The following is a 139,408-nucleotide window of genomic DNA, read 5'->3' on the forward strand; positions in this document are numbered from 1 at the left end:
GGGCTGAATAATTATGAACACCCCACTTTGTAGTTATTTATTTGTAAAAAAAATGTTTGGAATCATGTATGATTTTCGTTCCACTTCTCACGTGTACACCACTTTGTGTTGGTCTTTCACGTGGAATTCAATTTATTCATGTTTGTGGCTGTAATGTGACAAAATGTGGAAAAGTTCAAGGGGGCTGAATACTTTTGCAAGCCACTGTAAAAAGGCACCTAACTGAAGAGATGGACAAGTGGAAGACAAATAAAGTTAGGATATGTAGTACATACAGCTGATGAACAGTATCTGAAAGTTATTCCCTGGAGAAAGAGGAAAAACACAGCAGCGACCTGACACAGGACGTGAGAGACCTTAAACCAGCTGATCCATGTACTGGTCACTGAAGCCTCCACAGAGAAGGTCTAACTGGAAGGATGTCTGTCAAGAAGCTTTTCTTATACCAGTAAAACCAGATTTTTTGAACTTTGAGTTTTTGAGACCTACGCTACATTATTAGTAAGAATTTTTATTCTTACTGATGCATATTATCAGAAACGTGTAGTGCTGCTGTGAGGGATAAATTATACAAAAATGCCAGGTGTAGCAAAAATGATACAAACTAAAACTCATATATGCAAATTGATATTAAATTTTTCCTTCTCTTTTTTTAATTGTCAGAATATTTAATAAACACTCCAGTTTAAAAATATTTAAATTTTCTGACAATTATTTCATGGTTCAGGCTCCACAGAGTTAAGGAAGGGAAACGGGGAAAAGAAGCTGACGTATGCCAAATGAACAGCAGGTTTGATGGAGTGATGAATCAAAGTTGACATTTCAACATTATTGAAGCAGTGTGGGATCATTTTGACAAAACAGAACAAAAGGCATCCAACAGCCAAGAGAAGAGCTTTGAATGTCCTCCACGCACCCTTCAGAACTATTCCTAAAGACTACTTAAAGAAATGACAAAAAGCTGCATTAGCTGCCATGTATGCTTGAATAACATTTTCCTTGCAACATATAAAGGAATGAGGTGCAGCACAAGACTTTTGCACAGTTCTGTATTAATAATGTTAGCATCTGTGGGGTTTCATCTGAATGAATGAAACGATCTAATTAAAACAGATGGTGGCTATTCCCTCACACCTAACAGATAAAACAAATAGCCTAAAATCAAACACAACTATCAGCCGCTACATTAGAGTCACATTCAAAACATTTAATGTATGGACCCAACACCTGTTTGTGTGCTGTACTGTCAGGCACCTGGACTGGCAGAAAATCCTGGGTGGATCTGGTTTGTTGTGAGGTGTGCAATCCATGCTTGATTGTGTCAGGCTCTGGGGAGTTTTGAGGTCAGTGTGATGCCTTTGACCTTTTGTCTCATTTAAACAATTCCAGAGCAGTTTTAGCAGTGTGGCGGGGTGCATTGGTCCCCCCCCCCCCACCAACTGGCTGTTCCTTCTTGAGCCAGCAAGCAGCTGCAGGTCTCTAATTGAAGTCTTTCTTCCTACTGAAGGGAGTTCTTCTCCTGTCACCAAGCGGTTGCTCATAGGGAATGGTCGGATTGTTTTTTTTTCTCTATTATTGTAGAGTCTTTATTAAATAAGTAATTAAATTAAACAAGTAATTAAGTTACTGCTTAGTTTTCAGACTGAGGCTTTAAAAGACACAATATTATTATTTAAAAACCAGTATTATAGCAGAAAGACTGTCTAATTGAGGTGAAATTTCTGATGTTTCTGAGTTGTTGTCAGAGCCACAAACCAAACATTTCCTCACTGAAAGTCTCCAGTGGTTTAATTTAAATAACCGATTGAAGCCCAAAGATGTAAATGCATCAATATTTCACAGCAAATTAAAAAAGAGACACAAAACCACGATAAATCTGTGTAGCAGAACCTCATTAATCATCTCTGCAACCCCTTATGGCTAGAAACACTGGACTAAAGTCTTTAAGTCTTTTTTAAAACAAGTCCACTGCAATCTGTTAATAGTAAAATGCTGGCAGTGCAGTGGTGCATCAGTAGTACAGGTGTAATTATGTACAACTACCACTGTAATTCAGTGTTTTGACATTTTTAAAACTGTCTAAACCTTTGTGGGTTTCCCCACCAGTGATGGGCTTGATCCAGCTAAGCTCAGCTAGCAGGATCAAAAAAGAAGTGTTGCTGTCTCTCTGCCTCTTGTTTCTCTGTGTTGTTTGCAGCATCATAACGAGATGCACGCACACACTCTTTGGGGGGTGGTGGGGGGTTCTTGGTACGATCAGCTTTCACTTGAAATGTTGTGTTGCAGACCTGCAGAAAAAGAAAATCATTACACACTGTGGTTTTTGCCCCCATCCCCCCAGTCTCTCCCATCACGTCAATTACAAATCGACCTTTATGTATCTACGTCATTTATTTCAGCACCCTCATCACGTCCTCCCGTCGCCGGGTCACTGAGGGTGACTCCTTCAAAAAGAGCGTAGCCGTCGCATCTACATTTCAGATCACTGACTGTATCTGCCCTGCAGATTTGATCAGCCTGCAAAGTCCTTGCAGAGCAGATCAAAAGCCCTTTAAAGACTTGTTTATGAAGCGCTACCTGACATATTCAATTTCACCAGCTGTGGCTCTGGCCTGTCAGCTGCACTGGATGATGGCTGATCAAACAACAGCTGTGGAGGCCATTAAAAAAAAATGTCCATCGCCACCTATGCCTGCATTTATATTTTACGAGGCCAGTTAGCGTGAAAATCCTGCCTAATGCTACACCCCGCTTTTGATATCTCAACTTAACAAGCGCACTCTGAGCAATAAATAAGATTAGCGCGCAGAAACACAGTCAATTCATAATCCTGGTGTGAGCTGGTTAGGAGAGACCTAGAGCCACGCAGATCTCCGTGTAGGATGGAGAAATGACTCAACAATACCCAAAGTGAAAAGAAAGAAGCAGATGGAGGAACGTGTAAATATTTGGGACCTGTTTGGTAAAAAATAATGTTGCCCCTGACCTCCCAGCAGCTTCCCATCCTCTGTTACCACGAGGCCAGGAGCGATAACGAGATTAGCATAAGCACTTTTAGTAAGTCACTGTGAATAGGATCCTTAAGAAGGCTTAAACTGTCCCCTTTCACCAGCGGTTGACAGATAGTTGAGAGCTGACTGGCACATCTGCTTGGTCGCCGCTCTGTTCTCTTAGAGATCTTCAGCGCTGGCAAATCAATGGGAGATCCATCACTTGAAGGGACGCAGGGTGCAGGGAAGGAGAGCAAATCACTTCTATAAGTGATAGCAGCTATCAGGCAAATGGGCAGAAAATGGTTCCTAATGGTGCCTGGTATGTCTGGTGTAAACTGCACCCAGACTCTTTGTCGTCCATCACCCCGGAGCATATGTAACCGAAAGTAGGGAGGAGGCAGGAAGAGGAGAAGAGGGAAGCATCTGCTCGTTCAGCGTGGGAACCCCTCAGGGGGTGACACGGTAATCTGGGTTCACGTCAAACCGAATCTGGCGCCTGTGCGGATGATGCTGTGTCAGTGGCTAAGTCTGTGTGTCAAGCAGCTGAAAGTCACTAAATGTGCACCGTACCCCCCCGCCCCCCCCCCTCCCGCGGTGTGCGACCTTCACTCGGGCTTTCAAAAAAAAAAAAAGAAGAAGAAAAACCCTCTCATTCTCTCTCCTGGCTTTGTTAAAATCCTGTTGGTAATTGAGGTATAGTTGACTCAAAGCTGAGATAATTAAAAATGAATGACTCCGACCCTTCTCTACACCCCCCCCTCCCCCCCTCCCCCAATTCCGACAGAGAGCGAGAGAAGGAGAGGAGAGGCTTTCCAGGGCGACAAGCTCGGCAGGATTAGTTCTAAACTTCAGTCACGAGTCATGACTTGACAGTAGCAGTTGGTGCTGAGTAAACAAATAAGTCTTTAGATTCGACCACTTCAATTACCCCCCACCACCCAACACCACCACTACCAGCCACCCAGACTGCTGTTTTCCCGGAAACAGTAATCACATTCACTATTAATGAGCCATGATGTTCATTCTGGACCCATCCACTCCTCTCAGTAATGCATGCTTTTCGGAACTGCGTGTGCATATTTTACACCTTGCCACACCAGATGGATACCTGCGGTGTCCTGGTTGCGCTCGCTGTCTGACCCCCGGGGCTCCTCTTTACATGCTCAACCATGAATGATGCTCGCTCATCGGGAGAAATTGTCTGATGTGCGATTTTGACTAAAACACTGCCTGCAGAGCGGAGATAATGAAACGCCGGGCTGCAGCCCGGAGAGCGAAGGACGCCAACACACCTGTTCAAAGACCTCAGTTTTCCTTATTACTCTAACTGCGACGCCAACAGGCTCTTCATTTTGTTAAAACACACACGACAATCTCTTTCAATGAGACATTTGACCTCGAGCTGCACACATCAGTGTCCCAGTGTCATTTTTCCCCTTCTTGCCCACCACATGATCTTCATTAAACGCGCGCAACTGTGGCATCAGAGGTTTTACGTATAGGTTTAAGTGCTCATGCAGAGGAATGAAAAGCCCATTTAGCAGTTAACAGCAGTAATTTCAGATGTTTCTGTGTGTTGTTATGTCTAATATATTTGCTTATATTGGCAAATAGTTTGCAGTCCACAATAGATACAAAAGGTTAAGAAATTTTGTAAGTATCTTTCTGCGTTATTGTACATGTTCTGTGTTTCACATTCTAATCAATCCAGTCCCTTTTGGCCACTTATAATATTTTTACAGAAGTGTTGTGTTATATTTTTGTCATTTCTGCTGCACTCTTGGCTCGCTCTTGAAAAAGAGATTTTTTTTTAACGCCAGTGAGAGTTTTACATTCATAATTAAACAATATATAAAAGCCTCTTTGACAGAATCTGATTGCAGCTTCTACCTCATGACAGGAATCTTTCTTTCTAGCTTTATATCATTCACGAAAGAATTTTCTGACGTATGTTTCACAGATTATTTGCCAACAAGTCATTTACAACCGTTACAAATACAGACACTTCTTTTTATTTATTATTGGGGAAACAGCGGAAATCATTTTTGGCAGGCTGGCAGTTCCAGTTGTGAAGGATGCTGGTGGCTGGTGGTGATGGTAGGGGGTTTGGATGGCTGTTCGGGAGTATGACAGGACTCCCGCATTTGAGATTCGAGAGGAGTGAGTCAGCATGCTCTAAGACTGGGGGGGTCAGAGGATGTTGAGGGTAGGAGGCAGACTAGACGCGAGCATGGAAACTCATAATAAGCATTTGCAAAGCGGGTCAGAGCTGTGCAGCGTGCAGTCTTGTGAATGAGGAAGTGTTTGTGCTCTGGCCGCAGGGCTCGAACTGCTCCTATATCTGCCAGACCTCCACCACCCAAAGGTCTATCACCCAGGCTCACCTCCTTGCTGCCCCTTCTTCATCCAGCCCCCGCCACCCACCCCCTCACACAGTCCCCTCCCTTGCCATCTTTGTGGAGGTGCGCTGAATATCGAAGAGCCAGAAGCTGCATGGCTGGCTTACAAAGGATGCTCTCTTCCCTGTCTCCCGCACTCCGCGTCCTGTTCTGCTCTACATTCTCCCTTTACGCCAGGCTCCCCGTGCCCTCCTCCTCCTCCTCTTTTCTCGTCTCCCTCTCAGTCTACGAGCTGCTTCGCTTTCTTCTCTGCACCTCTCGCTCTCCTCTCCGTTTCTTCACCGTCACCCCCGTGACTCTCAGCCTCCAAACCCTCCTCGCCGTATTTGTTTCACAAAACCTTCCATCTTCTCCTCACTGCACCGCCTCCCCTCCTTTCTCTCCGTCTCTTTCTCTTTCCAGAAAAGCATCTATTATTAACACACACCTCTGGCTCTCGCCAAAGACTGAACCGAGGTTCAGGCCAAGCTTCTCAGCATTTTTAATCACCCGTAATGAGCGAGAAATAATTTAAAAATATATAAATCAGTGCCTGAATGCAGTGTGTTTGGGTGATAGCGGTTCACTTATGTCTTACACAGTCTCCGTGCGGCTCTTTCTTAACAGGTTTTCCCTACGCAAGGCTTTATTATTAGAGGCACACCAGCACATTCATGTATAGCAAGTATGAAGAAAAAAAATCAATCAGGCAGCATGAAACCACCAAAATACACCGTGAATCAGAGCTCGTATTGCAAGGGGGATAATGCACTTCATGTCAGTCCTGATATCACGGAGTCGTTACTGTAACTGTAGAAATTAGTCATGCGCAAGTTCCCACTGCGGAGGTTGTGTTTAACCTCTCCTGCCGCAGGATTTTTTTCTTTTTTTTTTGCAGAGGCTGCTGTCGGAGGGCACAGGCACGGCGCTGCTGTCAGATGACTGAGGAGATACGCAGGCGAGGGGCGTCCCGGGTGACAAACGTGGCCTCTTTTCATCATCCGCTTCCCTCCTCTCTTTGAACAAATACAAAGGCTCAGAGCCAACTACTACTTTGAGTTGCAGAGCTCGAAGAGAACTAAGGGATTCAGCTATTATTTTGTCCGGAAACAGGGCTCTAATTGCAGGGGAAGATGAACCAGAGAAGCTGAAAATGAGATGAATCTAGCCCCTCCTTTTATTTTTGTGGTGTTTTTGGTTTTTAAATCACTGGTTTATTTATACTGGTAAACATCAAACAGAAACAACAGCAAAAAACCAAGAGCAGACGTCCTCCCAGTCACCGTTTCTCTTACATTTCATTTGATTTACAATGGTTGTCATCGGCATGACACGATCACTTCAGTAAGTTAGGGGGGGGAAAACACAAACAAAGCAAAAACATGAAAATGAATCATTCCCCTGGATCCACGCGTAACATCAGATTACTTCCCGCACCTTGTCACGCTGTGGGTGTTGGCTCAATCGTCGCTCAAATCAGTCATGACAGGAATCCTATCAGAGTTGAGTCTTCGTGTAATTACGTGATAAAAATGTATCGATTCAAACCGGAGGGCAGTATTAGGCTGAGTCGACTTGTGCCACACACACACACACACACACACACACACACACACACACACACACACACACACACACACAAAGAAATGCTGCATTGTGCTGTGTCTGGGGGTGGGCTGGGTGGGGATGAAAAGATAGAGGGCTGTCAGTCTACTACATTCTTTTCCTACACCTCTGGGATGTAAAGCACATTCGTAATCTCTCCAAAACCACATCCAAAGTAATTAAGACATGTCACTGTCTGCAGAGCTGGAGACAAGAATCGTGTAGTCTACAGAGATTGTATCACTTTAAGTAACAGGCAATGAGATTGTTAAGTATAATAACCCCATCCCCTGTGCGATGCTTCTGTTATAATACAGTATTGTCCAGGTTACTGCATTCGATACCACATGAACACTTACGGTTGTACTGAGATATATAGTATCTCACACAACTAAAACATGTTTTGTTTTGTACATGAAGTTTGATTTATACATTGTTGTGCCTTTCATCAAAGTTTGATCAAACTCTGTTATAAAGAAGACTTTGATAGGTTATAAGGTAGAAAACAAATGTGAAACTTTTCCCGTAAACCCTGTGTCGCCTGCCTTCTCCCAGATATACGAGAGAAGCCTACAGGTCCTTCAACAAAGAGCACAAAAGCTCCAAAACAACAACACAAAAAACAAAACAAAAAAAACCCCATGGCATAAAATCCTGTCTGCTCACCACGGGCCACAAATCCAATCCAGCAATCCAAGAGAGCGCAGGTAGCAAAACTTCAAAATCATAAAGTGCTCTCCAGAAGCCACTCAGACCTCGAGAGCTTGTCCCTGGCCCGGCGAATGTTTGTTGTGCTCTCGAGCTGCGGCAGCTCTCCGCTCATTGACAGGCTGCGTTTGGAGCGCAGGCTGGCCCCGGTTTTTGGGTAGGCCACGTAGCAGCGCTCCGCGTACGACTCTGCGTTGAACGAGTGCCTGCGGTTCACCCTCGCCCCTCCTGCGGGAACAGTCATGTATTGTCGAGCAACTTGATGGGGCCGCGGAGCCCTGGGGATGGCAGTCAACTTGGTGGGCTGGCCCGGTACAGCGAGAGTGATGGCTTGGGCCGTTTTCACATCCGACGAGTTATTCCGGTTCATGTTGTCGAGCTCGACATCTGCTTCGGCTCGGCGAGCCTCAGAGGGTTTTGTCGGAGCGGTCGAATGCTTGGGTCTCGGAGTGCCCGGGGAGGCTGGGTGCCAGCTGTGACTTCCAGCTGAGGTAGAGACCGTGCAGTCAGGGACAGACGGTTTCGTGGATGCCACCACGACAGGCGGTCGCTGCTTGGCTGGCTCCGGGGCAGGCAGGGCGACACGGAGGCAGTCCTTGTCATTCTTCTCTGGCCGCAGAACCTGCTTAGAGAGGGACTTGGGAATCCCACAGCCCTGTAGCTGTCCATCACTGCTCAGTGACCTAATATCCCCCATCTCTAGTGCCTGACAGGAGACAGGGAGAAGGCAAGAGCGAGAGGAATGAAAGCAAATCTATGAGACACACATTTCAATACAGACAGAACTAATAAGGATTAAAAGAACAAAATGCAAGGAATCGTCGCCCACTGACCTTATCTGTATCCCCTTGGTTACACACCCGATAACGCACAATGAGGAAGATGATAAAAGCGAGCACAGACGCCACGATAATCCCTCCGATGATAACCACAATGGTACCACCGAGAAACTGGGACTGCATGAAATGGCATCTCAGGTACTGCGGCTCAGTGGTAAAGTGGATGCAACCAATCACCCTGGTGGCGGTCAGCGAGGTCACCTGGTCGTCATAGATGGCCAACACGCACAAGTCGTAGTGCGTACCAGCCGCCAGGTTGTTTACTAAGATGCTCTTACTGGTCGGGGGTATCATCCTGTAAAAAAAACAAGAAGAAGAAGAAGAAGAAGAAAAAGAAGAAAAGGCTTTGTGACTGTTCCGACATACTTTAGATTAGAGAAGGCTGAATGAAAGGAGACAGAGCAAATCAGATTATCAGCCTTATTGTTTTGTAGGGATAAAAATGACATGACAATCATTTATCTCTCAGGGGGCTATTTACGATCTGTCTAGGCGTAATCTTTTGTGACATTTGATTTATTCTCTCAAACATCATTACAGATAAAAGGTTGCTTCGGTAGCTGGGGACACGCGGATCCCCCGTTTGTTCACAACATCAAGATTACAGGACGGGACACAACTCTTTAATGTCTCTTTAATTCTGTGGCCGCGGCTGAAACACCATATGTGTTACTGACTTTGAAGTTCATTTAGGGAGAAAAAAAAGGGTGGTGGTGGGGGGCAGTGGGGTATCTTGCGAAATGATCCTATCATATCACAGTGATTAGCACAAAATATGCGGTGAAAGGGTGCAGAGATGAAAGTATCCTGTGTACGCCAGTTCCTCAGATGGGCATGTGTGAAGCCTCTGATGCTTTTTTTGTAAAAACTGTGGAAGACTAGTCTTTCATCTTCCTATGAGTCCTCAGCTTAGTGCTGACATTCTGTTTTGATTTTGTTGATTAAGCATTATCAAGCTTCTGCACGTCGTAAATGACACACTCCAGCAAGGGGAGATTACGAGTCGAAGAATGAGAAGTCAGATACAGTGCATTAGTCTGTCTTCCTGATAGGATTAATAGACGCCACAAATAATCGCGTTGACAGCCAGGTCCATTTCTTAATGACTAAACATCCAAAGTGATTTAGAGATTCAAAGAACACCGTGAAGGTAAAACAAGGGCCGTGGAACGCATACATATGCTTAGATTCAGCTTTAAAGTTTGTTGGGCAGTAAGAAAAGGAGCTTTTTCTTCTTCACATCTGCTCACCTGTATACCAATGAATCATCGTACGTCCCATTATATTGGATCTGAAACATGCGGATTCCAGGAATACTCCTGTGGAAGTTGAACTTGACCAGAGCTGAGGTCGAGGTGGCCTCAGCAATTACTACTTTCTTCTCCTGGCTCGTCTTTGCATTCCCCAGAGGCACCCCTCCTGCCTCTGCCCCCGTCTTGGTCACTGTGGCGATATCTGATGAGCCGGGGTCACGCTCCTGCTCCTCGACTGTGTTATTGGTGATGTGAGGGAGTTTGGTAATGACCAGCTTTACTGCACTGTGGGCCTCTCCGGCTGGGTTGGAAGCCACACAGGTAAAGGAACCTGAAACAAAAACCAAACAGATTAACTTTCTCCTGCCTTAAATTCATCACAATGTACAAATAAGCCCTGTGGGTCAGAAATGTGTAATAGAGAGCTTGGCAAAGAACCAATTATATATATTATTAGTTCCAATTTCTTCCGTTGAATCTATCAGAAAATGCCAAAGATGATACTTATTTGTGCAACAACAACATCTACAGAAGATGAACAGTTTCTGAAAGTCATAACCTTAAGAAATAACAGGAAAAAAAATCAGCAAAGACCTGTTAGATGCATCTGGATGTTCAGCTAATCCATTTACTGTCCAAGCCATTTCTGATACACTTCAGTGGAAATGTGACTGTCAATAAGCCCTTCTTAAGGAAGGGAAACAGGGAGAAAAGTCTGAGGTATGCCAAATTACACAAGAACCGGACTGAAAGTCAGTGGCAACAGGTCTTATGGAGTGCCAAATCCAAATTTGAAAAATTTGGCTCAAATTTTTGACAATATAGAGGAGGTCAGGAGAGAAGTACAACAGTAACCGTCTACAGCCATCTATAAAACATCTCTAAAACATGGTGGAGGCTCTGCATTTAGCCACTTTTGTGGATCTTCTAAACATGTGTGGATATATAAATGCAGAAAGGTACCCTAACATTTTGATCCATCATGCAATACATGAGCCGGTGCAGTAAAAGCATAGCTAAACAGAGAAATACACACAATAGAACACTATCAGTCATGGATTGACCTCTCTGGAGCAAGGACCTCAACATTACTGAAGCAGTGTGAGATAATCTTGACAGAGAACAGAATAAAAGGGAAAAACATCCAAAGAAGAGCTTTGAATGTCCTTCAAGAAGCCCAGAGAACTATTCATGAAGACTACTTGAAGAAATGACAAGAAGTCGCCTAAGAGAGTTCAGGCTGTGTTGAAGAATAAAGGTGACCATATCAAACATTGGCTTTCAACTTTGTTACAATTGTAAAAACTCTATTTGTTCCTCATAGTCTGTATTTCCATATATAATTACACTTGCTTCACTAAGTCACTGCACCTGTTTCCAATTTTCCTAACCAAATATAAAGAAATGAGGAGTGGCTCAAGACATTTGCACAGTACTGTATATTCTCTTGTGCACTGTGATCATTGTACAACTTCCTCGTCTGCTTGGTGTAACGGTTGTGCAGACAAATCAGAGTGGTTACAAACAAAGCACAGAGCCATGCATACTCTCTGTGTTTCTGAATTATACATTACTCTGACCTTAGAGGATCCTCCGGCTCTGCTGATGTGAATTATAACACCAGAATAAACTGAAATGAACTGAAATGGAGGTAGTGGGATATTTTTCACCTGCTTTTTTGTCCGTTCTTTCCATCCTGTACAAATTTATGCTTGACTACATTTGTTTTTACTGACTTTGTGTGAAAATTTCTTTGGATACAAGGCAAAAACTGCAGTTTTTCAAATGGTCCCCTGAGGCTGACTCCAAAAGGCTAGTCAGTGATAAACTCCCATGCTGAAATGCGACTATTTCCAGCAAAAACACATCAAATAAATTGAATTTAAAAAAAACCCCAAAGGTTACAAAAACAGTTTCAGTCCTTCTAGCTGATTTCCCCATTCATGACAACTGTGCAGTTTTCAAATTGTGCATTTTTAGGGGTCATTCTGTGCAGACAGATGGTTGCCAAGACAGGCGGATATAGCCAGTAGCTCTCTACAAGGCTTCACCGTAAACAATTTAAATGAGTGAACTGGACCAGACTTGATGTTTATGGTGTTGGTGCTTTTCACTGCACTCTTAATGCAAATATCTGACAAATAAAAGTGCTTTCTGTGTGCCTAATTGGACTAACAGATCATCCAAGAAGTCTGTGCTCTGCGAGTCAAATTCTGGTATTTCATTTTTATGTTACTTAGCACTAATTACCAGATATGCGATCTGTGCAAAACACCCATCCAGTCTGTTCTTTCAACAGTAGCTTTTACTTAGCACCCCCCTCCCCTCTTATTTATGGTCACTTCTGGCTTCAGACTGGAAACATTGGAAAAACATCACCTAGCTCTCTCCAAAGGAAAACAAGCTCAGCCTTCCAGCACTTATGGACTAATTAATACAAAATATCTAATCTTTCTAGTGTTGTACTTGAAAAGCTTCTGCTTTGAATCAGGACAGTTCTAAGGACTACCTCGGGATAAGTACCCACTGTGGAAGTCCTGAGCAACTAGATATCAAATTCCAAGTTTTTTACCTAAGCAGCACTAACAGAAACTCTAAAATGATGTAATAGTCAGCCAGCGGATGGTAATACAGCATCACCTCTTGCTGTGGTCTTTTATTTTTCTTTCTAATCCTGTTTCGGTCTCTGCACGTTCTGTCCACATAGCTTCACTGTGGTCGACACCTCGTATCAAACTGATGAACATTGCTAGTGAAGATTTTTTAACATTTCGCTTTGATGAGTCCAAATCACATCATGTAGCTTGTGTTGCACATAAGCTCAATACAGCCTGGAGTCCACTATCAGTTCACCTCTCTGAGCTTTCGTGCCATTTTAAAGGCTAGCATGGGGAGGTCTGTGTTTCCTGCCAAATGTTTCACCAGCTGGAGCTTATAATGGCAGTAGCTTTTGATAGTTTTGCTTGTGTGTTTGATCAGTCAACACTTACATCTAGACTAGTCACACAGCACGTCCCGTCACTCCAACTTCCTTCAAAGCTTAAGCAGAAACAGTACTTACACCGGCACAAGGAGCTTAAAAAGGACCTTTAGCTTCGGCTGCTGGCGATAGTGAATACGAATGTGTTTCAAGATGTTAGACACTGTTTCTGGAAAATTTCAGGTATCTAAAATGTTAATTGTTAACAAGTAAAAGTGTCAAAACACATTTCTTTGCAAACAGATGCATATGACAGGAACTTTGCCACGAATAAGCACACAGGCACGTCTCCACACTCAAAACTTTATCACCCGGTGTAGGTAAATACTACAGCCTTCCATGCTTATGTGCAAGCAAACAACTAATTCCGCTCCGTCAACAACATAAAAGCCCAGTCAGTGCAGTGTAAACAGACCGGAGTCCTTGACAGTGCTGATTAGGATGTCCAGCGTGCCGTCGGTGTGGACTACAGCCCTGGAGGAGTTGGACATAAGGCGTCCATCAGGTGCAATCCAGTGGATAATGGGGTCAGGGTCGCCCCTAGCCTTGCAGCGCAGAGTCACACTCTGACCCTCCAAAGCTCGCAGCTCCTGAGGCAAAGGGAGGAACAGGCAATCAGAGCGAGAGCTTCTTTTAACACCAATTAGATAAAGACCCTGATCAAAACTGAAAAACACAAATTACACACAGAAGTACTTTTGTGCTGCACGGTGTGGCTTAGATATTATTATTAATGCCGTTACTGATGATGTTGCGTTTCACAATCTCATTCCCTGTGAATGTAATCAGCAATTGATCATTGTCACGTTACTGAATTAGCATTATTATAACGGGAAGATCATCAATGAGACAGTACATCGCAGTTCATACGCTTGAGTCCAAATATAAGTTCATTTTCTCTGCAATTATGCAAAATAGGTCTGCTGAATGTAAATGAGATGATATATCTGTAGTTCTTTGGCAAGGATTTGATCAGATAATTTTGTTTGGATGCAAGGATAGAATGAGTCCGAGCTTCCACTGTGTATTGAGAGCTGCACTGCGGTTCCATCGCTAAACTGCAAATAGCTTTATTAAAACTGAAAATCTGACCAAAGAACTCCTCTAAAAACACCATCAGGTGCTGCAGTTTGATTTCATTTTTCAAGCACTTTATTTTTTATGATTTGCGAGCTGAGTGGCCCAGATGAGTCCCACAACTCTTGTAAGAGTTCTCTGAATCACAAAGCTAATATTTGGTGTGACAGTCAAAGGCAGCAAATAGTGCAACCTTGGATTAACTAAGGCAAAATCCGATGTGTGGCTCAGAGTGAAGCAGTACAGAATATTGCGTCTTAACGGTCCACAGCTTAACTCGAAGACGTACCTGAGAGTACCTGGTGATGAGAGGAGGCTCGCACAGGAACTCCTCTTCCGAAACAGTCCAGAAATAGCGTCCGGCGAGGTGTTGCGGTGAAGCACAGGTCTCCAGATCATCCTCCCTCTGCAACCTCCGCAGCCAAAGAAGCTCACAGTTACACCTCAGTGGGTTGCCCCCAAAGCTCAGTGCGAACGATGTAGGCCCCATTTTCCCAGATGTTGCCAGGACCCCAGCTCTCTGGAAAATAGGATCAGGAGGAAGCTTCTGGAGCTTGTTGGAGGTCACATCCAATCGCTTAAGCTTCTGCAACCCAGAGAAGGTGCCCTCTGGGATGTAGCTGAGCATGTTGTGATCCAAATTGAGCGTATGGAGATTGGGCATCCTCTGAATGGCCACCCAGGGGGCGCTTTCCAAGTTGTTGTAAGACAGGTCCAGCTCCTCCAGTGCTGTCAGGTCATTAAAAGCCCCGCTTTGGATGTGGGTGAGCTGGTTGTTGTTGAGGATGAGGTGGTGCAGCTTGGACATGCCGCTGAAGGTGTCGTTGTTGATGCGGGTAAGCCGGTTGCTGTCGAGGTGAAGAGCTCGTAGGTTCTCCAGATCTCTGAACGCGTGAGGCGCGATGGAGCCAATAGTGTTCCGAGACAGAGTCAGATCCACCAGCTTGGTCATGTTTGCAAAGTCTTTGCGTTTGATGCTGGTTACAAAGTTATCCCCAAGACGCATCTCCACCGTGTGCCTGTCAATGTTAGGGGGCACAAACAGAAGCCCCTTTTTGTCACACAGTGTGGCCAAATTAGGGTTAAGCACCTGGCAGACGCAGCGTTTGGGACAGATTTGAACTTTGTGGGCCTTCACAGCCACACCGAGGATGATCAGATACACCAGGAGAGACTCCATTTGGCTTGTCATCAGGTTGATGCGCCTAAAAAATAAACGAATGAGAGACAGAGATGATCAAGCTGTTTGTGAAAATGGCAACAAGTGCAAACCCTGAGATCTATAATTCAAGCTGGGCAAAGTCACATTTAAAAAAGGAAAGAAAAATGGGCAATTCTGCTCTGCAAAGTTAAAGATTTTCCACTAGGCTGCAAACACTATTACTGTCAGCTCACAGCTCTCGTTTTTATAGCGCAAAGTCTGAGCAAGAAGCTAAGCAAATCGATGCCTGAACAAACAATAAATGCTGCACCATTAGACATGAAACTAATTAGTCACCTGCCGACTTGAGAGTGAAACATCCCTGGTAGTCTTGTAAGGTTTTTGTGACAGCTCTCCTTCTAAGCCCCTACTCCTCTGATCATACTTTTTTAAATATATGATCATGCCAGTCCTTTTATGTTTGTGTACAGAAGGATGAAAGTCTAGACTGGCAGTCCAGGGTCTCATCAGAATTATCCTGATATCTCCCAGGATCATATCGCCAATAGGAAGGGATGATTGGGCCCTGTGCCTCAGCGAAGATGTGCTATGCCTTGTTATTGATTTTCTCTCTTCTCTCCCTGATGCTGCTCTTACTTATGACACAGCTGAGATGTGGGGGGAATAAGGAGGGATCCATTTGATGCATCCTGAGACATTGTCAGGGATATAGCATCTCATAAAAGTAAGACTTTGGAGATCAGATGTACCAGAGCAAGAGTGACAGAAGTCGAGATTATATTTACTCTTTTTCTTTCTCCTTTTTTTGGTTGAACATGCAATATTCAGCCCTCTGGGTGTCCAATTACAGCACACAGAAAAGGACACCAATCAAATCAAACACAGAGAACAGGAGATCCAATCCCACAACCTGGGTGAAAATCCAAAGGCCGACCTTTAAATACAGACGAGAACGGCTGATTTATGATTACAGCTTCCTGTGGTTTGCCGGTAATGCCTCTATTGTCCGTGTTGGGACTCTAAGAGTGTGCAGAAGAAAAAAAAACAGTTAAAAAAAATCCAGCCTTAGCAGAGAGGCCTGTCAACTGAGTGCCTTCATGTTTCAAAAGATTCTGTTGCACTGGAGCGGTGACACACAACTCCCGGTGTAATAACCTTGATAGAGTGAGAATGAAGAAAATATCATAGAGTAAAGAAAACAGCAGACAGGACAGGTGTGATACCCTGCCATGCGAGGGCATGCGGTGCCATTCGCTGACAGCTGGGTAAAACGTATTACAGCCCTAACGAGGAGGCAGGAACCATTCCTTTTAAAATGGGCCATAATAGGAAGGGGAGGAATGATATTGTTGGAGACAGAGAGAGAGAGAGAGCACGCTGGGTATGACATTTTCATGAACGCTGCTGATGAAGCAGCGGAGAATAAATGTCTTTTTCTGACCCATTTTTACACGGGACAACGTTACCAAATCCCACAAGATGTGTGCGGGGAGCCGCGGTGCACCGATCTGAGCTGGCGAGAAATGGACCGTGGGATCATTATTTAATGTTGTCATGACTCTCTTTAAAGAGAGCAGATGACTTCACCGTGAAGCAGTGCTGCAAAGCCGTGTGTAGTGCTTTCCAAGTATGCGTGCAAACTATCGACTTTTTATGTGCGCGCACAAAGCGTGAGAGGACAGCCTGCCTAAGTGTGTTCACGTTGGTGTGCCAACCACCTTCTGCTCTGACTCTGAATGGTACGGCCTCTGGTTGTGCAATGAGGCAGAGAGGACCTGCTACTTCCAGACTCGAATGGCGCTGAAGACACGATATTGATTCACTCTGTGGAGATGAGGCTTCTTCTTTCTATTTTTTTTTTCATGGCTGAAAACTCAGCCAAACGTGAAGAGAATGGTTGCAACAGTAATCTCTACAAAATTTGTTCTGTGAGGACAAAAGGACAGCCGCTCGCTGCTTAGATGGGCCAGGAAATATCTCTTACTGTCCCTCAATTTGCATTTAATTACTGGTCTTCCACAGAGATTTGCATAACAGGTTGCACTCATCAGGTACATGAACAAATAAGTAGATGATCAATCAATGTATTCATCAATCACACACTTCATCTTCAAATGTCAACCTCCCCCCCAAAACCTCACAGAAAATCATTATCCACTAGGTCGGCCTGTTCATTATAGTGGAGCGACTTGGGAGGGCCACAAATAAACAAGAAAACAGATAATCTAGTGATGCATTAACCATACTCTCCTTCTTAGTTAATCAAGTGTTCGTTTACTACCTCCGAGCAGGTCTTTTCACCCTCGGAGAAAAGAACAGACTGACAGCACACTCCCACACATAAGCACACACACCAGTGGGTGGGGATTTGTGCCTAATAGAGCCAGATCACTACACAACAACCCCCCTTCCTCATCCCCAGCTACAGAGACACATTCATGTGCAGCAGCAGCAGCAGCAGTAGCAGTTAACAGTAGGAGAGGGTATCTATAGCCTCCCTGGGGTGGCATTGGCCAAGAAAAACCTTATGCAGCATGCTGCATGCCAATCCGGCCGGTGAGGTCATGGGGGATATGTTTTCAGATGGTCTAACTTATGCTGGAGCTCATGTGAGAAAGCCTCTGCAATCCGCGTCTGGGCAGGAAATCAGGGAAAGCATCCCTGCGAGGAGGGGAAGATAATGAGATGAAGTCTGCCAGCGTCTCCACGCAGGTCGGCACAACGGCAGCGGTGGCATCTCGGTTTGCGTCTCACCTGAGTTGGCCGGTGGGAGGTGGTGGAGGGTGGAGAGGCCGGACATTTGCTACACTGCCATATATATATATATATATATATATATATAAGCTGTGTTGTGTCAAGGAGGTAAACTGATGCTGCAACGTGACGGTAAAACGGTATCGACAAAACAGTGAAACAGCTCCTCATCCTGCCTGCTTTTATGAGAGCAAATGGAGCCGCAGCATCTGCTGAAGTGGATCATATTTTGACTGAGCTGGTAGAAATTCTATGTTGTCGGGTAAACGCTTGTGTAGATAAGAGCAGCAGACCAAACATCGATGCTGTGAAGCACCATCCAACTCACTAACACATGTGAATGTGGCCATGTGCTGTGACACCCTGGCTTCCTTTCGTTTTTCTTTTTTCTTCTTACAAAGTCTGCAAATGTTAGAACGTGATAGCTCTTTGGGTGACAGCCTTGATGCCATGGCAACACCGCAAACGTCAGTTTTAGGGTGAGATGTAATCAGTGGCTGATTTTTTTTCTTCTTCAGATAACCTAATATTATTTAGAACAAAGAGTCCTCTCCGAAGGAAAAGGACCTTGACAACTCTTTTGCTCGAAGGCCAGAGCAGACCCACTGTAGCATTTCTGATGAGGAGATTGTGCACTCAGCTAATTCTGGATTGAATTGGATTTTTTTTCCCAGTCTTGCACGTAATAAAAGCCAAAATGACTTGATGGGGAAATCTGATGCAGATTAAATGATTTCTCAGCCCGTGAGTGCATGTCTACCCATCCACATGCGTGCCAGACGGACGGCATACTAAGCAGACCCAGCTGCATCAACAGAAGTGCAGTTCATCAGCATTTACATCGCCTTCTTGTAATTTTTCCCCCTTCATCACAAGAAATTCACCTTGATACACTAGACACCTCGTGACCGGGGGCGTATAAGCACTTTGCATATTCTTCTTTGAGCATTTCACTGAAGCAGGTGACAGATTTTAAATTCTGATCACCGATTTGTGATCTTAATTCTTGCACCGTTGCGACGTGCCCTGAAGTGATGGGCTTATGACCTGGGATTGTCTTCTGGTAGAAAGGGAACACAGAATCCTCAAACACTAAGTCTGAATATCAATGTGGCCTCCTTAAGTTGAATATTCTGCATGATACATACCAGCAGGTGTGCAGATACTCACATCTGTCAGTTCCAAAGTGAATTTCGGGTAAAGGAAGTGCAAAAACACTTCTATTGGTGACAGCACGACTCCCTCATGTTATCATTTACATGTGTGTGAGGGGAAGGGGGGCAGCCATCAGCCATAATGAGATCTCCGCACCTTCTGACTCATTTTCCTTCTTTCAAAGACCCCCAGGATACTGGATTTCTACCTCATGTAGCAGCACTAGCCAAATTGTCTTTTTTAAAAAAAAAAAAGCTTAATAATGCATAAATCTCCTTTACCTTATTAAGTTGTGTAACCATAAGGCATCTCTCACATACTACACGTGTGAAGCAGGTGTGCAAGTTTGTGTGAGCCATATCTCAGTTTCAGATCTGGATGCAAGCACTTCTCCAGTGGGGGAAAAAAGCTACACAATAGGTTTTGTGTAGCTTTTTTGTGGGGAGACAAATTTGGGTCAGCGAGTGTGGAGCTGGTCTGCAGAAAAGCCCGGGTGCTGAGGAGCCACACATCACTCCTCCTCCGTCAGTGAAAGGAAGCAGCACATAAGCACCAACATTTGAGTGCATTCACAGAGCACAGAGAGCAAATAGAAGCAGCAAAATGAGGCGTGGGCCTTGTTTCACTGGTGTAGCAGTTACAATCATGCCTCGGGCACTCATGAATAATAAGATACGTGATAACTAACACTCCTCAGACAGGACCATTATACCTCATCCTTTATAAAAATTAAAAAAAAATCACTAGGACCATTTCCCCCATACCACCTCCTCCTCATCCCACAGACTTACAATCCTGTTATCAGTTTAGGCTCATTTAGACTTCATCACAGCTTAATTACTGATGAGGAATTTGCATATCAGTTATGGGTTTGACCAGAACACACCAGAGACAAATCTCTCTAAAACACACAAGAAAACACAAAACACATGCAATAAATCAGCCCTTTCCTGCACATGAATCACAGCCACCACGGCCATTATTCTCAGTTTCACCTATATCAGGGGGGAGGAAAAAAGCAGCACCAAACACATACAAATGGATACTAAAAATAAATTTTAAAAAAAATGTTCCTTGGCGTGTGAGATTTTTTTTGACCTTGCGGTACAGGTCCTGGGCTGGTGGGGTTACAGCCACAACCCATGTCACAAGGGAAAATCTGAGCGCATTCAGACGGGTCCTAAGAGAACTACTTCAAGTCAATATTTCGCTTCTTGAAAGACAGACTCCGCAAAAGAGTTCACACGCTCCAATTCACACCAAAGGCAGCCTGTAAAATACTGATTTTTTTTTATTATTTTACCTTGTAGCTGAAACATGGAGCCAAGTCACAGGAGGGTGGGTTTGAGCTTATTTCCTCCCAAGGGGGCTGGCGGCATACCGAGAGTGGCTTGCCTTAAAAAAGAAATGTGCTGCCTGGAGATAATTCAGGTGTCCCGAAACACGCGTCTTGGTTCCTACAGCATGTGACGGCCTGCGAAACCAGCGATGCCCTTCAAGAAATCCATAACCAGCAGATAAAGGACGGCTCCTTTGCGATCCTGTGTGAGCGGTAAAATGTTACTCTAATTCCCCCTATCGAAAAAAGGGACTAGACAACAGGCAACCCCCCAAACAAACAGGAAAAAAAAACCACACACAAGCTGAAGGGTCCCGGCGTGGCTCTGAAGCTGCAGCTGTATAGGGATCGTCTCTACTGCGCATCCGCCTGGATGCAGCTCCAGAAGAGAAAACGCCTCTGTAGCTTTGTAGCGACGGGCAGCTTTAACATCTACAGCAGCGCTGTGAGCGACTGCTGCTTCCGCTGCTGCTGCCGCTACTGTGCTCAATCCGGCCAGATGTTCGTATCGCTTTCACGGGCTTTCGCTGGCGACGCAGGGTTCAGTGTGAGTTAATCCAGATTGACTGAAGGGTTGCTGCCGTAATATATCCCCTCCCCTTTCCCCTTCCCCTCCTTACTGCCCCCGGACTACTGTCAACCACCGACCCGGCTCCATTTCTGACCAGAGGTGTTGTGCTCGGAATGGTAATCGGTGCGCTCTGAGCTGCACAGAGACCATTTGTGTGCACAGACAGATGCAGTGCCTCCCAGCCTATCTCACAGGCAGGCATCATCATTTATTCATGGAGACTGAACTCTGCTGCACGAACGTTGAGTAGATTGAGCTTATGATATTCTCTAAGAATTCAATTTGATTAAATGAAGAAGAAAAAAAATATGGGGCTGAGATGCTGATGCAGATTCAGACATGCAGGACATGAAGGCTAAGAAAGCCAGGCAACAACAAGCAGCCCGTAGGCTTAAGCAAGACTGGTATTGAAAAATCCATCCATTCTCTTGGATCAAACCTCTGCTGCTGCAGGTGCTTCTAGTGGGTGAACGCCAAAAATAGGCTATAGCTGAACAATGCTGCATGTATTACATAGATTATTGGCAAGAAAGTGTTGAGTTGGCTGAAAGAGAAAGGCCCGGCTCCCCCGTGGGTCTGCTTGGCGCTGGACCCATCCCTATCTGATGCAATGATCCTATGGCCTTTTGTGCAAGTTGGCAAAGTAGCCTATATGTGCACAAGTGTATTCAAGTGCAGCAGCACTGTAGTTTTCTTGGACTTGCTGGGTTTTTTTGTTGTTTTTTTTGCTCCTGTAACAACAATGACCTATACCACCCCAGGGCCTTACAGCACTTTGAAATAGGTGTTTGTTGTCATCCAAAAGAATTACCCTGAGGATCTCTACTCTAGATCAATAACTCCATCCAGTTACAACACACCCACTTGAGATCAATATGAATAGCCTAAGTGGTTTAAGCATTCACTGTTATCCAGAACTGGAAGGGCATGAGCTTTTTGTGCACGAACTGTACATGTATGAAAACATGTCACACTATGACTTTATTGTCTCAAAAGATTTGCAGAATCAATGCATCCTTGTGAGCATGATTTTTTTTTTAAACCAGCCACATCAAGAACATGTTAGCATTTTGCTGGTGGGAAGTGTTAATGTCAAGCTTGCATCATGAGCTCACAGTTGGTGATATGAAATGACACTGACATGTCTTAGGCTTTTTGTGATGCGTTCCTTTACTGTTGTGATTCAGACTTTCCTGCTTTGCTTTTCTTTCTTTCTTTCACCGGTGCATGTCCCTCAGGAACCGCTGGTATGTGAGGCTGTCTGCTCGCTCGCCGCTCCGGCTCTTCTTCTCCAAAAACAGGCTCACGGTGTCCCGTGGAGGGTCAGTGATGCTGCGACTCCACAGGGTCTCTGTGATCCCCAGCAGCTCACGCACGCATGCAGAGATGACCTGCGGGGTACACAGCGGGATTTAAGAAAGCACGCTTAATGTTTACATTATCTAACCTTATTTAATAAAGTCGTCCCACTGAGAGGGAGAGGAGAATCTTGTATAACAGGGAGAAAGGTTACAGGGTTACACTCATAAAAACTGATGTATCAAATGACTTACAGGTTAAACCAAAAAATAATTATGACTTAACAGCGTGTACACGCTTCTTTGCTGAGACTGTTTTTCTCCATACCACTCATACCACAGTTTATGCTTCCTGGGAGTTTAGCAGAGTTGAATGGCACATTTAGCCAATTTAGTTATGACCCCAGAAATACAGATTAGAAAAAACAGTCACTGTAACTGTAAACAGCCTATATTGGATAGAGCTGATCTGAGTGTGTTTTCTGGCAGTGATGTTTACAACACACGCTTTAATTGGATGTCGCGCTGCTCTGAGAAAAAAAAAGAAAGAAAGCCAAACATGTGCTGTTATTTTGTGGTGCTTCCAGTCAACTTGTAGTAGTGCATACTGCAGAGACTTCTAACACAACTGAAGGTGGTTATAACAGTTATTTTTAACACTGTTTTCTGGCTTTTTATGTGTTATATCGTCAAAGAAAGATATAACGCCTTTATAACCTCCCACCACATCTTAAGGGGGATCAATTACACCTTTACCCATGTTTTGACCTTTATAAAGGGGATAATATATGTATGAGTAATCCCTATGAACCTTTAGAGTGCTCTAGACTTTTTCTGCTCTTGGCTCTGTACAATGACAGTGGGACAGGATGTTCTCAGTATGGCCATCCGAGGCCTTAGATGATAGGAAAGATGGATGCAGTCACTGTGATGTCAACTAGAACATTTTCAGCCTCATCATGTTGGTGTTTTGAAGCCAGCTGTGACTGGAGAGGGATTTGTTTGACTGAGAAACCAATTTATCACTGACAATTTGTCAGGCAACTTCCTCGAAAATCCTCCTTTCTTACTTTTACACAGAATCTTTTTTACAAACTGGATGTCATGGTTTATTCAAAATGATCTGAAACAAGGGACTGCGTCCTAAAACTCATCAGGAAAGAACTGCTACATTCTATTTTCCCATAGACTTCTATACAACTAAAACCTTTTTTGAAGCTGCCCCCTTTTACTGGTCATTAGCTGGTCATTAAAATATATAAGATTAATTGCATTAAATAGTTCACTTTTTAGACTCAGAAGCTGTCTCAATCTTTGATACTATCTACACTCAATCAATCAGCCAATTAAGTGGCAGCAATTTAATGCATTTTAGGCATATAGACATGGTAAAGATGACCTGCAGAAGTTGTTGGTGCCAGAAGAGGTTGGTCTAACTTTTTCAGAAACTGCTGATCTAATGGGTTTTTTCCTGGACAACCAGAGAATGGTTCAAAAAAGAGAAAATATGGACGAAAATGTTTTGCTGATATAAGAGGTCAGAGGAGAAGGGCCAGGCTACTATGAAGCTATGAAGGTAACAGTAATACCAAACTCATTACAATAGGCTGCAGAAGAGCATCTCTAAATGCACACCATGTTGAACCTTGAAGTAGACTGGTTACAGCAGCAGAAGACCGCACCAGGTGCCACTCCTGTCAGCTAGGACCAGTAAACTGAGGCTACAATTCCCATGGGATTACCAGAATAGGACAACAGAAAACTGAAATTTAAGTCTTAGGCAAACAGATCTGGCTTCCGAGCTAGGCAGCCCTACCCACCTGCTGCTCATACCATTTGTTTACAAGTGCCAGCCATTCAGAAGAAAGATGGCTGTTTCAGAGAGAGGGTGACCTTAAAGACTGTACTAATACGCAGTATAAGATAAATACGAATTTGCGTAATCCGCGAATGCTTTCGAAGTATCTAACAATAAAATTATGGAGCGTTAACTTAGCATGACAGATCCCCTTTAAGTGATGTGTCACCAACCCTTTGTGTTTTTAAATGCATAACCTGACTCTATTAAGCCATACATCAAATTTTTTATATATAAATAGGGCAAGGTGATAAAAATGGTGTTGCTTATTTAGCATCTCATATTACCTACTTGGCAAGTTCTAGCCAACAACTAGAACTAATGCCTCTTTTTAATACCTGCATGTGTTTAAAATCTGTGACTCCCAGTCTTGGCAAGTAGATGCAATTCACGTAAATAAGCTTTCTTCCACTTATGAGGTTGTCCGTGAAACATGCCTGCGACAGAAAGACGTAATAAAGTGAGAAGTTTAAGGAGTGAACTGATTCAATGGAGGCTAACTAGCTTCTTTTTTCACCTTGTCAATGTTGTCACCTAAGGTCAGGTCAGGTTTAACTTACTTTATATTGTGGAAATCCTAAAGACTCAATCCATCTCGCAACATCATGACAATCCCACTGTAGGAACTCCATGTTGCCTTTAAGCATGTTGCCATGGAAACTGTTACCTGGCATTAGGCGTTAATAAGCGTTTACTTCGAAACGTTTTTATAAAATCACTTTTATTTTTATTTTGTCCTAAGAAAGTACCGGGCCTTGTATTTACGGCAAGGGACATCTTTAACACAGAAGTTTGAAAACAGTTTTTTCCTTATCCTTTTTTTTCCAGGATCAATCAAGTGTCACCGACGACTCAACTGCTATGGCTTTGTTTTCCTCGCCACAGCCAATCAGTGTCTCGTCATTTAGGGTGGCTGGTATACCGCGCAGAACGATTGGCTTTTAAGTTAAGTATATCCCGCCCACACTGAAAGGAATCAACGAATGGTTGCGTGCGCAGTTTTCGTTGATCCACACATTATCCGCATTGGTTCTCCTCGTTCACATCCACACCAGGGACAGGTTGTAGATCGGCGAAAAGCGCAGCTTCGTATTCACCGCTCTGCCCTCTGGAACCTTTCTCAAGCTCAAGTTCTCTTTGCACTCCAACGTCTCCTGGGTCGGTTGAAGGGCTTCGGAGCAGGAAAAAAAGCACTGCACTCTCCACAATGGCGGCAATTCTCCGATCCCTTTTAAATAAGAAGGTAGAGTAAGATAATGAACGTGCAATATACAACTGTTTGTTTGGTTGAGTGTTTATGCACCAAACTCGGCTAACAACCTGCGCTGTTAGCTAGCAAAGTCACACGTTGTACACAGTCCACTCCTCCTTTTTGCAAGTACATGACAATATATTAAGTGATTGGTCAGCTAACAACAGGCTTTATTTACATCACGTGGACAGATATGATACGTCAGTGGATCATTCAGACGTGCCTCTTGAGACCTTGCACAGACAGTGATTTAAAAGCTCTAAATAATGGTCTGATATGTCATTTCTCACAGGCCCCCCTCCAGCTGGGTCGTATGTGCTACTCATCCTCCTCAGTGGTAAGAGCCATCACTCAGGACCTTTTATAGCTTAGTAGTGGTGCCGTGTTATGCGCTAAGGGCCGTCTCTTCTGATTGTCAGAAGAGTATGCTTGTTTACTTTTGTCAGATTGTGTTACAGCATGACATTTGTTTATAACAGAGTAATATTTGCGTTATTGGAAAAACATATATGTGTGTGTGTATTTTGGTTAAGTTTTTGAATTAGCATAATTTCTAAATGATTTTATTTATCACTTCGAAGTGAGTCTTGGCTAAGAAAGCACAGGATGTCAGACTAAATTCCGAAGCCTTCCACCAAAACCTCAAAAGAGGCAATTTCTTTGCTCATTACAACATTAATTTCTTTGATTATGTTTATTGTGCATGTTTTCAATATTTTTTTGGCTAGTGTTTGAAATCTCAGTCAAAAGTATATCCATCACATCCAGTCAGAGACATCAATTTTTACAGTTGTTTGCACTGCAGCTTTGAATATTAGCTTTTAAGACATCAATGTCAAATGGCCCGTTAAAGGATGCAGTCCCATAGATGAAAATGCAAAGTGGGAAAACTGCAGAGAGGGAAGTTATAATTACTTTTAAATGTATTTTGCAGCAAGGAGCATTGTGTTGCAAGTCATCATTAACAATATATCACTTCAGGAGAGTGGTTGGCTCGGTGTACATGGAGGTCAATATTTGATCACCTTTATTCTTTAACACAGCCTAAACTCTCTTAGGCAGCTTTCTTGTAATTTCTTTAAGTAGTCTTCATGAATAGTTCTCTAGGCTTCTTGAACGACATCAAAGCTCTTCTTTGAATGTTGGCTACCTTTTATTCTGTTCTCTGTCAAGACAATCCCACACTGCTTCAATAATGCTGAGGCCGGGCTCTGGGGAAGCCAGTCCATGACTGATGGTGTTCCATTGTGTGTAGGTGTGTGTTTGCGGGCTTTTTCTTCCTAACCTTTCTAACTTTTACTATATTGGCAGTGTATATGGGATCATTGTCATGCTGAAAAATTAAGCTTTTGCCAATCCAAAGCTTTCCAGTGTTGAATAGTGGAACAAACCCTGATGGTACTTTTCCTGTTTCTTAAGGACATGACTTTCAGATACTGTTCATCTACTGCTGTAGATAATGTTTAGGCCTGCCACTTATTCTTTTGTCTTTCAGTTGTTGAGTTTCCTCTAATTTTTTCAAGGGAACAGTGCACAACATGCCAAGATATGAGACGTTTTGGGCTAATGGCTCTTTAAGAATCACCTTGTAGGTGCAAAACTACTATTTGATGCCAGTTTTTAGCATTTTTTCATTGACTCAACTACAGAAGTAGGAACAAATGATGTGTTTTTGCTACGAGTAACATTCTTCTGGAAGGACTGGACTGTAGCCAGTGTATAAAGAAAAACTTTGTAAGAGTTTCAAAAAGCCTGGAGAACTATTTCTCAAGACTATTCTAAAAAAATCCAATAAAATGAATAAATAAATAAATATGTCTCTTCGGTAGCAAAATATAAAGAAAAGTGGCTCAGGACTCTTGCACATTTTATATATGTTAAAGTTTAATAGATTCCCGGTGTTATTTTTTCTTTTTTTTTTCTCAAACTGAAGCTGTCTATTTTTCTGTCAGTCGACTGCTGCAGTGCTAATGGATATAGACCTTGACTTTTCCAGTGCATACGCACTGTATACTAAAAATCTATCTTGAGTTAGGAGGAGGAATGGGATTGGAACACGGGTAATGTAGCATGGAAGATGTACAGCTTTGCTTGGAAATGTCTGAGGCAAACTTAAATTAAACAATTCAAAATGAACCTGTAACACAGCTGAGTGCATGCAAAGTGAAGTAGAGCAAAATGCCTTGGAAAATAACTGCATATGTTGTGGTGATGAATGGATGCGATGGCGACTGATGCATCCAGATTGAATCATATGCTTCTTTGATCTTCTAGCCCACCACCAAGCTGTTCATCGATGGCAAGTTTGTCGAGTCCAACACGTCTGAGTGGCTTGACATCCACAACCCTGTAAGTATTCATAGATGAACTGTGCCCAACCTGCACAGAGGCTGGAGTAATGCGATCTGGCTGCAAGTATACAGTATAAAATTTGTTGTAGTAACTTGTGAATATTGGATGGAATAAATAAGTCCTGATTTGTCAAATTTTAATTGCCTAATATGTAAAACGACAGAAATCTGAGCCCAGTCTACACAACCCGTCATGCTTTATATCCTCCAAGAGACGAGACTAGTGCATAGCTTGTCAGATACTAGCCTCTTGCAAAACAGTGATGAGCGATTGTAGCATGAAAAGATATTCATCTACTTCCACCGCATAAGGATAAAAATAAATGTTTTTTGTTATTAATATTAATGAAATGATGCACATGCAAATAATGACTTCCCCTGCTCTCAGTTTGCTTGTCTGATTGTCTTTATGGACCGTGTCCTGTTCTGCAGGCCACTAATGAAGTGGTGGGACGTGTTCCTAAAGCTACACAGGAGGAGATGCTGGCAGCTGTGGACTCCTGCTCCAGAGCCTTTCGCTCCTGGTCCGAGACCTCCATCCTCAGCCGGCAGCAGATCTTCCTGCGCTACCAACAGCTCATCAAGGACAACATTGTAGGGAGATGGGTCACATATATGTCAAAATAATTTATTGATTTTGTTGAAATAATTCTCTCTAAATTCTTCTTCTAACATTTCAGAAAGAGCTGGCTAAGATCATCACTTTGGAACAGGGCAAAACTCTGGCTGATGCAGAGGGAGACGTATTTAGAGGACTGCGTAAGTAACGCATTGACTCGACTTTTAGTCTTCCTTTTAGTCTTTGGCGTCCTGATTAGATTAGTCCTGCTGTAGATATAGATAAGATCAAATTCCTCAAGTGAAGCAGTTTATACAACAGTCAACACTCTATGCAAAAAGGGACATTGAGCTTTAATTTAAAAGTGGACAGTAGTAATAGTTGGGCCATATTAGAGGCTTTAACCGCTTTTAATAAGGCTTTAGTTCCAAGAAGAAAAAGGCTGCAATGCTTTTGCAGCAGTACAATAATAACTCCTGATGTTAAAGTGTGTTCCTGTCTTCTGTAAAACACTTTTCACACTATGCTTTTAGCTGCACTCTATTTAAAGATAATTACGCAGCTTCCTTTGCTGAGGTGCACTCGTTCATTCTGGCAGCCTTGCATCAACGGGAATCATGTTTGGAAATTAAGGGCTGTGTGTGGTTGCAGACGAAGGAATTAATTTTTGTTTATTACAACACGCAGCTGCCAAGTAATTTTTTTTTGTTTCCTTTTTTTGTTCTTGGTGTTGATCCCAGTTTCAGGATGCCTAAATTATTCTGGCAGGCTAACTTTTCTATTATCAGCTGAAAGACAGGCTACATGTGCAGGTGCGCTGCAAGTACTGGGGCTAATGGTGCTTGAAATACTTACAAGTTTTATTACAGTTTTTTCATGGGAAATGGAGCTGGCAGGCTTTTCTTTTTTTAATCTTAAGAGGCAAATGTGTAAATTTCAATAATGGACTCATCAGTTAACTGTGTATGTGTTATTTCAGATTGCTTATCTAGGCACTTTGTTATTGGCTGACTTCCTAAATCCTTTTCTTGCTCATTCCTCAGAGGTGGTTGAACACGCCTGCAGCATTACATCCCTCATGCTGGGGGAAACCTTACCCTCCATCACCAAGGACATGGACACCTACACCTACCGCCTGCCCATCGGAGTGTGTGCCGGCATCGCCCCTTTCAACTTCCCCGCCATGATTCCTCTGTGGATGTTCCCTGTCGGGATGGTGTGCGGCAACACCTACCTGATGAAGCCCTCTGAGCGAGTCCCAGGCTGCACCATGCTTTTGGCCAAAATGCTCCAGGATGCCGGAGCACCAGATGGTACACTCAACATAATCCACGGACAGCATGCAGGTGAGTGCGTAATTCCCTGCTCATTGAGGAGCTCACAGTCTGTGTGTGTCATAAACAATAGAGAAAGGTCCAAGGATGAGTCAAACATTAATCATATACCCTTCTGGCAATATGTAGATAAGATATTTCCATAAACTGTGCAGCCTATATCTGTAAGTAATCTACAGGCATTGTTGAAGCAGGAGAATTTGAATCTCCGTATCAGTGCTCGTATATTGTGCCCTGAGGGTGTGACACAGAAGAACAGAAAATATTGACTTTTTTCCTTGTTTGTGCAGCGGTAAACTTCATCTGTGACCACCCGGCCATCAAAGCCATCAGTTTTGTGGGCTCCAACCAGGCTGGAGAGTACATCTACGAGCGGGGCTCAAAGAATGGCAAGAGAGTGCAGTCCAACATGGTATTCACAGACCGAATATGCTCTTCTTACACTGGCAGTGTTTAGATGGCACATGGTGACAGTAAATAATGGGGCAAGAATCAGCTGCCTCTCCAGTCAGGTCTTTGTCCTTGGTTGAAGTCCAACTCTTAATTGCTTTGGACAGCAGCTGGCAGCTGTAGTCCTTGTCCTGCTCTGAAGCTGGGTGACTTTGGTGTAACAAGATACAAACCAGCTTCTTGTGCTGGTTAGAGTGGCGCTTGAGTATGTAGAGCGACGCCTGTGAATCAAGTCCTTGACTGACACAAGAGCAGCAAAATAAGAGCAAAAAGCGCACCTAATAGTAAGTCTGTTGTGCTATCTGGGAAGAAAAATTAACAATTATTTGCAAAAATAAAGAAATAGTCGGGTGGATTGCAGGTATGTTGGTCTTGAGCTGGGAAACATACCTGCCAGATCTCATCTATAGTAAGTCCGTGTCTGGGAAATCCTGATGGAACTTAGTTTTATTTATTCATTTATTTTTTAGACTATTTTTAAAAATTGTTATTACTAATATGAATGAAAATGGGTAGTGGTCTATTTCCTGTTGCTGTTACCAAGACAGTGATTAAATCCTCTGCTGTCAGTCACTGGGATTTGTAGCATATGTGATTAGCGCTCTTATGTCTCTGTTTGATGTTCTGCACTCTTTTGGAGTGAAATCATACAGATTTTGTATCCTACATATTGCATTTAGGGTGCCAAGAACCATGGTGTGGTGATGCCTGATGCCAACAAAGAGAACACCATCAACCAGCTAGTGGGCGCTGCTTTTGGAGCAGCTGGCCAGCGCTGCATGGCTCTCTCCACTGCTATTTTTGTTGGGGAGTCTCGTGAATGGCTCCCAGAGCTGGTGCAGCGCTCTAAATCGCTCCGCGTAAACTCAGGTAACTTGTTGTGTAACCGTATCGCCATGAAAAATAAATAAATAAATTACGTCAGTTGGCATGCATACTGCCGTTTTTCTTACACGTCAAAATGTGTGTTTTAGGTGATCAGCCTGGGGCAGATGTGGGTCCCTTGATCACCCCAGAAGCCAAAGCCAGGGTAGAGTCTCTGATCCAGAGTGGGGTTGATGAAGGTGCCAAGCTGCTGCTGGACGGGAGAAATGTTAAAGTCAAAGGATATGAAAATGGAAACTTTGTAGGACCTACCATCTTAGCTGGTGTTATGGTGAGCTGAGAACTTTTAATTTGGGTCAGATGCTATTAAAGTAATGTTAAACTAAACTGTCTAGAATGTTTTAATGTAATAACATTTTTTTGTTTTTGGTAGGTGCTGTAATTATCTGAGGCAAAAATAAATGATCGCTTCAATCAGTTCAGTGTCTTTGATTAGGGTTGTTGGAAATGAAATAAAATCAGTCCTCATCTCCTTGAATGTGACCACAGATTTTGATTTTCCCCTCCTGCTGAGCACATCTTTAGAACAGACCTCTGTGAAAATTCAGATTTTTGGCTTTAAAAGTAGATTTAAAAATGCTTTTATTCGTAAGCCTGAACGTTTGAATCTTCAACAAGCAGCCCTCTCAGCATGAGAGTCCCCCCCCGATCCGTTCTGGTTTCTGGTTATAAGTGTTGAGTGTCACACAAAGCTGACCTTAAAATAGAAAGTAGCTGTAAGTGCTGTGAAATGCATTTAAAGCAGTTTTTCACCTTTCTTCCCCGACACAAACCTGCTCGTGCTTTGTTCTGTTAAGAATTCCTTTGTAGAGTTTGAAGTCCTGATCGTTTTCCCTCTGCTGTTCTTTTCAGCCCAACATGAAATGTTACAAAGAAGAGATCTTTGGACCGGTCCTTGTTGTCCTGGAGGCCGACAGCCTGGACGAAGCCATTTCTTTAATCAACCGAAACCCTTACGGTAACGGCACGGCCATCTTTACCACCAATGGAGCCACAGCTCGCAAATACACACACGAGGTGGACGTCGGCCAGGTGAGAGACTTTAAAACATGAAGCTCTTTGTTTGCTGAAGATATAGTTTCAAACAAGCGTGTTAACCGGCCACCTTTGTGGTATTTCAGGCCACGGTGAGTCACCCGTTTGAGCCTTGGATGAGTAAGCGGGTTTGCGTGGGAGGCGCTTTATTTCTGAAAAAGTAAAGCAGACATGTGAAGTGGGAATGTTTTTATTGGAGTGAAGCTGGTTTTACACTGCCAGCTGAAACTATGTCATATATTACCTGCCAATGCATTAAAACATGGACGAATCCCAAATGTGTGGATTAGTGCAGCAGGAGCCAAGTTGTAGTTCATCTTTGGACTGGCTGATAATTGAATGCTGGTCCAGTGGTGCTGATAGGCTCCTTAAATGTATATTCACGGGTCTGTTTTTATTGAAACTGTATGTTGATCTTGGATTTTAAACACCAGGCCTTACTCCCTTTGTAAGCTGGCCAAATTAAACAAATTATGCTTTGATCATTGTTGTATTTCTAGCCTGCAATAGATTTGTGTTTTCATAATCCACACATGCGTTTTTATAGATTGGTGTGAATGTGCCCATCCCCGTCCCACTCCCCATGTTCTCCTTCACTGGTTCCAGAGGTTCATTCAGGGGAGATACCAACTTCTATGGCAAGCAGGTAAATAGCAGAAGTAGTTTATTATCCCCTCAGATCATTGCTGTTCCCTCCACTGAAGTATTGAAAGAGCACAATGCAGACACTTTGTCATGTGCTAGATAGCTCACTGACATATCTGTTATCACTTTACCACTAGGGCATCCAATTCTACACTCAGATCAAGACTATTACGTCGCAGTGGAAGGCTGAGGATGCCACTCTGACAAGCCCGGCTGTCACAATGCCAACCATGGGACGCTAAGCTAAACTGACAGTGCATCTAACCTTCAGAGACTTCTTACATGCCTTAAGAAGCCCAACGAGGGATTGGAAGTGGTTACGATATCTTTTGATTGGTCAAATGTTCATACTGAGGATGATTACTTAGTGACTGGGCAGCAAAGAAAACGAATGTCAGGATTTACAAAGTTAAAACAAATACCGGTCACAATTTACATCTTTAGAAGTGAAGATAAAAAATGGACTTAATCAGTGATGCTGTGAATCTGTACATTGGTTTATTGCGTATTTTTTTGAACCCATTTTTCTCCTCACTTCCTGTACAGAGCAGTGGGATCATGACTTCATAGTGGCTAGTCCTTTTTCATGATCCGTTGAGTGCCGTGAAAGCACAAAGATCAGCGATTCTGACGCCGAGTAGTTACAGCAAATGTCTTCCACTGTTATCCCCTGTGTGTTTCATTAGCTTCATCGGTTCAATATGTGAATAGGCAAAAGCCTACATGAGAACATGGACACAGACATTTCCTCACTTCAGTGAAACTGACATAATGGTTGCAGCACTTGCTTTTTTACATGATCAGTGTACCCTGCTGTATACTGTCCAATGTGGAGATTAGTGTGCGTGTCAAATTAAAGTTCACAGTTTTATACTGTACTGTCATAGTATTGGTCATGGGTTAAATATATTTCATGTCAAATATATTCTTTATTAACCATTACGATGGCATTTATAGTATGAAACTGTGCTGCAGTTAGTGTGGCTACTTGACTGAATAAAGCCACTATAACAGGACTCAGTTGTGGTGTGATTTCTGTTGAAATAATTCCGTTTTTGTTCATGTATTCATATAATGATAATAATAATACTAATAATGAGCTCCGAAGATGAAAAGCAGGTTGCAACTTTGAACTTGCGGTAATTTTGCCACTCAATGCGATCCTGTTGTTTTGAATCCCTGTCAAAGGTTAGCATTAGAGAGGATGCTTCCACAAGCACAAAATTAAGCACCGGGCGTCCTCCCATTCACAGGACTGAGCAAACAAGCTGTTTATTGTTCTTGACACCAGTGTGTTATGCGAGCTCAGCACGAGACCAAAAACACTGCCGCTGACGTCACTGGGAGTCAGCTGTGAGCAGCGTGCTGCTAGCCGGACATCATGGTGAGCCTCTGTGGTGTTTTCGCGTTTAGTAAGGCATAATTAGGGCAGCTGCTAATTCTCTGTGGTGTAATTAGCTGTCATGTGTTTTTTTTTAAGAATTCCCTGTTCAAGTTTTAATATTATTTTATGATTCCGCAGTGCCGTCTGCTTGGCATTAGCTTGTTCTCAAACTTCACTGGCTAGCTTTCTGCAACACTTCAGTCATGCGAGTTATCCGATAGCTGGCGAAAACTAATACAACAGGGATGTTAAATAAGAGTCAGCGCTGTTAACTTTCAGCCTAACTTCAGTTATCAGTCGTACGCAGGGTAGTGTTAACAAGTAAGATAAGAAAACTGGAAAGTTGGGATAACGTTATCGCTACATGTTCAAACGAAAGACAGTAAATGTTAATGTAGGCTATTTAAAACATTAGCGGCCATCACACATGCACGTTATTACTTTTGTTTGCTAGCTTAACCAGCCTAATTGATACCCTTCCAAATTGAATTTGGTTTCTTGAAACACTGATGTGCTGTGTGTAGCAAGCCAGTAAATATTAATATGGACTATATACACTTACCGGCCACTTCACTTACTAGTACCGGATTGGACTCCCTTTTGTCTTTAGATCTGCCTTAATTCTTCATGGCGTGGATTCATCAAGGTGCTGGAAACATTCCTAATAGATGTTTGTACATATTGACATGACATCATCCCACTGTTGCGGTTCCTGTTCCACCACATCCTAAATGTGCTTTATTAAATTGAAGTCTGGTGAGTGTGAAAGCCGTTTGAGTACAGGGAACTCACTGTCTTGGCATGTTCAAGAAACCAGATGAGTACACTGTGGTCACAAAGGAGTGGGTTTAGTCAGTGACAATACTAAGGTAGGCTGTGGTGTTTAAATGATGCTGGTTTGGTGCAAAGGTGCCCCCACACCATTCTTTGGTTGTTTCATGTCTGATTCTTGGTGAGTCTGTGTGAGATGTTGCTTCAGTTTTCCACTCTTGACTGACAGGAGTGGCATCTGGTGTGGTCTTCTCCTGCTGTTGCCCGTCTGCTTGAAGGTTTGATGAGTTGTAACGAGTGGGCATTTGAGTTGACTGTTGCCTTCCTATCAGCTCCAAGCAGTTTGGCAATTCTCTGACATTTTTGTCCGGAGAACTGCCATTCATTGGATATTTCCTCTTATTCGGATCATTCTCTGTAACTCTTAAATATGATCATATGGGAAAATACCAGTAGACAGACAGACAGACACACACACATTCATTTGTATGCTCCTCTTACAATCTGAAATTGCATATAACATTCTATACATTTGTCTTTCCTGTTTTATTTTTTATCACAATTTCAGGACAACTTTAAAACAAAAATGAGTTTTGGATTATTTTTTAGCCTTTATTCCCATTGAAGTGTAACATCAAAAACCAAGTTTTGATTGCAAATGATTACACCAAATTTGCAAGCACACTGGTTGTGATGTTTAATCTATGCAGATTGGTCTGATTTTTTTTTTCCCCCATGTTCAGAGCAGATATTGAGACTACAAATAAAAATTGCCTCACCCTGTTTTTTTGAAAGACTCACAGACGAGCATTTCTTTTTACTGTGTTCATTTTGGTAACTTGCTCCAAATCATAGCACATGTACAATCGCTGAAATTAAAAAGTGAAATTTGCATTTAGAAGAACATTTCTGATGTTAAATATCTGTTAAATTTCTTTGCAATCATTGCGACATTGTCTCAGCAGTGTTTCTAATAGGAGCACTTGACTTGAGTTTTTAAGGTTTCATAATTGTGCACTTCTGTAAAAAGATGTTGAGACTTGCTCCAGTTGCCAGGCATGTATCGATTGAACATCAAGATCAAAGTCAACCAATTTAAGTTCAACAGGGTGAAATTTTTATGTTTCTTAAATGTTCTGCTGGAGTTGACTAAGCAGGTAAGGAAGTTGAGATATATTATCTCTGGGGTTGGTTGAAAGGTATGATGGGGTGTGGTCAAACACAGTAGGTGTAAATCACTTAATTGCTTCCTACCACTCTGTAGCTTGTCACGCTGTAATTTAACATCTCCCAGTACTAGCCAGGAGCAGTTCTGGAGCACTTCAAAACAATTTAAGCTCTGTTTGTTTTTCATCCTCCAGAATGAAGATGAAGCCTGCCGTGCCACTTCTCCTCCTGGCCCTGCTCGCTGTCACAGGGCTGAGCCAAGCCCAACTCGGGAACTCTTTCCTGGATTTCTCCTGGATCCTTCCCAGTCTCAGTCGGCCGGCGAACCACAGCCGCATCTTCTACGCGGTGATGTTTGATGCAGGGAGCACGGGGACACGCATTCATGTCTACACCTTCATCCAGAGCGACTCAGGTAATACAGGCCAGAGGTGTCTCTTTAAGCCTGTTCTCTTCCCTATATTTACTTATTTCCTTAGGTTAGCGGCGTTATGTGCTCAATACAGAAACAGTGACATGTAATGAATGCAGGCTGCCTGCAGAAAGCCTAGCATAAATATTCTAAGGGTTTTTCTCACAACGTAAAGAGTAGCAGGGAGACCTCTGGTGCTGTACAAAAAAAACTGAAGTGCTGTGCAGCTTAAGTAGCACGCTTCAGGTGAACTGAAGTGAATATCTATACTTGCAGTTCTTTTAAATCCATAAATGCTCACTTCAAGGTGCGTAGGTAATTCCATTAATAATCCTTTTTGGTCAGATTTAAGTCGGAGTGTCTCATCTTAAACATGGCTATATGTACACTAAGCAGATTTATACCTCCCTAAATTAATTTAAGAGGTTCTATATGTGACGTGGGTGGCTCTTGTGTCTTTCAGAGCAGCTCCCCATGTTGGACAATGAGATGTTTCATTCCATAAAGCCTGGCTTGTCGGCATATGTCGACGTCCCTGAAACGGTGAGTTCAGCGTTTCCTCTGATCAGTTGCATTGAGTTGGAGGGTGCACTCATTCAGACATTCCTGCTGCCAGAAATGAAAGTGAGAAATGCAAAATGACAAACAAGTCAGGCCCAGCTGACATAACACTAAGTGTCATCTCAGCTCTCAGCAGTCACTCAGTAGACTTTTCGGCTGCTCTGCGGTGATTGTTGTTTCTGTTTAAAAGGCTGGACAAACAGTGAGGATGCTGTTAAAGGTAGCCAAGAGGACGGTGCCTCGTGTGGAGTGGAAGAGAACTCCTTTGGTCCTCAGAGCCACAGCTGGACTTCGGCTGCTGCCCACACAGAAAGCTCAGGCTCTTCTGGACCAGGTAAGAGTGCACTGTCTCGTACTGAGACCTTATTGAGAGGCCTGAGACGGCAATTACACAATACAAGCATTGTGTAGAGTGCAGTTCTTTATCATATGGGAGTTGTTTGGCGCTACAATGTCTGACACCATCGTGAAAAAAACAACAACCCCACAACCTATTATCCAACAAAGCAGCAGGGAGAAAAGGAAAGTGCTGTGGCAGGTATTACAGAGACAGGAGGGGAAGTATTGTTATCAGAGAGCAGGAGATTAGTGTGGAAGGCTCTTGTGGAGGGGATAAGATAGTAATGGATAGCCCTGGGGCACCTTGAATGATAAATGATACTTTATTAATCCCCCCCAAGGGAAATAATTAATCCCTTCAAGCGGAGGGCACCTCTGGATGAGCTACCATTACACTAGATAACATTAAGGCCATCTCACTGTTGCTTTCCTTTGCTCCTAGTTGCACTTAAATCTCCCTTTCTCTCGCCCGTCTCTCCCTCTTTTCCTCAGGTTCAACACGTGTTTGACGAATCTCCTTTTTTGGTGTCAGACGACGGCGTCAGCATAATGAACGGCAAAAATGAAGGTAACGTCTGCCCACCCTCTGCCCCGACAAGCAACACATCCGTCAGATATCACGGCAGCTGTTGTCCTCTCTGAGGTGTTTTGCAGGTGGCATCAGTGATCTGTCTGCCCGCTTTTAGCGTGCTGTGCAGTTTCTGTAAAGAATCGTTGTTTACTGCAGGCATGAACCTAAATTGCTGAAGATTACAGCAGTGTTTTGTGATGACACTTAAGAAAACGAAATGGCATATTACCACAAAGATGAGTCAGTAATTATGCGGTGCAAAAATACTATTGTCTGTTGTGCCGTTGTGTAATTGATTAGTCAGCGTTTCAGCCTCGTTTATAGGACTACATGCCTTTTATATATGCAAAATTAGTTTCTTAAATGGTCTTTGTTTTCACCTGAAATGACAGGTTTCTGTTTTCTTACTTTTCTTTTGTGCTAATTTTGTAAATGTAGGACTCCTGGCTTGGATATCGCTGAACTTTCTAACAGGCAAGTACACTGCATTAAACAGTAAAATATTTGTACCTCTTTTTCGTACTTTATATCCAGGTTTAACTTTGTATCTAAAGGTGCCGTCGCGTTATCACACCTCATGTTCACAAATAGAGGCTAAATGTGTCCGACTATGAATTTCCTGCCTACAGGAGTGCTCTGATCTTTATCAGATAGGATCCAGCGATTTTATACTTTGGCTTGTACATGTTTGCCAAATAGGCCTTTTGAAGATAACATCGCAGGTGTAACTGATTCGGTCCTTTGTGTTGTGGTTTCTGGATTAAAGTGTGACTTTTTTTTTAGGTCACCTGAAAGCGCGAAGCAAGAAGACAGTGGGAATATTGGATCTGGGAGGAGGATCAACGCAAATCACTTTCCTGCCCAAACTGAGGGTCAGTTGTTTGAACACTTGAGAGAAATCTGTCTGATCTCTAACCTTTGGTGATAGTAACCCTCTGTGCTCTCTGTATTCCACTGTAGAAAACCACTGAAAGTGCTCCTGCTGCTGACTACACTGCTAAGTTTGATGTCTTAAACTCAACATTTGAATTGTACACTCATAGGTAACTGTTTCAGAAACGACTGTATGCTTCATGAGACATAATACAGTCCATTTTAATTCAGTGTGAATGAATAAGAAATTGCTTCTTGATTTCACATCAAGATCATTTCCATATTTTCCTTTTTCACATTTAAAATTAGCCTCAAGTTCTGACACTGACTCTGTGACTTCACTCGGATCTGTATTTAATTAGGAAAACGTCTAGTATCTGTTTAGTCATTAGGATGTGTATTATAGGCAAACACCACTTGTTTGCCTTCTTTTGAGGATGACTTATTTGTCACATGCACAGTCTGTTTCTGCTTGGTTTTCTAAGTGTGTAACAATTCTTCAACTTCATGCAGCTATCTTGGAAATGGACTGATGGCGGCACGGTTGGCCACACTGGGAGCTCTGGGTGCAGAAGGTACTGTGCTGTACATGAACTAAATGTGTTTCTTTGCCATTATTCATGTCAGTGTCATCATTGCACGTCACTGATGGATACTGAGAAGAAGGTGGGTCAGTTCAAATGGTTTCTTTTTTAGATTTTCCAAATCTCGAGAAGGAAAAGTAAAGAAAGATATTTTTGTGAGATGTAGTTTTCTGTTATAAATGATTCTGGCCCTGAGATACACTGAGATGAATCACTGAAGTGCTTCAGAGAAAATTGTGTTAGTGACTGCCTGAGTTTTTTTTTTTTTTTTTTGAGTCATTCTATGACCACGGTAACCTTTGTGTGAAGCTGTTGAACCAGTCACGAGTTTAAACAAGTGGTGTCTGCGCTGTCACAGGGTTGGAGTGGCAGGTTTTTAAAAGTTCCTGTCTGCCAAAGAAGTTCAGGGATGAATGGAGCTTTGGAGGTCTAACCTATCAAGTGAGCGGGGACCCAGATGGTATGATCCCATTTACTTATAACAAGCTGTAAGCAGATGAAACCCAAAGCTAAGGTTTGCAAGGAAGAACTCAAAAAATGTCCATTGATTTTTTTTTTCTTGGGTTTTACAAAAGATCTTATCTGTTACCAGATGCGAGCAAAATGCATAATACGAAATTTAAATATTAGCAGCAATATGAGCAAAAATATGAGGGCATACTTGGATTACTTGAATGAACATAAGATGCTGACTTTATTCTGCCGTCTCTGTTTTTCTTTCCCCTCCAGGTTACACAGGATACAAGCTTTGTTATCAGGAAGTACTTAAGGTGGTGAAGGGGATTATTCATCAGCCGTACGAGCTTGAAGACTCCAATGTTTTTTATGCATTCTCCTATTACTTTGACAGAGCTGTGGATGCGGGCCTTATCGGTTAGTGAACACACACACACCCCCTTGTACACACCTTATATAATTATACAGACCCAGTAGGGTGTCATTACCCATTCCAGCACTAGACATAGGCAGGGAAATGTGAGTCACTTGCACCTGTCTCAGGGGATTTGATGAGCTATAGGTGTGTAGGTATTAAAGAAATTGCTATTCTCTGCCAGTCCAAGCTGAAAGGCCACAAGCTCTATTACTAGTATTATGGAAATGTACATGTAGACCTGTTCTTGTAATGAATGGTGTAGCATTTTTAAATGTGAGTAAGATGACCTCAGTCACCTCCGTTGCAGATGAGGTCCACGGAGGGATGCTGGAGGTCAGAGACTTCAAGAAGAGAGCCAAGGAGGGTGAGATGGGCGAAGGAATGCATCATTACTATGACAGATCTGCAGCTCCCTGTACTTGAGACACAGTGTGCATCTCAATGGAGCTCATTTCTATCTGAAATCTTGCCCTCATCCACAGCAGAATACAGATGACTGATTATTCCTAACACCTAACAGCCCTTATTTATCCTTTTCTCTGCTTAGTGTGCAATAAGATGACCAAGTACCCTCCCATCCACCCTTTCCTGTGTATGGACATGACTTACATCACTTGTCTACTGAAGGATGGGTTTGGCTTTAAAGAGAACACAGTTTTGCAGGTGAGGCAGCATTGTGTAATAAAATTAACAGGGTTCTGGCCTTGGTTATAAGAATGCAAACGAAGCAGTACACCCAATGCAACAATTTTTCACAAGGCTGCGCGGCTTTATGAATTCAGCTATTTATGTTTCGAGCTGTTTAGTTCAAACTTGCAGATGAATCATAAGATGGAAACCTATCAAAAGACACAAGCAATGTTTCAAATGAAAAGGTTTAAAATAGCTCCTCACACTTCATAGCATTTTCACAGGCCTTCTTCAAAGAGGCCCTGACACATTAGTCAAAGAAGAGATGGTAATATCTCATCCTACCTTTTTATGTTTGAAAATTCACTATGTACACTGAAAACAGCAGATAAGTGTGCTACCAGAAATTGCAGGGTGAGTTGCATTTCAGAAACCCTCCCCAGGGACTGGGAACCTTTGGAGGGGCTCTGTGCATTTCCACAGTAGGGAACTGGGCCAAAAATGTTATTTTCTGATAGTTTCATGGCACTTACATTCTAAAGCATATATTAACACCCAACACCTCCACACAGCCATGCAGGAAAAATGAAGCACAGACAGATTTAGTGCGGATATAAGAAACACTGGTTGCAGCCAGTGGTACCCGTCAGCAGAGTGATAACAATATTCAATCTGCCTTTTTCGGCTGAGAGGTAAAAACTGCAGGCTTAATCTTGCTTGGGGCACCAGCTATAGGCCAGACCTTTTCAAGAAAACTACTGGGTCCAGAAATGGCATCAAAAATGATTGGGCTGCTGTAAGAAACTGACCAATGAGATTCTGTCTGCTTTGACCATTTTCTTATTTACCCAACTTTCACTATATAATGCTATCAGATGTAACACCAAAAGAAAAGTGTCTCTGCACTAGTATTGCATCAGTGGAAATGAGATAAAAGACCTTCAGCTCTGACGCACAGAGGAAGCCAGTGTAACCTGCAGGTTGTAAAAACAGTGGTTGCTTTTATATCTGTCAGCGGGATAACCTTCCCAGTCTCTGAGGGCCTTTAGACTGCAGAGGAAACACAAGCAACCGATGATTTGAAGGGATCTGTGGACTCCTTGGAAAAAAAAAAATTGTAAAAAGTTGGGAGTACTTTGAGTAGAAACTTGTCTGTGTCAATTCTCTTTTAATAAAACAAAGGAAAAGAGGCACTTTTACACAAAAAATTCCATTACCTTTTTTATTTCAGTAAATACAAAAATCCTTTGAGTGATTTGGTGGGTTTTTTTTTTTTTTCCATCCTTAGCTAACCAAGAAAGTGAATAACGTGGAGGCTAGCTGGGCACTGGGTGCTACATTGGATCACTTCCACTACCTGAAGATTCACTGAGAAGTGAGGAGCGTACACTGACAACGAGAAGCTGATTTTAGGTGGCGCTCACTAACCACACTCAAGTAATGTGCACTACCTTATCTAAGAGCAGCAGACAGCTGGTGTTGGTTTTATAAGGGCAGAACTAACCTCATGAGTAATTCTTAATTTCTTTTAAAAAGCAATTATTCTCAAGTGTTAATATATTGAGCTATATATGAGCAATGCATTGCCCCACTCGGAGAACAAGTGAAGCACAAGAGGCTGAATGAAACATTTTACCAATAACACACTCTGTTAATGCACCTCTGGGGATTAGTGGATATAGAATTTATTCGAGATAGATGTTTTCTATTTTACTAAGTCTGATAAACAGAGAGGCCTGGCTTGTTAAGTCATGTAATACCAGCATTTACATGCAGCATTTGATTAACTGCTTGAGTGGTTTTTAATGTTAAGTGTTTCGTTATTAGTCAAAAGAATAATGGCTATAATGGGTGTCTGGTACATTTAAATTTAACTTATCAGCCGTTGAGGTTTTGGGGTACTTGTTTTTCATTAACAACCATCACTGCATTTCAGTGTCTACAATGATGAAGCACATAAGCATTCCTGGTCATTATAGTTTCATAAACTAGCAAAACCCGTCTCAGTATTTCTTTGGGAGTCTTTGTTCTCAAAAACACGAGGAAAAAAAAATGTTTGTACAAACTTTGCCATTTCACGCTTATTAAAATAAAATCATCACTGGTTGCTAATTACAAATATCTACAAGGGTCTACAGGTCTGAAAGTCATCTTTTTACAGATACATATCTATATGTAGTCCACTGTGGCAGTCAGCCCAGTGCTGCTGCAACACGCAGTGTGCGATGTTTGTTGTGAAGGTGGACTACAGCAGAGCAACTACATCTTCTCCATATGCATGGCCCTCCGTTGTCATGGTCACCAGTTCATGCGGTTGAGAGAGAACTACCACAGAGTCTGCAGAGCCTACACAAACACAAAGGAAAGTTCAAAGAGGATGTTATTCACCCTGTATGTATTTAAAATAACATGAAGGTGCAGACATTGTAAAATCAAACCAAGCACTTTCAGCCTTTGTGCTGATGAAGCCGTTCTTGAATTTCTGCAATACATACAAGTTGTATGCAGCTGGGATGTTTCCAGGCTTCCCAGCCACACGTCTGAACTACATCACCTGGCTCTTCAGTGTTCAAATAATTTTAATTTTATTTATATCGCACCAAATCACAACAACAGTCACCTCAAGGCACGTTATATAGTAAGATAAAGAGCCTTCAGTAATAGAAAAACCCAAAAATCAGACCGTGAGAATGGAAAACTCCCTTTTAGTAAAGAGAGTTAAAAAAAAACAAACAACCCCACAAGTAGAACCAGACTCAGGGAGGGGGGAGTCATCTGTTGTGACTGGCTGGGGATCAGGGGAGAGAGACCGGACAAATAAAGAGATCCAGAGATGAATAAGAACTAATGATTAAATGTAGGATGTGTATAAACATAGAGTGAAAAAGAAACAGTGCATTATGTGAAGCCCCCAGGAGCCTCGACCTATTGCAAAGGTCACCTGATCCAGACGTAACTATAAGGTTTATCAAAAATAGTGTTAAGTTTGATCTTTAAAGCAGAGAGTCTGTCTGTCTCATAAATTCAAGCTCCTTCCACAGAAGGATGGAACAAGCTCTTATATTTTGGATAAACAGTTGAAAGTTATGGTTGGCACTGACACTTTGGTCATTGCTTATGTGAACTATGTCATCAACACAGTCCCATAACCATTTACACAGGCGCTTGAATCGCAGTCTTTTCTTGTTTACCAAGTAAAAAAAAAATACTGGCAGCCACCAGTGCAATAACTGCTTGAGTTATCGCGCTCAGATGATTTTCTGAAAGCTTAACCTCTGACCTTGATCTTGAGGTCAAGGTCATTAAACTTCATACTCGTCCAAGAGTTGTGGTAGATGCACCCATGGTATGAATTTTAGAATCCCATGTCGCCTTGTTCTTGAGTAATCGTGTCCACATCGCCCACCTGTGCTGCGGGGTGATGACAATACCGCATCAGCATTTTATGGCTGATTGGTTAAAAATACAAAACCTTGAGAGGTGGGCGAACACTCAAAACAAAAATAATATGCAAGCAGCAGTGCTACACTAGTGAATTTATTATTACCAGCATGAGGTTATCAATGTTATTTACAAATTTGTTTTTAATCTTATTTATTTAACAGGTACAATGCAAAGAGTGCCAGCTGAACTGCTGGAAACAGCCTAAATGTGAAATTTCAGAGACATGAAAACTCGAGCAAACACAAGTCTACACAGCCTGAGTGTAGCCGCCGTTATCAAAAGACTCATTCCCTGAAAAACACTTAATGGGACATTAGTGACACCACAAGTTGACTCAGCATCCCTGACATTAACAGAACATTATGAGCTTCACCAAATGAGAGTTTACTGCAGGGCTACAGCATTGTCAGATGTGTTAGGTGTTTTTTAAATCCACTCTTTATGAACTGCCTTTTTTTCCTGTCATACTTGTTCAAACGCCTACCTGGTGATCTCAGCATGGCATGGTGGAGATTCATGGGTTCCACAGTTGTTGTCATGGTGACCATATTGTCTCCATTCTCACCGTCTGCCTCCAGCAGGCTGCTTTGTGTCAGAGCCTCTCCTGTCAGTTGCACACAGACATCAAACTTTTTGTTTTTCCCAAACCTCAACACAAGAGAGAGCACATTTAGAGTAATCCGTCATCTTTATAGAAACCAGGACTCAACCTGCAGCCTCGGTGTGATCACCACAGGCCAGTGCTGGTTAGAAAATGATGCTCTGAAGTTAAAAAATAATTGATAAAAACTGGAATCTAGATTTCTAGAATGCGTTCTGTATAAATGTTGATTTTTGTTTGCTTATTCTAGTTATTCACAATCAATTTAATAATTAATCCAGTACCTCTTGTCATGTATAAATAACAGAAACTACCAGGCTGTTGTGCAACTGCATCTTCCTTTGCACTGCTTTTACAAAAGACTGGCCTCTTTGGGGAGGCTGACCCGAATAAATCTGCTGTTTATAATTAGAGCTTTGGCAGCGTTTCCTCTGCGGTGATTCAGCTGCTGTGCTTCCCTGCTGCTACAGAGATGTGACAAGGAGGCAAATGTGCTGTCTGCTGTCATTGTTTCATGCTAAAAATGAATTTAAGCTTATTTTGTTCAATTGTTCCAGATGCTGGAATGTGAAAAGCTCAATGAACGATCCTTTTAATCTGAAAGGTACTGAAAATGATACCGAGAATAGAGACAGGAGTGACTGTGTAAATTTGCCTCAGCTGTATTGGAAGATTAACCGTATATATTCACTCAATTATCTCAGCAGGTGAATGCATTTCAATAAAGCAAGATGATGTTATTTTAACTTGGTGATTAAAGACTTCTTAGAGGATCTGACCCCATCACAAAAAGCCCAACAGGCTTCGTTTTTTTTTTCCCCTGCAGCAGCGTTTTGCTGTCTCTGCTTTTTCTTTTTTTGAAGCTATGTGCATTCTAAAACAATTCAGCTACTGGGCCTGAAGAATAAAAATGTGAATGATACATTTTTAAGTGCTAGAAGTCATTAACAATTCAAGAAATGTTCCTAAATGTAAATTAAAGCAACACCATCTCTATGCAGACTTTAAAATGTATGGGCAGCTTGAAGCTACATAATCCAAGGATTAGCATATCCACCCACCACACTGGGTGGGTGGGTGGGTGTGTGTGTGTGTGTGTGAGTGAGTAAGACAGACAAAGGGAGAAAGACCTGTTTCTCTGCTTTCACTACTGAGTCCTTCCTCTCCGTGTCTCTTCCTCATGTGGACGTTTCTGCTGCCCGACTGAGAAAAAGTCTTCCCACAGATCCCACACACATGAGGCTTCTCACCTGGGAAGTACGCACACAGACACCAAGCAAAACTTTATTCTTCTTCTGAACTGCTGCAGGACGCCGTCTACAAGGCGCACTACTTTACACTTTATCTGTAGCTTACTAATTACAAAGGAGCGCACTGCTGCGCAGCTGTGAACTTGTCCCACTCACCAGAATGCACGAGCATGTGTTTTCGTAGACTGGAATACTCTGCAAAGGATCGCCCACAGCCATCTGCTTCACACAGAAAAGGCTTCTCTCCTGAAAGCAGCCACCCACCACAAATATACATATTGTTTACCTCCGCATTACAAAGCCCCAATTAAACTCTTATTTTTGCAGAAAGTATCAGATGCGGATGCGTTCAAAGGGATGCGTTGAATGGCCCCGACGCACTGGAAATTACAATAAACTGCAGCTTTGTTGTTGTCGTTTCTGAAAGCCGCGATGACCAAAATAACCCAGATAAGTCAGCTACGGCTCATTCTTCCAGATATACAGGCGGAAACTAAGCACAGGTCACCTAACTGACTGTGGAGCACGCCATCAGAAACCTTAATGCCACCCTAAATAAAATATGACAGAGTAGTGTTACTGATTGCAGCAGTAAAATGGAGGGGCCAGTGCTGCTGACTCTTCAAATCTCCAGCATTAACTCTGCCAAGGAAGCATTAAATGAGCAGAGTCAAATGGCCTTAGTTAGCTATTGCTTCCAGGACATTTGGGCTTTTAAATGCAGGGGTCCGTCCTGCTTTCCCCACCTGTGTGTGTGCGTCTGTGGTTCTTCAAGTTTCCAGCAGTGGTGAACCTCTTGCCACAGTTCGTCTCCTTGCAAATGAAGGGCTTCTCGCCGTTGTGAGTCCTCATGTGAACCTGCAGCCTCTGCAGCACGTAGAAACTCTTCCCGCAGCCTTCTGCGCCGCACCTGAACATCCGGTCATTCCTGCGAGCCGAGATAAGATGACAAACAAACCTCGACGTCTCTCGTGCACATGCTTCGTTGGTTAAAGCCCGCCACGAGGTCAGACGGGGTAGCCTCAAACAGATCTGCTACGCTGGTATTAACAGAGCTCCTGCCATACAGCTGGAGAAACTCCTGTTGCACAGCAGTGCTTTCTGCTCCCTGCACAGTCTTTCTGCCTCCCCAACAAATAAAGCAGGAACCTTTTCCTGAGCTGCCATTACTCCTTTCATTGTGGCTGTAAAACACCTGTGCAGTTTAAAGCCAACACCTCCAGCTTACATTTTACAACTGCTGAACAAACCTAGTGCCTTTTGTACTTGAAAAACATCACACAGAATATCTTGAAGATCGAGCTCACCCTGCCCTTGAGGGTACTTCAGGAGGGCAGAACGTGTCTGGAGAGCAGCCTGTTACACATCTTACACCAAATCTTATACTAGAACATGAAGATTAAAGTTGCAGGAACCAAAGACATTCAGGAGGACTTGATTGCTCACCATTACAACTTAAAAATGACACTAATTTCTGGCATTACACAGCTCAACAAATAACCAAGATACCATGATACACACAAATTTGTTCTTTTCTGCACTTTTGTTGCATATTGGGCTCTAGCTTACAGAGTATGACTTTGTGGTGTCTACATTAGCTGCTTGTATCTATACTTTACAGACATTACAGGCATGTAATTTTCTATTAACACATTTCACAGTTGGTGCACGCGTTCCTGTGTGTAATGAAATGTGTACATCAACAACGCTGTATTATTTTCTAATTTGAAAAATGCGTCCACATTATCAGAATTTGCACACTTGAGCAACATCCCCTATGCTTGAACCACTGCTGGACAAGGCACAATCCCCCCGTGCTGTCTGTGCGATGCGTTACCTGTGTGTTTTGAGGTGATATTTGAAATGAGCGGGCCAGGTGAACGTCTTGCAGCAGCCCTCAAACGAGCAGCGCATCTGCTTGGAGAGGGGGCGGCTCGTTCTGGCAGAAAGGTCTCGTTTGTCTCCGTCTGCTATCAGACTGTGTGTGTGGTCACCTAGGCAACCGGAAGAGGAAAGTGAGCGAGGTGATGCAGTAAACAATCCAGCAGCGAGAGTGTCCCCGGCCTCTGGAGCATACCTCTATAAAAGCTAATCACTGGTTACTGACTGAGACTTGCAACCAAAACAAAACTCAGAGATGAATGAAATCAGTCCCATTTAACCCGACCACACTCCACGCTTATCTGCTACAGTTTAGTTTGTGCTGGTGTCTGCTGTAAAGCACCTGTAACTGATATCCTGCTGCTGAAAGAAACTAATCTAATCTGATGGAAGTTAGATTTAGATGCAGTAGGTTCAGAGCCCCTGTGCTGCCTTCCTGCATCACAAACCTCCACTACACTCAGTGATTTTGCACTTCTCCCCTCCCAAGTGAGTACTGTGGATCAAACTACCCCCATATGTCTGATAAACCCCCCGCTTGACTTTGACTTCTGCCCAGGAGACAGCTGGAGAAACTCCTGTTGCTATCAGCCTCAAAGATCCGAGGACATGCGCTAGCCAGCTGTCCCTGATCCTGAGTCACATTTACAGCCAGAATCTGAAGCAGAAGAAGAAACCAGTGCTGTGCAACACGCTGCCTGCTTCCTGTACTGATCAATTAGCAGCTTAAAGACCCTGGCATTAGGTGATGAAGGTGCCAAAGCAATTAATCTTGCTGAGGATCTGTCAATCCAAAGAAGGGGAGGGTGGCCTTGAAGGGCTTGTTTCACACGGCTGAATTACTAGCTGCTCTAGCTGCTCTTGATACAAATACAACAAAGTCAAAGATAACTGTGCTGAAAAATATCAGCTGTATTAAAAGAGTGTATCTGAACCTAAACTGGACTATGTGAAAACCTGTAAGTAAAGAAGAATGCACAGAGTAACATAACCACTTTTAAGAGACAAATTGCAGATTTTAAGACACTTGACAGCTTTTCCATTTTACCTGAAAATCTATTTTCAACACACACAAAAAAAACAGCACAAACAATAATGCCTTCTAGTTACCACTTGATTTGTTTGTGCACATCATCACAAACATGTCAAATAAATCCCAGTCAGGTCAAGATGGGAGGAAACAAACCCGGGGCTGGGCAGAGATATGAAGTAAACTTCTTACACTCCCATATCACTTTTCAACATGGACCTCCAGCTGCAATTCGACTCAGAAGTGGGGGGTTCAAAGATCAGAGATGTAGCTAGGAGTCATGGAGCCTTAAATGTCATGGGTAAATGCTTTATCTAACAGGCAGCCTGTGGAGGCAACTTAAAATGGTTTGCGATGTAGTCCTGACTCCTGGTGCGGGTCAGCAGCACTGTGGAGCGTCTGTTTCAGATCAGAGCAGAGGCTTTACAGTAAGATAAGATAAACGTGTGGACAGACGCCGCTAAATAAGCAACAGGTCGAGACGCAATGCGGGAGAGGACGGTAAACAAGTCGACGATCAAAGGAGTTTGAGTTTGCGAGACCCGGGCGAGTGTTTAATAGCCATTTAGAGATTTTTCTAAGTGTAGCGTCGGCATTACTTTCAAATAGATGGTAGAAAGTTGAAAAGAAGAGGGGAAACATGAGGCTACAGCCAGCAGCTGTTGTCACACTGGATTCTGTGACCGCTGAGACTCAAAGGCCACCACAGCCTTTTTTTATTACAGCTTAATGAATGCTGTATTGAAAAGGAGTTGATGAATATACAGTAACAGGTTTTGGTTAACAGCTATTAAACAATTTCCTGGCTATAACCGCACTTGCTGGCAGATTTACACTTTGGTTTCTGAACAAGGTTCAACAAATAAGATATAATCTGTGAAGCATCGAGCCTCTGTCCCTCCCACTTCTTCTCTTTGTGCACATCTAAGTGGCTCCTGTTCTTCGCTTATATTTACTGTGCAGACATGAGTGATATTGATTTACTTATATAACTCTTGGCAATAAAGCAAACACAATATTTCAGAACCATCAGCTAATTTTATTTTCTGCAATATAACATCTTCCTAATGGCTTGATCGCATGTGTGTCCCCAGGCCTGACCTCCTGCCACCCCACATTTTTACTAAATCATCAGCGACATAAAATAACCACGGGAGCTGGATTCTGATCACTGCTTCGTTATATTGTGACATTTACAGCTCTACTAAATATCTGCCGTCGCACTTGTACATCAGTCAAAGACAAAGCTACAAATTCCTTTTGATTGGGAGACTCGAGACGAGAATTTTGGGACCCAGTTTTAGTCAGAGCTGATTACACCACGTTTTCATCTCTTCACTGACCTCATTTCTCTTCTGTCTTTGATGCCTGCTACCAAAATATACGCCGCTTCCTCTACACAGCCGTTACTTCTTGGTTTTTTCCCCCCAGTTTTATTCTCAAACTTGATATTAAATCCCAAATAGCTGCCTACAGAGCACACACCACTAGCAGCGCTCACATCCAATGAGTGTTGTTTTAATATTGTTTCAAAAAGAGCATATTTGACATAACTTTAAGGTGTATAAGATCCCTGGAAGAATTCTTTACCGTTCGTGACACTTGCAGCTCTGGCGTCCTGGCTGGCCTTGGCATCCTTCGCTAGCTGAGCCCGTGTGGCGGCGATCAAGCTGTCATGTGCCAGCTCTTGTACCCGCAGATACCAGGGAGCGCTGCCATCTATTCCGTAGTCCCCCGATGGGACCCCCTCATCTTCATCATCCCCGGCGCCATCTGCGGCGAAGATCAGGGACTCTGAGGAGGCTGTAATGCCTGACGGGGGGGAAAAAAGAAAAAGGTCAGGATGAGAGTAACTGAAATAGAAGACAGCTGCAGTATATCTCTGAGGCGCTCTAGGTCACTTCTATTTATTTATTATTGTTCTTCCAATGCTGCTCTATTCTAAGCAAGCGGGAGGAAGTTTTCAACAGACACCCAAATAGAAATATAAGAAAACATGACAATCCTTTCTTCAGGGACTGAGTACATTTAATAAACAAGTAATTCTGTCCAGTGAAACGTCTCTCCATCACGTCTCACTGAATCACAGACAGAACACAGCGCGCTGCACAAAAGGTGTATGTGAGGAGACCAAAATTAATTTTTTGACTCTCTTGCCAAGGCCTGATGAACCAAGAGAATGTGCTTGCCAAGGCTCATTTCTTCAAGCCAAAATATTTTTTCTTTTTTGAATGGAAATGTGTCACCCCATTTCTTTTTGGCGCTGTGTGTGGAATTTGGAAGACAGAAAGTGCAGACACAAGACGGGATTTAGACTTTTTATATGAAACTTTGCTTGTCAGTTAACAGTAATATTACTTTTTTTTTTTATATAGAAAGCAAATGTTAGAAGATACACACTGATTGGACACTTTATTAGGTACACCTTGTTGGACCAACTTTTTGATTCAGATCTGTCTTAATTCTTCATGGCACAGATTCATTAAATCGTTGGAAACGTTCCTCAGAGATTTTGGTCCATATTGACATGACAGCATCGCACAGCTTCTGCAGATTACAATTCTCCTGTTCGACCACATCCCAGCGATGCTCTGCTGGTTTGAGAGATGGTGACTGTGGAGGTCATTCGAGTACAGTGAACTCATCGTCAGGTTCAAGAAAGCTGTTTGAGATGATCTGAGCTTTGTGACACGGTGCGTTATCCTCCTGGAATCAGATGATGGCTACACTGTGGTCATAAAGGGATGGACATGATTAGCAACAATACTCAGGCGGGCTGTGGAGCTTAAATGATACTTAAATAGTACTAAGGGGCTAAAAGTGCGCCAAGAAAATATCCCCCACTCCATTACACCAGCACTACTAGCCTGAACCACTGTTACAAGGCAGGATGGACACATGCTTTCATGTTATTTTCTCCAAATTCTCACCCTACCATTTGAATGTCGCTGCAGAAATCAAGACTCATATGACCAAGCAACACTTTTCTAATCTTCTATTGTCTAATTTTGGTAAGGCTGTGTGAACTGCAAACTTGTTTTCCTGTTCTTAGCTGACAAGCGTGATACCTAGTGCGGTCTTCTGCTGCTGTAGCCCATCTGATTCAAGGTTCAACAGGTTTTGCTTTCAGAGATGCTCTTCTGCTCTTGGCTGCAGCGAGTGGTTATTTAAGCTATTGATACCTTCCTATCTGCTTGAAGCAGTCTGGACATTCTTCTCTGACCTTTGACATCAACAAGGCATTTTCACCCAGAGAATTCCTGCTTGCTGGATATTTTCAGACCATTCTCTATAGAGATCGAAAATGTTACGTCAAAACCGCAAAGGATTGTAGGTACGAGTGGCAAGCGGTACTAGCGCACGCAGGCTTTCACAAGAAAACAGTCACACAGCAATAAAAAGAAACAAAGAATGGCAAGAAGCTGTTGTATTATTAACTGCAATAGCCGGTCACATGACAGCCACGGGAAGCCGACGGGTAAAGAGATCGTTTTTTATCGGATTCTGTAGTGGAAGAAAAATTGTTCAAGCCATGTTTCCGAAGTAACAAAGAGCCAACGGATGGCCTGGATTGCAGCCATTCGAAGACCAAATATGACGTTTCAGAACACTGCAGCTCACATGTTAGTCTGCTCCAAGCATTTCCACAAAGGCAAGTCTTCTGTTGCAGTTATTACGTAATTTATCGTAACATAATTGTTGATGTAGGTTACAAATAAGTCTATATTGATTTGAATTTAATTTGTTGTGCTATGCTGCTTTGTTCACTGTGGCTTTGCGGGCTAATGTTTGTTGTGCTTTGTAGGAAAACCAGCCTACAAAATGCTGGAATGTGATCCAGACTGGGCCCCCTCTATCAACCTGGGTCAGACCGAGTGTAAAGCTGCTACCACAGCGAGATTTGATCGGTTAAGAGAGAGAGAGCGAGATCAAAACAGCCACGAAAAGTCTGCATATATGTGTCCAAGTGTTGTATTGAAGGAATCAAGTGATGAATAACTGTTTTCCAGTATGTTGTTTTGATCTGGTTATTTTTTATTATTTTTTTTGCATTGTTGATTTGTTTTTCACTGAAGCAGCTAATAAAGCACGATGGAATACAATTTTGCCTCTTTCTTATAAGACTCTATAATAGAATGAAACAATAATGCCAGTTATAAATAAAGACAATCAATTGAATGAATTAAGAAACACTTGTTTTGTATCTATTGGATCTGAAAATGTTGTGAAATGACAAATAGATTGCGTTGGCCTGTACAGGAGATAAAGAAAAAACAAAATTACAACAGTAAAAAAGTAAACTGGACCTGGGCTTGTTGCAGGGATCTGAAGTTACTAAACATTTTGTGAGTGTTGCACTCACACTTAGGACCATATAATTATAAATATGTGCATGATGAAAGTTGGGCAGCACGCTAACGTCTTTAGTCCACTCTGTATTAGAGATGGACCGATCCGATATTACGTATCGGTATCGGTCCGATACTGACCTAAATTACTGGATCGGATATCGGAGAAAAATAAAAAATGTAATCCGATCCATTAAATATCACGAAAGCACCTCACAAAACTTGCAACACGCCGTAACTCACCTCAGAACGTTAGCACGTCGGAGCAGTATGCATCACGTGATAGAGCGGCTGTGGCATGCGGGACAGCATTTGGAGCTTCGCTAGCAACCCGGCATTTCATCTCCGACAAAGTTATCCCCGAGAGAAGTAAAGCAAGTGTGTAAGTCCATCTCTGAATGTTTGTAAAGCATTCCTGCGTTAAGCTTAACAAACGATATATGGAGCGACTGCCTCTTCTTGCTGCTACTTCAATCATGAAACTGCTTAACGATCAGCTGATCGGCTTTTCTGTCGCGAGTCCGTGTCTCTAGTTTGCTTTTGGCCCACTTTGCACCAGAAAGAGGAAACCAGCGGCTGAACAACAGCAGCACGTTTAAGCTTGATCAGCTGTTGTTAGAATGTATTTAATATTACTTTCTACTCGAGGATCTTTTTCTACGTAGCTGACCTGGTAACTGTGCAGGGGCGGATCTAGCAAAGTTTAGCCAGGGGGGCCGATAGGGCATTAACAGAGAAAAGGGGGCACAAAGACATACTTTTCTTTCTTATTCTCATTTAAAATGTCGAGCTTTTAATAAATAATTATCTGACACCCAAAGTTTTAATTTGATGTAAAATGAATAGAAGTCAATTACTGTATATAGTAACTATTAAGTCTAATATATATACCCTAGTAAGCTATAGTACTTTTTCCTTTGGGAAGGTACCATCTGTGCAGTCTGCAATTTTGTTGAAGAAAGATGTTGAATCTATTTAATATTTCTTGAAAAATAATTGATTTCTGTGCATTTTTTTTTTCACACTGCATCAAATTAAGGTTGATTACGTCGATTAAGCATCATGAGGTGGAGCGTGAGGGGTGGTTCCCTATTTTTTATTTATTTATTTTTGTTGTTGCTGGGAGTTTGAACCCTATTAGTTAGGTTGCTTAATATTTATGCTAAGTACTCTTTAAAATACCAGAATAGGGAGGATGGTGTAGGTTTAAGTTTATTAGATTGATCAGTATTGCTGAACTATGAAATATTTTTTTTTGCATACAGGTATAACAGAATAGCTTTAGTGTAGTTGTTGTTTTAAACTTGAGTATGAACTTATACAAAATGCAGCAAGATATTTAAAAAAAAAACAGTTTTGTTGATTAAAAAACACTATATCGGATTCATATCGGTATCGGCAGATATCCAAATTTATGATATCGGTATCGGTATCGGACATAAAAAAGTGGTATCGTGCCATCTCTACTCTGTATGCTCGTATGGGTCTGACGCTTTCACTCCTTTGATTTTTTGCTTGTGCTTTTTTTTTTGCCTTTTCGTCAAGTCTGTCTTTGTACGGACCTGCCGTGTTCTCGTTTTGTACATAACTGTTTTTGGGGCAAATAAAATGCAAGTATGGATTAATGCAGAATTAATGGTTACCGGTGCTGGAAATGCTAGTGTTTGATGCAGTGTTTTGATTTTGCTGCCACTCGTACCTACAATGCAACGCGCGAAAGTCACGTAGTCTGTCGATCTCAATACACACTAGAGAAGGTTTTGTGGGAAAAATCCCAGCAAATCAGCAGGTTCTGAAATACTGAGATCAGCCTGGCTGGCACTAACAACCATGCCACATTCAAAGTTGCTTATCCTTTATTCTCCATTCTGTTGCTCTGTTTGAACACCAGCAGGTCGTCTTGATCATGTCCACATGCCCAAATGCACTGAGGTACTGCCATGTGATTGGATGATTAAATATTTGTGTTAACAAGCAGTAGAACAGGTGTTCCTAACAAAGTGGCCAGTGAGTGTAGAACCAAAGGATTAACGTTACTTTGCTGGCCTGCAAAGGAAGAAATCGTGAGTCACAAAAATAAATTCAAGCATTTGAACTAAAGAACATGGATGCCAAGTGTGGCAAAAACATAATTCAGACTTTGGCAGAGACAAACGACGTCCCTTTAATGTTCGTTTACCTTTTGCAAGGTTCAGCAGGACATAGGAAGTGTTGTCTGACTGCTGTAAGTCATGGAGGATGGGCGGGGGGCTTGAAGCCCGTGGGTGAGAGTGCGTCTGGACTACTAATGAGCTTTGCTCTGACACGCCTCCAAACTCTGTCAGGGAGGGGGAACTCTCAGGCTCGTGGCTTAGGCCTCCATCTGGGGGAGGAAATCAGTTATTGTGTCAAATTGAAAACACATTTACTGTAAAGTAATATCAAACAGTAAATAATCAGTGAGCTGTTTACGCAGATATGACAAGTGCACTGTACTGATTTAATAGCACGAATATAAACTAGCAGACATGAACATACTATAAAAAAGGCACATCTCAAATACTGATTTAAAATAACTAAATGTATTCAGTGTGTGTATGAGACTTCAAGAAGGCACAAAATAGAACTTGATAAGCAACACTGAATGCAAATATAGCCTTCATTTACAATCAGTGCTGTCTGCTCTTTTAGATCTGCCCCTCTTATTCAAAGTAGATTAATAAAAAATAGAAATAAATCGTAGACACATTGTGTCACAAAGAATATCTGTCCTTCCAAATTGAAGCATCTCTAGCAAGCGCTTTTCTTTCTTTTCGTAGAGATGATTTACCGTCTTTTTCAACAGTCGTGGAAGGCTTTCCAGGTTTCAAATATAGACGGTTAAATGCACCAGTGCAAATCTGAAGGGATAGAGATATTATGAAAACAATCAGAATGCTGTGAAGAACTGTTCTTATTGCCAAGGGTCTTCTAAATGCTTATTTTCATGTGACAAAAATTTTAATTAGCAACAAATTTCATGTATTTCATGTATTTCAGACCCAGCAACACGCTCAGACAAAAACTGGTTCACCCGAAAGACAAAACGCCAAAACACAGACTTAACAATGTGGTGTATGCTGTACAGTGCAGCGAGGAATGCTCAGACCTCTACATTGGAGAGACACAAACAGCCACTTCACAAGCGCATGGCACAACACAGAAGAGCCACCTCCACAGGACAAGACTCAGCAGTCCATCTGCATCTTAAGGATAAAGGTCACTCTTTCGAGGATGCCAATGTTCACATTTTGGACAGAGAGGACAGATGGTTTGAAAGAGGAGTGAAAGAAGCCATCTATGCCCACTGTGAGCGACCATCTTTGAACAGAGGCGGGGGTTTACGACACCAACTCTCTGCCATCTATAATCCAGTTTTGAGATCCCTTCCCAGACGCCTTAACGCCCACTCACATCCTTGGCCATCTGACCTCAGGAATTCGCATGATAAGGTGGGGCCAGGTTTCACAATGAACACACCCGAAACTCTGGCTGATTGGGACCCACGCCCAGTTTCACACCTTGGCTCAGGCAATTAGAGGATCATCAGGGGGTCCTTTTGTCCCTCTGTGGGGGGTCACTCCCACTAGGTTTATATCTGGGACTCTCCACCATTTGACCTTAGAACTGAAGAAGCTTCTCGGATGAGAGGTGAAACGTCTTCAAGCAACTTAAAGAAGTCCAGACGCTTTTCTTTGCAAGCTCCTTTGACTACGATGACCTGGATGACTGAGAACCTTCACAGACAACAAATTTCATGTTTTCTCACAAACTAGTGCATTTGAATTTAACAATGTGGCACACGTATTTATGTGACTATTCCACACACAAAGGCCGGCTGTAGCTAGTGCCACTCATATACACTTGTATATGATTCAGTCAGTGCTCAGCGCCGCAACCATCACTCACTACAGATAATTACACCTACATTTTCTTTCTAAATGACACAGACAGGAAATGGCAGAGATTGTTGGTTAGGTATCTTTTGTCTTCTATTCTTCTTCATCATTATCATCATCATCATCTTCTATTAAAGAACAAGAATCTATGATTAAAGCTGTGATTGGTGTATCAGTTTAACAGAAATTGTGCAGGTACATGTATCAATGTTGGTGTGAATATACACTGCTAAAAAAACATAATATAAAAACAAAATAACACTTGGAAAACACATCAGTGGAGGGAAAAAAAATGCTGGATATCTATACTGGTGTTGACTGGGTAATGTGTCAAGCGGTCAAGGCGATGGACTAAAAATCCATTGGGATCTCCCCGCACAGGTTCGAATCCTGTCGACAATGGTCAGCTATTTTTTTTTTAGTGCAGGGATAGCTCAGTAGGTAGCAGGGTCACCCCATGATCGGAAGGTCGGGAATTTGAATCCACTGAACAGCTACCCTGAGGTACCGTCCCCACACACTGCTCCCCGGGCGCCTGATCAGTGGCTCACCACTGCTTCACTGAGTGAATGGTTAAATGCAGAGAGAGTAATTTCCCCACAGGGATCAATAAAGTATACATTATTATTATTATTATTATCATTATCATTATTGTTATTATTATGTGCTTGTATGTATGCCTGACAACGTTGGGGTATGCTCCCAATGAGATGACAGGATGTGTCTTGGGGGAGACCTCAAGACACATTAGGACCAGGGCATCACTGAGCTTTAGGACAGTCTGAGGTGAAACCAGAGGTATTCTATTGGATTTTGGTCCAGTTAAAGGAATGAGACTGCCTGCATATCTTCACCACATAAAGCCAGGCATTGTTGTGCACCAGGAGGATCTCAGGACCCACTGCACTAGCATAGGGCCTGAAAATCCAATGATTTCATCCCAATACCTAATGGCAGTCAGGGTGTCATTGGCTAAGCTCTAGAGGTCTGTGTGTCCTTCCAGAGACATGTTAATGATATATCAATGGTGCCAGGCAGTGAGCACAGGGCCTACTAGAGCAAATAAGGCCCTCAGGCCACCCTCATGAAGTCTGTTTCTGATTGTCTGGTCAGAGACATTCACACCAGTGGCCTGCTGGAGGTCAATTTGTAGCTCTGGCAGTACTCATCCTGTTCCTTCCACAAAGGAGCAGATACCAATCCTGCTGATGGGTTAGGGACCTTCTACGCCTGTCCAGCTTTCCTAGAGTAAACGCCTGCCTCCATAACAAGGTACGGCTCTGGTAGTAATATTACTAGACAATGAAAAAAAACCCAAAACGATTGGATGTAGTAATGAAAGATGTGGCACGAATATCACTACTCTGCCCAATAGTGGACAAGACAACAGAAGTGAGCATGTGCTCACCTGTGAGCTCCAGCGGGGTGCACAGGGAGCTCTCAGCAGGGGCCAGCAGAGGCAGGCAGCAGTGTTTGGACTCCGAGTCCTCCAGACCCTGCACCAATGGGATGGACGCGTTCTGCACAAACTGCACCAGCAGCTGAGTGATGGGGAAGGAGAAGAGGCACAGCATGGAAAAAAAGATGAACCTCGTGTGTTATTTAACAGATCTCTGCACCACAAAGTGGTCTCCCTTCGGAGGGCGAAAATGATGGCAAGCTTACCTCTGGTTTGGAGTCAAGCTCATCAGAAAGCATGGGTCACCCTGTGTGGAACCTGCAAGGCGAAATAACACCACTGAGCTAATAAACGAAAATACTCGTCAGTATAAGTGGCTCGAGCACAATGACAATAATACACACCTCAAATGTGACCTGGTGAACGGCAGAATCTGTCAGTCATAAGCTCGGGCTGCAGGTCATCTTCCAGTCAAATCCATGGTACGAGCTCTGCGGTCAACAACAAGACAAAGCTGTCAGGTAAACCTCCGGAGGTTTTTGGTAAACACAAAGAGCCACTGTATGCTCGGCAACTGCAGCTAAGTGTAGCCAAACCTCAATAAAATCCATCTAAACTGTTCTGGATAAAAACAGGCATATGGCACACTGCCTGTTTACCTAGCTAGCATAGCTAGCACCTAGCCACCGGAGCTATTTTCCCAAATGATGGATCCCCGCTGACGACACACTAGACAGCTATACAATTCCGTTAATTCTCCGGTGATATTAAACAGTTTACCTTGCAATAGATGTGTATGCAGGACACAGCGTAAGAGTAACTTAATGTATATTTATCTCCAAAGAGCAGGTTTGGGCTACGGAGGCTCAGATACATCAATTTTAAGACACTTCCGCGTTTTCAGTAAGAACCATTCTGTGTCATCGACGCCATCTAGCGGTAGAGATGTGTAATTGAATGTAAAAACTGACCTCTCAGTCAGTTCAATAGCTTATTGGCTTCCTTGTTCCCTTTTACAAATAAATATATCAGAGGTAAAAAGCTTAAGTTGAACGGTTTGGAGTAAAAGTTAGAGGGCCGTGGATATGTGCAGAGGAAGAATACTGGGTATGCTGGACAAAGGATGTTGAAGATAGAGCTGCCAGGCAAGAGGAAAAGAGGAAGATCAAGTAGTGAAGGAAGACATGGAGAGGTATGGTGTGATAGAGCAGGATGCTATAGGGATAGGGTGAGATGGAGAATGTTGACCCGTGAAGACTGCAGCTGAATGACGAAGATTCCCTGGTGGTGACATGCAGTACATTTTACATAAAAATAAATAAGATATTAGCATACAGTTAGTTTTAGACTACCGTGGAGCAAGTATTAATGGCAACAGGGTCTACAGGATCTAAAGCTTGAAAAAAAGTGACTGTTTTACTGGGATATACTGATCACATTTGTTTGGCACTGGATTATTAACATTTAAAAACAGTGTTCATGTTCATTACATATCAAGTAAAAAGGCCACCTTTAAAAGAAGTAGGTGTAAAGCCTGAGTTCCAACTAAAATTAAAGAAACTACAGCTACCCTCTGTTCGTGTCTTATTTTTATGTCATGAAAGCAGAGATTTATTTTTAACCACTTCCTTTTTCCACACTCAGCTCTTGTGATGAGAGAGGTGTGCTGAAAGAAACGCAACACGTTTCATTGTTTCTAATCTTGTTTCCAGCTGAGATTATACAATTCAATGTTTTCCTCACTATGTGACCTCTGAGTGCTGTTTTAAATGTCAACCAAGCAGCACTACCATTCAAATGGACATGTTTAATTGTAGAAAGGAAAAAAAGAAAGAAACCACAGCAGCTTCTTTGGAAAGACATTTATTACACAAACAATGAGTCTCTAACTTAAAATGTACAAAAAAAGAGCCCTAAAGCATGTAACATCAAACCTTTTCAGTCTTAGTTTATAAGATCTTTGAATGATATAGCTGAAGTGTTTTATAACAAGTTACTTATAACAAGTCTCATGTCCTCAGAGGTTTTAAGACGTAAAACTCAAAAATTTCCCACTTTGGAAAGTATCATGAGGACTTCAACAACTTCCTCTATTTACATTTTATAAAGGAAAAAAAAAGACAGCGAGCTAGGCACATTACATTCAGTCTGCATGATCCTAAAAATATATATTTGAGCTGATGTTTAAATATATTTTTGTCCATCGTTGTTGCTGGTGTACTACTGAAACTGAAACCAGCATCTTTAAAGTGACAAGGCAGACTGAAATGCACTGAGGAACCAAAGCTGCCAGTACTCAACTCAAAATCCAGTGTTACCAAACTGTACTGCTCTACAAGCTGACCGTTTAACAAAGAAAAAAAAACTGCAGTCACACAACATGATCAGGAACACAGCATGTGGCATACACACTAGTATCATCAGAAACATAAATAGTCCATTACATAAGCACATCTGCACAAAAAGGAACTTCATCCACACAAAGAAACCTGGACAGCGACATGATAATGGCAACGATTACGCACGAGCAGGTAGCAACAAGTACATGTAAAGAAAGCACAGAGCGTTTTTGTGCTATTTTCAGTCGAAAGTTCAGTGACCTTTTCATACGTGATTTATTCCACTGGCAGTGAACCAGCCTCAAAACAGCTAGAACTTCAGAAGAAGGCCGTCCCGACATTTTTAAGATTTTTTTCTTTCTTGTTTTTGAACTGTGCAGTGAACCGTTAAGAAAACAAACTCAAAATTTATCCTAGAATCATTTACAGCCGAGGACAAATCGGTCAAGAGTGTTTTAAACAATTTCATAAACTCGGGTAAAAGTGCGAGGTGGAAACCTGGTCCAAGGAAAAATAAAGGGAATTCTGCAAAGACAGCACCTGAAAGTACAGAAGAAAGTGAGACAGTTGTAAAATGATAGTATTTGCTGTTGGCTGAGGGGAGTTAAAAAAACAAAGAGCAAAATCGTAGCGGCCATCCTGCTGCTCGAGTATCTCAATAAGGCTTTCACCAAGAACATAGGGTAGACAAATTACTCATCTAGCATTACAAAGCCATATGAAAAGTTAGATATATAGGCTACGGCGTGGAAGAATTTAGTTTTCTTCCATTTATTAAAAAAATGAATTCATAACTGAATGGTGGGTCTGTTAACATCTACTGATTTTAGACCATATAATCCAGTCATCATATTTAGCTTGTTATTGTAGAAAAGTTTAGAATGTCACTGTGACACTGCCTCGATATCTCGTCTGTGGTTATTGCAGAAAGTCAGTGGAAACTTATGAGCCAAATGCATCAAACAAGGCGACACATGGAGCTTATTTGAGATAAAGTGGGAGTAAATAACTGATTACAAGTCAGGAATTTCATTTAGAGCCAAAGCGACTTCGAAACAACTTATTCTCAATACAGCTGTCTCGAGTACAAAGGATCTGAAAGAGCAGACTCAAAGGTCAGGAAAATACTCCAAACTGTTGCATGCTGGACGATAAGGTCACAAACAATCGCAGAAGGATCAGAGGGAGTGGGGTGGGAAGCTGTGTTATGTATTACAAAGTCGACTTTTACAAATTGTTTTACAAGGCCATGAGCTGAAGAGTTTCAAAACTCATCTGAACTTTGTTGCAGATTATATGGAAAATATGATTTCTGAGGGTCAAGCAGTCATTTATCCAGCCACAATAACCACAGCACTCTCAGTAGGAGAGACGCTAAGCCACTAAATCCTTCCAAGATTGTTGATGCAGATGCATCTGTATCTGTGTTGCTGACAGTGAAATTGGTGCACTGCAGTAAGAAAGTGGGTGGAGTAAGTTGGATGACCTCAAAGTCTTGAGTGCAACCTAAAAGGCTGGATGTCAGATAGCGCAACCTCCCTAAACTCACATTATAAATTTGGTTTGGGAGTAGCTTAAGAAGGAAGCAAATCAAAGAATTTACTGTGTTCACTTTAGAAACTTGTAATCTGCAGCTGGCACTTCCCCCAGAGTCAAAATATTTGCGATGTTGAGAGTTGAGGACAGAAGTGTTTACATGTTTGCCTACTGATAAAACACAAGATGTAGGCTGAGAGCACTCCAAATAAGCAAATACATGACAAATGCGCAACAATACAGACGTCATGTTTTTTTGTTTTGCAGAGTACCAACAATTCATTCAAGAAAGAAACCAAACCTCTGAGTTTTTGTTTGTGTGACAGACACCTCCACGTTTTATGGTAACATTTTAAATAAACCGTATTCATGCTTAGATGGCAAGTTTAAACAGAAGGTATATAAAAGTATCCCTCTGCACTAAGAGACCATTTTAAGTCAACGTAAGCACTGTAGGAACAGAACCGTCACATCAAATATTACACAATCACATGCACAATGTACAAAAACACTTAACACTGCAGAAACTATCAGTAATAGAAAAGATGAAAATGTTATTTATTGTTATACTACATAAGTCATATGTATAGATTAGTAGTGTGCTTATGTGTTGTAATACACTTCATGTAAAAAACAAAACAAAACAAAAAAAGCTACAGTATCATAGCTGCCATTAATTTCTGTCCAGAAATTGCTTCAGAGCTACTTTTACATTTCTTAGTGCAAATGCAAAGTTATCTGACATACACTGGGTTTGGATTTTAAGGCCATGATTACAAAAGAGAAACTTAAACTTAACTGTACATTAAAAATATCTGGATTTTGAAAGGCCATTTATGCACAACAACTGGTCTTCATCAAGAGTTCTAAAAGATGGGGTTTTTATTAGTGGACTAAAAAAAAATTACAATAAAAAGTTGGAAAAAAGTAGCTCTATAAACACATGTAAACATACAGGAAAAACTCTGCTCTTGAAGGCAGTCAATATTGAAATATTAATATTACAGCCATGTGTTGTTTACACTCAAACAGGCCTTAACTACAAGTGGAAAAAGCCAAAAACAAAAACATTTACAAAGGGATGTCAGGGAAGCATTTAAATGGCCATGAAGACAGTTCACACAGGAACATCTGCCATCAACATGATGGGAAAGAAAGTTTAACTGTCAACTGGCCACACCATAACTTTCAACTCACATTTTCCAAATTGAGCTTCAACAAAAGACACTGTGTAGGCACATGTAAGTCTGACTACGCTGACAGGCGAAGAAGCCCTGAACACATTCAGTGTGACACAAGAAACCGTAAGAGTTTTTGTTGCAACTGTAACTGCTGCATGAACTCAATTGGACTTGAATTTCACTGTCAACTTCGTGTCTGTCAAGCAACGCAAAAGACAACTACCATGAATGATGCAAGTAATTTTTGCAACAAGACATATGATCAGACTGATTTATACATAGATTCTCTTTTCAAACACCTTCTCATGTTGTATCCAGATTTAAATGACCAGTGTCAGGATTTAAATTAAGCTTTGTTGTACTACAACTACACTGAGAGAAGAAATTCTTAGAGCTTCTGAGTTTTGATTGCTAAAATTGTCACCAGCACGGACACAGCTTCAGTGGAAGAGATCTAGTCCGGCTCAGTGAGGAAGAACATTGAGCTGCGTCTGCCTCATTTGGTCCCCAACACAACAAGCCAATAGTAGTCCAGCAGTCAGCACTTGAAGTATGTGGCTGTCCAAAGCTGTCATTTTTGCAGCGTGTCCTTCGCAGACAGGCTGTTGACCCATACATTGCGTTTTTCACCTTTTTTTTTTAAAGATTTCTAAAAAAAAACCCAGAAACTACAGGCTGACAGCAAAGTGTACAATGTCCACCGAAAAATTTATAAGGGTGTTTTTGTATTTTCAATTTATAATCTTAGCACACCGACTGCTTCTTTCAATAAATATTTCCCCTCATACAGGTGCACAACACATGTGCACGTTGGTGGCCAGCTGGCCGCCTCCTATAATGTTACAATGAGTGCGACTCTTAAATGAGAGACAATAAAAAGTCAACACCAACTTTTTTTTTTAGGTTAGCTTGGTGTGTCAGGGCCCTAAGGCAGCCGGCAGCCTAAATGTAGGCCACAGCATGCTGCCTATCTGAGAGTCCGGGGGGTGGGTGTGTATTGTGGGGCACGCATTACTTTCGGTCCATCTGTCTCTGTATGCAACCAACCACCAATCCTTGTCTTCCTTCCCATCTCAAGTCTATAGGATTACTATGAAGGCCTAGTTCAGGTCTAATCTGCTTTTAAACTGGACTGAACAGATCGCTCTTTCTCATTCTCTGTCTTCTTCCAAAAGAGTGGCCTGCAGTTTAACACAGATGCTGGTGTCTCCGCTCCGCAGAGCCTGAAGAAAGAGGTCTGTTTGTTTTTTCAGCCGGTCTATGTCGTTCTGCGTGCGCTGGTTCTGCTTGAGGAGCTCCTTGGTACGGAGTGTGATGTCTAGCAGGCCAGATTTGCTCAGGATGTTGTAAGTGTTGCAGAAGCGCTTCCTTCTTGTGTCAGCATCACCGTCACTGTCGTTACCTTCACTCAGTGAGACGACCGCTGGGGAAACAGGGAGTGTAAAGTTTTTGGATCCAGTAGCATGACTGAAAGACAGCAAAGTCGTACAGTCTGCCTGGCTGACAGCCGATGAAGGCCTCTCCCTCACAGGAGTGGTGTTGGTTTCTCCTGTTAAGAGACATGATCTGCTCTGGAGCAAAGGAGACATTGTGGTGGGGGTTGCAGGAAGACCAGGAGTGGTTGGGCCAGAGTTACCAGCACTATTACATAAACTTCTCTGTGGCTTCTCTCGCTGACAGTGTTCCCGAGTGATGGAGGTCAAAGTACTACATTTCTCTGACCCTGAAGAAGAAGAGGAGGAGTAAGTTGAGGGGGCAGTTCCTCTTCCTGAGGAGCTAGAGCTGTCCCCGGGATGTGGGGCAATCTTTGGGTAGGATTTTAGGATTGGAAAATACTTCTTAGGGCGTCTGTGTTTAGAGTTGGCCTCTTTGGTGCCTGAGGAAGCTTGACGAGAAACCACAGGCTGGATAAAGACCACCTGAGGCTGCTGAACCACCTCCACAGTTGGACTAAACCCCCAGGGCTTCAGAGCAGGAGGATTCTCTCCAGGCTGCAAACAACAAGAGGGATATTGAAAGCTCTGAAAATCAGGTCAGCATCACAGCTCATACAGTTCCTTAAGGAGCTCCTGGGTGCTCACATAGCAACCAGTTGTTGTGTGATCATCTCATTTCTTTCTGAAGAGTACCCACACAGTACAAGTCTACATACCACACTTTAACCCAAAAAGGACATATTTATGAGACAGCTGTCATTCTCCACTTGCCATCACTAGCAGAATCTCCAGTCTTCAGTGGGTTTAAGCAGTTTTCACACACAACCTTGGGACAATGTTGGAAGAATCAGGTCAAAACATCATCCTAAGTTACCCTTTCTCATACAACACATACAGACCCAAGTCCATTTCAGATGTGCTCTCATTACAGGAAATACAATGATACAGTGTTATAGGTGTAGGCGCCGGAGCTAATACACATGACACCCACTCGCTGAGGTTACACCATGCAAATACCTGTGCACAATCAAGCATCACACAGTGCTCTACTAGGTTACCAATCATTTAATGTTTGACCTGACCACTTCTGACTTTGTGTTCTCACATGTGTCCCCATCTGCTAATGTCTAGAAAAGCTCAAAGCTACAGAACATGTGTGAAAATGGTTTTAGAAACCACAGAATTACAGTTAGCAAATAAGGTTTTCGTTTCGCTTTTCTCAGTAGCTCCCCCATATTCTCTGTCACACATTTTCACACATCCAGTTACTTGCCATCTCTGGGGGCACTGAAATAAATCTTTTGCACACAAATATCGCTAAATCAACTTCCTTGTCAATATAGATGGCCTGGCCCACCAATTTCTGACTTTAATGTCAGGCCCTGACATGTGGCTCATTCCTTAGGAGAAAAACAAGTGTGACCCAATCAGTGCACCCGAATTTATTATTTCTGCTAAAATAAACTGGAAAAACAAGGCAAAAAAAATAAGCTTGAGATGCACACAGTTACATTTTATGAAGACAAATCCTTGAAAGCTGTACTTTATCAAAACACCATGTTGGTATCACCGAAACACAATTAAGAGCAACACCACTATTCCTAATGAAATTCTTCAGATGCCATAAGAAAAAAAAGGCATAATTAAGACAACGTAGTTCTTGGTTTGATACTGTGAATGGAATTCAAGAGATTATTTATTTTGGGGGTTTTTTGTTTGGGGTTTTTTTTCTCGTTGGAATATTGTGGTTTTATAATGAAGTCTTTCCCCAAATTACCTGCTTGAGCAGGACATTGTTCATGATGATCATGGGAGAGAGCCCACCCACCACTGCAAGTCCAGAAGGGTGGGTCCCTGAGCCAGTGGTCCGTGGTCCCTGCTGTACAACAGGGTGTGGTGAATCCTCAGAATCTGTGGTGTCCATCGTGCTCATGTGCTCTGAGCTCGCATCTATAGATCAGATGAAAGGGGTTAATTGGGGTTCAATTCAAATTAAATGTCATCTTCAGAAACACTTCAATATTTTGATATGAAGGAGTGTAACTAAACCTGAAAAGCCAGAGTCTCTCTCTGAATCAGCTTGGGAGCGTCCAGGCTTCATGATGACAGGAAGGTTTCCTGCCCTGGTGTGATTCTCTGCCTTCCTCTTTGTGGTCATCGCTCTTCCCGCAGCACTGACAAGGTCCAGCTCTCCGGAAGCTTTCACAAAACTACATCAGCACATCAAAGGCGAAAGCTGAGACAACACTAAGTAGGCCCTCTTTACATAGCAATGGCAGGACATAAAGTTGTAAAGTCAGAAATAGACACTGTTGGTCATCTTTTTAGCTGACGCGACCAGTTACATAGACATAAAGTTTTTTAAGACTGTAATAAACAACTCCCTCTTCTTGGTGTGGGTGCTTTAGATTCATTTGACCTCATTAAACAATTCCAGCTGAATTTATAAGAACACAAACCCACAATATTAGCCATTGGGTCATCTTTTATTTATATTTCACCCAAAACGTGTGTGATTAACGTAACTAAATGGAAATACAAGAAAACTTCGCCTGCATAAAATATAAATGTCAAATTATTCAGCTGTACCCAATCTACATAGATAAATACAGTCACTAAATAAAGCTATTACAGTGCATGCGATGAAGGGTAGTTCTTTGGGATAAATAACTACCGTTTAAAGTAACTTACAATAAGACAAAGAACACTTGTGAAACGCAAAATAGACGACCTCATTATTACAGTCAGGATTAGCTACGTTAAGCTAACCAACTAGCTAACCATTGTTTACGCTAACCAAAGGTTGATAGCCAAGCTAACGTCAGAGCGTCAACTCGCACTAGTACTATACTGTCACTATTAGTAGTGACAGTATACACACACAAAAAACCGCAAAACGTTTAAAACTTCGAATACACCTACTTCGTCCTTGGTGCTGCTTAAACGTCGTAGTCCTTAAAGCCGACGTATACGACCGTATATCCGGGTAGAGGCTATAGCTGCAACTCAACAACTTCTCTTCGGTGGGGTCGCTGGTGCTGCTGCCCAGATACGTTGACTAGAACTCGCTGGTCCACGGTACCGTACACGAGACAGACCGCCCCTCCCTGCCCTGTCTGCTCGGTCACATGTGGAGCACGGTGGCAGCCGCCTATAGCAGATAGGTTTAATTATCCCCTTTGAGGTTCAAAGTCAAAAGCTGGTAACCGATGGTGGATGAGTTTCTGGTCACCTCATATAGCAGCCATTGTTCAAATACGTCGAAATGCAAAGGACGGTATATTCGTTAGAGCCACTGTGCCATATTTGGTAGTTAAAGGCGTGCCCTTGTCTGGAGTGTCAGCCACGTCACGTTCTCTTAGCTACAGTGCCCGCCCACCTAGACTTCTCCTGCCTCTGATTGGACAGTGGCGCCAGCAGCTGAAAAACGTGACCGCTGCCAAATGTGTGGCAAGTTAAAGGACATTGTGTTCGCTGTGCAGTTAGAGGTGTACTGTACAGCGTAGGCATCTCAAATGCACCGTTGGGGAATCCAGTGACGTGAGAGTGATCTGTTAGGCTATATTACATAATATCGTGGCTGGCCTGCAGCTAACCCAAGGAGCTCAAGTCTCCTCTGCAGCATGTCTGAAGAAATAAACAAAAGACGAGAACCTCGGAACGAACTAGAGGCCTCAAGTGTGCCGTATATGAGTAGACAAAGCCACACAATCTCATAAGAGAAGGAAAATGCTCATGTGTAAACATTTAAAATAATCAGTACCTATTTCGTTTAAAATAATTTAATAGAAAAACATGTAAAACAACAGCCAAAAACAAAACGTGGTTTATTCTTGCGTACAATTGTGACCAAAAGGATAACATGAAAAGTTAAAACTACTTTTATAATCTTAATTTGAATACAATTTGTGTAGAGTAATGGCTATAAGGTGCTTGTTTGCATTGCACGTGACCCCAGAAAGAAAAGGGGGCAGTCAAGCTGAAGAATGAATCCTATGAAACTTGGTATAGCTTAGGAGGCAGCGGAGACTTGGGAGGGAGCTGACAAGTACCAGCAAGCCAAGCAGAGTACATTCATGGGAGTGGCTGAAGAAAAACCCGGGTGTGGAAGGAGTTCAGTGAGACCATGGAGCTGGACTTTCATTCAGAGGACAAAGAGGCTTCCCATGTACATTGTATACTGTGCTGCTGACTACACATGGCATCATCCAGACATTGCTCAAGTGTTGTCCATCATATTTGACAACCACCAGTCTTTAGGCCTGTGTAGCTGGGGACTTATTCACTTGGTCCCATATCGTCACCATGGTTGTCACAAAGTGGCGGATAAGATATTGCCACGGTCACATGTCTTCAATACCTCAATAGCCAGGTCGTGGAGTACTTCGAAGATCTCCTCAATTCAACTGACACACCTGCAGTGGAAGCTGAGACTGAGGACAAAGAGGACAACTTCCCACGTCCCTGTGGCTGAGGTCACTGACATAGTTAAACAACTCCTTAATGGCAGGGTTTCCAGGGTGGATGAGATTCACCTTGAGTTTCTCAAGGCTGTAAATATTGTGGAGTTGTTGACATTAGGTGGACGTCAGGAGCCGTCACACTGAACTAGCAGATTGGGGTGGTGGTTCTTCTCATTACGAAAGGGGGCTGGTACATGTGTTCCAACCTTTGGGGATCACCCTTCTTAGCTTTGCTTGGAAGGAGGAAGGAGGAAAGATGTGGTTTTTGTTCTTGTCGTGGAATACTGGACCAGCTCTTTGTCCTCTGAAGGATATTCAAAGGTGCGTGGGAGTTTGCTCAGTCTACATGGGGTAGACTTGGGGAAGGGATTCAGCTGCATCCCCCTGCATGTTCTGTAAAAAGTATGGGGTACCAGGAATGATTTTATATATTCTGGTTATCTGTTCCATGTATAACTCTGGTGAGAGCTTGGGTCACATTACCAGTCATGAGTCAGAGTTTTTCTCTGTGGATGTGGGACTGCACAACACTGGCTGCCATTTGACACCATTTCTGTTTATGGACAGAATTTCAATGTACGGCCAAGGCATGGAAGGTGTTGTCAGAATGTCATCTCTGCTTTTTGCAGATGATGTGATTCTGTTGGCTTAAATGTGCAGAAACCTTCAGCTCACACGGAGGCAGGTTGCAGCCAAATGTGAAGCAGCTGGGAGGAGAATTAGATCCAGAAAAGGGTTGAGTGCTCACTCCAGGTGACGTCCTTTCCTATGTTAACATGTTTTAATAACTTTTCGTTTGGGGACTTGTGACACTGAATGTGACACTACACATTCTGTTTCAATATTTGCTTAAAATGCATTTAAACATAATTCAGAAACATTTTTGAAACTTCTAACTACTCAATTTGTGTTTGTTTTTTTGTTTTTGTTTTTATTGTTGTTGTTGTTTGTTTTTTGGGGGGGGGCATAAAGAGAGTAATACATGGTACTTATTTCTCATCTATGAATTCAGAATTCAGTGATGACTGATTTAATTCATTAAATGCTTGCTCCTTGTCTAGTGAGCTTGATAATCCACATTTGTGAAATACTATATAAGGAAGCGTTGCTTTCAACCACACTCTTATCTCACATGAACCTGAAAGGCCCTGTATGCAATACAAAAAAGTGAATAACAGTACGGTGGCATGGTGGTTAGCACTGTTGCCGCACAGCAAGGAGGTCCTGAGTTCAATTCCGCCATCAGGCCGGGGTCTTTCTGTGTGGAGTTTGCATGTTCTCCCCGTGTTTGCGTGGGTTCCCTCTGGGTACTCTAGCTTCCTCCCACCGTCCAAAGACATGCACTTAGTAGGGATAGGTTAATTGATTAATGCAAATTGCCCATAGGTGTGAATGGTTGTCTTTCTGTGTGTGTTAGCTCTGCGACAGACTGGCAACCTGTGCAGGGTGTACCCTGCCTCTTGCCCTAGGACAGCTGGGATAGGCTCCAGTGCCCCCCGCGACCCTGAGAAGGATAAGCGAATGGATGGACAGTACTCGCCTGTTCTTTGCACACTGTTTTCTGCAGATAAAGGTCTTATAGTGTCCTCACATTACAGACCCTAATCGTCTGCAAATCTAGATAACAGAGAGGGGGTTTAGGTTTTTTTTTAAGAATTGGAGTGGGTTTTATTTCATGACCTTACTATGTTTCACAGTAAACCACCATTCGTGTATTCGGTGTTCATGGCAAAAAAACAAAAATACTGCATGTAAAGAATTATCCTAAGTTTGCTGACTCTTTGTTAAATTATGCAATAGTTTTCTTGTGATTCTTAGCCATTTTGTGCATTTTCTGTCCCTGCGTGGTTGATTTTGGTCAGAGAATAACTAGAAAATCAGTACTTTAAAACAAATGACTATGTGCTAATATACTAATACATTCTACACTAACCAGAAAAAACATTAAAACCAGGTGAAGACATGAAAAGTGGATAATACTGATTGTCTTATTTTAGTGGAAACTTTGAGTATTGGACTTTTCCAGGAACCACTTAGGTACATGGCAATCACATGCCTCGCAGTTTCACTCCAAAAACATAATTTTCATGAGATTGGTTCAAGAAATGCACACAAAAAATATTATAAAAGATACGAAGAATTTCCCCCATGTTTAAACTCTTTAGATCCAATCTTGTGGAATACCTACCAGATGGACTGATCAAGCCTGTGTCACTGAAGTCCCACCGTGCAACCCAGAGATTCGTGGATCCCTGGGAAGCATCAGTCGGACCTACACATTACAATTTCGTGCCTGAAAACTGGGGACCGGAAAAGACTTCTATCCTATTCTTTAAGTGATGAAACTCACCGGCATGTTGCAGTGAGCATTTACCAGTCAGTCAGGCACAGCAGTAATTTCGTCTTTGACAGCCTAATACAACTTCCTAAATTGCCTAGAGGTGCAGCATGCACACACAGACGTGTGCAATATTTCTTTTTTAAACATGCAATACACTATACGAAAAGAAAACAAGCATCATTTTTGATTTTTTGGTTTGCCTAGCTTCTCCAACACATGAATTATGTCTTTTTCATCCCAGCAAATATGTTTTATTTTATATTCCCTGAAATCTTAGCCTGATGATGTTACTGTCAGTTATTGTTAAATTTACAAAACAATTCACGATACAGAATGGTTTTTAAACAAGCGATTTATTCAATTTTTTATTCTGAGCAAACAACAAGTTAATTTTCATACAAACACTTCATCCAACAGCCAAACTGTGTGTTTGTGTGCGTTCATTCAGCATGGGTTAGTCTGTTGGCCAGTGTGTTTGTTTGTGTCTGACATTATATATACTATGTGGAACTTTCTGAATCTGTTCCTCAAAACTGTTCCTAAAACCTGATGCTGGGGACTTTTACTCGCTCTCACTCTGGGTAAGTTCACTGTCCTCACTGAGAGAATAACCCTAACTGTCCAATCACAGTTCTTGTGCCCAGTGACAGCACTGACAGGAACTCCCCTCTTTTCACTCTCTGTGCAGAGCAGTTTATACACCACTCTGCATTTAATCCTTATTTATTCAAATCTGTCTGTCTTCCAGAATGTGTCTTTCGTCCCCTCCCCTCCCCTCCAGCAGGTCACCCCTACCTGAGTCTGGTTCTCCTTTTAAAATGGAGTTTTTCCTTCCCACTGTCTCCAAGCGCTTGCTCATAAAGATTCGTCTGATGTTTGGGATTTTCTCTATTTTTTGTAGGGTCTTTACCTCACAATATAAAGCATGTTGAAGTGGCTGCTGTTGTGATTTGGTGTTATATAAGTAAAACTGAATTGATCCGAAGTTCGTATAAGTTCATATTAGTGGTTGGTTTGACTATGTATACACACCACCACCCAGTGCTCTCGAAACATTAACACAGAGGTTCTCATGAGGACTCCAGTTCCTGTTCCAACACGCCTGATTCAAAAGATCACCTGGGTATTATATGCTGTAACAGCTTGTTAGCAAGACAATCATCGGATCAATGGTAGCAGGGTGGCGCCTAAAGCAATCAGTTTCCATAACAACAGAACCTCTGCTTTAGTTTTTGCCCCAAGAAAAGTGATCTAACTGCATAATGTTTCCCTGAGGTAAGAAACCCCTAAAAAATGCTGTTTTAGGAAACTAATTATATCAAAATCTATTTACAAACAACCAAATATACTTCTTTATATATTTGTGTACATGCTCATAGGTTTTAATTTAAACTTGTAAAAATAATATTAGTCTTGGCAGTAGCTGGCACCACATCCAATGTGGATTTTGTTCCTGACAAGAGTGCTTCGCCACCAGGTCAAAGGTCAGTCCCTCATCTCCTCCTCATTTTACTGAACAATAGGTTGCCTTCAGTCATTAAATTAAATGGACACTGCAATAACCCAAAAAATTCTGGTTTGTTGTTTGAGGTTAACACCACGCCACAGAGGGATAAACATGCGACCTATCCAGAGTGTTCCCCACCTTTCCTCCTATCACCGCTGGGATAGACTCCGATCAGAAAAAGATCATTTTCCATGATAAAAACATGATATAGGATTAAAATAATAATAATAATAATGACTTGGCTGGGGGGGGGTTTCTCACTTTTTATATATTTATTTTTATTTTTAGTCATTGTGAACAAAATAGATACATATATAAATATTCTTTTATATACAAATGGCACAAAAATGCAGACAGCAGAATAAAAATCACAAAGACACCACATGCCATTAATCTGACAAGTTAATAAACACTTAAGGGATGGATTTAGGCTTTAAACCTGGTTGAAAAGCTCAAAGCATTCCAGCCATTATCTCTGATCCTATTCTGTATGTGTTCTGTATACTGTGTCTGTTTTGAAAACGTAACACAGCAGCAAGCTTAAAGTGAAAAGATAAATAGATGAAAACGGAAAAATGGAGGCCATGGCCAAAGGAACTGTACACATCCAGGGTTAGGGTTGCTTTGGTGATTACTCAGCAAAAAAACCCAAAACAAAACAGTATATAAGTTATAAAATATATGGGAATGGATGGAGATATGTGATGTTCACCACTCCATATTCACCAGGTGCAAATCAGCGAAGAGTGATCTTCTTGTCTGGAACTGGCACCTAAAAAGACAGAAACATACGAATGAAGGGGTTAAATTATTATTTTAAATAAAGATGTTCCGAATTGCTTGTGTCCAATCCCGCTCTATCTATAAAACTCTGGACGTTAAAGTCAATATGAGACTGGAGAGTATAAAAAGCTTCCTCAGATGACAAAATGGAAGGTTTTCACCTTGTTTTGTGTCCACTTGTGAAGAAAAATAGTCCTGAAGTTTTACAGGTGTTTAGTTAACATTAAAAAGCAGAAACCACCCAAACACTGCATCCAATGCTTGCCCCTTTCAAGATAACTTGAGCATATGTAGAGCCATTCCCTCCTATATAGTTAGATGTCTATGAGGTTGAGTGTTTTTTTTAATGTCACATCCCAAACTAATCCTCAAATTTCAAATGGGATTTGAATGCTATGATACCCACTGATGTGCTAAATTCAATCTCAGCCCTGCACATCACCACTAAGTTGGCAGTTCTGATATTTTACGATTGATTACAAAACAAGCCGACAGCGCCTGCGAGGTCAGACAGCGCCACGGTCTAAAGTGAAGTTTCTTAGAAATTAAAGGTAAATCATCCTCCTGGACAAACAAAGTCAACACTCAAACGTTCGCTAAACGTTCACATGACGACATCAAAGAGAATATTTATGTCCCTCAAGTTGCAAATATAGTTCAGCCTTCTGAATCTGATGGAAAAAATTAAAGCTGTGCTGCAACTGTGTGGTCCCCGGACCACTAAACAGTGGGTTGCGAGACAGCAGCTCTCCAGGCCTGAGTTACGGCGTACAAATCATGACCAGAACAGGCAGAACACCGAGACCACACGTGTTCCTCGGCTGCTTTTGTTTGAAAAACCTGCAGACCACCACCAAGCAGACAAACTGAAGTCCAAAGGGTGGTTTAGTAGGGGAATTTTGGTAATGGTAAGACCAGGAAACCACAACTTCAAACTTAAAAAACCCCGAAACAACCTAAGTTATTTTCAAGCCAGTACTTAAAAGACCCAACTCAGTCACTGCAGATCCTACTGGCTCTGATGATATGATCACCGTGCTCAGCTGAAGCTAGTATCAAGTTTAAAAACTCATATCCTCTTGAGGCTTCTAAATTGAAATTCCCTTCTTGTGTTACCACAGTTCAGACAGTGACAAAATGAATTTCTCCTTTACTAAGGAGGCTGTGACTTTGGAAGACATCCAAGTGATTCACCCAGCGGAGACTGCTCAGACTACATTTGCACACCTCACCTCTTATGTTAGTTTCACCCAATGCAATTTTGCCCTAAAAAGAAAAAAAAGACTGTGGATTTCATCTTTCACTGCATGAATTTATTTGATAATAAGAGTTCCTTTCAGGAGGTGATGAAAAGACGAGCCTATTATGGGAGCGATTTCTGCGTGCAACAGTTGCAGAGAGCTACTTAGTGGCATCGTTTCTTTTGTTTACCTGCAGTACAGACACAGACTTCTTTCCAAATCTCACACCGGCCATTAGCAACCAAGGTTTTCTGTTATAAATTTGAAGCATCAAGTTCATGTTCGGAGGCACATTTTTGAAAAATCTGAATGTATGAGGAGGCCATTATGCAGAGCAACTTCATAAGGTGCCACCTGATGCTGTTGGTTACAATGTACCCATTTCACTCTTTGAGGCAAAGTTGTAATTGTGCATTAATTTACTGCTCATTACATAATAATTCCCCTTGTAAAAAAAATCAATAATAAAAGAAAAAAAGCACATTAGAGAGAGAGAGAGCTGGTAGTGTCTCTGATCTGTCTGTAAAATGATGGCTCTGCTGTTGCTCTGGGACTGAACTGCTTGGATTTATTGAAATCCTGATAAATAAAATGTATCTTCCCCTGCGTAGAGGTTAGATTTGAACATGTTGTCAGATGCGATTTCAAAGTCAGAGTGGAACCGTTATCCCCAAATGCCAGAAAAAAAAATAAACCTATGAGTTAGTGCAAACATAGTGAAGAGTTGTGCGCTCAGAGGCTCGGCTGCCTGCTGTAACTAAGAATGTAGATATAGAAGCCTCGGCGCTTCCTCATGCATGATATTTTTTTCTCTCCGATAAAAGATTTTTAAACTTAACCTTCAGACTATCAGTAACCCTGGACTATTGCAAATACTTCGCGACCTTACAGAAGCACAGACTCATCAGAAGTACTTGTTGAATTTATCCAGGGTCATCAAAGGGAAGAGCAACACAGCAGCACCCAGACTATTATGATATTGCTTAGCTTTGCTGCCCTTGGTGGTCTGGCAAAGGGGAGGAAACACTGATGAATGTAGCTGTAAATGCCCAAACATCATTTAAAAAGAAAAGTGTGTGTGAGTGCCACAGGGGAGCAATCAGTCTCTTACTTTCTACAGCCATTTCTTGGTATGTTTCCTCCTCCGAGGTCTGCTCTCAGTGGACTTGCTGCTGCTGCTGCTGCAGGAGAAAGACATCAGAAATATTGATGTTTTCAACTCTGATAGACAAAACACTCATTACTCACTGTGTTACTTACTGACTTAATTACTGATCTTTCATAGTACGGAAGATTCTCAGGGTCTCTAAGAGAAGAAACAAACCACAGACACATTTAGAAGTCAGCTGTGGCATAACTAATAATCTTGGATCTAGTGTTTAATAGAAAGATGAGGTTTTCAGTAAAGGACCTGCATTGACACTGCTGATGTTCTAGAAATGTGAGCTCCACGGGCTGTTCTTGGGAAGAAATCTTCAGCTGAGAAAATAAAAAAGAAGAAGCTGAAACTCTACATGAAGGTAAACACTGAATCTAAACAGAAAATATTTCTCCAATACTGGCTTCACTTCATTGGATTCCCATTAAATCTGGAATCAAATTTAAACTCTTTCTCAAGGTCTTGAATAATATCGCTATCATATCTTGAAGACCTCATCATACCATATCAACCCCAACAGAACACTTCACTCTCACACTGCTGGCTTACTTAAGGTTTCTAGGGTATTTAAAGTAGAATGGGACGCAGAGCCTTCAGCTTTCAGGCCACTCTGTAGAACCAGTTTGGAGGCAGGAGACAAACACCCTCTCTATTTTTAATATTAAGCTTAAAACTTTCCTTTTTGATAAACCTTATAGTTTGGGCTGGATCAGGTGATCCTTAACCCTCCCTTAGTTATGTTGCAATAGGTCTAATCAGCTGGGGCTTCCCATGATTCAGTTTTTCTTTGTCACTCACCTTTTTTGACTATTATACACTGCTCTGCATATCATCATTACTTGTTTTTAATCTCTGACTCTCTGCTACATGGTCACACAACCGATCACAGCAGATGGCTAACCCTCCCTGAGCCTGGTTTGGCAGAGGTTTCTTTCTGTTAAAAGGGATTTTTTCCCTCCCACTGTCACCAATTGTTTGCTCACAGGGGGTCGTCTGAATGTTGGGGTTTTCTTGCTAATATTGTCGGGTCTTTTTCTAACAATAAAGTGCTTTGAGGCGACTGTTGTTGTAGTGTTACGTAAATACAATTGATGTGAACAGAACTTGATTCACCTGCAGAGTGGCGTTGCGTTGGAGGGTAGGAAGGCACTTGAATTCCTCACCCGAACAGTAACCAGAGCATCGGCGAACCACCACACAATGAGGTATGTAGTTGTTCTCCACCGACTGGGGGTACTCATCGTACACATACACCAGCTGGTCCATGACCTGACACGAGCACTTTGCCATCACCTCAGACAACTGAATTACTACATAAGAGGTTGGATCTTAATCTTTAAGTCATTTGCAGCAGGTAGGAGAGCCTTTTCAGTGGGCCATGATAAAGGGCATCACTCTTACCTGTATTGGGACCCCCTTCATCTGATATCTGCAAATAATAAAAAATAATTCAATTTGTTTGTTTTGTTTTTTTGTTTTTTTAAAAAGAGCCAAACATTGTTGGAGATAATACAGGACCAGCAAATAGCCAGGAGCCTAGAAGTTGGTAGATCAATACAGACACTGATAACACCTATAATAATACCTATACCATCTATCTATCTATGAATGTCAGTATGTAGCCCACTGAATTGTGTTAAATTAAAAGATCTTGGGGGGGATGAAACGAATAGACATGAGACATGCACTTTGAAAAATGTTGTGTTGAATATCCCATCTGTTTGATTAATAGTCTATGGCAGATCATGTCAAGTTACAGTACAAAATGAAACGAGAAACCGTTCCTCCAAGACCATGGTGCTACATGTAAGATATAACAGACCATCAACACAGGACTACATAAAGCATGTTTGTATGAGATTTAAACTACATAATGTGACCTAAAGTCCTGGCCATGTATTTACTTGGTATCAGATCATTATCAATATTTGCAGCATTGCACAGCACTTGAGGAGACTTTCTCTAGTCAGAACCAGGCATGGTGGAAATGGTTTTCATTGCAGCTACGGAGCACCCTCTGGTGTAAAAATAAAACTAGTGCAGGCACATTGATGAGATAATAAAAAAGGATGACGCAATATGGTGTGAGGAGCGCACTGCTGTGCGGCTGAAAAGCGGCAGGGGAAAAAAAGCTGTAAAATGAGCCAGCAAACAACAGCAGTGCTTCTGATTTCTCAATTGGTTTATTATCACGCGGTCAAAAAGCCTTGAAAACATGCAAAGAATAACAGTGAAGAATAGCTGCTGAGAATAGCTGAGCATTCTCTCATGGGACTGTTACACACTAACCACAGCCAAAGTAAAAGCGATGCTGAAAAAGTGAAAAGTAAAATGTGACACAGCATGAATTTTCTGAAGTTCTCACAGCCCGGCCTGCAGACTCAGGACTGGCAAAGTTCCCGATTTTTTTGAACCACAAATTGGGGCGTGCACAGTTGATCTTGGCTCTCTTCTGCCTTTTGAATGTAAGAGATCTCTTTCTCTTTTTTAAAATTCTCTCTTGGCCTCATAACCCTGCGAACACGGATGGGAACGGAGGCTTCCTAATCTCACACACAGACACTGCTTCTATAGCTCAGGCAGTATAAAAGAGCATAATTTAACGAGTTGGCTTCTGCCAAGAGTTGTTAAATGTGCCGCAGCATCCACCAGTTGGACCAGCTGCATACAACAGCTGTATTCAGCCATGACGTGCTGTGAACAACACAGTGCATTGATTAAGTTTGTAATTTATGAGGAAAGGAAGGGGGGCAGATTCATAAATGGCCTCCGGTCAGACTAAATCTGTGACCCATAGTGGAAATTCATAATAATGGTACTAACCAGTGGTTCTGTCTCACGCAGTCTGCATAGCACAAAGGAGATCTTCGTTAGTCTAATGCAATATTTTTGAAGGTGACTCTAAAGTCTTCTTCAACTCACATATCCCAGAAGCTTTTGGGAATGGATACTAAAACTATTCTGCAGTGTGTTAAAAAAAACCAACAAACCCTACACCTTATCACTGTAACCGATACTCGTTGTACGCTTAGCGCCCTGCTGGGTGATACTAAATGTGCCTGTGTGGCCTCGGGTATGAAGCTGCACACCAAGAAGAAGCGCCCAAGGGAAAATCACGCAGAAAATGTCACGATCTCCCTCATAACAGCCAGGAAACATGCAAATCGCATGCAAAATTACAGCTTGTGAGCGCGGTTTCAGCCACATTACAGCCTCTAGCTGAGCTCTGGGGCCCGTTAAATCTCTGTGTGCATGAGCAACACACATCTGACGCTATAGTTACGTCTACACAGATTATTGGTAACCCACTATGAATGCAGATAGCGCATTCACTGTGGGGGTACAGCTGTTTTATGCTGTCACGCGTGGAATCAAGTGAAAAGTCGGGGAAAAGGACAAGGTTAATTCTCTTTAACTTCACTAAACTCCAGCCAGAGAGATTCAGTCTTAAGTTTAGCCCGCTTTAACTTTGATAAGTAATGCAGTGATGGGTCTTAAACCCTTACCTTAAAAGGAAAATGAAAAGAAAAAAAAAGAGAAAATCCAATTGGTGGTGGAGTTACCTGCGCAGGTACCCGCTGAAGGACCAGCAGAAGCAGCAGGATTCCGAGGAAAGTTTGCATGCTGCTGCTGCCGGGAATGAGTTCCTGCTATCCCTTAGTCGGCCAGAAAGAAATGAAAATGTTGAAGGGAGAGCGGAGAAGCGGCTGGAGCTTTTATAACGAGCACAGTCCCGCTGGGCGAGGAAGGCTGCGATGAAAAGCGCGCGCCAGCATGGCTGAATGTATACTATATACGCTTACCATTAACCGGTGACTGTTGCAGAAAAGAATTCAAGGGAAGTGGTGATGTAAAATCAGTCCGTCCTGTCGCTCACGTACACCAACACCAGTCCCTGGGGAAATGATCCTAATGAAGCCTCGTGACTGTCTAAACCTGAGCTTAACGTTTCAGAAGTCAGTCGAATACATTTATACAAGTTTCCAACCTTCTCTCATTTCTTTATATTTTGTTCCAAACTTTTTTCTCCATTCTGGCTGCTTTTTCACTCGTTTTCAGTCCAGTTCTTGCACCTGACCATTTTCAGTGGAAAGTTTTGGTTGTTTGTTAAACCACTTAACGCTGACCTGTGAATCATTAAACCATAAAAAATAAAAAAAACAACTTGATAAAGAACCAGCTTTAAATTGTATCCTTAGGCTCTTTCGTATTTATTGTATAAATATTTCTAGTTTCTTTTAGAAATCCATTAATTCTCTTTCGCTTATCCTTTGCTTTCATAATTAAATAAAATATGCTTGTGTATTTTGATGTAGGCTGTCGCAGGGCTAGAGGCGGGGTGCACCTAAATTGCATAAACTCCGTTTCTGTTTTATATTTTTCATTGTATGTTTGCACATGTTTTAATAAAATCACTGCATCCATTACCTTTTTGAGGAGCAACATCTAAACAAATGAGGGGTGACTCAACTTTTGCATAGTATTGTACATACAAAAATAATAATCTTATGCAATTTATCAGCCTACATCAGAACACACAAGCATATTTTATTTAATTATGAAAGCAAATAAAAGTCAGTGAAGTGTCATCTGTAAATTATGATAAATTCTTCAGATATCCCAAAGCTGTTTCAGCTGCTGACCACAACAAATATTGAAGTTAATCACCCAGAGTTCATAGCATCATATAAGCAGCGCTTCATATGCTGTGTTTAATAAAATAAAATAAAAATACATGTCAGAATCAGAAACTTTATTGTCATTGTCACGAGAACAACGAAATTAAGAATGGTCCCCGATCACAGCATGTGCTGTGTCAACAGATTTTTTTTATGTTACTAGGCAGCCATCAATAACAACAGAGGAATACACTCAGTCATGTTAGCGGTTCAATGAAATTTACAGATTTCAATGAAAATCTACAGAAGTTCAAACCTTGCTTCAGAATGAGGAAGGAAAGTGAATGAGTCAGTTGCTGATGCCAGACTGGTTCTGGTGAGTATTTGAAAAACTGATGATATTTTTTTGATTTTCCCACACAACCAAATCTAGGGTTTATAGAGAATGAGGCGAAAATAAAAAAAATACAGCATTTGTTTTCTGAGTGAAAGGTCTTGTCGAGGTCTGAGGGGAATTAACAGTGTTTGAGCTGTTAGAAAGCTAACAGTAACTCAAATAACCACTTCTTGCCATCTGCATACAAGGAGAAGAGCATATCTGAATGCACAGCACGTTGAGCTTTGAAGCAGACGAGCTACAGCAGCAGAAGACCAATACAAGCTAAGAACAGGAAAGGCTCAACAAAATTAGGCCAAAAAAGCCTGGGCATTGATTGCGTGATCCGTTTCTGCTGCAACATTTTGATGGCAACAACCGAATAATGCAGTTATGCAATTTACTTTGAGTGACAACTACAATGACGTCTGCAGAGAACAAATCTGTTAATAGATTTTTCACATTACATATATTTTAAACCAAGAACTCAGACTTGATGCTGCCTTGTGTAGTGGATTAAATGCTCAATGAAAATAAATTCATGTCAGTTTCATTTATATAGCGCCAAAGTACAACAGTTATATTAGTTTTACAATAGTTTTTATTTCAATGTTCCAGATTTCTGGAACATTGAAATACAAACTGGATGGATTTCCAAGCATGACATTCCTGTGATTTGATGTTAAAGAGCTAAAATAAAGAGATCTAATGCTTTATTCAGGCTCGATTACAATACTGAAATACTAACTGGCACAGCACAGGGAGCACAAGGTGCATCTCTACTGATGTGGCTCCACTTCTGGATCTGGTTGTTAGTTTGAGAAGTTTATGGCTCCCAAACATTGTTTTTGCACTCGGGGCCTTCGAGTGTTGCGTGTTTAGTCTCGGCACACATGCAGCAGACCTCAGGTTATCAGAACTGATGTGACAGGAATGAGCAGAATGTCTCAGAGCTACCCTTTCGCCACGTGTATGTGCACTCATGTGTGGCTGTTATCAGGACGTCTACTTTAGCTGATATATAAATGTCTCGTTTTACTTTACACAACACCTGCTCTCTTGCAGTTTGCTGATCCTCCTACTTACAGTTGACGTTGATTTCCTGATTACACGCATGTCCGCAAGTGCTGCGAGCTAGCCAAATCACACTTCTTGTTCTCGGATTCTGCAGGGCATGGCCTTACATTTATAAGGCGGGCTCAGATGTGCTTTCACAGCCACTGTGATTTATGGGATACTTAGTCTGGTGCGTTCTGAAAAATAGCCTCTGTGGAGGCGATACCAAAGACGGAGGATGTGTTCCCTCTCACCACAAAACTGATGTTGGTCTTGTTTGGTGCTCTTCAGAGAAAAATTACATTCAAATCTTAAATCTTAAATGAACAATGATAATCTTGTTATTTTAAAAAGAAAGCAAATATAGTGTACTCACCAAGCCTAGCACAGGCCTACAATGCAAGTTCCAACTTCATATATTTGTGGATTCTTCAAGGCAGCTTTGCACGACTTCTTATTTGTCTCTTATACCAAGTCCTTTTGAAGCCCTTCAATTCATCCACTGTATGAAATAGGCTGTTTTAGTGTAGTTTCCCTTCCTTACCTTTTAAACCAACTTTCTTTTGACTGGCTGCCTCTTACAAACAGAAGGTTTGAATGGCTTCCATGCTGACAGCCACAGCTCTATGGCTAAAATGACTGCATAAGGGCTGTCTGATCTCATTAACGTCAAAGATTTTGAGTATAGAAAAAAAGTGAAGCCTGAGCTTTTGGCTCACATTACTTGCACATATGGTGAATTCATATGGTTAAAATTATAAAAAGTCATAACCGATCCTTTTTGATCAAATAAAGATTTTGTGTAATGACCGCTTATTGCAATCTAAAAGGAAGGGCTGAACCAATATCTGGGGAGTCCCCTTTCCAAGTTCCCACCTAGGCTTCCAAATCAGATAGACAAGAGGTCAGACAGAGAGACGGACAGCTGCTGTTTCCTGTCTCTGGGAACCACGCTGATACTCCAGTCCCACTTCTATTCAGGGGAACGTGGGGTTTCCCTCAGCTGCAGCAGAGGGAGCAGGTGGGACAGCGCTGCTCTGTATGTGCAGATGTGGGCAAGTCTGTTTTTAGTTGATGTTCAGTAAAGGATCATTCATGTACGATCAAACTTCTGCCTGTGCCTGAGCATTCACCAAAGCTTTCACTTTACACTCCAAATTGAAATGACGGCTTACTGCCGTCACTAAAGAAAATGAAAAAGAAACAAATGCACACCTTCGTTTCATCTGCATCACTCAGTGTTTATTCCTGTCACTGAAATCCAAACATTTGATTTCCCACAATTTTGTTTGCCAGTCTTGATATACAGGTGCATTGTGGGTAAATGCTACTGGTTCCCAAGCCGTCAGACAGAGCAGCACTGAGTGATTAATGTGACCCAAAAGGCCAAACAGATGTGACTCGGTTCCAGGACATGCAGGCATTAACAGTGTGTCGGGGCAGGGCTGAATAAGAACATAACCTACACCGTCATCTAAACACAGTGCAGCACGAGTGCAGAGGCAGTGGATATAACTCAATTTCTTCATTTTTCTTTTTTAATCCCATAACTACACAAACATCCTCCTGTCAGTCTGGATATTTATTTATAAAACATTACAGTTACCACTTTTCATGGGAGAAAAATCACTGAAAGCATGTTTGACTGTGTATTTCCACAGGGTTTGAGGACTACAGAACAACACGATAAAACACCACACACACACACAAATCTTCTCAGTTACTCAACCTGATTACACTTCATCAATATTGCGTACGTGTGGGCAAACACTTTGCATCACGCTGACCCACTAAATAGAAGCAGGAAGCGTAGCTTGTGACCAAAATAAATGACTTACACAGCAGCATTTTCTGTAAGTCTGCTGACAAATCAATGACTAAGTTTACCTTGGTAGTGACTAGAAACTTTTCAGTGGATTGTGCGACTCACTTTAAGTGCAAAAACAGTACAGGAAAATAAAAAATAAAACAAAAAAACCAACCAAAAAAAAAATAAAACAGGAGGTGTGGATCAGAGTGAGAGAAGTACATACAGATTTAGCATCTCGCTAAATGAGGCTTTAACAGAAGACGCAGCTTCGTGGAGCTCAGACAATATTCCAGGGTTAATAGAGCGAGAATTCATGTGCAAAAATATTCCAAATGCTGAAAAATCCAAACATCTGCTCTTTTCTTTTGATATTCTTTCCAAAAATCTGCTTGCCTGATCAAACAGTCAAAATAAAAACACATACAATAACTGTAAGGTTGATGACCTGACATTAAAAACACGTTGAGCTGTTTGTGTCGTTAAGAGTGAACTTCAAGTGTTGTGATGTTATGTTACAGATTACTGAAATGTTGGAATTAATATATTCTACTTCTCTGTAGAGAAGGCTCTCTTCATCAGTGGAGGAGGGGTCTTTCCTGCTTCATACAAAGACTCGGGAGGAGGGGAGCTCAAGCAGCACCAGTCTGGGATTCGCCCCATCTGGTTGTAGTAGTCCCGTGACACAGACCTGCTGCCTAGGATGTCCTGAAGGGCTCCAAAGATGGCACCTGGTGAGGAGTTTACAAATGTTACAAGAGGAGCCACAAACTTTTTTTTCTTCTTACTTAAAAGTAGAAAAATGCTGGCAGTGTGTTTTATCAGAAGTGATGATTGTGATGGATTTTTTAATCCACAAGCCTTCACTTCAGCATGAATATTCAATTTAATTTCATATCTGACCTCCAAGCCACGCAGTGCAGTTGGGCTTTGCAGGGGGAGAATGAATACGGAAGCTCTTGCTGGCCAGCACGTTACTGTATTTGGGTTTCTCCACCAGGAGGCGAATCTCTGCCAGCAGGCGGTGCAGGAAGCCGGGCAGCATGGCGGTGCCTCCGATCACCACCAGGTTCTCAGAGAGCACTTTACGGGTGTCGATGGGGCACTAAAACAAACACAAACAGATATTTTGGGAAAAAAAAACAAACAAAAAAAAAAAAAAAAACAACAACGGTGGAAAACATCTGTTCTTCACTATCCGACTGCTGCTACGGGGAAAAAGAGGCAGGAGGTGGGAGTCATCCCAGCATTACAGAAGGATTCTGGTAAAATGGGCTAAAACAACATGATACATAACAGGGACTGTGACGTTATTGTGAGTGGTCTCAGGGGAGCTGCAATACATCAGAACATTATGAGCAGTTCACTATTGTGTAACATCCGACTTAAACATTTACATCATTACAGTAAAAGTGTGAAGTTGTGTGAAGTCGGCTGTTTGGGTTTATGAGTTTAAATAGGCTGTTCTGGACTGACTGGATCCCCGTAGTGAAGAGCAACAATGCTTTTAGTTGCATTGAATGGTTGCATCACAGCAGCCAAACAAAGTCAAACTGCACAGCCCGTTTAACTGCTGGATAATGTGCAGAACGACGCTGCGGGGGTTGCTAACTTCCTCCAGCCAGAGATGCTAAAGGTTCAGTAAAGGAGAGCAAGGAACAAACTAAAATCCACCACTAGGAAAGATCAATGACGCAAAAATCAAAGGAATTATGAAGCCTGCATTATAGTACATAACACACTGAGCTGAAGCACACCAAATAGTGTGAACAAACGTTGTAGAATCGACGGGCGGGACTGTATGCATTAGATTAGGCTGACAGAGATCACTCCCACCTTCACTATTCCCAATCTAACAGAAGTTCTATCAAAATCTGGTCATGTTGGTCACGGGTGGTGCTAATACTCAGTTTAACTCAATTTTAAACTATATCAAATGAGTTACTAGTAATAACAAGAGCACGCAGAGTGCAACTCCCCCAAACTTTGATGTCTGATAATGCCTCTATCACAACATACTTTTAAAACTTTTATAAAAGCTTGCTTTTTGTAACCACATGCTGATGTATGACCTCTGCCTGACAACCTCGAGTAACAACCTAAAATGGTATTTTTTATGATTTTTACCCAAATGATTCAAAAAGCTGTAAACACTTGAGATTTCAAAATGCTCCATGCTGTTTGACCTTGCCCTAACACTGAAGGTCAAGGTCAAACGCTCAGCCAAACTAGGTACTCATGTTCCCCAAGTAAGAAGGAGAGTGAGAATGGCATCATGCTATGATACAGAGCTGACAGTGATGGTACAGGGGTCTGGAATTAAATGGGATTTGCTAACAGGCTCAGAATCAGTAAATGCCTGGACAAACTGCGATGCTCCTCGTATTTAGGAAAAATTCAATCTGAGAGAGCTGACAGAACCTTCCTCTTATAAAAACAAGGCTAGCAGGGGCAAGCAAACACATTTTAAGTTGCCCCGTGTTTACAGTCAGTGCACTCCAGTCATGGCTCATAGAGCAGGATCTTTAAAAGTGTTGGCTCACTTTAATGTGTTTAATGCAAATGCATCCAAATCCAAAACATTAGATGTAATAAGGCAGCGTTGTGTAAGTAGTGACAAACGGCTGCCACGGGTTGTTAGAGGACTGCACTAAACACACTTAAAGAAAACCTGTTCACGAATGGTAGACAAGGGAAAGTGATACAGGACAAAACAAGCATGACATGACTTTCACCAAGTTCACTGGGGAAAAGATTTCAGTGCTGGACAATGTGAGTACTTGTGTGCAAAGAGTATTTGGAGCTGTGTTTACACCTACAGGCCAGTGGTTCTTGTTACTAAACAGGGAATCAAGGAAGCCTTTTAGGTGAAAAGGGAAAGACCATCTCTGAACCGAGGAGGGCGCCTAGGGTACATTATTCAATATCTTACAATGCTGTGATTACAGTCACTCCCCAACTCTCCAAGAGTGAATGGCACTCTTGGAGACTGATCAGTGGTTATGACAATTTGCATATTGACGATCATGAAACTGAGCTCATTGATAGTGGTGCTGGTTTCACTCATTATGCAAATATACTGTTTATAAAGTTGGAGAAACCTGCAGACAGCTGAGACTGAAGGAGTCACTTGGATGAGTGAAAAACTGCTTCCCCTAGAGATGGAAATCACCAGACAGCTGACGATACAACATTAACACAATACTTCACCCGTGATAATATATTGCCGCAATTTTTAACATTTCGCAATAAGCTGAGTAATTCAGTGACACCATCATCTTTTTCAACTGCAAATTATTTCCTCCACGTTTAACTTCCCAGTATCCGTTTTATCCAATAAGATAATGTTAGCTCACTTAGGTTATGTCTTGCTGCATAATGCGACTGTAAAGCACACCAACACAGAGTAAAACCTGCCATAAATGTTGCCATAAGACAGAGTAGGTTTGCTATTCGTCTACAATTGAAAGGGGTCAAGTTGGCAATTACATGCAATCTGTTTCTGATAATACACCAATTACATCTGTTGCTGCCTACATACGCAGAAATCACATTTAACAGCAGTTCACTTTTAAAATATAAATTTTTCCTTAGTAACCTTTGTGCTCTTCAGGAATAACAAGAATGCAACCAGCTGAAAGCCAGCTGAGTTGAGTTGAGTTCCCTCGAGATGTGGTCACTGATAAAGACTTAGTGAGAACTGTAAAATAGATTTGTGATGTAAAGTGGTTGTGAGTGTGCGACACTGTCAAGTTTACAAAACCGTGTAGTCACCACAAGTTGTGGGGGGGAAAAAAAAAATGTAGTAAAATCTGGAAGCAACCACCAATTCATTTATTTATTTTTAAATGCAAGGGGTTTTAGTGTGTGACTGAGCCATTAGCTTGTTCTGAATTTTAGGTGGTAAATGTGTCCAGTGTTGGATGTTTTGTTCAGTAGAGGGAATTTAATGCGAGTTAGCTGTCTTGTTTGTAGTATTCCCAGAGTATTTTAATTTATTAAATAAAATGTCTACATTCTGACCCTCTGTATCGATACAATATCACCACACAAAATATCACGACACTGTGCTGTATTGATTTTCCCCCAACCCCGAGTTTATCCAACTGAGAACACTATGTCCAAAATCCCAAAAGGTTGATTCTGTTCATCTGGACGAAGCGTTTTCAATGGGAGAAACGTTTCGTCACTCATCCAAATGACTTCTTCAGTCTCACCTGACTGCAAGTTTCCCCAAACTTATAAACACTACATTTGCAAAATGACTGAAACCAGCACCACTAACAATGGGCTGGGAGGTCAGTTCCTTGATCATTAATATGCAAATTGTCATGACCATTGATCAACAACCACTGATCAAAGACCATTGATCAATGTTCATGAGTACCATTTCCAGACAGATGGGCAACGGTTGCAATCACAGCATTCTAAGATGGTGAAAGATGGACCCTTAGGCCTCCTCCTCGATTCACAGATGGTCTTTCCCTTTTCATGTAAATGGCCTCCTTGACTCCACGCTCAAACCAGCGTTCCTCCCTGTCCAGGATGGATGTTTTTCAGTAGAGGCTACGTCCAGAAACAACTTTCAAAGATTGCCTTACCTGGATGATTGATCATGCATCAAAACATGTGGAGTGAAAGCTTTTCTTAAAACGACTAGCCCAAGCTAGTATGATCTCTGCTGTTAGTGGTCCTCATGACCACAATAGCTTGCCAATGTCTCAAAAGTAGCCAAAAACCATATAACATATATTTATACCAAGGTATAAATAGTACTTTCAGTAAGTATCAGCACAGATAACATATTAACGATACACATTACTATGACTAAATGAGAAACTTGTCTTTACCTTAACCAGAGTATCGAGTATCAGAGTGGCCACACTCTTCTCCTCGTTGTCCTGTTCAAACAGAATCTCCATCACTGAGTCCCTGGAAAAAAGGAGAAAATGGCTTTATGATAATTATAACAGCAAGCTGAGGGTGATTACACAGTCATTTTAATTATAAGAACACGTGGAAATACCTGAAGCTGTATAACGTTACAGGAAAATAGAAGGCTCTCTCTGTCCAACTCTTTCTTTAAGCAGACTATGACAGCATACCTGACGGATCCTTTGATATGCAGGATTTTCTCTCCATCAAGCGGGTAATCGACATCTGGAGGAGGGGCGGGCCGCTATGAACACATTTAAAAGTGTTTCATTAAAAAGTGCAGCATTTGTCATTTACTCAGCACAAATGTTTGGGCAGTTGTGGTAAGCAGCATACAAAGAGCTGACTTACCTCTGCTGTGCCATCCAAGTTAAATTTGGCTTCTTGGATTTTGAGGCCTCTTTGCAGGTCACTGACAAAGCAAGTTCTCACTGCAGGAAACAAAACAGCACTGGCGGTCACATAACCAAACTTGTAGACAAGAATGTTTGCGACCAAGCATAAGGAGTTGAAGTATTTTCCTTTCACTCCTTCCATAACTGTGGTTTTTGTTCATGACTTACAATGAATTAAAAAGACATAAAGACCCAAATAAGCCTAAATGAAACATTTATTACATAGCTGACAACCCCATTTTGCAGCACAGTCTCAGTAAATTATACTTTTGCATCATTATAAAAATAAGTGGATGGGTGTTTCGCCTATTCTTAATCGTTCATTGTTCCAGAAAAAAGCCACACAAAAGGCAAAGGAATTTTTTACTTGTAAAAAAATTTAAAGACACACTTTTGTCTATCAACAAAAAGGCTGTAGCCTCCACATCCTAGAAACACAGACAGGTCTCAAACTGTTCTCAGAGTAAAAACAAGGAATTCTGTTGATTAGAAAATGTAGGTCAACCTCGCTGCAAGAATATTCCAGGGGATGAAGGATGGACAGACAGATTTGTTTGTGTATAGACTGTCCATGGTGCTCAAGGATGGCATAAATAAGGAATGTCAGTCAAACCTACCCTTGATGTCTTCCACTGTTTCTTCTGGGATAGTCCCTGGTTAAGAGATTAAAAATGGAATATAAGAAATGAACATTCAGTTCCTTGAATTTACTTATGCATCAATCAGCCAATTTTCCTATTTCTCTTTCCCGTTTGATTTATGATGCTGAATCAGCACTTAGAGAAGCCGATACTGCAGCAGAGGACAAGTGTGACTGCTGGGTCTGAAACGAATCCAGCTATGAAAAACTTCAGGAAAAGCCACCACTGCTGAAACAGAGACTTTTTTGGTGTTTGGCACTACTATCATTACACAGTTTTGGGGAAATACAGTTTCAAAGTCAGTGGTAGAGAGTTAATTACAGAGATCTTAGTGGCTTTGTGCTCACTGCAGAGATGTTTTATGACCCATCTAGACAGACACCCTGTTGTCTTTTAAAATTTTTATATATATATATATATATATATATATATATATATATATATATATATATATATATATATATATATATATATATATATATATATATATATATATATATATATATATATATTTATTTATTTATTTATTTATTTATTTATTTTTTTTTTTTTCTCATTCTGCTGCAGCTGTAGATCTCACAGCTCAACTCAATATACTCAGTCTGGTTCCCTCCATCAAGAAAAAGTGTGGAGAGAATCTCTAAAATAGACTGTATGCATAATGCATAATTCACAAACTGAAAAAGCGATTCACTCAAATGTCACACAGAAACAAGTTCTTCCTATGAATAGTAAATGCTACATAATGGGTCACAGCCATTAAATTCTTCTATTCTTGGCACTGTAAAAACCAATCAGCAGTCCATAACAGAGTTATGCCTTCACAAGTGTCCCCATTTAAAAGAAGAGGACAGACGGTATGTGCTGACTTTCTGTATTTACCAATGGCGGCTTGTACGCTCTGCCCTGTGGTTGTGTCTGTGTCCACGGTGCACTGTTCCACGAGAAAGCTGTCTAACTCCCTACAATAAACAAACACATGCATTTTATGCAACGAAACAAGAGATTGAAATGATTCAATTCAACAGTCAGAGATTTTCAATCATGATGCAGGAAAGAGAGACTCAGATGGATTATTTTCTCAGTTAAATGTGTACAAATCACTACACTGATGCTGTTAGAACCTTTAGTACTTACTTATGGATGCCTTTTCCTCCCAGAGGCAAAGCTTCCCAGGCTGGCAAAATAGGAGTACACTCACAAACCTGATTTCCAGAGTTAAGATCAGCATCATAAATGTCCTAGACCTGAAGCTAACAGTACAATAATGCCTGCCAAATATTAAATTTGTGTAAGATGCATCAATTAAAACATATAGCATGTATATAGCAGACCATATTGTTCACTGTTCTAGAGACCACGCTCATGATGGGAAAAGGATACGGGCAGCACCAGCGTCTCTGTGTAACCACAGTCCATCACAAGTGCAGAGTTGATGCCTAAAGTCATGATGGCCATGAGGTGACTGGGAGCAAATAGCACAGATGGCACCTAGAAAATGAAATCATTCATGGAGTAAAACTTTAGAAATTCCTCTACTAACTAAAATTTCCTTGTTAACATAATCATTTTGTTTATCAGTTATTAGATTGTTCTAGTTTATTATAAAGTTTAGGTGGAAATCATGTAAAATTTGAATAACAGGTTGTTAAAGTGTTGAACATGATATGTAGATTAGGCTACTATCCATTACCCATCTGACAATGCAATTGCCACTGATAACAGTCATTTATGAGTCAGGCATCTAATTACACTGACTATTATTTCCTATTATCCATTACATAGAGCATACTCAATGATGCCATGACTTTCATACACAACCTTGAGCATGAACTACAAAAAACAAACAAACAAACAAACAAAACTTAAATATGAGGCACCCATAGGCAAAATAATTTGTCTGCATCAAGTAACAGTAGTTATCATAATAAATGCATTAGTTACCTCTTCTAAATCAGGTCAAATTAATTAAATATAAGGAGGGATTTACACAAGAGCTAATTTTAAGTGGATTACACTGTGATCATCAAGTGTGGTTTTAGCTCAGCTGCAGGAGGAGAGAAGAAGCGCAGCAGTTCAGGGAACTAGGGCAGGTAGAATGACGGGGACACCTGCTGTTCTCTGCTAATCAACTTTTGTGCACTCGTGTGCCAAGAACTTGATGACACACATCACAACCTCAAAGCTTATGCTTCCATGACAGCTGTGCACCAAACTGAGAAAAGAAATCTTTCCTGACTTGTTGTTTAGAGTTGATGGTGCTCTGTCGTGTTGGGTTTTTGTTTTTTGTGCACAGAGTTGCAAACAGATACTTTATATTAACTGGTCTGATCCCAGCACGTGTCTCTGCTTTCGTACCTCAAACTGTTTGAAGAAAACCTTTGTGAGTGTCTCCCTGAAGTGGGATGGGCAGAGGATGGACTCGATGATGACCACTCTTCTGTCGCGAGGGTTCACCAGAAGGTGCCTAATGAGGCAAATGGGAAAACAAACTCTGATGTGATGTAGCCGCAAGAAAAAAAGAACTTCAATAACCTAGTCATTTATTGGAGAAGAATCTCACCTGAAGTACAGTATGTGGATAAACTCTTTGAGAATGACATAAAGCTCTTCTGTATTGATGTTGTACTGAACCACTTTGACTGCCTGAATATGAGAAATCAAATACCAAATATTTTTGTTTATTCCATTTCCACAAATAATTCTACATAATTCCACTGCAGAACACGGCAGACTCACCTGCTGCTGTCCCGGTTTGCGGATCTCGCTCGGAATTATGAACCTGGGCCCCGTTTCCCCTGCAAAGCCACATCTGTGAGAAAAGGAAGCTGTCAGCTAGCATAATAGGAGATGCTGAAAATATAAATATTTATATAATAATCATTACCACTAACTGTTTTAAATACTATAATTTTAGTTCCCTCAAACTTTATGAAAACCAAAAACGTATTTCTAAAAGACACAGTCATTTAATAAAAAGGGCAAAAGCACCACAGTTTAGTTGTAAATAAAACAACAGTGCATATTTGTGTTGGATGTTCTGTGGCAGTAACTGCAAACAAAGACGACAGTATTTGAGAAGATAATAACAGTCCTCTTGATCTTCACATGACTTAATGTCTGTTTGCCTTCCAGCAAAATATAACAAAAATGACACTGAAATGCTTTCAGTAAATAAAGATCCATTTGCTCACTATAAATACCCGTTAATATACAACACATGTGAGGACTGTGACTGTGAAGTTACAGAGGCAACGTTTAGATTGTTTAGACATATGCAGAGGAGGGATGGTGGACAAAGGATGTTGATAATGGAGCTGCCAGGGAAGATGTAGTGAAGGAGGACACGCAGAGAGTTGGTGTGACAGCGATAGGCAGTCCTAGAAATAGGGTATGAGAGACGGCAAGTGATCTGCTTTGGCGAGCTCTAAAAGAAGCAGCCGAAAGAAGAATGTTTAAGGTCTAATGAGAGAGCTTTTAAAATTATTAAATTAGCATTGATAGCACTTGGCATTAACTTAAAAAAATGCTAGCTGAATGCTGACAGTTACTTAACCTAGCCTAGCATTGGCTACGTGGCTAACAAGCTAGCCCACATCAGCATTCACTACCAAAACTGTAGTAGGTTTTTTGGGGTCAAATTTAACGATGTGTTAGACTTTAAGTCTTCAGTTCCCTAAAATAAACCTATAGTTGAGAGGCGGGCGAGTTATTTCAGAAAACAAAGATGCATTTTAGCATATTTTGCTAGCTGAGTGGCTCTATTAGCAGGGCGGGCTAACGGTTAATACTCACTTTGTGTATGCTGCTCCTAAGTCAATAACAATCGCAGTCTTCTCTCCTCCGCTTCCGAGCCCATCAAATAATGGCATTTTAAAAGCTGCGTCGGCTTTGGACGAAAACTGTACGTATAATTAGCGCCAGCAGCCTCAAATTAGCATCCCACTACAGGTCTGTTGTCTTCCTGTTGGACTGGGCGGGGCCTTCAGAAAGTAGTGACATCACGCGAGGAGGGTGCCTGATTAAAATGCGCTTAACTCAGTAAAATTTAAGAATAACGCCAAAATAATGTTTTGCTTGCAGAGCACTTATTGAAACCAGTGTTAAAATTGATGTACATTCGATTTTAAGAAAATTAAACACGATTTTTTAAAATTCTGTGAGACTCAAGTGTAGCGATAAAATGAAATAAAATACAATAAAAAAAAACTATTTGATAAAAAAAATTTGAAATAAACTCTGTTTAGGTGGAGGTAGCCTGTAAGAGGAACATGCAGAGAGAAAGCAGACTTCTTGCAACTAAATCTACTCCCGAAACTGTCAAAATCAGTTGTAACTCCTTTTTACTCCTGCACCATCGAGAGCGTCCTGACGGCAAACATCTGCACCTGGTTTGGGAACAGCACCAAGCAGGACAGACGAGATCTGCAAAGAGTGGTGCGCTCGGCCGAACGCGTCATTCAATCAGAGCTCCCTGACCTGCTGTCCATCTACACCAAGCGGTGCAAGATGGACCTCTCCCATCCCAACTATGGACTCTTCTCACTGTTGAGGTCTGGGAAGCGCTTCCGCTCCCTTAAGGCCAAAACAGAGAGAATGAGGAGGAGCTTCTTCCCCCAGGCTATTCGGGCCCTGAACCAGGTGTAGGACTGGACTCTCCCACACACATCACTATAAGACTGGACTCTCACACACATCACATCACCACACGCACTCTGGTTATTCTTTTTCTTTATGCACACTTCCTATAATTTATAAGATGCTAGCAGGCAAGGCATACATGGAACGCCATAACCAAGTGGCCGGCATAGTGTACAGGAACATCTGTGCCGAGTATAACCTGGAAGTCCCGAGGTCAAAATGGGAGATGCCCCCAAGGGTGGTGGAGAATGACCGAGCTAAGATCCTGTGGGACTTCCAGATACAGACGGACAAAATGGTGGTGGCTAACCAACCGGACATAGTGGTGGTAGACAAACAGAAGAAGACGGCCGTAGTGATCGATGTAGCGGTTCCGAATGACAGCAATATCAGGAAGAAGGAACACGAGAAGCTGGAGAAATACCAAGGGCTCAGAGAAGAGCTCGAGAGGATGTGGAGGGTGAAGGTAACGGTGGTCCCCGTGGTAATCGGAGCACTAGGTGCGGTGACTCCCAAGCTAGGCGAGTGGCTCCAGCAGATCCTGGGAATAACATCGGAGATCTCTGTCCAGAAGAGCGCAGTCCTGGGAACAGCTAAGATACTGCACAGGACCCTCAAGCTCCCAGGCCTCTGGTAGAGGACCCGAGCTTGAAGGATAAACCACCCGCAGGGGCATGCTGGGTGTTTTTTGTTTTGTTTTGTTTTTAATAAAATTTACCACATACTAGGCATAATTGGTACGACATCTCAGTTCATTCATGTCTGAAATAAGCCGTTTTAGTTCTCTATATCTTCACCTTTAAACCACATTATTCTGATTGGCTGCTCCTTGCAAACACAAGTTTTGAGCAACAGGTGAGATGTGCTTCTGTACTCACAGCCAGAGGTATGTGACTGAAATGATCACTAGATCCGTGCCATAGATCCAATAGCAAGTAAATACAGGGCCACGACTGCTGAACCTGAGACTTTTACCCTATAAAGGCACATTGTAGGGAAGAGCAGTCTGTCATGATTTATGAAATGAGACATAATCAATTTGAAAATTCTGAACACATCTTAATGATCACCCAATCACTGTCATTTTTTATTCTTTACAATAATTAGTTAACCCAACAAAACACACCGAAGTACCGATCGTATGAGGCTAGTATCGATCCAATTCCAGTGTTGGAATTGGTATTGGTGATACTATAGATATTTGGATCGAACATCTCAAATGATCACAATAAGGATATCTTCTTCTACTAAGAGAAAAACCTTTAGTGATCAACTTATATGTCAGGAGTATCGGAACAGCTGAGACGCATTTTTTCTAAACACGCTGCGCCAAAAAATGGACCACCCCATAAGTACAGGCCCATAAGTGCTGCTTTTAATCTAATGTAGCCCAATGCATCTGGCTTCTGTGACAATTAAAGTGAATTCATAAATATTTTTATTAAGAACTCGAGAACTTGTCCACTCTCCTCTTTTCACACAGAGGAGCAGCCGAGCAGTTTTAAGTGGGGGGAGCTGTCTATTCAGCACCACCACCAGCATGAAGTGACCCTTTGGGAACAACTGCACAAGTCTGCATTAGAGACGAAACAGAAAAAAAAAGAAAGAAGTGACAGAAGCATCTGAACATTTGAATCAGAGCACTGGCTGTCAGTTCATGATAAATCTTGCAGCTTTGGAGCATTTGGTGGCAGCACTTCAGAAGCAGGCGGAGGTACGTAGGCTGACTTTGAGTCAGTGACGCTGAGCTGCACAACAACAAGCCTCTCCAACATCTTGCCTTCCACAGCGCTGAATTTGTGTGCGTGTCCGACTCTCGTTTTTCTTCGCGCACTGCGAGAGAAGCTCCGCGTCCTCCGAGCAAAGAAACCCGTCATGAACTCCACAAGGTAACACTCTATTTTTAGCTCTGCGCGACTTTAATTCTTGCCTAATGCAAAATCTCGCTTTCGACACCCGAATGTGATGGGTGATGCGCCTTGGGGGAATGCATCGGTGCCCGTGAGCCTGTGCATCGCTCCTTTCTGTGCAGACTCGAGAAGTATGATTCAACACCGCAGTGTGAATTTTGTTTACAACCCAAATTCTCGGGTGATCGTGTTGTCATGTGGGGGACTGCATGAGCGTACCGGCTGAGTGTATCAACTGTATTGATTCCGTGGAAGGCAGGATAGTGGTTTATCCTGTAACATGCAGTTCTGTGCATCATCACTGCTGAAAGAATTTCACTCAGACGCTCGTCTGACTCAGGCAATAAGAAGGGTGTCAACCCTGCATGCACTAGCCATCTCTCTCATTTTGACAGCAGTGATTGATCATTAGTTGGCCTTTGTTATCACATCAAATGAAGCAGCAAACATGGTACGTGATTTTCTTTAAATGTCTTTAAATCCAGTGTGCAATTGGACCGTGAGCACACACACATCCTTTCTGAGGAACGCTCTGTTTTGAGCTGGATGCAGTTGAGTGGAAATGTACAAATTCTTCATGGAGCCATCTGAAGAGGATCCTAGAGGATAGAAAACCTGGTGCTATTTATAGGTGAAGTGTGGAGGGGTGCTGAGGATTGCTGTGTCAGGTTCCCTCTCTTTCTCTCTCTGCTTCTCTCTCCCACTGAGCAGCTCCTTCTGTTTATACAAAAACGAACAAAAGAGTCAGAGATGAAAGGGAATTTCATCCGCATTAAGAAAAGAAAAAAAATGCAAGCGCAACATCAAAGCAGAGGGAGGCAGAAATGCTCTGTTAATCCTCTTCTCTGTGGTTATCAATGGCGATCTCAAATTAAACACAGTTTGCATTCTGACCCTTTAATCTATAGTTGAAAAACTTTCTAACTTGGCCCTGCTGGGTGTCCGTCTCCATTCTCAAGCACCGCCACCGTTGCTTTGTCCATGTCTATATATGTCAGCTGGGAGACAAGGCGTAGAAGTTGTAGGTAGGGATTGGTTACACCTCTGTTAAGCCTGTTAGCATGTGTCATTTCTGTTCACTGTCAGCAGGCACTGAGAAGAGCCAGAGATGCTGATGCTTGGGATGCTCCATCACCTCCTACTGACTGGGACGTGTCTCTGTGTCTACGGAGCCCCGTTAAATCTCCCACACTTCAGCCCTACGCACGCCGGCTCCTGTGAAGGACTGTGTGCCAGCTCGATAACAACCACCGGGTCAACACATGCTACAGATTTAAAACCTACACCATCAGATTCCAGACATGAGAGTGACCTGACAGTGAATGTAGGTGGAGGAGGAGGGACTGGCCCACATGAACGACCCAGGGGGACTGATGCAGTGACGCAGACAGAAAATGGGGACAGTCTTGATGGAAGATCTAGGCTGAGTGAGGCTGGTGGAGAGGCATGGAGCCAAAGCGCCGAGATAGAGAAGATCGGGAGCACATCTGAGATGAGAGACTCTGAAAAGCAGTCAGAGTCTGTGGATTCAGAGAGCAAAAAGGAGGATGCACCAGTTCACGGTGAGCATTTAATTCCAACAGGTGGGGCAGAGCAGTCGGAAATGGACACCAGTACCCGAAAACGGACTCCAAGTAGATTACTGACCTCCACTTCAGCACCATCACACCTGCAGACTTCGTACACCCAAAAGAGTAACCCCACTGGAGCATATGGGACAAAAAGCTTTGATTCTCACTGGGATAAAGACACAGAAAGAAGTTTGCCAGAACCTCCAAATCCTTCTGTTTCCCTCTGGACCCAGACCTCCCACAGTCCCACCCCTCATGTTTTTACCCATCAGACCTCTTCACCTTTGGGAATTTGGGGCCATGACAGCACAACTATGTCCTCACTACCAGACCCATTTTTACCTGAAATCGGACCAAGCCTGATACCCAGAGAGGATGGCCCGGAAAGTCTGTGGACTGAAGCAGCAAGACTCGGCGGAGGTAAGGCAAGACAGTTATGCAATTAATGTTAGCATAAAATAGGCATGCACAGTTTCATTTTATTGGGGTGGCACTCCCTCTACTCCCTGATTGTTCATCAGTTGCACATGTGCACACTAAAAAGTCACAGTATGCCTTCAAAGTGTGCGAGGTATTGCTCCACAGTAATCGTCACCCCAGTAAGAATTCGTTCCAACAACATTCCAGCTTGCTAGATTTCGCAGGGTTTCATAGGGCTTCATTAAAAAGTATGGCAGAAATAGGAATGGCATATCCAGCAGCGGATTTTGCCTTTGATGATTGGCAAAGAAGGCGCCTCCTTTTGCAGACTCCACTTTGAACCCCAGCTGGGACCCATGGCAGTCTAATTACTTTCTATTCTTGACTCAAGTCTGAAAAAAAAGAACACACACACACACAAGCCTGGAAAAGGCTGGTGGCAAGGTACGTTATACAGCTCCGTGGAGGAGTCAGCCCCCTCCTCTGTCTCTCTCTCTCTATATATATATATATATACATATATATAAATATATATGTATATATATGTTTAGCCCCGAATGTCCTCTCACTCCTTCTCACCCTTCATACTCTCCATTCAGACTATTGTGAAAGGGCCAAGCTGGTTATTATTCAGTGAGTCAGGACAGGGAATTGGATTAAAGACGTCTGTCTGAGCCAGTGTGCGTCCATGTGAGGATTGTCTGTTTGATGAGACTTTCTCCCAATGGCAAAGGAAACTCAACTCCCAAAATAGTCTTATGTAAAAGGATTGCAGCGTTCAGAAGCATTTTTCCACCTCCTTCAGAATGCTTTGGACTAAAGGTAGTAACAGTTTCTCTTGTGACAGCCCCCCTTCCTGTGTGCTAGCCTCTTATCTCAAAAGAAAATTTTTTTCCAAACCATCTTCTTTTCATTGTGCCTTTGCTGCATTGTTTTGAAGCAGTTTATAATGAGAAAGCTGTGTGAGCAAAGAAGCTGTTTCAAAGGGCCGCTTTCTGTCATAAATACTACATAAGCTACAGTATGTGCTGAATACAGCTGCTGCTTCTCTGTAGAAAACATACATTTTTAATTTTAGCAGTCAGCTGAAATGTGTGTAGAGAGACAGCGAGACGCCTGTCTCATCGTCATTTGTCTTCATTCAGTCAATAAATAAAAGCCAGCTGATCGGAAACGTTTCAATTAGATTGTGATGCTACACACAGTGATTTTCCATGTGACTCTGAGCTTGTCTTGGCACCACCTGCAGCGGAAACTGCCCTCCCAATGCCCCAGGATGAATCCACAGAGGCCACAATGTCATCGGAGGCTCTCCCTCTCATCTTTGAGCCTTTTGAAGACATCACATCTGAGAGTGCGACGGCGGCAGCAGCAGCGGTCACCCACGTGTCAGGCAGCAGCCGGCCCAGAGGGCTTCCTCGGTCAGAGGCAGGTCTGGACCAGCTGGTCACCGTAGAGAGTGACAGAGACGGTCCATCACATGCCTCACCCGTCCTTATTCCAGACTGGACGTCACCTTGGCAGACATCTGGCAGCGAGCTCCTAGAGCCATTCAGTTCCTCGGGTCCATCTGCTTCTCAGCAGCAAGTCAGAACTGAGCCGGACGACCATTTGGAGAAAGGTGAGACAGATGATGTGGCACGACCCGAATGTGGATATTAGATCATATGGAATCATGATATAAAATCATACATATAGTCTGTGTGTAATGTGTAAATGTGCCATATAAATAAAATCAACATTGCCATTCAGTTTTTTTTCAAGATTTAGTCAATTTCCTACAAATTAAAAGTATTTCACGGTGGTGCCAAAGTAGAACTATAATAGGGATCAGAAATTTTAACTGTTCAACAACACTGAACATTTTCTCTGTGTGAAGTCGCCTCGGTGGGTGGAGGTGAAGTTTTTTGGCCTTTATTGGTAGGTTTCACGTTTACATTTACCTTTTCTAAGTTTGCTTCTTGCCAGACTCCGTCTGACACTGACAAAGTTGTTGAATCTTTCATCACTACCACTTCATTGTGGCATGAATTGACCCAACAGCTGCAGAGACAGCAGTATTGTATACTGTGCATGGCTTTTGAAGTTGCGCTCTTGCAAACACGTACAGCTGTGCTCACACTGCTTCTGCTGTCCTCTTATTCTGTTTTTCATATAGCAAACGTAGTCTCTGCGAGGACACTAAACCTGGAAGACAACGTGTCCTCGGCCGGCCCCTCCCTCTCATCTTTCCAGCAAGCAATGACAATGGTAACCATGACAACCCATCAGCCAGCACACAAATCCACATCAGAGGAGATGGACTCTGAGGGTAGGACAATTTTTTAAATGCCACCTACAAGCCACTCCATTTGCGAAAATGTTCATGTTCAGTCATAACACGTGTCCCTCTGTACATCCTCCAACGCTCCTGGATGATTTTTCATTATTCTCCACAGAGGACCTGGAAGATGACTTTGAGAACTCTGAGGAATCGGTGGAAGAAGACAGTGAAGAAGACCAAACAGAAACATCTAAAACATCCTCGACGCAGCCTCCATACAGTCTCATCCCACCACCTCCCGTCTGGGTTCAACGCAACCAGGGGCTGAGTATGAGAACACAATTTCTAACCCATATTTTTAATCAGCAGTGGGACATAACTTTTAGTATTAGCACTTCTGCAAACATGTGTTGCCCTCTTATAAAAGACCTACAAAAATAAAGAAATTTTCAGCTTATCAATTTTCAGATCTGTTGCTCTGATAAACGAATGTCTCTTTTCTCCCAGTGCGTAGCTGGGTGGAGCTAATCAGAGAAAAGGTAAGCCTACCCTCTGCTGTCTGTAAAAAAGGTCAATTTTTCTTTTACCTTGCCATGAGGCGACGGATGACTCACTGATATATCTTTTTCTTTTGAGCTGCCAGGGTTTTCTTTAAGGTGCATAGTGTAAATATTTGTTACATGTTCATAGTTTTCAGTGGGTTGCACAGTTAAAATAGTTTGATGACGATCAAAATATAGATTCGTGCCAGGTATACTTAATAAAGAATGCTTAGGTCATTTTTCATAATCAACTACAGTATGTTAGCTAATCTGTATAGGGTTGGGGGTGGATAAGCGGGAGGTGGCGGCTGGGGAGAGGGAGGTCTGGCCTTCTCTGCTGAGAATGCTGCCCCCATGAACCAGCCCCGGATAAGTGGAAGATGGTGAAAGATGATGGATGGATAGGTTTGGGTTTGACCTCTATGCCATCACCCTCTACAGGCGGGTTACGTGTCCGGGATGTTGGCCCCTGTGGGTATCGGTATCACAGGGGCCCTGCTAATTGTTGGCGCCCTCTACAGCATCAGGATGATTCACCGCAAGAGGAGGAACAGCTTTAAACACCAGAGGAGGAAGGTCAGACAGCAGGAGGTCAATAACTTACTTTCTTGTTTTCACTCGTTATTGTTGACCAGTCACATGGAGCAGGTCTCTGTGGATCTTAAATGCATAAGCTCAACCTTAAAATGATTTTTCCCTCTCCAGCAACCCCGAGAACCCGGCACCAGCCGTCAGGACCAAGCCATGCTGCTGGCCGACAGCTCTGAGGACGAATTCTGATAAGAACCTTTTGGGCCTCTTTTGTTGGTGACCAGCCGCTATTGCTCCTAAACTGGATGTTTAGCAAACACCCCCATCGCTACTGCATCTCCACTTACCCTGGGGCTGTTTGGGTATGACTCCTCTGATCCACTGAAAGGGACTGAGCATAGGGCAGTATTTGCATAGGTGGCGCACAGGTCAACCAGGCACCCACCTCCCTTTCTGAAATTATCTGAGCACTTGTCTAAATGTTGTCAGATGCTGCTGAGTCTAAGAGTGTGGTAGGATTGGTGTTTTCCACCTTTTTTGACAACAAAAATAACTAAATAAATAAAAATAATAATGCATTGAGGGAGCGGTATTCGTAGGATGGAAGTGTTGCTGGCAAATTAAAAGGGGGGGATGTGAAAGCCAGCATGTTTTCCGTCAAGTTATACATTGAATGAAAAGTGACGTGACACAAATAATGTAAATACATTACATGTAGTACATGTAGCTGACTGGGGGTCAGTTGTGTTAGTGTAAATAAAGTCTTATGTATTCCTAGACTTCAATAATTTTGGGAAAACTGCTAATTTACAGGAAGCTGGATTAGATCACTGGAAGCATATCTGTCTGTAAACTGAAACTAACAGCTAGCCTAGCTTGGTCCAACGATAACAAACATGTTGGCTAACATTTCCAGAACTCACTACGAAATCAATCTTTAAAAAAAACAATAGAAGAAATTTAAAGTATTAGTGTCCTCTTAATTATTTTCTAACCATCAGACAGAGTTAGGCAAGCTTCAGGCAAAGGTAAGCTAAAAGCTACTGAGCTAAAAAAAAGCTACAGGACTGTGCAAAAGTCTTGATACGCCCTGCATTTCTTACTATTTTGCAATTAATTTGGTAAACAGGTAGTGTTTTATTTAAAGCTGCAAACAGCTTGAACTCTCTTAAGCAGCTTTCTTGTTATTTAAGTTTTCAGGAACAGTTCTCCAGGCTTCTTGAAGGACATTCAACACTCTTCTTTGGATGTTGGCTGCCTTTTGTTCTGTTCAATAATGCTGCTTCAATAATGTTGACGTCCAGGCTGTGAGAAGCCCAATCCACAACTGATAGTATTACTCTGTCAGGTATGCTTTTACTGCATTGCTAAAAAATAATAATAATTAAGCTGTGGCTCTGACAGTACTTTGGCATTCCATCAATTTTGACAAGATCCCCAAAACTACTGGCTGAAACGCTGCCTCAAACCATGACAGAACGCAGTTAAGTGATTGTTGGACACTTATTTTTGCATCTTTCTTCTGACCTCCATGGTATTTATTGATAATTAACCAAAATCTGAAGATTTTCATTCATCACTCCGTAAGACCTCTTGCCAATGATTTTCAGTCCAGCTCTTGCATACCTCGGTCTTTTCTCCATTTCCCCCCTTCCTTAAAAATAGCTTCTCGATAGCTACAGAGAGCACTAAGATCATTTCTGATGAGGCTTCAGTGAAGACGGATCAACTGAAGGGCCAGGTCTTTGCTGGATTTTTCCAATTTCTTAAGGACAGGACTTTCAAATACTGTTCATCTGCTGTAGTTTTACATCTGCCACTTCTTTTTTCCTCAAATATTTTAAGGCCACACTGAACACCATGCCAAGACATGCCAGTATTTTTTGCTAATAGCTCTTTAGGAGTCACCTTGTTGGTCTAAAAATACGGTTTCATATCTGTCAAACTGGAAATGGAAACAAATCAAGTGACAGGCTGCTATTAACAAACTGCCTAAAGGTACAATTTAAATTGGTTCTTCACCAAGTTGTCTATTACACTGGTTAATCTCTTGAGTTAGGTGCCTTTTTTATTCTTGAATGATTCATAGGTCAGTATTACAAAATGAACATTCCTTTGCCAATTTCATGCCAAAGAAAAGCCTGGAGAACTTTTGAAGTTACACCTCTAAAAAAATAAAGTCTGTCTGTATTTATTTCCAAGCAGCCAAAGAAATGAAGCGCAGCTCAAGAGCTTTGCAAAGTACTAGAAGTCTCTACCATCTATATTATCTTCACACACTTGACAGACATCATAGTAGTATTAAACTCTTTTCCAACTCTTCTTAACCTCCTAGGACCTGGCATCCACATATGTGGACATCACATTTTTGGTTATTTAGACCCAAATACTCAATTTTGCTCTACAAGGGCCTGATATCCACTTACGAGGACATTATACTGCTACTCTTCTGTCGAAATTTTAAACGAATATCCTCATTTGTGGCCCTCATTTTTCTTAGAAACAAAAATCAGGTAACCCCCCCCCACAAAAAAAAAATCTGGTATTTCTTTGTTTTTACATTCATCGGGCCCCGATATGCCCAAATATCAAAGAGGAATTAAAGATGCATGCTGTGGAAGAGTTTGGGTCTTAGAAGGTTAAGGAAGTAAATAAGCATTTTCTCCCAAAATGTCAAACTATTCCCGATAGAACCTGTCACATTTGCTTGGTTTAAAGTGTGAAATTTGTGCAAATGCAAACGTTTTATTGAAAGGCATCTGTTCATATTAGTTACTGTGAGAAACACGTGCAAAATACCACCATCCTATAAAAGTATGTAGCATAATGCGATATGAACTCACTGCCACTTACAACTCCATTTTTGTCCCTAAGTGCATGACTGAGCTTCAGTCGATACATACGCCGACTTGCTGCAGAGATTTCCCATAAATTAAGTGTTCCTATTGGCTGGAAGAGCACAAACACGAGACAAGAAAGCAGATTCATATTTCCGTGTGTGCTGATCTGCTGCTGACGTGAAGGGTTTTGTCGGACGCTCTCGAACCAGAATTTTACCTTGCTTGGATAAAATGAGCAGAAGTCAGGTTAAGTTTAAAATCTCGTTTTTGAAAGATAAATTCAAGAAACTTCTCTGCTGCAGTCCAGACAGAAAAGAGGCACAAAGCAGTTCTAGGTATTTGATGCACATTTGTTATCCCAATGTTAATAAAGTGTCTTTTGTTTGGGAAAAAAAAAAAACATTTTCTGTAACTTCATGAACCATCTGACATGCTTAATGAACAAATGCCTGTTTATACAATATAATACTGTTTTAGGGTATGTGTGATGTAAAATGGTAGACTCTTTTCCCCCCTCTTGATGTGGATGTGATCAAATAAACAGCTCTTTTTGATGTCTGATTGTGACTTCTTTTTTTTGACACACAGATACAGCCGCTTCAGACAGCAGACAAGACAACCCAGTTTTACAGCATTAAAAAAAAGAAAAGAAAAAAAAATCTAATAATTTATTTCTGTGTTCTTTTTCCACATTAAATAAAAGCTATTGGACATTTCCGGATCAAAAATAAATCAAGAGGGGACAGGAAGAGGAACAGAGAAAAACAGACATGCAAAGAAAAGAAAAACAAAACTTTTGCTCTCCTCTTTTCACACTTCGTAGATGGTAGAAAGGCTGCAGAAAGCCCCTGTGGACCAGCTGCTCGCTTGTGTGGTTTTGTGTCACACATCGACTGCCAAAACAAATGCTAATAATAATTATCTGATCAATGAACTTACATCAACTGAGAAATTAAGGGTTATAAATTTAGGATTTCAGTCACCCGAGGTCATGACAGCACAGTGGATGATCAGGATGAGGGGAGGGGGAAAAAAAACAACTGTTTCTGATGTCATTTCAGGGCAAAACTGAGTCTCTGAGAGAAAACTGGGTAATGGATGCAACGCCACAAGGCACAGCTCCAAACTGATTATTGATGACGAAGCCCTTCGGTCTGTGAGCGTGATCTGAACACAGCCACTGTGGCAGGCTGTAATGCCCATATATACCCTAATGGAACCGCGACAGTTTGGCATGACTGAGGCAAAGAGACCCAGTTCCTTCAAAACTGAAAACACCTCTGTTTGAATGAGGAAGATGGGTGGGACCTCCAGAGTAAACCACAAGTAGTTTGATAAAAATCTAAACAGTGTCTGATGAGCAGCAAAGGTAATAGTTGGCGTTCGGGGATCTATAGATTGTTTTTGTACTTTCACATCATCTCTGGATGGGGTTAAAGTAGCACAGAAATTAAAGATAAAAATCAAATCTGATAAATCAACACAATTCGCCCCAAACCCAACAGATGACCAAAAAACAAAAAAAACATGCTTTCAATATATTCAACGTAAAGAACACTCGTATACAAATCTGAAAAAACAAAAGTTGTCCATTGTTCCAAATGCATACAGACACAAACTTACATAGACAGACCATTATGTGGGTGGCGACTCTGTAAACATCTACTCTCCCTTCCAGTCCTCGGCTCCTGGGGGTGTACCAGCTCAGCTCAGTGGTTGAAAAAGGGGGAATAAACCCTAATACATTAAAACTCCCTGTGAATGTTTGCTGAAAGCATGTGTCTGTTCTGGTGCAGCAGATTTTAAAAGAAAGAAAGAATTGAAATAGTGCCACATGGCAGCCCGCTGTGGTGCTTTCTACTTTCAATATTGTGGAGAAAAAGCACACAGATGCCCAATTGCATAATTTGTTCTTGCATTTGCAACCTGTGAAAAAAAAGAGGTTTTTTCGCCCATCAACAACCACTGCAATCCGTCTTTCTGCCTTCGCTACAACACCAAGCACTAACCCTACTCCTGAAAAATAAAGGTCCACTTTTTTTTGTTCCTTCCTGTATCTAACAAGGAGTTCTTGTTGTCCTTATAAGGCCAGAACAAAATGGCAGCACCTTTTAGAGGCTCGATTTTCCTGTACGGGGCAGGGACAGGGTGGGGTGGGGGACTCTGAAAGTAGAGATGTAAAGGTCTAACAGAACATGATCCATACCATTGTCAAAAACAGCAGGAGACACACATTCATACTCACGCATACACACTGCAGCAAATTTCCAAAGAAGTGCATCTGACCTTTGTTCAAGCGAGCTTTCTTTGCCGCTTTAGTGTGTCGTCGGACTGCCCGGGCACATCCGTTCGCAGGAAAGGAGATCTTAGAATGTTATAGCGAGGTTGGCGGTGCGTCGGGTTAACGCGCCCGGGAAGTGCATTGTGGACTCGGCCGCTTGAGAGCGGCATGAGGTTATACAGGTGTCAAGTAGACAAATGGAAACAAAGTTAAAGTGAACAAAAGAATAAAATATAATCTGGTAAGAATACTTCTCAATTTTTCGCTTTTTTTTTTTATTATTTAAATTGCACGCACACAGCACACTCATCCAGGAATCCAGCATACGTAACACTTTGTCTCGGATCTCGCGCTTTGGTGGACCGGAAGCGGCTGCAGAGGTTTGCCCACTCAGCGGGCAGATCGCTGTGGCCGCGGCTGTCGGCGCTGATAGGTTTGAGTGGCACTCACGACGAGGAGATTCAGGCTAATATTGCAAATTAGTAGGAGAGGAGAGGTCGGACCACACCATCATTGGTGAGGAGTCTCTTTTAAACATGCTGTATTCTCCTTTTTGTTTTGAGAGGGGGGGGATTTTCCAGTAGCTGTCAGTGCATTTGGGGAGAAAAAATAAGTTATGATCTGCAAAAAAACAAGCAAACAGAAAAAAAACTCCTCACCCACGTCCTGTCTAGGTTTGACGATGAAGACACCGAAGCTTAAAACGGTCCACGAGTCGGGCAAAGCTTGAGGTGCTAATGGAGTGATTTGTTTCAATCAGCTGCTCTGCGCCAACATGTGTACACAAACACAGGATGGGCTTCTTGGAGAGGGAGTTGGGGATTGGCCTCAGTCTGAGTTAGTCGACAAGCTCTTATTCCCGCACTCACATTGAAACAAAAAGCATGCATATCTTTACAGGCTTCAGTCCTGGGGGCTGAGGCAGGTGATGGAAGCAGCGGCAGCAGCAGCAGCAACGGGGGAGGGGGTGCTGCACCTGCTGGACAGGATGGGGAGACAAAAACATACCAAGCACGCGCAGTCATACAAACGTGTTCTTCACTCGCTCACAGTGAAACCAACGGCAAATGACAAAAACAAAAAACAAAAGCCACTTGCTTTCTGAAAAACACCAGGCGGTACAAACACACAAACTATAGCTTTTTCCGTCCCCCTGCCCAACATATAAGGTTAAAAAAGAGAAAACAAAACAAAAATGAACTCCACAAATATCTTCCCAGTCTGTGTTTACCGCTCCACTTCCTTGTTTCATGTGGTGATGATTTTTTTTTTTTTTTAAGTTTTTTCCTTGTGTTTTTTAAAAGTCTGCTTTGTCCCAGGTTCTGCAGGATTTTGGTGTGGTGCCTTGTCCTTTTTGTTTTGTTATTTTTTTGTAGGGGGTGGAGTCTGGATGCACATCCTCACTTGAGCTGCCTCACACCTGGTCGAACAGGCGCCCCCGAGCTTCCAAGGTTGCAATGTCCCCCATTCAATGAGGTCACCCTCACTCGCCCCGCCCTTGTCACAGAAGGCAGCGGGAGACCCCCCCCCGTCGTGTAACACCTGGTGGGATTTCAGTCCATTTCTGCCTAAACGCTTGTTCAGAGGTCAAGGATAAAAGGAGGGTGTGTCTGCTTGTTTTATGCATACTTATGTGCATACTCCTTGGACACAGGTATATGTGTAAGTGTGTGTGTGTGTAGGTGTCTGTATGTGTGACTATAAGAGTGAAATGACCAGGGCAGAGCTGAGGCCGTCAAGCTGATAAGTGTTCGAGGTGAACAGCACCTGCTGTCCCGTCCTCCTCCCATCCCTTCTGTTTTCTGCTAGCGGAGCCACAGTTTGAGCCGCAGCGCGTCCACTCCGTTCAGGTAGTATCTGAAGAGCCGCTTGTCTCTGACAAAACCCAAGTTTTCGTAGAGCTTCAGGGCTGATTTGTTGGTGATCTCAGTCTCCAAAACAACCTGGGAACACACAAATGAGTGCGTGAGTGAGCTGACTGAATTTTGGAGCCTGTACTCGTTATTTGGTCGTTCGTGATTGTTTGGACTTGAACTCTTTACCTGAAGAATAAAAAAAAAAGTTAACAATACTGAAAATGAACTCGTTTGCCATCATGGGATCAACATAAAATTTCCTCTCTTTTTCACCATACACTGCCTTTACTTGTCCCCATTTTTCAGCCATTCGAGACTGATTTTCTGTTAAACAAACCTCACTCCCTTGCTCCTAACCTGCTAGCTCCAGGCCTTTTCTAGACAGGAGGGCTGTTCAGTCACCACTGTGGTGGTCCTCAATATTAGCCACTCTAACCAGAACAGATGAAAAGCTGGTACATCTGCTACTAATTTGAGAAACAGCCCAGTCCAAGACAGTGGAGGTCCAGCAAATCCACAGGATAAGACTCCTATAAACATTGCAAAGAGCATTTTTCTCCCATATTGGCTTCTCTTTATTGGGCCCCTGTCAAATCCAGAATTAAATTTCAAATCCATCTCCTCACATACAAGGTCTTGAAAAATCAGGCCCCATCTTATCTTAAAGACTCTCAATAGAGCACTTCACTTCGCTCTCAGGCTTACTTGTGGTTCCTAGGATATTTAAAAGTAGAATGGGAGGCAGAGCCTTCAGCTCTCAGCCCCTCTTCTGTGAAACCAGCTCCCAATTTGGATTCAGGAGACAGTCTCTACTTTTAAGTTTAACATTTCCTTCTTGATAAAGCATATATAGTTAGGGTTTCTTCCTGTTAAAGGGGAGTTTTTCTTTCCCACTGTCACCAAGTGCTTGCTCATAAGAGGCTGTTGGAGTATTTTCTGCATTATCATGGGGTCTCTGAGGTGACTCTTGCTGTGATTTAACGTTATACAAATGAAATGAAATTAACAGCTGAAATATTTTCAGGGGACAGCAAACACTTTAGACATCAATATGCACTTGTACAGTATATAGTGACAGCGTTTCCTCACCTTAGAAACCTTCAACTGCAACTGTGACCAATAAAAACTCAAACTCTAAACCTACCTTACTTGTGTGTTATATCTTGGTAGCTAACAAGCTGTAGGTGCAATATTTAAGTTGCTATTGCAAATCACTGCTTTTATAAGAGAAGATATTTGGATAGAAAGCACGAGCACAGGACACTAAAGACCCACCCACACATTTGCTTGTTCTTTTTCTTTTTTTAAATAAGTAAAAACATATCCTATAAAAACATGTACCGTTTGTGTGTACACATTCAAAGCACTGGATATTGCTGGGTTGTAGCAGAGTGTCAGCTCTTTGGTCTCAACCAGCAAAGAGACTGAAGAAATCGTAACGCTGTATCACATGTTTCATCTTCTAGAGGAATTCAAAGTCTGCAAAGGAAGCAGCGTGCATGTTTGCCGTTTTCAGGGAGAGGCAGAGCATATGAAATAGTTTATGGTAGAGGATCAAGGTTACCAGCTAGTTTAGATAAGTGAAGGACAGCCCAGGAGAACTGGACCTTGAAATAAAAACGGCTTTAAACAGCTATAAATGTTCTCTCTTTCGGTTTGTGTTCCTTTCAGAAAACCTACAACTTAGAATGGAATGCCAACAGTGTAACATGTGCTTATACTATTGATTTTATGTAGGATGCATATTTTCACAGTATGACTGAATATGCTGGCACTCTGGCTTGAATAACGGCTCTTATGTAATGTGTGCAAATGTGTTAAAGTTTGGTTCATAAACAGCGCCACTGGGTCTAGCTCGCTTACCTCGTCGCAGTCGCCCTCCACCATGGCATAGATGGCCTTTTTCACCAGATTAGTACCTGAAACAAAACAGTGGACTCTAAGTAAGAAGCTAAACCCATGTATGGCCTCCATCTCCAATATATTAAAGTATAATGTTACTCATCACTCTGAGTGCAGAGTCTATCTAAACGGTGCATTTGCATAAAGAGATTTGGTTGCCCGGGACAGCAGAGAAGACGGTGAAGGGAGAGACTGAATATTCTGAAGAGGAACGCCGAGATCTCACCGATGCTTTTCCTTCTGTGTTTCGAATCCACGGCCAGCATGGCAATGTAGCCTCGACGAAACATCTTCTTATGCATGTCAAGCTTACATACAATGGCTCCGACACACTCCTGCTCCACCATGGCCTGCGAGAAATGCACACAGCAAAAAATACACGCTCAGTGGTTACGAGTGTCCACTGGGGTGGCCACTGACAGCCTAGCAACCGTTCCTCTGAAGTTCCTGTCATCCTGCCAGTTCAGCTGGCTCCACGTGCTGACCTCTGACCTTTTTATCTTTTTTTTTTAAAATAGCACTTCCTCTTCTGTCACATGTGGTGATCCAGCCAAAACTGGAAATGGGATGTTTTGGACCTTGATGGCCACAGAATGAAAAGAAGGCAGGCCAGTGTTTTCAAAGCAGAAAATGCTACCATGACACAGCACATGCAGAAGGAAACCTAAGGCACACTCTCTGCTAATACTGACGATTAGGATTTTATAATTTCTTTATGCTACAAATCTGTACATATGAGTGGGCTGGCACATTTCTTGATTCATTAATAACCTAAAAAACTGAATCAATGTTGGATCTGTAACAGCAGAAGACAGGTTGTTTACTGCCTGCCAGCAGTAAAATGGAAACAAAGCTTATGAGCTGAAATGTTATTGACATGTGTGTGCTTTAGCTTCAGTGGAGGTCAGCTGTGACAGGCTTGGATGTGAAAAACAAAGCTGTCACACCCAACTCCTATAATGCTCCTGCAACTCAGAGTAACCAGTCAGACTTCATAACTGTGAGCGGTGCGTTCAATCTACTACTTACCAGAAAGCAGAGCTGCGGCCAGTTGTGGATGAAGTACCTGTACGTGTAAATTGAATAAGGCTCAGATAAGTCCTTGGTGATCAGTCTCATGATCCACGGCATCTGAAGTTCAGACTCGTAGCGGACATAGCGGATGCCGTGGTTATCCCCGGGGGAATCGCTCAAGTCGAGCCGGGCGAGCTCCTCGGCCGGCGGCTGCTGCAGGTCAGCCTGGCTCTCCTCACCGCCGGGCCCAGCAGCGTCCGGCTGCTCGTCACTCGAAGGTCTAGAGGGCGGCGTGTGGTCCAACTCTTTTCCCGCTTCGCAGGCCGCCTCAGCTGTAGTGAAACCCGGCATCCCGTTCACGCTATTGTTACCATGAGGAGAGTGACTGCCGTTTTTGGAACAGGGGCTGTGGCCTTCGTGTTGGCAGTGCTCACTATTGTTCCTAGCGGCAGGAGCCTCCTCGTTGCTGCCAATGCTGTTGTCACAGTTGTCTACGGACGATCTGGGATTGTCAGGCCGGTTTCCTACGTGCTGGTGACTGTCAGGGTCCTCTGAGGGGCTTGCCAAGCCGTTCAACTGCTGCTGCTCTCGGGCTTGCATTTTGAGGTGAAGCGCCGCCGGGCTAGCTCGCGCTAGCATGTTTTTCTGCTTCTTCTTGACCGACCTTTTGACTTCGTTTACCGACTGAGACTTCGTCCCTGTACCGGCAGGCACACACTGCTCCCCGTGGCACGCCGGCACGCCGTCTTCCACCGCCGGTTCCGCGCTCCCAGCCGCGGGGAAAAGAGGAATTTCAGCCGGGGATGCAGGCAGTGCGCTACTAGGCCCAGGCGGCACTGTGGCCATCCCACTGCATTAAGGTGGTGATTGACACTTGGAAAACGTTGAACACAATTTCATCCACAAGGCGAAGGCATATACAACCAATGTACGAGCTAGTTCATCGAATATTGCATAAATCCAGGGTTTTCTGGGGCGATAACGTTTCCGCTGGCGATGGTTGTCGCTGCTTTCTCCTCGATTTCCCTGCTGCCGCAAAGTGCCGTCGCAGCAAACGCCATTGCAACGGCATTCATACACGTTTTACGACAGTAGTGTAAAGCATGGCTGTTGTACGGTTTTTCCCCACTTCCATTGCCCCCTGCCCCCCGAGCCTCTTTTTGGTCATCCTTGTGAAACTTTTTATATTGTTTGTCAAATTTATCTAACCAGTCAATATTGATATTTACCTCCTTCTGTTCGCCTTTATGTTCTGTCTGCTTTAAATAATACATATGTTTGTGTCGTACCCTGCATTGCCACACTGTACTCACAACATTGTGGTAATGCAGACCTCTTCAACACTGGATAAGTCAAAGGTGACTGAAGAAGTCCTTTTGCTGCCCCGTTAAACCCAAGAACATATCATTCCTTACCAGCAGAGGGCGCCAAACCGAAGCTTTAGCATATGGAATAGTTTTGTAAGCGCAACAACAGCAACACTGCATTTTCTCCACAAGATGTCGCCATTCGACCAGTTTGTCGCTTCATCCTGCAAAGATGGTGCAAGTTTGTGCGTGTATGTCCAGTAGTATCCAATCATGGCCTACTGTCCTTTCCAGAAGCATACTGTAGGCTGCTGTTAATTCATCATTCCCAGGATGCTGTGAAGCAGGAAAACCACAACTCTGCAGCGGTTCATATTACACTCAACATGATAATAATACAAAATAATTTGTTTTCTGTTTATATTTACATTTAACCATTTCCCTTAGTCTACTAAGGAACATATTCATATTCTTCTTTCACTTTTATTACGTTTATTTCCTTTTAAGGTTTCATTTTTCCTTAACCTTTATTAGACACAAAAGTACAGAGAGCTGACAGAGAAGCATGGAAAGAGTGGAGGGAATGACATGCAGGAAATGGTCTGGGGCAAGCCTCAGTAGCAGCCTTTGGCATACGGATCACCTGCTCAGCCACAAAACCTATATACATTTGTCTTTGTAATCAAAATAGTCTAGGCTCACATTAGAGGAATAATCTCCAGATAAAATTTGCCAGGTGCACAAGTCATGAGTTTGAGTATTGGAACAGAGTTTGTGATATCATGTGCCAAGAAACCCCCCCAGAAAATAACAACCAAAAACAAAAATTTTACAGGAGGCAGCAGCCTGCCTGTGGAGAGCGAGAGGAGAGAGATTGTGTGCCAGCATAGGAAGGAGAAGACAACAACGCAGAAGACTGCACAGGGGTCCTTCCCCTGTTACACTGTGAGGGTGAACACAAAGTGTGAGGTCACTGAAACTCAAATGTAGCGACAGGAAGTCAAGTGATTCTGAAAAATGTTGTTACTGTACTATTCTGTTGCACACAATGGGCCATGTTTTATTACCACAGTACCTGTTTCTGAGTATCGATGCTCCTCATGCCCTGGTAACTGTGTTACACATCTTTGTGTCACCACGTGCTTTTCCCCTCACAAAACACACACATTTAGGTAAGCCTGAAATCAGCATGACATTACAGAGTATTAACTTTGATATTTTTAAAATAGCAGTACAGTGCTCTAATTATTCAGTGTCAGCAGGAATTCATAGGACAAGAACTTCAGGAAACGAGAAGATAAATTATGCATTTCTAGTATCCACACAGATTCTGACCAAATATTTATATATGTTGACTCCCCTTATCTGTAAGGTTGTTTTTGGTGGTGATGACTTATTTATTTGAATCAAAGGTTTTGGGTGAGTTCATTCTAAGAGCTGTAAAAACTGTAATGCTTAGCTCTTGTCAAAGACATAAAGCTTATCCTTTTCACAAGGTGTTCTTTAACAAGATAAATGAGATGTGTCTTTTAATCTCAAAACAGACAAAATGGGTGAAATCAACCATCAGTGTATGTGTTACATCTTCATCCTTTGGCTGCTACTTTTTAGGGGTCGCCACAGCAGATCATCTTCCTCCAACTCACCATATCCCTACCACACTCCTCTGTAACACCAACCCTCTGCATGTCTTCCTTCACTACATCCATGAGCCTCCTCTGTGGTCTTCCTCTTTTCCTTCTGCCTGGCAGCTCCATCTTCAGCATCATATTTGTCTTGCCTGCCAGCACGAAAGTTTGCTTTCTTTTCCTTAACCCTGGAGAACCCATGCCGGTCAGAGCCGACCCCAATGGTTTTCTAGGGAAACCATGGGGTCAAATTTGACCCCATGGTTTCTCCAGGGTTAAAGTCCTGCTTTTTCTGTAATCGATGGTCAACATTTTGGATGTTTCTTCTTGCTCTACGTCTCTTCCTTACCTCAGGGTAGACCTTGACAGATACTCCAGCTTTTTCTCAGTTTTTCTGGCAGATTTCTTGCAACATTTATACTCATCTTAAGTGGAGGGAATTTCAAATGAATTCAAATCTGCAGCAAAAACACTGTGACCTGCCGTACCTTTCCAAAAACCTTTTAAATCACGCATCAAAATTCAGCTTCTGTGTTGATGACTAAATAGTTTCCACAAGACACATATAGGTGTCTTTCCTCTGCATCCATATATCCTTACTCTTGTTCCTCTCAACTTCCATAAATATGTTTTCCAAAATTAAAATTATTGGCTTGCACCTGTGGCCACAGAACACAATTTAAACTATACTGCACATTTTGTTCACAAAGACGTGCCCGACTAATATTTGCTCAAACTGTGGACAGTTTTACCAAAACGAGGCAAGGATTTGAAAATCGTCTAGCAGTATCGCTCTGTAGCGCCCTCCAGCTGTAGCTCCAGGTACTCTGAAGTGGATCGCTTTCTCACAAAGACACAGTTGAGTCCAGTCGGCCTGCCACAACCAGACCATGACACAAAAGGTCTAAGTGGGAGCGCTAGATGCTAGAGAGCCTGACTTTGCTCTTTCATGCTAACACGGATTGATCTTTCAGTCGTTGTCCGTCCTACACAGCTGCCATGAACATACGCGAGTTTTGAAAGGGAGTCATATTTTACGTATAAATATACATTACAGAGAAAGAGGCCGAGATAGGAGGGAGAGAGAGAGACGTCTCTTTTAAAGCTAAGCCTTGGGGCTGAGAACTCTCTGAAGAGCTGGAATCAGACATGCACAATCAGTTCCCCTCTTCAAATCTCCTTTGCAGGCCTATCTACTTGAACAGGCTTCTCTTAATTACTTTCTCTATCACTTAGGCAAGCCGTGGCTGGGACGAGGAGCAGCAGCGTCTCTGCCAGAGACATTTGGCTGGTTTGAACCCATATTTTTATAGGCCTATCTTCTTTCTCACAAGCCTGTCCCACACCTTCTCCCCGCACCACCACCACAACCGCCGCAGCCACCGCCACCTTTCTTCCCTCCTTGCCTTGCTTTCATTGCACGCTGCTCTTGTCTTTCCGTGGCTCTCCCCTATTCCAAATATCTCCAGGGTGTCAGTTGCGTCATGTGACTGGTGCGCTTGTGATTACAGCAGTTGGCAGACGTGCTAATCTATGAGGAAGAACCCAAAATATCTGGAGAAAAAAATGACAGCATGTAAAAGAAGCATAAGGTCAGTATGGAGATCAGCGTAGAGCGAGAACACGGTAAAGACAACTCAGGGTTGACACTGAAACCCGAATTCCCTCCTCTTTCAAATCTCTCCGCCTGTCTTCCTGTCTGTCTGAACCGCTCTCAGGGGCTTGAGGCCAAACTTTGGACCCCCTCCTCTCTTCCTCTCTCATGCTCCTGCCTGTCACATTGGCTTGCTCCCCTCACTCTGCTCACTTCCCTGTGTCCTCCTTCTTCTTCTTCTCCTCCTTCTTCGATTTTTTTTCCCTTCTCTTTTTGTCTGGCGTCTGGTCCACTAGAGCTGTATTTAATTAGTTTCTGTTGGGTTAATTAGGGGCTAAAGTTAGGGGGTCGGACCAGAACAAAAGCGGGTCAGGCTGGACGGATGCAGGTGCTCAGGAGTGGTTGCCAGATTCCACCGTTCAGATTAAGATGGCCTTGAATTGTCTGGAGTATTGGAGAGCAGGCGAGCCACTAGTAAATCGCAAGGAGGGGAGGTTTTCCACCTCACACGGGACGGTGGGCTCCATATGTACCCACGGCAGCATCACCGTTCTTGTTTATATGAATTTCAGCATCATTTCTACGCGTGTGCCACGCCGGCATTCATCACAGAGTTGGTCCAATGTATGGCGCGTGCAAATGATGTCCTCGCCAGTCTGTTGTATGTTCTCATTCATATCACTGCCCGCCACCATGTGCCCCCCACCCCCAACCCTTTTTTCCCCCAGCAGTGCCAGCTATACCCTGCTCCTTTGGCTTGCGTGGAATTAGAAGAAAAATATGTGAGGAGGACATCAAATGACCAAACCAAGCAAGTGAAGCATACATAAAATGGGCAGCAGCAGCCTTTGAAGTGTACATCAGTGGCCCGAGTGAAGTGATCACATAAATTAAACGCATAAAGACAGCAGTGTGGATGTGAGTATAGACTGCTGCGCTTTCATCTCACCTGTTTACTAACTGTTCTTTTTGGCACACTGTTTGAAACTCACACATGCTGTATGCAACTCATACATTGCAAAAGTAAAAGAAAGACACCATTCGACTTTTTTGAAAGGGAAGGAGAGGAGAAACGAGAGGAGAGGGATCTCTGGCATGGCTGGAGCCCCCTCAGTGTGTGAGGGTCCTGGGGCCCTTTAGACAGGCGCCAGCCCAGCAGGGAAGCAGAGACAATCACGCAGCACCAGATTCAATGCACAGAGATTGAGGGATGGGAGAGAGATGAGGAGTCACAGAGGGGTAGATTGAAGGGGGAGCGGGACAAAGAGGACAGCTGAGAAAGGTGGAGGACACGACAAGGAGATGAGTGGGAAGAGTCCAGGTAGAAATCGAAGGAGCGCAGAGCAAACAAGCTAAAAAGAATTGGATGGAGAGGGGGAGAATGACAGCGCAGATCAAGAGGAGAAGTAAAAGGAAGAAAGAGCGAGCCTGACAGAGATAGCATATATTCCCTCTGTAACAGTCTTTATCACCAGCCCAGATCGTGGCGTATGAACAGTGATCCAAGTCAACCATCTGCTGAGGCTAGATAAGCCTGGGAGAGCTGGGTATTGAGCTGTCACTCAGGGAGGAGTGCAGAAAAGGAAAGAAAGGAGGGGAGAGAGAGAAACAGAAGAGAAATAAAGACGGGACAGGAGAGAGATGGAGAAGAAGGAGGGAGGGAGGGAGGTGTCTGCGCAAGGTAGGAAAAATGAAAGGAGAAGATTTGTGCGGAGTGGAGAGCACCCGTCTTGTTAGAGAAAGACTTAACGTCAACTAGATGTCCAGCCCCGTCCCGTCTGATCTCGAATAATCCTTCAGTTAATAAGAGGAACAATAAAAGTGTTTTCTTTCTCGCCAGCCTACACGTCCCACACGCACACATATATCACACTGTGAGACGCATCGACTCACATCACTCCTCATCACGCTAATGATGACAGGATGTTTGTTTGTTTTCTGTCACTGGCAGCATGTGCATATTCACATTTGTCACGTTGTAAAGTTCTAATCACGAAGCAGGGCTTCTTGCCATTTCAAACAAATCTGCAATTCGCTTATATTAATGTGCAAAAATGCGTGGGGGGAGCTGTGTCCCCGTGAACATCACCTCCATTGGTCGGGAAGATCCCAACACTGGTTTAAAAAATTAATTCTGTCCTCATTTACCTGATGTTTGTTTGATTTCCTTCAAGTGAATCAATCCCAGTTTTATATGCATGGATCTGTGCATTTATAGTGTGATACCCTGGTAGATATAGGGGGGTGAATTAAGGCCAGGAGGGGGGTCAGGCCCGGGAGTGGGGGTTAGGAGGGGATTAGCTGAGGCCGGTTGGATCATTTTACAGCCGGAGGACCCCCCCTTCACCCTCTGCAGTCTCCTGGACAATAAGGATTAAACTCCTCTTGTTCCTCAACTCTGGAAAACGGCAGGGCGACAAAGACACTATTCCTCCTGGGTCCCCTGGCTGTGGCTGGGAGCTAAGGAAAGGAGAGGAGGGTGGGAGGGAAGAAGTGATGGAGTGAAGGGAAGGAGGAAGGGAGGGAGGAAGAGGCAGGGGGTCCGTCATAAAATTAATCCCTTCACAATTTCCTCTGGGTGCAAAGTGAGATATGAGGCAGACATGTCTAATGAAATGCTACAGTCATCTAAGGACACAGTGATAAAAGCATATATTAAACTAATGGAGCCCGTCATTAGTGGCTCTATTAAGCGGATCGAGATAGTGCGCTCTCTTTTGGTGATCTGCGTGGAAGATTAATCAATTCTAAGAAAAGCCCACCTTCTCACAGTTTCCTATTTTAATGCTCTTGGCATTTATGTGGCAATATTTTAGTTACGTTACCCATAATCCTCAGAGCTGGGACTATTCTCTATCTGTTGTTTTTATTACTTTTTTGCTCACTTTCATGCTTAGCTTGGGACACAGACTGGAATCATAGGTAAACAGCCAGCCAGGCTCCAGATGAACATAACATTCATATTAACACACTTATAAAGCTCAGTCAGTAATGTATTAAATCCACAGAGTGTATATAAACAGTGGGCATAGCCAGGTCACGTGGTTTGCCCCATCCTGATTGCCGCTTTTTGAAACCAGATCTCCAGCATGGGATGGATCTAATCTGACAGCATGCTCATATATTAGCCGCTTCTTGATCACAGTGAAAGTTTATTATTGTTGCCCTTCTGGAGACTCACGGAGATCGTAATATACAAAATGAACATCATGCTGTCATTCATATGACGTCAGAGTAGCGATTGAAGTGCGTCATGAATGTCTTTTACTGGTACTTACATCTTATTTCTTAAATCTGCACAAAAACTTCAGTCTAAAAAATTTTCTGCGCTGTTAGTACCTCAACAGGTCATTTCTATGCTTCAGTTTTTCTACAGATGGAACAAATACAGCATAAAGTGATGATCAGCTGTGTCTTATAACAATGCCTTAACTTTAAATTAACAGTACAATGTTCAGCAACTTAATGGTAACAAATCCCAAAATGTCTACACATGCTGTCAGATTAATACACATTTCCAGTCTTTTTTCTGAGCTAAGCTGGCTTCCAAAATGTCAAAGCTATTGATTCCAAATTAAATCGCTGGACATAAATCCCAGGTGCAATATATCATTTGGGTCCTCTGCGAATAAAAAAAGTATCCCGAGCTAAATAAGTCAAAGGATAAATCCTGTGTAAAGGCCCAGTGTTGAGCACAGTGCGATCATAGCCTGAGGCATGGCGATTAGGAAAGCTTAGATGTCAAAGAGTCCACCCAAGGACGTACTACTGGGCTCAGTTTGTGGCACGGTGCCCTCCTTGTTTGCACTTACAATTACTGTTTCGTCTGCTTTGGGGATGAAGGACAAAAGTAATTCTGTGATGTTGTGATGCAGAGTATCCAATTTACTGGTCAACGACCAAGTGAGAGGAACATAAAAGAGAAAGACAAAAGAAACAGAAGTCCATGGGTTTTAATCTGAGAATAAAAAAAACGAAAAGAAAAAGAAAGAAATGAGGGAGTCATAGAAATGAAAAGAGAAAAAGGCTGAGGAGGAGGGCAAGCAGCACAACAGAACCAGGGGGAGTAAGAGGAGAGGAGGGGCATTTCTTACAAAAAGGGGTTTCTTTTTTTTTTTACTTATAGGGAAAAAGAGCAAAAGAAAAGCCTCTTCTTGCCTCCTGGATGCAGTGTCAAACCCAATCAGTGTCTGGTCTGGCAGTGCTGCTTGTCTCCCAGGCACCAGCTCACAATGGAGGAGAGCCTGGGCCGCCACACCTCTCACTTCCAATCTGCCTCCTCCAGGACAGGCCTGAAAGCGGGGAGGGACAACAATGCACCTCAAATGTTCAAATTCTCATAAAAAAAGTGCCTATGTGGTGAGAATTGGATTAGCTAGTAAAAGAAAGAAGGGAAAAAAAGCACTCTGGTAGCTTTAGATCAGTTCATGCTGACTTGGACAGTTAATATCAGTTTTTATTGTTAAAAAGCTGGAATAAGTGGGGCTTAGGATAAATGTCTGGGTGTAGGTAGGGGTATTGTTCTTAAAGATTTTCCGAGCAAGAACGGGGTCTTAGTGTCACGGTGTATATACGTAAAAGCCAAACACAAACATGGATAAACCGCAACGACGATTACAACCACCAACAATCCCTGAGCTGCGGAGTCCTGTGCTAATAAACGTGAGCAGCAAGGTCTGATCCTTAAAAACCTCGCCACTCAAAAAAAAATGTCTGTCTTGAATAGACACCCCCTTAAATGGTATTGTTGAGCAAATCCGGTATTAAAAGGAAAGGGTTACTCTGCGTTTAGACTCTTGAAGACTTTAGTTAAGCCAGTGCCGCTGCCACTTTTGCAGCCCGGGCTTCATCGGGCCCGAGTAAACCTGTCTCTCGGTGGCGATTGGCTGAAGGCGAAGGGGCCATCTTTTTCACACGCTTCATCCCTCGCCACCACACCAACCCCAAAGCCCCCCCTTTCCTCCCAACACCCCCGGCTAGTGTTTACCCGTCATCAAACAATGGCTGGTTACTGGCAATTAAACAGCATTTTCTGAGGAATCCGCTGCTCTGGTCTAATGGCATTACTGTTGGATGATTCAATCCTTGAATAGTCAACAGGATTTTGCCTCTCACCAGGAAAAATACTGCTTCATCGAATTACCCGTATTACATAGATTTACCCAAAGCTTATGATTCAGGGTTCACAGATTACCGCTTTTCTAAAGATGGCTGGAGAAAGGCGCGATAGGCTGGGAGAGTGATGACTCCAGTGCCTCCAAGCTGGCCCCTGCCTTTCACTGGCACACTTTTCCCCAGAAGGCTGCTTATCCAGAATGCTTTGCAGATTTGGAGAGATTATTAATTTATGTGAATGCAAACACTTTTCTTTTGTGCTTCGTTCGTCTTGCTTGAACTTTATCATCTTAGACGATGCGAGCACCAGTAGCACACGGGCACAACATACACACAAGTACAGGCTAGACACAAAGATATAGGAGCCAAGCTGCACATTGTGCCCTTTGACCTTCCGTGGGTCGAGTCGAGCCGGGCAGCTCGAGGAACCGGGAAGATTGGCCAAGTCCATTATCTCACAATGAAGGGCTAATTACCAGGCCTGCAAGCCTCAAATCACACGGCAGCAGACTGCCTGTCTCTGTCCTCCGCTCACCCAACATCTTAATTGCTCTTTTATTCTTTCTCTGTTTTTTACTGTGCCTCTCTCCCCGACTCACTCCTTCGTCGCCTCAGCCATTTCACACATAAAAGCAAGATGCTAATTGCCTGCTATGGAAATATTGGGCCTGTGATTAGCCAGGCAGAAGGTTTGGCTGGCCTGTCTCTGTGTGAAACAGTGTCGAGCCAGCATGCCCGATGCAAAAAAAATTTAAAAAATAGAAAAGTGCGGTAGTCAGCGGTGAAAGGAAATTCATTTTTCCCATCACTCGCATGCGGAGCAGGGTTGAAAGCAGGAGGACTGTTATTGTGCTCCAGTGGCAATTTGTCAGACTGCTATGTTGGCAATAAGTTGACAGAAAATCAGCTTGAGCAAAATTACAGAGAAGTTATTTCAATTACTTTTAGGCTAAGTTGGTGTTTTGCTGTGACAATGACATTATAAGGTTTAAATATTTGGACTACATTCAGTTAATAAAGAGGTGGGGTTTGGGAGTGGGAGGGCACCAGGTTGATACACATGATTAATCGTGTTCAGGTAAAGTGTTGTTATCGCCAATGATTAATTCACCCGAGGCCTTTATTAAGTTCTCCCCCTTGTGACCCTCTGATTTATTATCTCATTCACTAAGTAGTTTGCTGATAATGGCCACACATAATCATCTAACAAGACAACAGGGGTTTGTTAATGGACTCCATCTAGAGACCCATATACATATGGAAATGAGACCCAGTGGGGGAATTTGCAGGACCCACTTCCAGCTTCTGTGCCATCTAACGGCTTATTTTCAAAATATTTTCTCCAATTAAACCTCAACATGGCGAGGAAAATGCGTTTTGTAAGCGTGCGTGTATGTGCTTTGTCATATTGTATCCGTAAACTAGCTAAACACAGCTTCCTTGGGAACCTCGAGCTCTTTTCTGCGCACTTCAAATTGTGCTTGGTTATTTTGATAACTCATTCAAAGAAAGTCACCTGCCATTTGACCTTGGTTTTTGTCCCAACCAGCGCTCTTTGAAAACCTTGGCGGATATTGAAATGCTCTTTCAGACAAGTTCTCTTTGCAGTGGCTCCTCAAGAGCTTTGTCCAAGATGTTGGAAAAGCTGGAGATGGTGGTGAGGGGGGAAGGCTGCTTTTTTTCCCAACAGTGGCAGCAGTGGAGTGGCAGCGGTAGTGCAATGATTGGTGGTGACGGCGGCAGTGGTGGTGGTGGTGGGGAATTTGGGGACAGAGAGGGGTGCAGGTCGGCTGTTCAAAGGCTGGCTTTTTACATTGTTGGTCAGTTGGGGATTAAGGTCCTCTGTGCAGCAGAATAGCCCCTCTAATTAAAAAGGATAAGAAGGCAGAAAAATAGCGAGAGGCACGGGAGGAAGCAAAGAAAGAGGGAGAGGGGAGAGCAAATTTGCAGAGAAAAGAAAGAAAAGAAAAACTGTTTTCAGTGTCACTCCCGCAGCCGGGCCCATCAATTCAGACTGGATTAACTTTACACTCCTCCTCCTCATTTCTCTCTGCCACTCTCTCTCCCCAGTCTCTTTCTATCGAGCAGTTTCCGAACTTTGCTCTCCACATGCACTTTAATCTTTTGAATGCATGCTTTCAAAGCATTTAGTTGACCTCATAAAGAGCTTCACCTGTATATTTCTGGGACAATCTTACAGGAAAACTTCACGTGTCATAGCTAAAGATGATGTAACAGTTTACCAATTATAGAAGCAAAACAAACCAAAACCATAGCCAGGAGCTAAACCCAATTACCAGCACCAGTTTCATTCTGCTAAAGGCTTGAATTTGTGTGTTAGGCTGCATTGTCTGTTTGCTGCTCACTATTTGCCATCATCAGAATGTGAATAGAGAAGGCTGTGTGCTGTGCCCCAGATGCTGGCTGTCAGTAGGTGGGCTGTTTGCCGTGGGGATGCCAGGTTGTGTTTTTGTTTGGCCCTCCTCTGTCCCGCCTGCCTCCCTCCCCTCAACTGGTGGGGGGTCCTGGGCTCCTGGGGCCAGTCCCTGCTGACCAATACCCAGGTATGAGGCCTCTCAGTTTGGCTAACACTATAGCCACAGGCCGTGGGAGGTTAACGAGGTACCAGCAGGCACTAGGCATTCAACTCTCCCATGGGGAAACCACAAGTGGTGGATGTATCTCAATGAAGGGCATGAATATGATGTGATATTAGCTATGACAGCCATGAGGCAGTGGACTATAATGGGAAAATTGTAAGACTGTGCTGCAGGTGCAATATGAAGTACAGCACTGACACCAAACTATCAAAGAAGAATCTCCAAAATGTCATTTCACCGGAAAAGTACATGTAGCCGAACCACGCTAGCATTTAAAGGTGTTAAAATTTGCTATTTTATTTAATGTGTTGTTGCAATAATTGGATTTTGTCATGTAAATCTGAGCATGGCAATAAGTCCCCAGCCACACAGGCCTGGAGACTGGTTCTCTACCATCTATCAACCACTGTTTGCTAGGGAAAAATGTGTGCTCCCTGACAAGCTGGCAAGTGCTTGTTAGAGGTTGATGGTAGTTTCTGGGAAATCAGCTGCCTAAAACACAGTCCCAAAGGCCTATGGTCTGATCAGTGGCTATGTGTATTCTCTTACTGGGGGGGCAAATGTCTAATTGCAATTCCTTTGGTCACTAGTACCTAGCTGTAGTCACTCTGCAAATTTTTTGCTAACTACTAGCTGAGCAGTAGTAAAGTTTGTCTCTGGTTTGCATCCTGTAAGTCCTACAACCACTCGGCTAGCAGTTGGCCAATGTTTGCAGACAACCCAGCATCTTCCATGCAAACTACGAGTGACCTCAGCAAAGCAATCATAAGGAGGTTTTTGATGTAGCACCATCTTTGGTGCCAATTTTACCTGGCAACAGCCAGCAACCTCTAGCAACTATTTACCAACCAGTTGGGGAGCAAACATTTTTCTCTCCCAACCAATAAGACACAAAAAGCTCTATACACTTTTTTTTGCCAGTGTGACTTCACATTTGAGTTGCTGGAAAACAGCTCCCCCTCACAGGATAAGAAGGTTTTTGTCTCCGTTGTTCAGCTGCTGCCCAGAGCCTTCTGTTAGTACAATAGTTAAATATCGAGGGACGCTCGGTTTGTCTTCTTGTAATCATCAATACATGTATGGCTTCTTCCACAATGTCTATCAATAAAGTTATCATTGTCAGGTGCAGATGGCAAAAGAAAAAAAAAATCACGATAATGTCCAATATAGTTTCCCCCCCATCAGCGTGTAACAGATGGGATTGACAGAGTGGGCCAAGTCATTGATTTGACCTTGATTTAGGCCTAGACCACTGAAGTGAGAGGTAGTCAGAGGAAATAAAGATTAAGAATATTAATCCATGAAGCGATACAATTTGGTATATTGTGTTTACATCATGTAAATGTTACATTTACCCCCATTTATACCCCATGAATTAAGAGAACAAACTCTTTCATTAGATTGTGATTATGATATCTTTAAACAAATGTTTAATATTTAAAGTCTGTCACCCTGATGTACAAGGAACAAACAAATGGGTGCTGGAAAAGAGAAGTGGCAGCAGCTCAACATACTTCCCTCATGCCAGCATTATCCAGTACACTCTGAGAGAGAGCAGCGTTGCAGTCCCACGATTCTTAGCCTTCAATTCGTCTCCCTAACAGCAGGAGAAACCGTGACTGCGTCGATTCGCCGGGAGACAGGGGGAGGGCATATTGCCACAGACATTAACAAGCGACTTCACCTTTTAACAACCACGGCTCCGTTTAGCTGAAACGCTCCCCAGGGCTGTTAGATATTTTCCGATGAATTATATATCAGAGCTGAAGATGAAAGGACTCTGCGTGAGCCAAGAACATCGCTGTGGGACAACAAGGAGACCAGATATTTAAGCCCGGTGAGGCTGTTTGTTTTAGCGTGCATCCATGAAGGCAGAAAATGGGAAAACTCCACGGCCTGCAGTGAAACTGTAAAGGCTATAGGCCTATAGAGATTTGGAAAGATCCAGAAATGACCAAAGTAGGCACTTTAAAAAAAAAAAGAAGAAGAAAAAATAAGGGTAAAATCACAGTTTTATTTATTTATTTATTGATTGATTTTAAAGCCTTTATGCAAGGAATTGACACGAATGGTGCTGAGATTTGCTGTAGCAGCACACAGAGTGCAGGCCTTATTGATTTCAGGCTTGTCTAACAACCCAGCAGCCTCGCAGTCTGTTCATCTGGCACATAGACTCCTAATTAGTTGTCTAACCTGCTGTTTGTTTGGGAGCATCAATCAAAGCCTTCATTTAGGGATGAGGAGGCCAAAGTTTTGTCGGAAACTGATGATTTTTTTTTAAATCCAAACCGACCTGGGATCCAGGATTAAGCCCGAGCACAACAGATGAGCGAAAAGAAAAGAGCATAGAGGGATTAGCTTTAGTGGTAATCTAATCCCGAAATGCAACCTGCACCTCCTTCCTACAACCACAGAATTTTTTTAAGCACACACATTGCTCAGGATTTGACTGTAGGGAGTGGGGGCGCAAAGTTTCAACCAACATTTACATTTATTTTTTCTTCATATGTTCTTCATGGAGTTACACAGAATCAAACCACAACAGATCTCTCCGAAATTATTATTATTATTATTATTATTATTATTATTATTATTTTTCTTATTTTTTAATATTTTGTCTTCAGCCTCCATGTCAATCCATCTACTATAATTATGTCATAATAGCACAGCTGGTTTATTGTAATATTTGATGGTCACAGCACTGATGGCAACACACCTTAGCCCATAAATACCATGCCATATTTTACCTGTGTCAAAATATATCAACGTATATGTAATTACATTATTTTTTAATTCCCTTTGCTGGGCATCAGCGATGCTTCGGAGCCAGCAATAGGCCACTTTTCTCCAACTGCATCTTTTGATACCCCCCTGCCCATCATATTTTGTCTCATTTCCATTGGCTGCTAAAATTCTTCGCCCCCTCCATCTCTTCCTTCCTTCCTTCCTTCCTTCCTCTCTCTCTCCTCTCACACACGTTTTTTCAGCATAAATACCGAGCATCTCTCGGTATTATCCACATCCAAAGGTTTACCGCAGGCACATAAATCCTTCACAGGCCCATGACCAAAAACCGAGCGCCTAACAACTGAAGTAAGTGGCCCATTTAACTTCCGCCGTTAATTTAGATTGACTCTATTTTTTTTTAAATTATTATTATTATTATTATTTTTTAATTGACAATGAAAGCCACTGGGAGCTGCTTGCCATGAAGCTAGCCTACAGGGAGATAATTGAGGAGGCGTGCTCAGGGGGAAACTTTTTTCCCTGTCTTGCCTCTGCCGGGCTGCACGCCTGAAGCAAAGACGCAGTGAGCCGAGGAATAGCGGGACTGTGGAGCAGTCCGCAACTTGTGGACGTTTCAGTAGAAGCCTTGGATAGAATTAAGCTTAAACACATCGAAATCAGTTCGTTTTTTGTATCTTATTCAGGGGGAAAGCCCCTCAGATTATTTATAATAATAACAACAACAACAACAATAATAATAATATAATACAGCTTTAATTACAACCTGCCTGATTTGTTTTTTTAAATGTGATAGCAGTGCATTAAAAAACTTTGTTTAATAATAATAATAATAATAATAATAATAATAATAATAATAATAATAATAATAACAGAGGCCCACATGAGCGTTTGTCAGTTTGGGAAAGTGAGTTGTGCGGCTGGTTGTGATGGGGCTTGGGGGTAATGGGGGGGGGGGGGGGGGGGTGTCTGGCAGTCAGCTGGTCTGATAAATACAATGCCAGTCTTTGTTTTATTTTCGTGACGCAGAAAATTAAGGAAGCCTGAATGCGGAGTCGTGGCTGGCGTCCTGTAATCAGGCCAGCGCGTGCCGTCCGGATTATCTCGTTAATTTCTTACAGAAGGAAGAAAAAGGGGAGGAAAAAAATATACCAGCCAATAATAATTAAATATCCAGGCAGGGTATTTATTATTGAACGGGGTTGAAATAAAGCGACAGATTGAGCACAGGAGTGGCCGTTATGTTGGCTGTATAAAAACGAGGGGTCCGGCTCGGAGCGCCCCGAGTCCTTGTAAAACTTGTAAAACTTATTCTACAGGTAGGTGTAAGTGGAAACGAGAGGCCTCGGACCGGCTGCAGATGTCTGCGGAAGTTAGCCCAATATATTAGCAATTAATAAAATATTAAGGTGTGCTTATCATCTGATCAAAGAGTAAGTATGTCTTTAACAGGACCCTCGAAGTAAAACTGTCACATAATGCAAAATGTTTTTTCTTTTTTTTCTTTATTCGATTTTTAATTTAATGTATTTTTATGTTTGTATTTATTTGTGCAATTTAAGAGTTTGTTTTTGAATGCCTAAATTTTAAAAAAAAAAATAGCTTCCACGTGAGGTTGAAATTAAAATGCTATTTCTTTTTTTTTGGGGGGGGGGGGGGGGGTTGTTGTTGTTGTTGTTTTGCTCGTAAAATTGACCTCCTCTAAAATGATTGACCATCAACAGAGAAGGCTATCTCTTTGTTTGTTTAGATTAAGTCCTCCTCTCTAATCAACACGTTTCGATAGTCTCACCTTTCCAAATCTAATTCATTAAGGAAAGAGGGTGTGTGTGTGTGCGTGTCCATACTTCAAGGAGGAGTTTCAACCTTCACTTTGGGGTAAATGTCTCCGTGTTTCAAATTATCTGTTCTTCGTATTTTAATGTCGTTACATTTGAATGCTCAGGGAGGTTTTTAATGGAAACAAACAAAGGGCCGGTATAAAGAAGTAAAGGTGCTCGGTTGTGTTTGAATGAGCTGCTCAGTTTGCAGCGCTGGCTTCTTTTGTTTGTTCCCTGAAGGCTTTTGTTATCAGCATTACTTATCGGTCAACACTGGGCTTTGTCTCTGCAAATGTCCCCCAATCAGCTGTCTATTTAGCTTCGCCCAACCTGTGGGTCTATGCTAATTGTGAGCCCGGTTGGGGCCCAGTGTGTGCGCGCATTTTAACGACAATGTTTTGTTTTCGGTGGGTACTAGTAGAGGAGGAGCGGAGTGTGTTTCAGGGGTGAGGAGTTGGAGGGAGGTGTGTGGGGCGGGGCTATAGTAGCAGTGTGTGTGTGTGTGAGGAGAGGGGAGGCACTGTGTATGGGGGGGGGGGGGGGGGGGTTGATGGCGTAAACGCCTGTCAGCCAGACAGAGCATCTTCAGTCTGGTACGGACAGCTGGGGGTCTCCACTTGGCTTTAAGAGCACTGCCAGTTTAAGAGGACGCCCACTTCTTTAAACCCGGAGCTCTGCGCACGGAGCGCGTAAAAATTAGCGGACTGATTTCAAGAACTCACTTTAAAAAGAAAGAAAGAGGGCGAAAAATGGTTATGTCTCACTTCAGATTCGCCTGGACGACTTGACTCAGTAAACAGAGACGCGACCGGATTTTTAAAAAATAAAAGCAACCCTCTCTTCTGAGATATTTTTCTTATTTCTTTCCATTGGTGCTCCTTTGACCGACACTCAGCATGATGTCCTATTTGAAGCAACCGCCCTACACGATGAACGGACTGAGCTTATCTACCTCAGGAGTGGACCTGCTGCATCCTTCCGTGGGATACCAAGGTAATATACCCTGTAAGCCCGCAACCACTTCACGATAGAAAAAAAAACTGTCTCTTAAGGTGTCCAGCAGGTTTAAAACATTTAACGGAATGCTGAGTTATCTCAGCTGAAAACGCTGATAGTTGTATTTAATGCTCAGGTGAGGATACGGAACAGGCAACATTTCTAGGTGAGAAGTTGCTGGATTCAAATCGTGCTAAAAGTCAGGATGTGCCAATAATCGCTGTTTTTCTCCCCATTTCTTATCAGCAACCCCCCGCAAACAGAGAAGGGAGAGGACGACCTTCACTCGGGCCCAGCTCGACGTGCTGGAGAATCTGTTCGCCAAGACTCGGTACCCGGACATCTTCATGAGAGAGGAGGTGGCCTTAAAGATCAACCTGCCTGAATCCAGAGTGCAAGTAAGTCGTGAGCATAACTGATAGCGCGAGCCTGCCGAAGGAGGTCGATATTTGGTAATTGTGTCAGTGAGAGGTGAGAGAGGCTCCCCATTCACAGGAGAGGTTGACAACAACACCTCTGAGACTGTATTGTTACTTCCTCATTTATTCCCATTGGGAATGTGCTCACTTGTAATTCTAAAATAGGCTATATTTTTTTCCTCGCATTTCTATTTAATTATGGCCCATACTACTCCTACAGGGAAGTGAGATGATGAGAAAAACAACTAATTTTTGTATTTACCCCACTGCGGTTACGTGTTCAATATTTTAATGTGTGAATTCTTTATTTATTTTAACATTATTTTTCATTATTGCATTTAAAAGAAAATGATACCTATAATAATCCCAGTAATTCTCTCTCAGGTGTGGTTTAAAAACCGACGGGCCAAACATCGCCAGCAGGCCCAGCAAACCCAGACTGGCGTGCAGAACAAGGCTGTCAGCAGGCCGGTGAAAAAGAAAGGCTCGCCAGTCCGAGAGGCCAGCTCAGAGAGCGGAGCCAGCGGCCAGTTCACGCCGCCTTCGAGCACATCAGTCCCGGCTGTGAGCAGCAGTGCTGCTCCCGTGTCCATCTGGAGCCCTGCTTCCATCTCCCCGCTCTCAGACCCACTGTCTACCTCCTCCTCCTCCTGCATGCAGCGCTCGTACCCCATGACTTACACCCAGGCGACGGGCTACAACCAGGGTTACACGGGCTCCTCGTCCTACTTCACGGGGATGGACTGCAGCTCCTACCTTTCGCCCATGCACCACCAGCTCTCCGCCGCAGGCTCTGCCATGAGCCCCATGAGCAGCAACGGGGTGTCTAGCCACCTGAGCCCGGCGTCGTCCCTCTCCTCCTCGGCGTATGGACCAGCGGGGCTCGGGTTCAGTGGCTCTGCAGACTGCCTGGACTACAAGGACCAAACAGCCTCCTCGTGGAAGCTCAATTTCAACGCGGACTGTCTGGATTACAAAGACCAATCAGCGTGGAAATTCCAAGTGTTGTGAGGGGTACGAAATAAATGGACAGCTGTCGTTAACTGCAGACTGTACAGGCAAATTAAAGCCCAAGGTTTGGAGAGGCAAGTGTGGCGTTTCCCCCCCCCTCACACACCACCACGACCACAGGCCCTAACTTCTACCTCGGGGCAAAGCATAGACGAGGACTGGCGGGCGGCTGTCTCGCGTGTTGGGCTAACTTATTAAAAATACACTGACTTCTTAACTTTGATCAAGGGAACGGAACAAATTTGTTAACCAAAAGTGAGGAAAAGGATCAAGAGATCGAAAGATCCGAATCCTAACTTGGTTGAGTTTGAGGGACATGGTCATGTTTTCTCCTTAGCTACTTAAAGACTCCCTTCTTGTCTTTTTTTTTGTTTTGTTTTTATTATTAATTTTGCTGGATCGCTGAAGAGCCCCTTTGATGAAAACGCTGCGCAGGAGAACGTGTGCTTGCGCTGTGAGTGAGTGAGAGCAGCTCTGAACATAAACCTGGATGCACTATTTAATTTATGAGAAAATATGTGGAAGTTACGAGACAATCAGTCCATGTGCGTGTGAGCATAAAATCCCTGATGTGTTTATTTTGCCCTTGTGTCTGTATTTTTTTTGTACAACCTGTATGCAATTGCGCTTTGCGCAAAACCCGTGTGCCACGAGCCAGCTGTGAATTTGATAGTTTTTTTAATGTCTCGGGTGTTGTTGATAAATTATTATAAGGAGATATTAGTTAAAATAGGGAGTGCACGATGAATGAAGCAAGCAGTGAGGAATTTCACTCGAGCTGTAAAGGGCGGGGGGTGGGGTGGGGGGCAACAAACGAACACACTAAAATCCCAATAAAAACAACTTCAACTGATCCACCTCGGCTGCACTTGTGCATCCATCTGATCCATTTCTTGTGTTTCTTTCTTCTTTTATCACGTGTTTCATCGGGGGAAAAACACAGTATTCTATCGCCTCCGTTTATTCAGTTCAGACATGAATGCCATCGTTTGCGGTTAATTATCTGAATTGTGGTTTCTTACTGCTGATCACAGCTGCCTACACAGTTCACCGTGTCTGTCACAACTACCCGGGCAAGGAGGAATTTGAATTATGACAGAGCTATGTTAATCCCGTCTCGTGAAAGCGGGTAATCCCAACATTTTCATTCACGCGCGCCACTGGCCCGTTCACACGGAGAAATGTGACACGGCTGTGCTTGCTCAAGAGTCCAGGGGCAAACACGAGCTTAAAGACAGGTTGTGCGCAAAATGTTCCGTTAAACATCAGTTTGGTTCGGAGGGTGTGTGTGTGATCATCCGCTGAAACGCCAGTGCAAAAACAAATAACACAATAAAACGCTCCCCTTCCTTAGAAATGAAGAAAAAGGGGAAAAGTAGTTTTCTCTAATTGAATATGTTGTAGGCCCAAACTCTGGAGGCTTTTCTTTAAAGACTATTTAGAGAGCACACATGACTCATTTCGAAAATCATATTTACCCACAAACGCTTTTATGCTTTCCTTGGTCCCTGATGAAGTATTCACTCTCAGTACGGTGTTATCACAGCCAGCATCATGTGCAGTTGCTGACATATGGGTTTGTGTATAGTGGTCTTAAACCTATGGCCAGCCGCTTTGGGGTTTAAGGAAGAGAGAGCCCGTGCGTGAATTAAATCATAGGAAGGCTGATGTCACTCCTCTAATTAGGATGTGACATGAGATGTCAGAACGTTCATTGAAATCTGTGGCTTTTTGCTGCCACTGAAGGGTTTTGTATTATTCAGTTGACCCCCAATTAGCACTAATTGATGCGCAATTATGCTTCCGCAGAGGAACAAATGTGACTGCAGCCTTTTGAGCGCTCTTATCTATTTATTTTAAATACCTGTAACACTTTAAAGCTTCTGTGTTTTAATCAGATCGTTTGTAAAGAGAAAAGGCTTGAAATTAGCACAGGCTCTAAAACCTAAATGCAGACGACATTCGTAAGATAAATAATAGATATTATTAAAAATGTAGAACAGCTGGGAAATGATGAGTTGAGGAAGAATAAAATTATTTATATGAATAGGGACAAATCACAATATGAGAAATGTTGACTATAATTGATGGAGAAAAAACCCGAAACTGAGGTCTCAATATAATTCAATCCACGTATCTATAAAGAGTTGAGCTCCTGATCAGTTCTCGGATAAAAACAAACAAACAATACAAATCAGTGCAAAAACCTGTTCCTAATAAATTGCAGTCTGGATTTTTATTTTTATCGGTCACAACAGTGTCAAAACTCCAACAGGTTTTATAATAAATGTTAGCAAAAAAGCAGTAAGTCGGTCTTCCTGCAGCGAGGGGGGCAACCGGGAGGGGGGGAGAGTATCCATTCGGTTTTAATTACGCACAAACGGCACTAAAGAGGACGTATGGGCCAGGCAGACGCGCTTCATTAATCCTCTCATCGCATTTGAGGATGTTCAAGAATAATAATAATAAAAAGAGCCTCTTCTTGGCTGAGAAGCCCGCACATTTTGTCGACCCTCGCCCCGAGGCAGGGCTTTCCCCAAGCGGCACCACTTCCTCTCGGCCAGGGATTTCCGGGTTTCCCCGCCGGCGAAGAGAAGATCCGAGTGGACGTGCGTCTCGATCCTACTTCACAGCGGCGACGGAGCGGGCACACAAACAACAATTAACTCCTGTTGATGGTGACAAAACGTAACGAGAGAAGGACACAAAAGTAGCCTGAAGTGCCACAACACACTTTTAGGAATACGGGCTTATTTAACAGGATATCACATAAATTTCACATGGGAGGAAAAAAGTTCCAATTTCATTAGCTTTCTGAGACACTGACGTCATTACAGACTTTTATTTATTTTTTTAATTGACCAATAACGTAGCCTATTTGGTACTATATCAGTTTACTTTAGGTTAAGTAAAGAGCAGAGTGGATATTATTTTATTATAACAGTGTAATTACACACACTGTAAAAAAAAGAAAGAAGACACCGATGATGATGATGATGATGATGATGATGATATAAAGGTGGTCTATCTATGTATCCATCTGGTCATGACAGAGTCTGTATCAGTTCATTAGCACATGCATAAAAAAGATGTGCTATTTTGATTGACCCCTCTTGGTAACAGACCTAAATGCCCCTTGCAGACTGTAAAGAGAAATATCATAACACTAAATATTAAAAAACGATGTTCAGTTTATCAAAAGTGGCCTGTCTGATTGATTTTAAACCTCCAGTGCAGCTGCAGGGTGTTCCTGGCAGACGTATGACATACAACAATAAAGTAGCCAGTAAAGATATTGGGGCGACCCTCCTCTACATTTGAATACAGTAACCGTCTGTTTTGAGATATGGACCTGCTTCCTTCTACGACAAATAATGTAAGCACACGATGAACTGAACAGACTTTCTCGTAAAAAGAAAAGAATATTTTTCGAGATGAACGGCCAGTCGGTGAGAACATAACCGAAAACTATTGTTATGCATAAGTATGTGTCCTACATTCCCAGGGAGGCAATGTCTATCACATATCAGCACAGCAACACATACATAATTCATCCGCAACAACAGCACTCATGGAATCTCATTTAAATGAATGAAACAATAGTGTTTCTGTGCTGTCGTCAGACTGGCGGTTGAGAAATATGCTAAATGGTTCAAAAAGTACTAAAAGAGTGTTAACACTTCATGACCTTTTCTATCCACGTTAATCCATGTAACGTTTAGAGTGATTTCATCTCATGGATTACACAATTTGATAAGATTAGACTAAATTCTATCGGATGCACACACGCTAAATGTCGCCATGTGTTGCTTTAATGGGACTTAAAGCGTGGCAGAACACTCAACTAGGAGCTCACTTTAAAGCAGACCTCGTTTTAAATTTGCTTTCATTTGCACCTCGTGTCATTCTGGTGTAAATGCTCGCTGCTACTGTCTCATGAGCTGCTTTAACTGTAAATGCCGCTGTTGTTCCTGCTAGAAAAAAGCTCAGCAGTGGTGCTTTGACTCTGCACTTCAGCCATCATACTGCCACAACAATAAAAAGACTTTACCAGAAGAGCGTTAAAGAACATTATAAGTGTTTTGAGCAAAATGTGAGCTTGTTCTGCAGAATGTGACCTCTATGATTGTTAATTTACCATGATTAGACAGTTAATACTGCTGTTTAACACTATAGAGGGCTAAAGTAGAGATAGGTTACAGCACACTATATATATACAGTTTAGATTTAATCTAGAATAAATCCAAGAAGCGATTTAAGGGTCAGAGAAAAATAAAACTGGACAGTTTTTAACTCTTTAAGCTGCCTATAAAACCACAGAAGAAGAAAAAGGAGAAAGGCTGCTCTTAAAGGTATCATAAGTTTGACAATGGTTGTCAGCTGAAAGCCAAAAAGGTGTTTAATGCACTCACTGTATTTTTTTTAGTTTAAAATCTTAATCTTAAAAGTAACTTGTAACCATAGCTGTTAAATAAATATAATACGGTTTGACAGCTCCCCCTTAAAAAAGGCTGAAGTAGAAGCACAAAGCAGCCTTAAATGGAATTCGTCAGCAACTTCACATCAAGCAACTTTATTTAAATACATTCAGTGGATTTCACATTGGTGTAACATCCTTGTTTTTGCCCTCATTTTAGTTTACTTAACACATTTTTCTATACGTTTTCTGAAGATGCCATTCATGTTCCTCACAGTTAACAGGGACACGAGCAGATGCTGCCAATAACACACTGCTGCCCACCTACGCATAAGTGCCCTCCCTCATAATCAGTATGCTTATTTGGCTTTTTTCCAGTTTATGACAAAATTTGCTGGATAAAATGCACGCCTACCGGACCTCCTGAGTGTCGTTCTAATATTAATAGCTGCTTTCACCTTCTGTTGATGCTGTTTTGGTATTTTAATCGGGGCCCTCTCTGTGCAGGTTTCTAATTTGACGCCATCTCCTTGAATTACTTTTACAAACAAGCATTTATTTTCACTGCTTTGTGAGCAGCGGTGTTGTCCACTGTCATACTGAAATCTATGTATTTCTGCATGCAAACAGGCTTTTCTTTTTGATGATTTTTTTCATCTTTTCAAACCATCCAGAGTAAGAAACTCATTTTAAAGGAATCCTGTAAAATAAATAAATAAAAAACAGAAATCTATCAGATACATCTGTACATCAATCTGACCCTATGATAACTCAATTTATGCAGAATTAACTGATTTTCGAGACCTGAGTCTGATACAAAATGCAAAAAAATGTTAGCAAAATATGTAGTGTTGGCATTTGGCCTGAGCTGGGAGTCTCCACCATATGGCCAGTGTTACACATGTGAGCCAGAAACATTCATAACGCTGCGACATGTCATTCCATGAAACACAGCACCATAAAAACACACATAAAACACAAAGCTGATTACAGGTTTAAAGAAAATCCAGCATATGTAAAGGAATGAATTGCCATTAGAGATTTAGTGCTATACATTAAAGTAATGCCGAGCTAATATTTCGTTCTTTCTTTCTTTTTTTTGTTTGTTTGTTTTCAAAGCATCCATGTGGCTTTAGCACACACCACCATGGATTATGTCCACCGTGGACATCCAGCCAACAAAGCACTTCTGCGCTCATGGACACAGACCATTAGCTGGAAAAAAACATAAATCTCCTTATAAGAGGAAAAAAGAGATGTTTTAATGACAGATTATATGCATTTAATGGACAAATTTACATCCATGAGCTGCAGCTAAAAGCGTTTGATGCAAACAGATGAATGAATGAAGCTCCGTCAAGGAAGTTACTGTAGAGCACACGGAAATGCCAGTGAAGAGGAGGCCAGGTGAGTGCATACGCAAAAAGTTCGATGGAAACTGGCATCCATCCATCCATCCATCCATCCATCCATCCATCCATCCATCCATCTTCCTAACTGCATTCCCAATTTGGGGTTGTGGGGAGGCTGTCATATACTGGTATACCATGATATGTTTACCAGTCCTTTGCAGTATTCTATTTATGAATGCACATCATTTTGATTATATCAGTTAACTCGAATAAATTAGTTTAAAGCAAACTTGTGACTGAAATACACCTCAAAGAGATTTCATGTTACCAGTTAAAAATACAACAGTTAAACATGAGGTGATGAATGAACCAACTTATTTAAACAAACCGTTTAAGACAAACTTCATTTGACAAATAAATAAAAAAAGGTCCTGCTGATATCAGTAAAAGTCATCTCAACAAAGTGGCACACTATGACAGTAAAGGAGGAAGGATGCACAGTTTGCTGACAGATGCCTCACTCCCTGCCCCGCCCTGACTCGGCTCACCTGTTCAGGGCGTCAAGAGAGCTCCTGGAGATGAGCGTGTCTGTTCTCCCTACACAAGCAGGAGGTGGCCAGGGAGGGCTCGACAGGAAATGCTGGCACGTGCTTTCCCACAGAGGTCTCTCACCCCTTAAAAAACATCCAATGGGGTGTGTGTGTGTGTGTGGATGTATTTGTGGCCACTAGGTATAAGGTGACCGATGCAGGTGTGTTTCTATAGGTTTCCTCTACCCTGAGGTAATATAAAAAGCACACAGTACAGAGCGACTGTATATGTGTTACGTTTGTGGATCGTTCGTGTGTGTGTTTGTGTGTGTGAGAGAGAGCAGGAGGAGCGTGCCCCCTGCGTGCCCCCACGGCCGCCAAACGCCTGGCCACCTGCTCTGGATTTGAGAGCATTCGGATTACACGCGTCACAATGGAGATACGCAAACACAAATATGCCTCCAGCTGACAAAGGACACACACACACACACACCAGACAGTATCACTGCTAATTGCTTTCAGCAACTTCAATATTTTCATCGTTTGTGGTATGGTAATGCTGAACGTGATATGGAAGATAACATTTACAGCATGAATACGTTGACTGATGCCTACTGATTCATTTATTCTATGTGTCTGTTGGAGGCTTATGGCGCCAACTGCTGAACTTTGGTGGCTTTTAACAATGTTTTACCACATCTGTTATGACCCACAGTATATCGACTGTCCTGCTTTTCTTTGCAGGGTCAACAAGGAGAAACCATCAGACAATCCCAGCCAAGAAAAGTGCCCAAACACAACATCACTGTGAATAACAACACATAAGCACCATAAGCAGTTTATCCGTGTTGTCTGAGGACCGCATACATCAAAAAAGCCACTGAAAGTTTACTCAGAAGGCCTTTTCCCATATGAACAATGCCTTTTTAGTTGTAGCCTGATGCGTTCACTACCAGCTCTTTCACATCTTCAGTGCTTAACGAGACCAAAGGAATCTGTTGGCAGTGTGTCTCGGGTCTCTCTAAAGTTTTGTCAGCAACCTTAGAATAGCTAAACCTCTGCTGTATCAAATTTAAACGTTCTGTCAAATCTGAGTCCTGCAATACCATGCAAGTGCAACATAAAATAACCAACAACTTGCCCAGTAACGAAGACAGAATCTCAAAAAAGTTTGAGCTTTATTGCATCATGACAGACATATTATGATGGCTTATTAAAGGTGGTTGGTGTTAAGGTACTTTCAGCGTTATGATTTAGAAAAACGTGCACATGAATGAAAAACTGTCACTAGTGACGTAATAAAGAGAAACCAAACTGCAAAAATCAGCCAGAAGCCCAGAAGTGGCCATCAGTTGCTTGCATGTAAATTCAACTGCCATCACTTGCTTTTGTATGCATGATGTAATTCACTGCTTTAGTGGCATTTAAGTATATTTTAATGACATGTGTGGACTAAACCTATCACACAAATTACTGGAAGGTGATGTAAATGGATGCCAAGATCCTGACATGCAGCCAAAAAGATGAACTGCGCAAAAATTATCGGTACCCCGAGCGCTCAAGGACATTTAACAAAATTGACCTTGTCGCTCTTTTTTTTATGGCGGTAAAAAAGAAGAGGCGGGCTATTAAAGCGCCACTGGGCTCGTGCTTGTGTGCAAATTCAATCACGGTGGGATTGAAGGGGGGGTGCTCTTCCACTGTCTTCCCTTTCTGCCTTGCCTCTTGTTTCCCCCATGGGGGTGGCTGGTTTGTTTTGCTAATGACCCC

At 42.5% G+C, this 139,408-nt stretch overlaps 11 protein-coding genes across 24 annotated transcripts; 4 read left to right on the forward strand and 7 right to left on the reverse strand.

Moving 5' to 3' along the window:
- Positions 1-7,225: 7,225 nt before the first annotated feature.
- On the reverse strand, positions 7,226-22,096 carry lrfn5b (leucine rich repeat and fibronectin type III domain containing 5b). 2 transcript variants are annotated; one of them, XM_026143155.2, is made up of 6 exons: positions 21,956-22,096; positions 14,123-15,038; positions 13,172-13,346; positions 9,774-10,107; positions 8,518-8,818; positions 7,226-8,390 (listed from the first exon to the last, which is right to left on the reverse strand). In XM_026143155.2, coding segments are annotated over exons 1-6 (2,418 nt in total). In that variant the 5' UTR covers positions 21,958-22,096; the 3' UTR covers positions 7,226-7,700. The 2 variants fall into 2 exon arrangements, with proteins under 2 accessions (XP_025998940.1, XP_025998941.1); XM_026143156.2 differs by lacking the exon at positions 21,956-22,096 and adding an exon at positions 20,208-20,807.
- On the reverse strand, positions 21,961-24,668 carry LOC113006909 (leucine rich repeat and fibronectin type III domain containing 5b). Its single transcript, XM_080290078.1, has 3 exons — positions 24,531-24,668; positions 24,309-24,407; positions 21,961-22,205 (listed from the first exon to the last, which is right to left on the reverse strand). The coding sequence occupies exons 1-3, from the start codon at positions 24,642-24,644 to the stop codon at positions 22,032-22,034; spliced, it is 387 nt and encodes a 128-aa protein (XP_080146204.1). The 5' UTR covers positions 24,645-24,668; the 3' UTR covers positions 21,961-22,031.
- A 312-nt stretch (positions 24,669-24,980) lies between these two features.
- LOC113006910 (methylmalonate-semialdehyde/malonate-semialdehyde dehydrogenase [acylating], mitochondrial) lies at positions 24,981-33,497 on the forward strand. 2 transcript variants are annotated; one of them, XM_026143157.2, is made up of 12 exons: positions 24,981-25,213; positions 25,515-25,559; positions 27,497-27,571; positions 28,006-28,167; positions 28,254-28,332; positions 29,176-29,478; positions 29,757-29,878; positions 30,597-30,786; positions 30,891-31,072; positions 31,654-31,833; positions 32,384-32,482; positions 32,619-33,497. In XM_026143157.2, exons 1-12 carry the CDS (start codon positions 25,178-25,180, stop codon positions 32,721-32,723), a joined length of 1,578 nt encoding a protein of 525 aa, XP_025998942.1. In that variant the 5' UTR covers positions 24,981-25,177; the 3' UTR covers positions 32,724-33,497. The 2 variants fall into 2 exon arrangements, with proteins under 2 accessions (XP_025998942.1, XP_080146200.1); XM_080290074.1 differs by lacking the exons at positions 24,981-25,213; positions 25,515-25,559 and adding an exon at positions 26,602-26,620.
- A 235-nt stretch (positions 33,498-33,732) lies between these two features.
- Positions 33,733-56,425, forward strand: entpd5b (ectonucleoside triphosphate diphosphohydrolase 5b). 4 transcript variants are annotated; one of them, XM_080290076.1, is made up of 15 exons: positions 33,757-33,865; positions 34,476-34,621; positions 35,998-36,218; positions 36,679-36,758; positions 36,967-37,110; positions 37,608-37,683; positions 38,125-38,160; positions 38,470-38,558; positions 38,647-38,729; positions 39,073-39,134; positions 39,502-39,603; positions 39,873-40,016; positions 40,325-40,381; positions 40,565-40,680; positions 56,221-56,425. In XM_080290076.1, exons 3-15 carry the CDS (start codon positions 35,999-36,001, stop codon positions 56,284-56,286), a joined length of 1,275 nt encoding a protein of 424 aa, XP_080146202.1. In that variant the 5' UTR covers positions 33,757-33,865; positions 34,476-34,621; position 35,998; the 3' UTR covers positions 56,287-56,425. The 4 variants fall into 4 exon arrangements, with proteins under 4 accessions (XP_025998946.1, XP_080146202.1, XP_080146203.1 ...); XM_080290077.1 differs by lacking the exon at positions 56,221-56,425 and adding an exon at positions 41,663-41,811 and having other exon boundaries at positions 33,764-33,865; XM_080290075.1 differs by lacking the exon at positions 56,221-56,425 and adding an exon at positions 41,936-42,780 and having other exon boundaries at positions 33,769-33,865.
- On the reverse strand, positions 41,856-59,450 carry znf410 (zinc finger protein 410). Of its 3 annotated transcripts, XR_013901969.1 has the most exons (14): positions 59,299-59,440; positions 58,923-59,009; positions 58,785-58,836; positions 58,528-58,660; positions 56,012-56,081; positions 55,382-55,564; positions 50,444-50,665; positions 47,780-47,936; positions 46,689-46,870; positions 46,099-46,188; positions 45,823-45,942; positions 44,576-44,695; positions 43,928-44,058; positions 42,854-42,993 (listed from the first exon to the last, which is right to left on the reverse strand). XR_013901969.1 is itself a non-coding variant. In XM_026143158.2 (13 exons), the coding sequence occupies exons 3-13, from the start codon at positions 58,805-58,807 to the stop codon at positions 42,893-42,895; spliced, it is 1,401 nt and encodes a 466-aa protein (XP_025998943.2). In that variant the 5' UTR covers positions 58,808-58,836; positions 58,923-59,009; positions 59,299-59,440; the 3' UTR covers positions 41,856-42,892. The 3 variants fall into 3 exon arrangements, 2 of the variants coding, with proteins under 2 accessions (XP_025998943.2, XP_025998945.1); XM_026143158.2 differs by lacking the exon at positions 43,928-44,058 and having other exon boundaries at positions 41,856-42,993; XM_026143160.2 differs by lacking the exons at positions 43,928-44,058; positions 56,012-56,081 and having other exon boundaries at positions 41,856-42,993; positions 59,299-59,450.
- A 4,449-nt stretch (positions 59,451-63,899) lies between these two features.
- Positions 63,900-68,286, reverse strand: cipcb (CLOCK-interacting pacemaker b). The gene is made up of 4 exons (XM_026142450.2): positions 67,933-68,286; positions 67,060-67,220; positions 66,788-66,960; positions 63,900-65,565 (listed from the first exon to the last, which is right to left on the reverse strand). The coding sequence occupies exons 2-4, from the start codon at positions 67,166-67,168 to the stop codon at positions 64,726-64,728; spliced, it is 1,122 nt and encodes a 373-aa protein (XP_025998235.1). The 5' UTR covers positions 67,169-67,220; positions 67,933-68,286; the 3' UTR covers positions 63,900-64,725.
- Positions 68,287-73,574: 5,288 nt separating this feature from the next.
- Positions 73,575-83,622, reverse strand: LOC113007152 (vascular endothelial growth factor A-A-like). 3 transcript variants are annotated; one of them, XM_080290080.1, is made up of 7 exons: positions 80,068-83,622; positions 77,906-77,933; positions 77,618-77,773; positions 76,757-76,824; positions 76,610-76,651; positions 76,457-76,526; positions 73,575-74,093 (listed from the first exon to the last, which is right to left on the reverse strand). In XM_080290080.1, exons 2-6 carry the CDS (start codon positions 77,924-77,926, stop codon positions 76,460-76,462), a joined length of 354 nt encoding a protein of 117 aa, XP_080146206.1. In that variant the 5' UTR covers positions 77,927-77,933; positions 80,068-83,622; the 3' UTR covers positions 73,575-74,093; positions 76,457-76,459. The 3 variants fall into 3 exon arrangements, with proteins under 3 accessions (XP_080146206.1, XP_025999397.2, XP_025999396.2); XM_026143612.2 differs by having other exon boundaries at positions 77,618-77,814; XM_026143611.2 differs by having other exon boundaries at positions 76,606-76,651; positions 77,618-77,814.
- A 153-nt stretch (positions 83,623-83,775) lies between these two features.
- On the reverse strand, positions 83,776-94,336 carry actr10 (actin related protein 10). Its single transcript, XM_026142567.2, has 13 exons — positions 94,129-94,336; positions 93,073-93,145; positions 92,897-92,979; positions 92,692-92,800; positions 91,717-91,824; positions 91,471-91,538; positions 91,216-91,295; positions 90,310-90,345; positions 89,649-89,728; positions 89,468-89,541; positions 89,213-89,294; positions 85,266-85,467; positions 83,776-85,093 (listed from the first exon to the last, which is right to left on the reverse strand). Exons 1-13 carry the CDS (start codon positions 94,203-94,205, stop codon positions 84,912-84,914), a joined length of 1,254 nt encoding a protein of 417 aa, XP_025998352.1. The 5' UTR covers positions 94,206-94,336; the 3' UTR covers positions 83,776-84,911.
- Positions 94,337-96,475: 2,139 nt separating this feature from the next.
- Positions 96,476-105,612, forward strand: armh4 (armadillo like helical domain containing 4). Of its 3 annotated transcripts, none has more exons than XM_026143351.2 (8): positions 96,476-96,863; positions 97,971-98,875; positions 100,125-100,496; positions 101,034-101,186; positions 101,314-101,466; positions 101,646-101,677; positions 102,122-102,256; positions 102,386-105,612. In XM_026143351.2, the coding sequence occupies exons 2-8, from the start codon at positions 97,993-97,995 to the stop codon at positions 102,458-102,460; spliced, it is 1,803 nt and encodes a 600-aa protein (XP_025999136.2). In that variant the 5' UTR covers positions 96,476-96,863; positions 97,971-97,992; the 3' UTR covers positions 102,461-105,612. The 3 variants fall into 3 exon arrangements, with proteins under 3 accessions (XP_025999136.2, XP_025999131.2, XP_025999132.2); XM_026143346.2 differs by having other exon boundaries at positions 96,479-96,863; positions 102,122-102,271; XM_026143347.2 differs by having other exon boundaries at positions 96,479-96,863; positions 97,974-98,875; positions 102,122-102,271.
- Positions 105,613-107,590: 1,978 nt separating this feature from the next.
- On the reverse strand, positions 107,591-113,211 carry naa30 (N-alpha-acetyltransferase 30, NatC catalytic subunit). The gene is made up of 4 exons (XM_026142724.2): positions 112,120-113,211; positions 111,317-111,440; positions 111,052-111,107; positions 107,591-109,275 (listed from the first exon to the last, which is right to left on the reverse strand). The coding sequence occupies exons 1-4, from the start codon at positions 112,948-112,950 to the stop codon at positions 109,138-109,140; spliced, it is 1,149 nt and encodes a 382-aa protein (XP_025998509.1). The 5' UTR covers positions 112,951-113,211; the 3' UTR covers positions 107,591-109,137.
- Positions 113,212-127,230: 14,019 nt separating this feature from the next.
- On the forward strand, positions 127,231-132,192 carry LOC113006935 (homeobox protein OTX2-like). 3 transcript variants are annotated; one of them, XM_026143201.2, is made up of 4 exons: positions 127,231-127,441; positions 129,809-129,906; positions 130,156-130,307; positions 130,713-132,192. In XM_026143201.2, exons 2-4 carry the CDS (start codon positions 129,810-129,812, stop codon positions 131,337-131,339), a joined length of 876 nt encoding a protein of 291 aa, XP_025998986.2. In that variant the 5' UTR covers positions 127,231-127,441; position 129,809; the 3' UTR covers positions 131,340-132,192. The 3 variants fall into 3 exon arrangements, with proteins under 3 accessions (XP_025998986.2, XP_025998987.2, XP_080146205.1); XM_026143202.2 differs by lacking the exon at positions 127,231-127,441 and adding an exon at positions 128,080-128,526; XM_080290079.1 differs by lacking the exon at positions 127,231-127,441 and having other exon boundaries at positions 129,344-129,906.
- Positions 132,193-139,408: the final 7,216 nt, after the last annotated feature.

Source organism: Astatotilapia calliptera, chromosome 15, assembly GCF_964374335.1.
Source record: "Astatotilapia calliptera chromosome 15, fAstCal68.1, whole genome shotgun sequence".
NCBI lineage: Eukaryota > Metazoa > Chordata > Actinopteri > Cichliformes > Cichlidae > Astatotilapia > Astatotilapia calliptera.

Excerpts from the sequence above, each read along its gene's own strand:
- lrfn5b (XM_026143155.2), bottom strand. Across the intron at positions 10,108-13,171 it reads CAGCACTGTCAAGGACTCCG|GTTCCTTTACCTGTGTGGCT; the intron begins GTCTGTTTACAC and ends TTTTTGTTTCAG. Across the intron at positions 8,819-9,773 it reads GATGATTCATTGGTATACAG|GATGATACCCCCGACCAGTA; the intron begins GTGAGCAGATGT and ends TTTTTTTTACAG.
- LOC113006909 (XM_080290078.1), bottom strand. The coding sequence starts at position 24,644 with ATGCCAGGTAACAGTTTCCATGGCAACATGCTTAAAGGCAACATGGAG. Across the intron at positions 24,408-24,530 it reads TAGGATTTCCACAATATAAA|GCATGTTTCACGGACAACCT; the intron begins GTAAGTTAAACC and ends TTTCTGTCGCAG. Across the intron at positions 22,206-24,308 it reads CAGATTTTAAACACATGCAG|GTCATCTCTGCATGCGTGCG; the intron begins GTATTAAAAAGA and ends TGTACCCCGCAG.
- LOC113006910 (XM_026143157.2), top strand. The coding sequence starts at position 25,178 with ATGGCGGCAATTCTCCGATCCCTTTTAAATAAGAAG. Across the intron at positions 28,168-28,253 it reads AGCTCATCAAGGACAACATT|AAAGAGCTGGCTAAGATCAT; the intron begins GTAGGGAGATGG and ends CTAACATTTCAG. Across the intron at positions 29,879-30,596 it reads AGAGAGTGCAGTCCAACATG|GGTGCCAAGAACCATGGTGT; the intron begins GTATTCACAGAC and ends TATTGCATTTAG.
- entpd5b (XM_026143161.2), top strand. The coding sequence starts at position 35,999 with ATGAAGATGAAGCCTGCCGTGCCACTTCTCCTCCTGGCCCTGCTCGCT. Across the intron at positions 36,219-36,678 it reads CTTCATCCAGAGCGACTCAG|AGCAGCTCCCCATGTTGGAC; the intron begins GTAATACAGGCC and ends TGTGTCTTTCAG. Across the intron at positions 37,684-38,124 it reads AATGAACGGCAAAAATGAAG|GACTCCTGGCTTGGATATCG; the intron begins GTAACGTCTGCC and ends TTGTAAATGTAG.
- znf410 (XM_026143158.2), bottom strand. The coding sequence starts at position 58,807 with ATGAGCTTGACTCCAAACCAGAG. Across the intron at positions 50,666-55,381 it reads CCTGCTGAACCTTGCAAAAG|GCATTACAGCCTCCTCAGAG; the intron begins GTAAACGAACAT and ends CCCCCCCGTCAG. Across the intron at positions 42,994-44,575 it reads TGCCATGCTGAGATCACCAG|GCTCTGCAGACTCTGTGGTA; the intron begins GTAGGCGTTTGA and ends GTGTTTGTGTAG.
- cipcb (XM_026142450.2), bottom strand. The coding sequence starts at position 67,168 with ATGACCACAAAGAGGAAGGCAGAGAATCACACCAGGGCAGGAAACCTT. Across the intron at positions 66,961-67,059 it reads GAGAGACTCTGGCTTTTCAG|ATGCGAGCTCAGAGCACATG; the intron begins GTTTAGTTACAC and ends TCTGATCTATAG. Across the intron at positions 65,566-66,787 it reads ACAATGTCCTGCTCAAGCAG|CCTGGAGAGAATCCTCCTGC; the intron begins GTAATTTGGGGA and ends TGTTGTTTGCAG.
- LOC113007152 (XM_026143612.2), bottom strand. The coding sequence starts at position 80,127 with ATGCAAACTTTCCTCGGAATCCTGCTGCTTCTGCTGGTCCTTCAGCGG. Across the intron at positions 77,815-77,905 it reads TGAAGGGGGTCCCAATACAG|TAATTCAGTTGTCTGAGGTG; the intron begins GTAAGAGTGATG and ends CCTCTTATGTAG. Across the intron at positions 76,652-76,756 it reads CATCAGCAGTGTCAATGCAG|AGACCCTGAGAATCTTCCGT; the intron begins GTCCTTTACTGA and ends TTCTTCTCTTAG.
- actr10 (XM_026142567.2), bottom strand. The coding sequence starts at position 94,205 with ATGCCATTATTTGATGGGCTCGGAAGCGGAGGAGAGAAGACTGCGATT. Across the intron at positions 89,542-89,648 it reads ACTTGGATGGCACAGCAGAG|CGGCCCGCCCCTCCTCCAGA; the intron begins GTAAGTCAGCTC and ends ATGTGTTCATAG. Across the intron at positions 85,468-89,212 it reads TACTCGATACTCTGGTTAAG|TGCCCCATCGACACCCGTAA; the intron begins GTAAAGACAAGT and ends TGTTTGTTTTAG.
- armh4 (XM_026143346.2), top strand. The coding sequence starts at position 97,993 with ATGCTGATGCTTGGGATGCTCCATCACCTCCTACTGACTGGGACGTGT. Across the intron at positions 101,678-102,121 it reads TGGAGCTAATCAGAGAAAAG|GCGGGTTACGTGTCCGGGAT; the intron begins GTAAGCCTACCC and ends CACCCTCTACAG. Across the intron at positions 102,272-102,385 it reads GGAAGGTCAGACAGCAGGAG|CAACCCCGAGAACCCGGCAC; the intron begins GTCAATAACTTA and ends TTCCCTCTCCAG.
- naa30 (XM_026142724.2), bottom strand. The coding sequence starts at position 112,950 with ATGGCCACAGTGCCGCCTGGGCCTAGTAGCGCACTGCCTGCATCCCCG. Across the intron at positions 111,108-111,316 it reads ACACAGAAGGAAAAGCATCG|GTACTAATCTGGTGAAAAAG; the intron begins GTGAGATCTCGG and ends GTTTTGTTTCAG. Across the intron at positions 109,276-111,051 it reads TGGAGGGCGACTGCGACGAG|GTTGTTTTGGAGACTGAGAT; the intron begins GTAAGCGAGCTA and ends GTGTGTTCCCAG.
- LOC113006935 (XM_026143201.2), top strand. The coding sequence starts at position 129,810 with ATGATGTCCTATTTGAAGCAACCGCCCTACACGATGAACGGACTGAGC. Across the intron at positions 129,907-130,155 it reads TCCTTCCGTGGGATACCAAG|CAACCCCCCGCAAACAGAGA; the intron begins GTAATATACCCT and ends ATTTCTTATCAG. Across the intron at positions 130,308-130,712 it reads TGCCTGAATCCAGAGTGCAA|GTGTGGTTTAAAAACCGACG; the intron begins GTAAGTCGTGAG and ends ATTCTCTCTCAG.